Here is a 121,896-nt window from a genome sequence, read left to right on the forward strand (position 1 = left end):
GAGATCTTGATGCAGGATTGCAGTGGGATCCATCCATCTCCAGGCACTGGTGCAACTGGGAACAGCAACTGGGAGCATTTCTCCTGCAACAGGCACATGGTGCTCCCCCCTTGGGGTGGGCAGACACAGAGGTGGGTGCCCAGCTACATCACTCGCTACATCCCAGCCAGTTTAGCAGGTCAGGACATTAATGGGCTAATGGTTAATGTCATTAACCAATATCAGGCGAAGGCTCCCTTAACTGTGCCAAGGGCAGGCGGCTGCTCAAAGCAGCACAATAATTATGTATAGTCCAAGTAATTATTTTTGTCACATCTTCCTGGCAGGAGAAGACCATTTGTGGGATGGGTTTAGCTACCTTCCGCAACACGCCTATGTCTTATTTATCCAGAACAATACACTCAGCGTGATTTTTCTGTCTCCTTTTTCCTTTTAACGTCGTTTCCAGCCCACACGGCTTTTAATTCGGCGAGGTAAATTGAGATTGGGAGGGGAAGCTGCAGAAATCTTCCAGACTCCCATTCTCTGAGCAAAATATTCCCCCGGGATCTGACGGCATCACTGAATAGCAGGTCCTTCCCTTCCCAAGAGGCTTGTGTCTCAGTGGAGACAAATGCTGTTTTGGATGGCTGTAGTCACTGCACGGCCGGGTCTTGTCGTGGGATCTGCTCGCAGCTTTGGAGCCTCCCTGGCGGCTCCTTCCTTACCTGGGTACCTCTGAGTCAGCAGCCCCGCGTGCTGTGCTATTTTGAATGTCGTGTCAATAAAAGGGAAATTACCCCAGTGCTGCCTTTGGAGTCCTGGCGCTGCGCGTTGGTGCGGATGGAGGAGAGTTGCTCCCCACAGTCTTATTTCAAGGCTGCACTCAGCCTGCCTGGAGTCGGATAAAAAGGATGAAGGACTCGGAGTTCCCCACTCCCGGGATCCTGGGGAAAAGGAGATGAACCGCATGACTCATTCTGAACCCATTTCCAAATTGCTTCCTGAATACGCTCGCGTTCTCCTGGATCTCCAGTCAGCCTTAGAAGAAGAGAGGAAGCTGGGATGCTGTCATTAATCCCAGATTTGGTGTATTGGATAGCTGGATTCCCATCTGAATTTCCAGTTTGTCTACTGCTTTCACCCATCATAGTTTTCTTCTGCTTTTCAGAGCCAATGAGTTTAAGTGGCCACAGCTGTGACCTAACCAATCCGGTCTTGTAGCTTCACCTACACATCTCAGCTGTTCTCTCCTTTCTCCTCTTCTCCCTTTGGCCCAAACCACAACTGACCCTTAAACAGGCAGATGGCCACCCACAGGAACCAGTAGCCAGTCTCCATGGTGGTAGTCAGACTATTGCACTGCCATTTCCCCTTGTTGTGGACATCTTGAAAATGCATCTTGAAGGTCCTGGTGAGGTTTTCCTGTCTGGATTTAGTACCCCTCATCTGTTGTATGCACTGTGGAGTTACACAGCCTTGAAAGACATGCTCTATTTTGCAAGGGGACAACCTCTGAGACTGTTTAATACATGAGTGCTCACTCAAAGGTGTCCTTTCATTTACTGCTTTCACCATCAGCAATCTATAAAAATTTAGAGTGCCTTAGGGAATCGCTTGCTTTAACGTTTTTGCCTCAGTAAGAGAGCGGCTGCTCCTGGTTCAAACAGGCATCTCCCGGCCCCCTCCTTGCCATGTTGGAGCATCGCCCATCCTCTCTGTCTTGGCTTTTTCCCTCCTCCTTCCTCTTCCTCTGGGTCTACTTGCAAAGTGTTTGCTGTAACTAGTGAAATGGATATAGTGGCAGTTTGGGGAGAAGATGCTGTTTAAAGCTCTTTAATTTAAAGGATGTTAATTCACTCTGCTTCAGCCTCGCGTGAGTTACCCAGCTGTGTGGAAGCCTCCTTTCCTCTGGGTGTCAAATGGGAGGATGATTTCCTTGGTCAATATTGAGAGACTTTGCTGAGCCCATGGCCTCCAGGTCATTCTGCCAAGGCTGGCAGGGGGAGCAGGGAGCTCACAGGAGGCAGAGACACTTTGGGGCACCGTCCCCATGGAGCTGGGATGCTGCCGTGGAGGGTGCAGCCCTGGCCAGGGGTCCCTGGGTCCAGGACCTTCTCCTGCAGACTCTCTCTTGTCTGTCCTGCTTGGGACCACAGCACAGCGGGAACCTGAGATGAGGCTGTGTTCGGCAGCCAGGGATCAGTGTGAAGGCAGCTGCTGGGAATAATAATAAGAAACTTGGTTACAGATCTCCATCCCACAGCCACTGCTGGCCTCCAGCAGGTCGAGTGCTCTGAAGGCTGTAGTTAACCCATGCGAAAAATTGGCTGGAGACCTCCCTGCAAACCAGGTGCTACCTCCAAGACAAGCTGGATAAATGGCTCTTCAAGCTGGGGGGGGCAGCTCCAGTGAGAAGCTGCAGGGTAATTCCCTGTGTTTAAAAGATCCCCCCTGGCCACCGTCCCAAATTATCCCTGTCCTGTGCCCGAGCGCACTCTGTTATCTCTCAGGCTGCTCCACGTGCCCCCGCGCAATTGCTCTGCAATCTCCCCCCGTGTGATATTGCACGATATTCCACCACATTAGCAAGTCGAACTTGTTTTTACTGCCCAGTGTCTCTCTACGCAATATTTCACTGTCTCACTGGCTATTATCCTGGCGGCACAAAGTCCCATTGAAATTCATGGTGCAAGTCGCCCATTTGTTTCCTTTGAGCTTTGCAGGGTTGTTCTATGCAGCTTTATGCATATAATTTTTGCTATGCAATGTGAGGGTAATGACTTTACCTGCTCTCTTTCAAAGCACTGAACAAAGCCTGTCCCCATGCTGTAGACTGATTTTGGAGTATTTGTTCTAGGGTTTGGGAGGGATGAATCAGAGCTCTTAGGGAATGTGCAGTCTGATGCTCTGTAAATAAAAAGAAAGTCATGCTGCATCTACATGTCTCTGAGGCAGGCGTGTGCTCCCTGTCAACCTTTCTTGCTGGGGATCAGCTTCAGGGATGTCTCTGGCAAAGCCGAGTAGCTTCATCTCAATGACAGCCCTGGAATAGCATCGCTTGGTTTGGCTGCTGCGCCGACAAGCCTTGAACCAGCTCTGCCTTTTGAGGGACAGATATGGTCCCTCATGCATGACAAGGTGAGACTCCTTGAGCAAAGGGTCACTAGAGATGTGCTTAGATGGACACCAGGAGCATAGAAGAATTGAAGGCACAGCAACAAAGGAAAGGTTTTGCTGTGAAGACCTTGAGACCCGGGCCGACTTGCCTCCACCACCACCCCAAAGGAGACTAAACCTTGGGTACCAGCGGCATGCCTATAATATCTTAAATGAGGCTCCCAAATCAGTGGCCACTTGTGAAAATGGAGGTCATAATGTCTATGCCTGGGTCTGTGCAGTGCAAGAAGGGCAGAGGGCAGTCTTTTCTCTCCATCCACTGATGTTTGGAGGTGACTAAACAAGCAGGACCTTGCCCTGGGACACATGCTTTGAAATGTGTGTTTTGTTGGGCCATGACCCAAATTGCAACTTGAAGATTTGATGACACACTCCCCAGTTTCAAAGCACGCACAAGCTGAGAGTTATTCACCAGAGACTTGTGAAAAACACCAAACAAGTGCATTGGAGAATTTCTCATTCTCTTCATGGACAATGTGTGTATGAGAGAGGAAAAAAAAGACAAAAATCTTTAAAGAAAGTACTCATTGTGAATTATTCACTCTGTTTACTCACTTGGAGGTCCTCAGGTGGAAGGCGCTATGTAATCTGCACTACAATAGCATGTCAGGGTATCCAGGGTGTCCAAAAGAAACCATCAACAGTGGGATGAGTCTCCTGGGGCCTTTGTGAAGGACACCCAGCCTTTGCTGCACTGAATCCAAAGTCATAGCCTTAGGATCCGTTATGCTCCACAGGGATGCAAGCATGGTCATGAGACAGCAATCAGCATCAATGAGGAGGAACAGGACCAAATCAAGCCCGTTTTCAAACTTTGGTGGTCAATACAAGCAGGACATGGTGTAGGGAAGTGTCTCCACTTTCAGAGGTGGTTGAGCGTGACAACAGGGACATCACCTTAGCTGCCAGGCCCAGCAAGTAAAGGTAGATCTAGATCAAACCAGTCCTGGACATCTCCACCAGTTCCAGGTAGGAGGCCCTAAGCAGAGCGATTCGTGATGCACAACCACTCTGCACCTGGGCTGTGGGCTGGCAGAAGTCCCCCGTCCCCACCGCTGATACCTTTCCCTGACACAAAATTGACTTTTTCAGAGTTTCAAAGACAAAAATTAAAAAGAAGATCAGAACAAATGGGAAGCTATAAAAATGCATCTAAGCTGCCAAGTCTACAGCAGATATGATTTGCAATGGATGAGGTATTAGCACCCTGAAAAATTGGGGTAATGATGTGCAGTAGTATTTGTCATCACCAAGGCTGAGTATGTTAAACAAAAATGTTCTGAAATGCAGCTTCTGCCTGAGCCCGGTAACTCTTTCCCAGATGTAAATATCGCAGTTGTTTTCCAAGCATTCTTTAAATACCATAAGGCCTTAGTCCACTTACAGCACTAACAGCCCGTAAAATGTCATTTTTTGTTTTCTAATTAGTCAGATGATTTTTAGATAGGATTTGACAACAACAGCTAAGAAGCCTCTCAGGCTGCAAAACATTATCCCTTGGATGGCGAGTCACCCACGGCCGCGCTGGTGCATTGCTGGGAACCGCATGGCAGCATCCCCTCGTATTGCTGGATGGTGACTCGGTGGTGGGGCAGATCTACTCACCCTCCAAGCTGGGGTACACCAGCCGGTCTCATAGGGACGTGAAGGTGGGAGATCATGTCCTTCCCACAAGGACTGTTCTCCCGTTTTGCTGGTGAGAGCTCCCTGTCATGGCACGTTTTGCACGTGCTCTCGGCAGGAGCAGGGAGCTGCAGGCATAGCCCTCGCGGGAGTCCTGGAGAGAGCAAGGCTGGTTGGACTTTCGTCCTCTGTGCATGGTGGGTCGTTGCTGTTTTGGGTCTCACTGGGGGGGTTCAGATGCTTGTGATTTTTAAGATGCTTAAAGCCATTGCTTTTGGGGGGAGAGGAATGGTGTAACTGAGCAAAGGACCACAGACCTCTGTCCCTTGCCCCAGATGGGGTCCCATGAAGGTAGGGTGGGGATGTCTGGCTCTCCCCCAGGCTCTGCATAGAGGCAGGCACAAGGCTGTCATGTTGCCGCCTTTCCCTCCAGACTCCCCTGGTCTTGGGAGCGCTTTCTTCTCTCGGAGGACACTGGGCCATTGCCATCACTGTGACACAAACAGAATCCAGAGCCAAGCCCCGCTGCCGTGGGCACCGCACGGGGGACAACTCGGTTCCTGCCCTGAGCAAGGCCAGGAGGGACGTTGCTCACCCAAGGTCACACCGCGTTTCAGAGCCATTGATGTCCTTACCTAACTTAATACCTCCCCGTTCTGCACGGACAAACAGAATGCTGCCCAGCCAGCGTTCTGTCCCTTGGCCAGCTTTTCCCTTCCAGGTGATGCTACAAAAGGCAGCAGAAGAGCTCTCATTCCTATAGTACCTCCACATTGCTGGAAGAAGCAGCCAATGTTTTATTAACCACCTCTCCCTCCCATACCGCTTGCTAAACTGGGTTAGGACTGCTCGAACCTGCTGTGTCAGACGTCGTCTTCTGCTGGTTGAGGGGAAGGGCCTGTAGAGGCTCTCCTGACCCGAGACACCTTTTTCACAGCACTCCTCCTGCCATCTCGCATAAATAGATCAGTCAGCCCAGCAAGGCTACATCTTCTTTTACTCCTTCCTGTCTTTAATAATATTATCAATATCTGGTTTAGATTTTTACTAAATATAGGGCCAGAGGCTGGGCTGGCGTCACTTCCTCCCAGACGAACTGGAACAGCTCGCTCAGTACTGACTTTTATTAATTTATCTTGGTTTGCAAAGTTGTTTGATTGCACCAAGTCTTTCCACACCCCCCCGGGCTGGCAGCCGGTAGGAATGATGCTGCTTTAGAGCCTGTCCTTGATCAATGGGTGAGGCTTGAGGTTTGGGGGGGCTGCCTCTCCCAAAGCAGCCCTGGGGAGTTGGGTGCTGCGTGCCTGTGGGCAGCAAATTTGCAAAGAGTCTTTTATAAACCTTCCCTCTCCTCGCTGCTGATCTCCACGGGTGAAGACCTGCAATGGAGCACAGTGCCGGTGGCATCCCTGTCCCCTCCAGGCGAGTCTTCTTCAGCTGCCAAGGGCCAGATCCAGCTCCAGGGCTGGCATGAACCTGCAGCGTTTCTGGCTGCCCTGCGGGCTGTGTGGCACTGAGGAGGGGACTGTGCCCTGCACACCCTGCTCCTGGCACTGGGAGGGATCTGGCAGTGCCCTTTCCCTGACCAGGGAGAGGTGGCAGCTTGCTGATACAAGTCCTGGGCTCCAGAGCCTTCTCCAAGCAAAGGCAGAGGGATGGGACCTTTTATCTCCAGCCTCCCCAGGAAGACATTGACCCCAGAGCCACCCTCATGGTGGCCCCCTGCCTATTTCATGTCACTGTCTGCACATTTATTAGTCCAAAGCAATTTCAATGGGAACTCCTTGACTTCAGGGCATCCCATGGGATGTGGGAGAAACGGGATATCCCTGCTCCAGGGAGGGAGGGGTCTCCCATGCTTCAAGGGCATGAGTCCAGGTGGCGGTGGGGAAGGGGAAGGGCAAAGGCAAGGGAAAAACACCAGAGCAACCAGATCACACAGAGACCAAGCCCCACAGCCTCCCCAGTGGGTTTGGGGCCAGGCCAGGGCTGCGGAGCATAGGATGCTGGAGCCCTTCTCCCTGCCCCATCCTCTCCATCATGCAGGGGTGTCTCCTGCATTTCCACAGGCGCTTCCCCGGGCTGTGTGTCTAACGCAGCCGAGCACTGTGCCAGGTCGCCAGCTGCCGTTTGGAGAGGGGCCATGGCTTGCCTGTTCCCAGGCTGTCTCCCAGCTCTATTACTCCACGCTTCAGTTTTTTTGGCTGTGGTGGTGGTGGTGGTAGTGTTGTTGCTATTAAACTGAAAGGAGTGAAATTTCTCTCCTGTACCCCACCTTCTCTGTCTCCCCTGCCACCTCCTTGCAGAGCTGCAAAAGGTACTCACAGGCTCGGAGGTGGTTTTGGAGATGGCTTGAGATACCTTAGGCCATCACAAGAAACAATGGCCCGTCCTTACCTCAAATGACAGTGCCTGGGGAGAGAGAAGAGCACTTTTATTCCGAGGGCTGGCCAGTGCCAGCCACACTTTAATCACCCTGAAGTTGTGTGTTGTGTTGCTAAAACAGCATTAAAAACCCCCAGACCTGGGGAGGTGGGATGGCAGTCTCTGGGTCAGGTGAGGAGTGGTCTGGGGAGGAGGATGCCTGGGAAGGGCTGAGCACAGGGTTTGGGGACCCTGGTGGGCTGTGGGCCGGGGTCCTGGCCCAGCCCCATCTCTGTCCCACCTCTCCCAGCTGGCTCACCCCAGCTCCAGTGCTACCAGCGTCACCTGGCGCTGCCCAGCTGGGCCCAGTTTGACCCACGGAGGTTCCGGTCTGGGGGGGGGGGCGACACATGGACTGTCATTCACACATGGGGACACAGAGAGATGTCCCCATGGGCTCACAGAGATACTGACACACGTGCATAAATACAGACACAGGCAGGCTCCTGCACCCCGCCGGCCTGTCATACACACACACGCACAGATACTCCCCAACATACGCACACACCCCCCAACACTCATCCCTACACCCGCCCCAAGGTGTCACCACACACACACAAGCACAGTGTCACGCACACACACATACAGGCAGATACCCATGACATGCACACTCACACGTTCACAAACCCCGACACACTCACCCCCCCACGCTCACAAGGTGTCACACACACAGTGCACAGTGTCACACAGTGTCACACACACAGTGTCACACACATGCAAGTGTCACACACACTCCCATACACGCAGTGTCACACACGCAGTCACACAGTGTCTCACACACGCAGTGTCACACACATGCAAGTGTCACACACAGTGTCTCACATGCACAGTGTCACACACGCAGTGTCACACACACACGCACACACACGCGCCCCCCCCCCCCCCCCCCGCTCCCCCGGTGCCAGCCCGGCTCTCCCGGCCAAGCCGCTTATCGCTCCGTGCCGTGACGGCGTAGCCGGACCCAGCCGGGTCGCAGCGAGCCCAGGCGAGCCAGGCTCAACCGAACCGGGCCGTGCTGAGCGCAGCCGAACCGGACCGTGCCAGGCCGGGCCGAGCCGAGCCGCACACCTCCGCCCGGCCCGCACCGCACCGCACCGCACCGCCGTGCCGAGCCGAGCCGAGCCGAGCCGAGGCGAGCCGAGCCGCGCCGTGCCCATCCCAGCCGAGCCGCGCCGTGCCGGTGGGAGCCCCCCGGGCCTGGCAGCGCTGCCCGGCGCCGCCTGCACGGGCAGGGCTCTCCGCCTGACGCAGTGAGGAGCTGCAGCCCTTCTCTTCTCGGAGGCCGGCTCCAGCGCTGGGATTTGCTCGGCTCCGGCTGCGTTTCCCTGCCCGCCTCCTGCCCCCGGTCTGCCCGCCTGGAGGGGCGCGGGGAGCCGCAGCCGCGGGTGCGCCCGCCGCCCATCACCGCGCCTCGGGGCTGGCCGCGCCGCCGAGCGCCGGGAGCCGCCGCCGAAGCAGGTAGGTGCGCCCGCGGCCCCCGCCGCAGCCCGCCCGCCTCCCCCCGGCCCCGGCCCCGGGCTGAGCCCCCCGCCCCTGCCCCACACCGGCCCCGCTGCCAGCTCGCCCCGGTCCCTGCGGCCCCCGCCCGCTGTCTCCCCGCCGCGGCGGCTCCCGGCGCTGCCCGGGGAGCCCCGGGTGCCCGGCGAGCCCCGCGCAGCCCCCGGTGGCCGCTCCGTGTCGCCAAACTTTTGGCGGCTGCAACCCAGGTTGGGACTTCGTCGGGGGGGGGGGACCGCGGGGCAGGCGGCGGGAGGGAGCGGGAGGCCCTCCCCTCGGCGGGCGGGGGGTCCCCAGGCTCGGCTGGAGCCGCTCCTGCTCCCCTCTTTCTCCAGGAGCGAGGAGGGGTCGGGCCCGGAGCGGCTCCCCCCGGCCGGGCTGGGGGCGCGGAGCCGAGGGAGCCCCGCCGGCCGCCCGGCCCGTGTCCCCCCCCGCCCACGGGGGATCCCCATTTCGGGGTCTCCCCACCGCCGAAGCGGCCCTGGGGGAGCCCCTTCGTGCCGCCGCCGCATCTGTTGCCGGCGGGAAGCCCTTGTGCTCCGGGGGAAGAGCCGGTGCCGCGGGCAGCAGTGTCCCCCCGGGGGCGGGGGGCTTCCGCCAGCAACCCCTCCCCGCCGCACGGAGCGCGCGGGGGGGGGGGGGGGGGCTCTCCCCCACCACCCCAAACAACCCCGGCGGCCCCGGGCCTTGGGGTGGGGGCTGTGGTAGAGCCGCTCCGCGGCTCTGCCCCCCCTGCCCCCCCCCCCCCCCCCCAATCCCTTCTGCATTCCCACGCCGGTAGTTTGGACCTGCCTCCCCACATGCGCTCCTTCAGCGGCTATTTCTGTCCTCGCGAAACGTGCCGCACATAGAGCTTTAATTAAAGAAAATTAGTGGAGGAGGGCGGCGGTGGCTGGAGGGGGGGGTCCGTGCTCCGGAGCGGGGGGGGGCACCGCATCCAGCCGGGGGCCGGTCCCCGCGCCGGCGCCGGCCCCGCATCCTCGCCCGATGCGGTGCGGGCGGGCGGGTGGACGGCTGCCGTGGCGGTGACGGCCCGGGGAGGCGGGGGGTAGGTGACTGTCTAGGAGTTTGAGCCGCTTTCGCTTGATTTTTTTTTTTAAAAAAAGATGGGGGGACGGACGGGAGCGTGTTCCTGCCCGGTGGGTGTGTTGCAGTTTTAATTATAATGACAGATGTTGCTGCAAAGTTCCGTCTCAGTTCCCAAATTCAGGCTGAGCCCGGAGGACGGGAGCACTCGCCAGTCGGCGGAGCCGGTGTTAAACTGCGGCCGGAGCTGCCAAAGAATTTTCTTGATTGCATTTTAATGAAGCCCGGCCGGGGCTGGGGGCCCGCGGGGCGGCGTGAGGAGGGGTGCCCGGTCCGCTCCCCGGCCTGGGGCCGGGACGCTCCCCTCCTTCCCTGGGGGCTCCCTGCGCGGGGCCCCCCCGCCCGGCTCCCGCCTGGCATTGCCCTTGTGCCCGGCGGTGCCAGGGCGGTGGGGGGCAGCCCCCCTCCCCCGGGCAGGACCCCTCCAACCAGCCCAAACCCCCAGGCCCCGTCCCGGTCGATGTGGAGCGGGGCTGCTCCACCCGTGCGCGGCGGGACCCGGCCGGCAGCAGCGTCCCGGTGCTGGGGCCATGCCGGCCCGTCGGGGTGTCCCCCCCCGCGCTCCCTTCTTCTCCTCCAGCTCTTCCCGGCCGGACACCTCCGCATCCCCGCTCATCCCTGCCTTCCCCGGGCCGGGCAGCCCGGGGGAACCGCGATGCTGCCCACGTCCAGGCTGTGATTTGCAGTCCCGGGAAAGCCCAGCGGAGGGAGGGGAAGGGGGGGACACACGGGACGACCGGTATCAACAGGCTCCCCCGGGGACAGAGGCAGCGGGGCCGCCGGGCTGAGCCCGAGGCAGCCGCTCACGCCTTCCCCAGCCGGGGACTCGCCTCCTCCCGTCAGCTCCGTGCGTTTCGGTGCCGGTTTGCACGGTATGAAATATTTAGAAGTTTGCAGCGGTGAATAAAGCGATCGTTAATCGAAATTGATGGCAACGTCGCAAAGGGGGTGGCACCGCCTGTGGAAACGGCACGGCTCCCCGGGGAGCGGGCGGGGCCCTTCGGGGAGCATTTTTAAGGGGTTTCACCCCAAATTAACGGTTAGTCGCTCTGAAGGCTCCGGCAGCGCCCAAACCCAGACGCTGCTCTTCAAATTTCCGACGGTGTCTTTCAGGGAAAAACCGAATTTTTCCGCCCTACCTGGCTGGAAAGAATAACCCCGTGCCTGTGCAGAGAGGAGGCAATTCCCCTGAAGTTTAGCATCTAAAATAACACCCCCCTCAGCACCTCCCGCCGTGCTGCCCAGCACCTCGCAGGGCTTTACACCCCACTCCAGACCCCCCGGGTTTGCCCCGGCTGGGGGGGGGTATGCAGGCAGCGGGGGGCAGTGGGCAGCGGGGTGTCCCCAGCCCCCCCGAAGTGCAGCGGGAGGGCAGGCAGCGCTGGGACTCCCGTCCTGGGGAAGGCTGGGGCAGGGATGAACTTTGCCCGGTGACCTGGAGGAGCGAGCAGCCCCCGGGATGGGGAACCCCCCCCGCCCCAAGGAGCCCTGGCTCCCCACGCCGGGCTCAGCCGCTCCTCTCCGGGCTTGAGTCAGCGGTTTTGCAAGGCGCGGAGCGGGCTGCGGTGCTGCCGCGGGTGCGGAGGCAGCGGGAGGGGAAGGGCGGGCTGGGCTGGGGAGGGGGCGAGGGTTACCCCGTGGCGGCCGGGGAAGGGCCGGCTGGGAGCGAGAGGCGATGGGCAGTGGCGTGGGGTGGGATGGGGAGGGCGGAGGGCAGCACGGAAAGCCCTGGGGGCGACCCGACGCCCCGGTGACGGGCGCCGGAGGCCGCCTGTACCCCTCCCAGGGCGGGTGGGTGCCGTGCCCACGCCCGCCCACCCCCCGGGCTCCCACGGCCCGTCGCTGCCCACGCGTGTCCCAGCCCGGCCGCCCCTCCGCGCTGGGGCAGCGCCGCTCTGTGACAGCAGAAAGTGGCTGGAAAGGGGCGAGGCGTCACACGCTCTGCCTCCGGGAGGCAGGGAAACGCTGAGGGACCGATGGGAAGGCATGAATGAATGAATCTTCATAAAGAGCCCCAAGCAGCAGGGAGAGGGAGAGAGGAGGAGGAGAGGAGGAAGAGCCGGAGCAGGGCAGGCAGCAGCAGACGTGACGCCGGCAGGTAAGGAGGTGCCGGTGGCCGCACGGCCCCGCGGTGCCCGGGCTGGCAGGTTGGGGGGCACAGCCCGAGGGGGGGGACAGGAGCCACCGGGACCCCGCGTGGGTCTGGGATTTTTTTTAGGGGGGATGTTTCCCTTCTGCCTCTTTGCAAAACGTGGGATTCCCCAAACTTCCCAGGACTCCCCCCGCCGCAGTACTGCCGCCCCGCGTCCTGCTGGCTCCGGGGGGCTCCTGAGCCCTTTCCCCGGGGCAGCCCCCTCCGGGCAGGGAGGCAGCCGGCTCGGCCCGGCCGGGCTGTGCTCGGCGCTGCACGCCGCGGCGGGAGCCGTGCCCTGGCCCTGCCGAGCGGGGCGGCAGCTCCCCGGCGGGGAGCGGCACCGGCGGCCGGACCAGCCCCGCAGCGGGGCAGCCCCGAGCCGGGCCCAGCCCAGCCGGTGGCAGTGCAACTGCCTCGGCCTGGCGTCTGGATTTACCCCCCCGGGGGCATCCAGCTTCTGCTCCGGCCCCCTTTGATTTGGGAGGGCTTGCAGTGGGGAGCTCCTCTCCCCCTGGTCTCGGTCCCCCCTTCGCTGCTACGTCCCTGCTGCGGTTACGTAAGGCAGAGGAGCGTGCAGCCAGCGCTAACGCGGGCCAAAGCATCGGGATCTCACCCAGGGATGCCCAGAGCTGAGCCCAGCCCCGTCCGCCTGCTCCCCGTCCTCTGCTGCACCTGCCCTGCTGGGGTGAGCCGCCCCGCTGCCTTCCCCTGCCTGCTGCAGGGATTGTGCTTGCGGGTCATGCAGGCAGGCAGCTGGGGGGGACAGGTACACACATACATACACGTGCACACCCCTTTCCCTGCCCTGCAGCCTGCGCTGTGGCTCTCGTGCAGAGCTGGCCTGCACTAACGCTGCCTAAATGCATGTAGCCCTCGCTGTGCACACATGCATGCACACACCGTTTGATGTAGCAGCCTTGCTCTCGCAGATGGGTCCACTCCAAAACGATGCGCACTAGAAGTGTTTGCACACAAACACACCGCGGTAGGTAGCGCACGGGTCACGCTCTTGCACACACGTGGGCTAGTGCACGCCGTGGGCTAGTGCATGCCATGGGTACTTGCCAGTGCTGGCATAGGGGCGGTGTGTGCTCTCCCTGCCTACATGCACAGGCAGGGAACTCGTGCTGGATACGGCCGGCTCCCCCCTCACGCCGGCTCCCAGCCCGGGCGAGCGCCGGGAACGCTGCAGGCCTGGCAGGGCAGCCTCGGCTGGCTGCGGTGGGCAGCTCTGCGGCTGCCCGCGGCTTTCCCCTCCCTGACCAAGGTGCTGCGAGCAGGGATCAATAATGCCTTTCTGATTGGCTTCAATTCCCCATTCAAAGTAGTCACTGCATTAGGACTTGATTTTTCTCCCCTTTGACTCCCGGCCAGATTAGATTGTGAATTTGGCTGATTTCAAGCAACTGGGGGAGGGAAGAGTCATACAGCACGCTAGAGAGAACTGAAATATCCTACAGGATCCCCTGGAGGGGAGAGAAATCAGGTCTAGATAAGAGCTTGTTCTCCCTGTCTGGCTAATGCTTTCCTGTTTGATGATCAGAAAACACAAGATCTAACCTCTCACCAGGACGGCTTAAGTATGAAAGGTCAGGCTTTTGGCTTGTTCGAGGTGCAAGGTTTATTATTATGAGCTATGGATTATTTATTTTGGTTCTCCCATCATATGCTAAATATACGATTGCACAACGCATGCAAACAGGAGGACGTGGCCAGTGCTTCGGAGGTTTCCGAGACGAGCTCTGAACATAGTGCTGAGGTTGGAGAAGCTGCGACAGGGACAGGACATGCGCTCTGTGCCCCGGAGAGCGCAATGCTCTCCCGCCTGTTTGTAGAGTTGCAACCCCATCCTTGGGCAATTTTTTCCGATGCTTATTTTTCCTGTGCATGTGCTGGGGACAAGCAAGTGGGTTACGTCAGTGAAGCCCCGTGTCCCAGAAGGGCACAGAAAGCAGCGGCCAGGCACATCCCAGCCGCGTTGGTCCGGGTGGAGTTTCTCTGCCGGCTGCTCCAGGGCCGGGATTTTGCACCAAGGAAAGCCACAGCAGCACAGCAATGCCTGCAGCATCCCAGCTGCCGGCACTCGGCTGTGAATTGGTGTTAACTCCAGGTGTAGCAAAAGCCTGGGATTACATGGTTTCTCAGCAAAGGGCATTGGGAAGCCTGGTGGAGCAGAGGGACTTAAGAAGGAGCTGCTGCAGGGCAGTGAGGAGCCTCAGGAGGAAAGGATGTGGGGCTGGGGGCTTGGTGCGGGTAGGCTATGACTTTCCGAGCTGTCTGTGTGCGGGGGTAGCTGGTGGAGCCATCAGCAAGGCTTTGAGGAGAAGGGGGGAAGCTACTGCAGGAGTTGCAAGGCAGTATGAGCTGGGAGCACAGCCTTGAGCAGTGTTTTGTGTGATCTGGTGTGGTTGCTGGATTTTTTTGGTGTTATGAACCCAGGGCCTGGGGAGAGTCTGGGTGAGCCTGATGGCAGGGCAGCACTGGGGCTCAGTGCCTGGGTGTGGCGAGATGGGGGTGTGATGGTCAGCAGCAAATTGGGCCCAGAGGAGGCTGGTGGGGCTCAGTGGGGCAGCTATGGAGCTGTGCGTGGCCCCAAACTGCGGGTGAGGAAGGAGGCAGAGCGGTGAAAGCAGTTGGTCTGTGGGGACCTTGCAGTGAAGGGGTTGGAGTGCAGACCATGAGCCTTGGTCCCATGTCTGCTATGCCCCCAGGAGAGCCGTGGCAGCCAGGGTGGCAGGGGCTCAGTGTGGAGAAAGAGGAGGAGGAGCGTGAAATGGTATGTGAGGCATAGTGTGGCTGCTGGAGTGGTCGTCTGGGTCCTTGAGACATCTCTGTAAGAGAAGCAAATAATAATAAATATCTAAGAAAGGAGTTGTAAGAGTTAGCTCCAGGTGAGGGGTGCCCGGAACCTCCGTGCACCATGAAGAGCTGGGGTAGGAGGGTCTGGAGGAGGTGGTACTGAGGGCGCAGGGTGTGTATCAGCCTGTGTATGGGAGCTGGAGGGACACAGGAGGAGGCTGGGGAGGTGGAGATGGGAGTTGGTGTGGTTATGACAGCAGCCTAAGAGAAAATTGCATGCATTGAAAAAAAACCCCAAACTCAACAAACAAAAAAAAAAACCCTCTGTCAATCAGGAGAGGCTTACAATCTGTCAGTTGGGTCTGGCCTTCTACCACCTGGCATGGTCCCCCATGCAATGTAAGGTTCAAGGTATAATTCAAGTTGACCCAGTGGCTGGAGAACCACTGATCACGAGGAAAGCCCTCTGCAAACAAAATTGTGGCCCGCTGCCTCGGGGAGCAGAGCATCCCGCATCCCTGCCCCAGGAGCCTGAGCACGGTCTCCCCTTGGGACACCCACTTCTCCCCTGCTGGTCCCCCAGGACAGGGTCCAGACCTGTGACCCCTGTTCCTGCTGGGTGGGGTCCTGCCCATCTTTAGGCCCAAATCGTCGGTACGGTGTTTTGTTCAAACACACGCATCATATGTGTTCAGGGCTCTCGGTGGGAAAAGCCAAATGAACACAACCCTGCTGGCTTCCCGCCACCCCTCTCCCCTTTGAGCTTAGGGGGAACCAGAGGGGAAAACTCCAAGGCTTGGGTTTTTTCTCCCCCATTTCAGCATTTCTTTAGGAGCTGGACAAGGGCAATCTCTGTAGCTCACTTGTATTTTTAAATCAGCAAGAATAAGTGTATAGAAATGTATGTGTTTTACTGTATCAGCTGCTATCAGCTTTTAGCTTTATTACAGTAAGTGCAGAGTTTTTTGTGGGCCAAACTCATTCATTGGATTTAATGGAGTTAAACTGCAGGCAGATTTGGCAACTTGTTTGTGTATATCTTTGTAAAATGGACAGGCAGAGATAATAAAATTTTATACTTTGTATGGCATCTTTTAGGGAAAAGTCTTCCAATATGTTTTATAAACAGCATGCATATTTTGCTACAGTATGTGCTCATACCGAAGTACAAGACACTTTAATGCTCCTTCTTTTTTCCCTTTCCTAGAGCTATATATGTGTGTGTGAACTTGGATTCACCTACGTTGTTTTCTCATGCTGCTTTCCTTACAAGTGTCTTTAGCAGTTTTAAACAATTTCACTGGATTTCTTTCTTTCCTTTTGGTGTATTTGTATTTCTTCCTAGAAACACAGATGTAGTAAGAACTGTAAGCCTCACTGCAAAGGGCTCAGAAGGAGGGAAGAATAATATATAAAGCCTCTTGCTAAATACTCAAAGCACTAGTAAACTGTCTCAGCTGCAAATACAATATCTCAGGACCTTTTGCAGGTATAAACATCTGCTGTGAAACTTTTGAGGGGCTGACTTTTCCCCCCCGCCTTTTTCCTGAAATTTCCGAGGTGTGATGATATTGGTTTCTCGACCTATTCTGGGCCAGGCTTAGATCCTGCTTGTGCAGGGCCTTTCCCAGTGTAATATGGATTAAACTGACATTTGAGGCTGTAGGAAAAAATGTATTTCTAGAAGATGGATTTGTTTTTTAACAAGGTATTTGATGTTTTTCCAGACTCTGAACAAATTAGATCTGAACCTGTGGCTACTGGGCATAGGGAGGGGAAGCAGCTGATGAGCTGAGCTAATTTATTACACAGCTTTGACTTATCAAATGGTCATCGCTGCCCCATATGGAGCACTTGGGCATGTGGAATTGAGGAGAGAGGATATAGATATACAGGATAAATGCAAAATGATGGTGAGTGACAAGGACGTAAATAAATCTAGAGATTCTGGTGACATTAAAATAAATTGCGGGTAGTGAGGCATGAGATATATGTGATGTCAAAGGAACCCTATAATGTATTTATATCCCCGCTCAGGATTTGCTGGGGTTTCTAAATAATGCATTAATTCAATTACACATTCTTAATTAGTGTTTGTTCAAATTGGAGCAACATCATTAATTTACTTTTACTGCCTCTTATTTTTATTTTGCTGGTGTGGTGGGTTTCATTTTTTGACTCTGTCCCCTCTCTGCTTTGTGGGACTTGTAACACCCAGCTGTGAACTGCAGCTTTCTTTGGTAATACCAATTTTCTGTATTCTGAATATTTTTACACTCACAGGCTGCACAGCACTGACCTGACCAGATGCGAAGTGGCTCCTTTCAAATGCTGGGCAGCACCCTTTCTCAGTAGAGCAGGGCGATTGGCAGCATGCTGGAGCAGGATTAGGTCCTTTGGGCTCCCCCAGGCAGGGGGATTTTTGTGTGCATTTCATTTTTTCCTCCCTGGAAACTCACGGTAGTTGCAGGGACGGGTGCTCCTGTCTCTCTGTGGTCTCTGGGATGGATGCAAGCATGCGGGGCTGCTCCTCTCTGTTGCTGGCACCCGAAGCTTCTCGGGGATGGGGAGGCACAGGGTGCTGTGTGTCATCCAGTGGGGCTCATGTCTGTCTGCTTCTGCACAGATGAGTTGAGGGATAACACCTTCAACACTGTGCCCTTTATCGCTTCGTCCTGAGGGAAGACGTGCTCTTGAGAGCTCCTCTCGGGTGTTTGCTCTTCAGCTCCTCCTGGAACGAAAACCTGGGTCAGGGGCACATGTGCAGGGCAGAGGCTGGTGGCCAGGGCTCTGGTCTTCTGCACAAGACAGGTTTGAGGTTAGCACTTATCTTAAACAAACCAGCTAATACATTTATTACAAATATAGGATGATAAATAACAGATCAGGGAGAGTAATGTAAGCCAAGACTGCTGCCTCCAAGCCGTGCCTCCAGGAGCAGATGAACACTTGTCTCAAGTTTTCAGTAAGCAGGTTGGGCTTTCTTACCCCCTGCCCTGTTTCTTCCTTTTAATTCTTGTTTCTGGCTTTACTTCTCTTCCCCACCCGCTGCCCACACTCTCTTCTTGCTCGGAGGCGAGCGATGCAGCCTCGAAAGCCCCATTCATCACCGCCTGCTAGCGAGGCACTAGCAGCCGCTGCCGCTCCATTGATTGACTGTGGCGGTGAGTGAATTTAAAATCATTACGCTCCTGAGACAGCTTTAAATATGATGAGATGAAAATCAAATCTGTAAAAAGCCATGTGAAGGGGGTGTCTCCAGCCAGGGAATCTCGTGTGGCTCTGGGTGCTGTTGGGGTCTAGGAGAGACCCCACTGCCTCGGACCTTGTGGGTGTCCCCGTGTGAGCCTGGACCATGCCGTGCCGGTGAGATGGGAGCGGACAGGCAGCTGCCGGCAGAGAATTAAGTAGAAATATTTCACTGTAGAAAAGACTATTGTGTAAGGCCATCCATCTGCTGTCTGTCTAATCCTTTGCATGAATTAATGAGCTGATTGATTAGGAAAACGTTGCAACAGCCAGGTGAGGTAGATGATTCTTGTCCTCATGTTACAGGTGGAGGGGAACTTGGAAACCTTAGTCTTAACCTCTGTGACTCCAAGTTTGATGTTTGTTTGGTTTTTTTATTAGTCAATGCTGTGGTTAAGACATTTGTCTGTGTCTTGTTTTACTGATTGATCAGATTTTTGGATGCTTTTTGGCTTCAAGAGCAGCTGTGAGAGCTTGGTATGGCTGCAGCTCAGCCCTGGAGAGTCTCAGCTTGGGATCTCATCTTCCAATGTGTCTGTGGCAAAACAGTGCAGTCTGCTACGGCTCTTGGCTGTGATGTCTGTAACTGACAGTCTTTTCTCTTTCCACTGGATAAGGCAAACTGTCCCCATTTCTTACATCATTGGCTGTTTAACATGCCTTCCTCTCGCCCTGCAGTCTTCACCAGGCAAGGCTTTCCGTAAGCATCCCCATATTCCTCAAAGGGACTCTCGTGGCCACCTGCAGCTTGCAGAAAGTCTGGTTGCCAATGGCTGGATGCACAGAGCGTCGCTCTCCTCTACGGTACGATGAGTGCAGCTTTTCAAGAACGGTGCATTGAGCAAATGTCACTCCACAGTCCCAAAATCTATCAAAGGAAATGACAGTGGCTGTAAACATTAATCATCCGGTATCATCAAAATAAAGTTGTTGCAATAGAGCATTGTCAAAGGATAAACGTCTCTGCTTCAGCTCAGTGCTGGTTCCATTAATGCTGCTGGTTCACCAAGGTATTCTAGCAGGAGGTGGTAATTGCATGGCCCAAGTGCTCATCTTGTGACATGGTTAATTAACTCTTCCCTCTCCAGGCTGGGCAATTGGTCATTCTGATCACAAGGAAAAAGCCTGAGACAGTTGAGGAGTTGAAGTAGTTTCTTTTCATCACTGTGCTGAGAAGTTTGTGCCTGGCCCTGTTTGAGTAAAAGCAGGGGGGTGTGTGGAGCAGCACCGAAGGGGCACTTCCCACCCACCCTTCTGAGCTCTCATAGCAAAAAGAGTCAAAAAAAAAAAAAAAAAAAGGCAATGGTTAAAAAAAAAAAAAAGGTATTGAACATCTGATTTGGGGTATAAAAATACCTGCTTCTGCTTTATCCCTGCTTCAGGATGTGGCTTGGAAACAAGCCCTATAACCCTTGTGCTGGTTCTGCCCCTGCTTGGGGTGCAGCAGGTACAAACACCGTGGGCAGGTGTAGTGAGGGTGACAGATAGGGCACCCATCAGGGCTGGCAGGACAAGGGATGTGACTGCTGGTGTTGCCAAGCCGAATAACTCCTGGGGATGGAGGGAGGCACTGCAGTAATGTCACTTCCAGCCGCCTTCTCCTGGGAAGGCGGCGCTGAGCAGTGAATTGCAGGGTCTGGCATGTGGCCCAAGGGGATGGAGAGCTGCTGGAAGTGGCTTTCTGTTTAAAATCCAGGAGTACTAACCTCTCGCTTGTGTTTTATGGCACCACTGAACTTTTATGCTTGCTGGGTTTGAGCCTCTCTGTCCTGCGGGGACCTGGTCCATGCTAGGAAAAGGCTGTTTGCAAACTGTACCACAGAGCAGGACGCTGAGGTAGGCATGGGACTGAGCTGTGCATCTGCCCAGCTCTGCTGTGCAGGACTGAAACTGCGGGGTGCAAGCAGGCCAGGTGGGGATGGACACCCAGCTGAGCCCGTCCTGTGTTGCTCACGCAGCCTGGCTCCTGTTTACCTTGTCTAGAGAAATGCACGAGCGCAGGAATAATGCAACTGCTTCTGGAGAACATCTTCCACAGAGGAGTAAAAGGAAAACTTCAATAAATGAACATGTTTCAACAGCTGTCCCAATTCACAAAGGAGCAGAAATCAGGCTGTGGAGTTTGTGTAACTGCTTCATCTTTGAAGAAAAGAGAAATAAATCTGTGGGATGCGAGTCTTAAAGCTCCCCAAGAAATGCTCACAAAGTGAACACCTCCATCCCATCGAAGTTTGTCACGTTGTTTGCTACGTGGGTCAGTTTGCTAATCTTGAGCTTCACTAATGGTTTTGCAGAAACATCCTCTTCTGTATTAAAATCCTTTCCAGTTGTGAAATCAGTTGTAGGTTCTCTAAATATCACATTGGCTATAAGAAAAAAGCACCAAACTTTCTGCACGGCTTTTTCCCTCTCTCTTGCAATGAAGAATTACTAGTTCCTGTTCTGATATATTTTTTTTTTTTCTTCCTTTCCAGTCCCTATCTTACTAACAAAACAGCCATAAAGCAGCATTGTGTTGTATAGCCCTTAGGACAGCGCACCCTTTTTTCCACTGGAACTTGCGATGGTGAATGGAGTAATACACTTTTCATTTTAATTAGGCTGGGTTGGAAAATAAGTGTGTCTTACTTATTGATCTTGCTTTTTCTCCCCATTTATTTTGAAATGCTGTTGTATTTATTTTTCAGCAGGCAAAACCTGAAGTATTGTTGCAAATCCTGACTTTCTTCTGTGGTTTAGATTATAAGCAGCTACTTGGATCCAGGGTTTGTGGGGTTCCTTAGAGCTGCTGAGTTACAGGTGACCTGCTCTTCTGCAAACAGCATGTAGAGCGCCGGCCATGGGGACCACATGGGAAACAGCCTTCAAAGCTGCTCAGGTTTTCTGTGGCCATCTGAGAGCCCCTTATAGTGGTGAAGGGAATCATGCCTGGAGAGCCAGCAGCTGCATTCAGTGGGTAAACCTGGAGGTGAAGTGACATGCCTAGGGTTACCCGAGGCATTGGTGCTGGAGCCTGTGCTGGGATCAAGTCCTTTGACACCTGCTTCTACTCTAACCACGAGACTTATTTCCTTTCTTTGTCTTTAGCTTTGCAGTGCAAGGAAATTTTTGCTTAATTTTAAATGTTCTCCTAAATCTTGGTGACGGCAGATTGACGTAAGCATGTGCTGGATCAGGGCCTGTTCTCTTATGCATATGGATGCGTACGCAGCTGTAAGCGTTTTCCATCTTTAGGCTTTTGCAATCCAAGGGAGAGATCTTCCCTCCCTGCCCGCGGATGTGTCCTCTCTCCCCTTGCACCAGGGGCAGCAATGTTGGGTCCCCTGGCCTCCAGGGTGAGAACATGGGTGTGAATTTGGGTAGAATTGCTGGTTGCTTTGATCGTTCATTGTCCATCAAGTCTGCTAATGAAGCCAGTGCATGTGTGCAGCCTCCTGGGACACTTGGCATCTGGGCATGGCCGTGGGATGAAAGCCCAGACGTTGTGGTGAGATCTCCCCTGGACCACGCAAGCTGGGAAATTCCTCCCTGCCTGATGCTCTTGGAGGTTTTGGGTTGTGCCTGAGCACATCAGCAGAGAATTACGTATTGGTTGTGTCTTGTCTTCCAGAGATTGCCCCGGGTCTTGCTTTTACTGGTGTTGCCAGCAGCTAAAATGCATCTGCTCTCTGAGGGGTGAGAGCAGCAGCTGCCAAAAAGGGTGATGCAAACAGGTTGGGTTGGGTGGCAAGGCAAGCAGTGCTCACCCAGCTGGGCAAATGCAGATGGGGAAGTCGAGACTTTGCATCCTTCTGATACGTGATATCTCTTCAGCCATGCCATAGCCCAGATGCTCGCTCAAGAGAGAGCAAAAGGTGCTGCCTCATCACTGTGCAGCATCTGAGCTTTCCTAGAGGTCTCCATCCATTTACCAGCATGGATTCTGCTCCTGAAGCTCTGAGATCATGCTGGGTGACAGCCTGATGGAACTCAGGTGGAAAATTTAAAAAAAAAAAAAAGCGGTGGGGAGATCAAGTCGGCCCAAGTCAGTTTATAGCAATCCCATCTTATTTAAATTAAAAGGGATAGTAATGTATAAACCATTTAAATATTTCATCTGTGGAAGAGCCATGAACGAGCTCGTACTACATGTGTAATGCTTGAGCGGCGGTGATGAGTGAGCAGGGATGGCAGTGGGGACGCCAGCCCCACTCAGGGCTGTGCTTATATGGGGGGAAGCAGCTATGCCGCTTCCAGCCCCAGGATGGCTGGAGGGTTTTGGTTAAAGTGTTTTACTTAAACAGGGGATTGATTTTACCCTGTAGTCAGTGAAAATTATGGATGTATTAACAGATTGGGTCTGGAGGCGAGGGCTTCATCCTGCTCCTCTGTGCTTTCTGCCTGCTTGGGTGCCCGGTGACTCCAGAGGATGCTCAAAATAGCCCCAAATCAGAGCTGTGCCCGCCCATCCTTGTGGAGAGTCATGAGGTCAATGGTGTAACTGGGAGGAGAATTTGTCCTTTTACCTTTAAAAGTAGCCGTATTTTCCTTAATGGCATTTTCTTTGGGGCAGCCCAGGAGCTCGCAGGAGTGTGCAGCCCAGTCGAGGTGCTGCTGAGCAGGAGGGGGTGCCAGGACACTCCAGTTAGTCCCATTCCTAAAACACATTTGACTCTACAAATGAACCAAAACATGCAAAGCTCTGCGGGTTTCTTCTTCCTCCCAAAATCTTTAATTTTCCTGGCTTCCTATAGCCAGGTTGAAGTATGTGTTTCCTCTGTGGAAAATGCTCTTTGATATCACTAAATAGGATTCTGTAATCTCCAGCAGCTAAACTGTTTTGTTAGGGTCCAAGGGTGTTGTGTGGTGTGGGGTTTTTTTTTTGTGTTGTTTGTTTGGGGTTTTTTTTTGTTTTTTTTTTTTTTGTTTTTTTGGTCCTGACTCTGTCCATCTTTACCAAAGCACAGGGTTTCTAGCGATGAGTGATTTGGGGCTTATCGCTGGGAAGTGCCGTGAATGCCAGATCCGTGCTTACACGGGGAGAGAAATGCATGAATTTTTCCACATCAGTAGGAGCTGAAGATTTCGCTAAAGGTGTCTCCAGCTGCAAGTAGTGAGATACAGCTCCGCTGGATAGCTCCGAAGAGGCAGAAACCTGCATAGAAAATTTAAATGTGGATTTCATGCCTCGGAAAACCATCTATAAGGAAGGATGCAGGTGCCGACTGGCTCTCAGCCATGGAACAGGTAACTCGGGCTCCCCGATAGCGAGGTTGCTGAAGCACAGACGTGGCTGTCTTGACTTCTCTGATACGACTTCGGAGATGTTTGTTAGGGAGCCCTGGGCTGGATGCTGGCTGGGCTGGGCTGGCTCGAGGGCTGTGGCATGGCCAGGTACACATGGGGATGGGTCAGTGCTGTCCCTGCAAGTGCCTCTTCGTGCACTGGTTGCATGGGGTCCTGCTGGGTCAGCTGCTTCTGTTTCAATTTTTATATGTAAAAGCTCCATTAAAGGTTGTTGTGGCCTGGGATGCTATGGTAACACTGGCTGCGGACAGACCTGAGACAGACTGACTGCAGCCAGGGCAGGGGCAGTGGGGACAAAGTTACCTTCCCAATTACAGCCTCTGGTAGTACATGCTGAAGGAAAAGGAAAAGCAATAAGTAAATCAAACCTCTGTTTGTTGTCCTTAAGGTCTGTCTGTTAGCTAATGAGGCAGACAGCTGAACCTCTTATTAAATAATACTACCTAGCACTTTTGTAGAGTTATAGGTAGTAACTTGGTTAAACCCAAGCTCTGTATCGACAAGGGGCTGAAAACAGCACCTTCTTCTGCTGGTGATTTGATTTTGGTGTGGAGGCTGTGCTGGGTATTCTGGTAACAAGGGCAGGTCCGTGCCTTGATGAGCTCTGCGGAGCAAACCCACCCTGGGAGGGAGCATCACCTCTGCTGGGCTCAGCCCTCCAGGACTTGGGCCCTGCCAGCACAGGGCTGAGCACTGCCTGTGCTCATCCGACTATGGGCAATGGTTGTGGCCATGGTCAATGTGTGCTACGACCCCTCAGCGCAGTAGTGCCCTGTTTGTGGGGTCCGTGACAGCCTTCTGTGCACCCAACTTTGCCTGCTGCCATGTGCTACCCATGCAGCATCGCGTCAGCTAACTCACTGCTCTGCCCTTCATCTTGCCCCCCTCCTCACACCCCATAGAGCTGCCATGTGGTTTTGGTGCCCGGCACGTAGCTAATGTCTGTTTGTAAGACAACACTTCAGCATTACTTAGTGAAAACACAGGCAGCATTGTACAGCTAGTAGCAACATTGATTGAAGTGATATTTAATCCAAGGAAAATACATGATACATAGTCTAGGATTCCTTGCTTATCCGTCATATAATGCAGTTCGTGGGGATTAAATATCCCTCCTGTAAAGTTGTTTGAGATCAGTGTTGTTATTTGTTTTGCAAATGATCCTGACAGGGATGCTGAGTGCTATTGATTACCAATGGTTCTTTAAAAATTACTATTATACTGCAAATTATGAACCTTGGGGGTATCCAGTTATATGATAATGGAAAGGCATTGGTGTGTAATGACACATGCATCATAATAAATTTGCTCTTCCTATATAATGGAGATTGAAAGGGACATGATTTATGACTGATAGCATTAGCTGCCTGCCATGGTACATCCAAGGTAACATGATGGAATTGCCTGGTTGTTCATCGTGGCAAGAAGTACTAATGATTAGGAAAGCAATTTAGAAAAAACTGAAAAGCCCTTATTCTGAGCGAAATCTCCTCTATCTTCCTGTTAAAATATGTAAACCACTCTTCTAATTCATAAATAGCTAAAATCCTTCCATCACTCTCCCATGCTTCACTCCAGAAGTATCTACAAAGCATTGCACAGATGAAAACCAATGCTGCCAGTCCTAGAGGAACTCCTGGTTTGCTAGGAAAGCCTTTGCAGAGCTCCTGGCCATGGCTATGATGAAAGTGCAAATGAGAGCCCTGAGTCAGCCGGGAATTTCAATGTGTTGGTGCCCTTGAAGCCAATGGAGGACACTTGTGTTGAGTTGTGTGCTCTCATTCCTGATGATGAATGTGTGATAACGCAACCGCTTGTCTTCCAGGCTCTCCTGGTGTTTCCCAGCTCCATAGCTGAGGACTGAATACTTGATGTGTTTGAGAGGAGCCAAAGGGCTGCTTTGGGCTATGGTGGCTTGAGCGGTGTCGCAGGAACCTTCCCCACCTTGGGGACAGTGCTGGGTGCTGTGACCTTTCCCTGACCATGTGCTCTGGGCAGTTGAGAGGTGCTTTCGATTGCCTTTCCATCGTGAGATGGCATGGAGGGCTGGTAGGGAGGATTCAGTTCCAGGTCTGCGATAGGTAATGTGTTCAGGAAGGTGTGTGGTGCGAAGGTTAAGTCAGATGCTTTTTACTGTGGCCATTCTGTGCTCTTGGCATCCTGCTGCAAATACCAAATGACGGCAATGCAAATAAGCCTTTTCCTCATCATGCTGCTGATCTACAGTGGAGCCCACAGACAGCGAATGCCTGGGTCTGTGCTTCTATATTATCATGCTCAGCAGTCGCTGAGCATAGAGTAATACATGTCCAGGAGCCAGTGCCAGCAGAAGCATATGTAAATCAAAAGGAAGGGAAAAACAGTTTCTCTTCTTCCTCCGGCACCTTCTCAGCATCTTTTGTCATGAAGTCATGTATTGCACTGAGAGGCTGCCACTGTGGAGACATACCCATGCTCTCCCTGAAGTGCCCATGGGCAGGAGACCTCCTCTGTTAGATACTGATTTATTTTCACCCTCTGTTCATTTGTTTTACTGTGCTGCAGTAGGGACACTTGCAGAGTAATTTCTTTAAAGAGACTCAGCACTTGATAACATGGCAGTTCAAATGAGGGAAGGAGGAGGTGTGTGCTTGTTTAAGGATTAGTCTGTGAGCTGTATGACATCTAAAGATCCAGCTCCAGCTTCCCATGAATGCCACTAGCTCACTTGGAAATGGGATAGAGGAGGGTTGAAATAGCAAAAGGGAACTTGGAGTCCACACCCACTAGTGGTCGGTGGAGGCGGGGTGCATCCCTGACCACGAGCAGGACTGTGCTGTTACCCACCTTATCCAGAGGAATTATTCCCCCTGCCTGAAGTAGAAATAGGGCCCTGGGGCGAGGCTGCCAGGCTGTGTCCTGCTAGCCCAGCTCCTCAGAGGAGGCTGGGGATGGCTGAACGCCGCCTTCCTAGAGCAACGAGGAACAAGAGCTCCTTGAGCCAGCACCGTGGAAGCAATTTGCAATATAAACACCAGCACAGAGTAAATAAACGCCTGTCCCTTCCCCCTTGCGAGAATGTTATCAGTGGAAATGCTGCCCCTTGATTTGCAATAAAGTAATTATTTATAGTGCTGTTTTCTCAGCCCGAGTCCTCTGCAGGTCATTGTGTGCTCTACCCCATCTCGCGACCTGTTTGTAACTGCACTGTGATTCAGGAGTAATCAACAGCTACAGAGATGCTGTTTGTCATTAGAGAATCACAGAATGGTTTGGGTTGGAAGGGACCTTAAAGATCATATAGTTCCAACCCCCCTGCCATGGGCAGAGACACCTTCCACTAGACCAGGTTGCTCAAAGCCCCATCCAACCTGACCTTGAACACTTCTGGGGATCGGGTAGCCACAACTTCTCTGGGCAACCTGTTCCAGTGCCTCACCACCCTCACAGTGAAGAACTTATTCCTTATATCTAATCTAAATCTACCCTCTTACAGTTTAAAGCCATTACCCCTTGTCCTATCACTATGCTCCCTTGTAAGGAGTCCCTCTCCAGCTTTCTTGCAGGCCCCCTTCAAGTGCAGGGAAGGGCCATACACAGAGTGGGCTTTGGTTTTGCATTAAAAATTAAATCCCAGGGTTTGTCAATGCTTCAGATATGGGATTCGCTGCTTATATCAACAGAGAGCTTTTAAGAGGAATTGCAATTTCAAGATTGTGGGGGAGGGTGAATCCAGGAGGAGAGATCACAATGGTGGGACTCGGAAATGCTGGCACAAGGGGCCTTTGGGAGTCTGCAGTCCAGTTTTCCCCTTGAAGCAGGATTTTTGCCAGTGGTGTATCAGGCTGGTGTTAACTTTGTCTAGGCAAGTCTTAAAATGCCTCCCAGGATGGACGTAAATAGTGGGTTGGCTGCTCGGGTCCCTGCCTCCCTGGGGGAGCAGAGGTATTTGGGGGTACAGGTCACAGGTTTCATCCTGTGACTATGCGGACCCAACGCAAGATCCTCTGGCACTTTGGAAAGACAGGGGAGGACCCAGGCTGGAGAATTTTTAGGAGGTGGAGGAAAAGGCTGTCTCTGGCTGTTTATTCATCTTTATCATGCCCAGCTGAAGCTGGGTCAATGTACAGAGCTGGACAGGAGATACCCTTATCAGGAGTGTGCTTGACCTCTGCAGAGATGTGCACAGATGTGAATATGCTGGGGAACAAGGTTTTTCCCACTATTACCTTTGTAGGTGACCTAACCTGATGTCTCTGATCCAAACCCTCCTAGAAGAGAGAGCTCTCTTCCAAGAACTCTTTGTATAGCAAGCACTTCACAGCGACACAGGGGAGGCTGGAGTGGAAGGAAAAGAGCCCTTGTCTGTCTCGGCTGCACTGGGTTGGGTGGACCTAAAAGTAGCAGGTATGAATGCTATTGGCACTGTCATTACCTTAATGCTTTGTGTCACAGCTGTAGTGGGATATCGTTACGTGTATGGATTCTGGGAGGTCAATCAATATAAAATGGTTGTGACTGGAGCTGTGTCCTTCAGCCCAGTAACTGGCTGCATAAGTAAGTCACCAAGTCAGTTTGCACAGCAGCAAAGCAATGCATAATTCAGGAAGGATCTCTGGGTGACACAGGGGTGGCACATCTGTCATTGCACTGTGCAAAGCAAGCTGGTTGGGGTGAAGGTGGGGAGTCCTTTCTGTCCCCCGAATGCCCTAGGCAGAACCTGATTATCCTTAGAGGGACCAGCATCGCTGGGGTTGTGTGGCATGAAGGTGAGCCACGGACCAGCGCAGGATTTGGTTCTCTTTGGAAGGATTTATATGGAAAATGTGGATACATGAGCATTTCTAGGGTACCTGCCATGACCCCTCCCCAGCCTGGACCATTTCCAGTCCTTACAGAAGTGCTTCCATGTGTGCCAAGCAACACCTTTCTGTTCCGTGCTGGGGGAAGGTGAGATGGGCAAAGGGGGCCTCAGGGGCAAAGTGGCTGTGGCTTAGAGAAGCTTGTAAGAGGTTTGATCCTAGCTTAGGAAAACTTTCTCCCTCTCTTGTGTGCTAGTGTTGACTTTCAATTTGTTATTTTCCCTGCTGTTGTAATGGAAGTCCAAGTGCTACACAACTGCAGAGATCCTGACATTGGAAAGCAGCAGCCAGCATGTACCGTTTCTCTGGAAAAAGGGATCCATCCAAATGGTTCCTTTATGTCACGCTCTAATTTTTCCACTGTTGGTTTATTTTTGTTTTTGGCTTCTTTTTTTCACTGTATTCTTAAAACTTCCCTTTCAGGGCTTAACAGCTTAACCATTTCAAAATCATGCCAAGCGGAAATGTAGCATACGATTTTCTCGCTAAACATTGTGCTGATCACTCAAATGTATTCTGGATTTGTAGAAAAGCTGCAAAAAACTGGGCTGAAAGAGGGTGAGAATTAGCACTCAGATGAGGAGCCAGGTCTTTGCATGCTTAGGAAAGATCTGGGTAAGCTAACAAAGTGCTCCTTGCCACCTTCTTGCTCTGCAGCATCTCGTATTGGTGTGGCTCACAGCAGTATTGGTGGGCAGGAGGGTGGGTAGACGTGTGCTGAAGCACAGATCTTAGTCCTGAGGCTGGTACAGTCTTTAAACACGGATCTTGGTCCTGGTTGTTGGTCCCTGATATCTGAATTATTCTCCAGGCTCTGCTACTGGATTCCTCTCTGGGTTTCAGCAGCTCCCTCAATCTCTTGGGCCTCCCTCCCTTTTCCACAGGAAAGGGATTGTAGTACCCAAACCAGCCTATTTTCCAAGGAGGGGCTCTTTGTGACTCTCTGTAAAAAACCTCCTTCTCCCTGTTCCTCCAAGTGAAATACAAAGGAGATGTGATTCACCATCAATGCCAATGTGCCAAAGCCAGCAGGATAACGTTACTGCTGGCGTGCAAATGACTCTTTGCTCTTGAACATGCGCCCTTCTGACACCCTGAATTTCTGCTGAGGTTGGTAGCTCCCCACTCTGCTTGTCCTGCTGAGATGCTGGAGGATTCAGGGTAGAAATGGCCCTGCTTCTGGTCCCCCCCGGTGCTGAGTGAGCACCTCTGATGGGAGCAGATGCCGCTTTTGGGACGCGAGATGAGTGTTATCTGGTCACAGGGACAATGAGACCGTAAAGAGCTGCATTTTCCCAGGGAGGGAGAGGGCAAGGAACACTTGTGGAAATGCAGACTCCCTTATCGCTAAAATGGATTTTCGCCATCTAATGACTGCTGTGACACAGGTCACTGTGCAAACCTGGGCTCTTGGAGTTATGATATGGGTGCAGACTAGGACACAAGAAGACAACTTGGCATTGCAGAGCTGGGAGGTTGGTGTGAGTCCTTCTTTCCAAACAGAGTTATTTTTTTGCCATTTCTGGCTTTTTATGGTTGTTCACATTAGAAGACCTTTGAGGTTCCTCACTAGTTGCAGAAAATGCCCGTGGCCCTGAGCTGCAGAGCTGGGCTCTGGATCATGGCAGCCTCTGTTAAAGATGCTTTGAGCTGGAATTTGGTCTTTCATTATAGCTCTCAGGCTTGCAGGGTGAAGTGAGGGACAGCTGATGATTATTAGTAGCTTTAAAATTAATAATGCTCGTTATTACATTTAATCTTTCATTAATAATAAATATAATACACACTGTGTTGTACCTAGACCAAGAAATGCTCGGGTTCCTGTGGCGCTACAGCTTGGGCAGTTGGGAGCTCCATGTTGAAGTGAGCAAGGGGTTCCCCAAATCGGACCTGTTCGGTAGAGGATGTGGGGAAGGGCTCGGTTTGATTTCCACAACTCTCACCTGCGTAAGTCCTGGTGCAGGGGACAGGCCGGATCCTGTGCCCTGCCAGTGCCGTGTGCCTTTGAAGCAGCTCCAAGTCCCTGCTTGCATCACCGAGACAAAGAGCCAAACGTGGCCCTGTGATTTATTTATAATATTCCTAGGGCGAAGGGGAGGGCATGTGAAGGTCTCTGGGCTGCAGGCAGAGGTGAAGAGTGTGGCGTAGATAGAAACCACGGAGTGATGGTGCAAATCGTGGACGTGCAGTGAGGAGGACGGGTGGACACATTCGCTGCTTAGAAAACCTCTGGCTATTTGGGGTGCAGGAGAAGGGAGGAGACGGATTCCTCAATGCCTTTCCCCACCTCTCCCAAGTAAATCCCTGCTGGCTGATGGGGTTGGCACATGCAGAACAGCTTGGCTTGATGCTTCAGCGGATGGTCTCCAGCTGGTGCGATAGTCTGCTCAGAGCTGGGAGGTGGGGAGCGTTAAGGAAGCTGGGGGGCAAAATGTCTTGCCATGATCTTCAAGGAACAGTAATGAAGAGCACTTTCTGGTATTGTTCATATTGTAGGAAATTTCCCCCCTCCCTTTTCAATTAATAACCATTGGGGGAAGAGACTTCCCTAGCTTATAGGGGAACAAAACTGAAGAAACCAGTTGCAGTCATGTTGGAGAGTGTCCGGCTCCACTTGAGTTGTTTTTCCACTATTTGGGTAAATAAGTTAAGACAATAAGAAGGGCTGCTGAGATAGTTGGCAGTGAAATGAATCCCCTGGGGGATCGGGGCAATGTTGTTTATTGGTGGGGAGCTGCCTGTGCATGAGGGGTCAGCCTTGCAGTTATGTAGAGAGAAGGGAAACAAACCGTCTCTGTTTTAGCACTGGATTCATTGCAAGGAGATATGCCAAGGATCATTAGTGCCACAGCCATCATTATCTTTTGCTTGGATTAGTTTTTTCCATTTTTCTTTTTTTTTTTTAAGGCAAAAATAATGGCTGGTTCCTGTTAGATCAGATACGGACAAAATAATAGCAGTATCACAAGGATTGAGGTCTGCAAGATTAAATTTGAAAGGGAGGAGAAATGATAGCTTTGGCCCTGCTTGCTGTTACACCAGCCATACAGATAAATGACTCTGTATGCAGATAAGCAGGGCAAAAATAAAAGGGATGCTCAGGAAGAGATGTTAAGAAAAATAGGAACTAATCAGCAGATTCAACCACTGTAATAATGCAGTAAACATGGAAAATTGCATTATATTAGCTCCTCTGCTTCTCATTGTATATATTAGCCACAAAGTCATCGATAGGCAGTTCGCTGTGAAGATGCAGCGCTGCAGATATCAGAGCTCCCCCCTCCTGGCGGAAGGCATTTGCAATGCTAAAGGGGAAAGTTGTCTTTCGAACTGCGTAAGGAAGAAGTGGCTCAAGTCGAGCTGGAGAAATGCTCGCAGCTCTCTGAGTTAAAAATCTGCTCTTGAGAAAAGGACGGCCGGTCTGTTTGTCCCCAGTGCTCAGGCAGCAGTAGCAGTATGTGCTGAGGCACGGCTTCATTGCAGTCCTGGGACGTTCCCCTGGTGCGGGAGAAATTGGTCTGCTGCAGATTTTTTTAATATATATATTTTTTTTTACTAGTGAACTCGATTTCCATTTTGTTCAATTTCTCACAAAGAATGACAAGTAGCCACTGCAGCCTTTTCCCTTGAGTTCAAGTAAAACCAGCATGTAACATTATTTGCAAATTAACTTCATCCCTCTAGCTCCCAGTTAAAGTGGGAACTACTCAGTCCGGGGTCTCTCTCAAAATATCCATTTAAGCCATGTAATGATTCTGACTCTCTCATACATAGTAGATGAAAGAAGATCCGCGATTTATTTTTAAAGCTTTGAACCCCAAACATGGTCAATCATAGAAAAAAAAAAGATATAAAAAAAGAGAAAGTCACGATAATGCAAAGCTGGAAGAAAAGCAGCCTTATGCTTCACAGTAAAATCCATTTTCTTTGCACTTTTTTATTAACAGCTCCAACTATGATCAGTGCATAAATCTACCTGCAACACAGGATGTTGGAAAATTACCGAGAGACGGCAGCGTCCTCCCGGCTGCTTGGCGAGAAAGGAAGGATGCATCTTCAGGTATGGGCTAGTATATGGTTTTATCCTCTGTTCCCCGTTTGCATTGCACTAAACCTGCTTGTTGCATTGACTAGAAGGGGAAAATAAGGTGTCTGCAAGAGCAAAACTTCAGAAGTGATTCTTTAAACTTGTCTCAAGCCACAGATAAGTTGTCTGCCTGGGACCTGCTCTGCAGGCTCTACCTGTTCTTCCTGACTGGGCAGAAGTGGTTAATGGTGGCGTTTTGTCCTGCATTTGCTGTTGGTCTTAATCTGTCCCCGTGGAAGTGTATTGTCCAACTCCTCTCGATGATAACAGGGTTAGAGCAGCGCTGGGTGCTCCTGCAGCCAGGAGTGAGGCAACTCTGCTCTCCTCCCTGCAGCAGCACTGGAAAGCAGAGCACATGCTTTGCAATTACCCCCTCCCCGGGTCAAGTTGAACATCACATATGAAATTGCTGCTTCCCTGGCACTGTAGTGGCTTCTTAGAGATTGCATGAAGGGCTGAGCAGGATGAAGCCACGTTGGCTGCTGCTGCTGAGCAGCTTTTCAGCATAGGAGCGGAGCTAGACGCTCCTCCTGGGCTTTTTTAATTCAGCCTCAATCCATATACTTCAAACAGGAGCCTTGTTTTAGGATTGTGCCGAGCACTTGAGTGTCCCAACAAGCTGCTCTCATGCCTGTAAGGGCCAGCAACAAGCCAAAAAGCCAGTTTTACTTTGCTTTGAAGAGGATGGGGATTGCTCCCCATGAGCAGGGGAGGACGGAGGGGAGCAGTGGTTCCCAGGACAGGGAAAGGGAGGGCTAGTGACTTTCTGAACATGGATTTTTCTGACAGTTGTCTGACACATTGGGCTCAACCCTGACAAGCCACTGCCCCTGAAACACTGGCCCAGCACGGCAACTGGATTATAGCCATCACGTCTGTCTCCCTAGGGTGAAAAAAGGGGTTTCTAGCCACAGAGGCCATTTTAAAACAAGCCAGCCATCTCCTGCGTGTAAGGTGATGTTGTGCTTTCCTAAATATGTGGTCCTGCAGCACTCAAGGACCTAAGAACTGCTTAATTCTTGGCAACTGGTCAGCACTGCCATGTTGCGGATTGCGATTTCTCATTTATCTGGGTTGGTTGGTTGCTTGTTTTGTCTCCTGAGCAAGTAGTTTGAGGCAATAACATGTATTAGCCTATCTGTCATCTTGGTGTTTATAAACGCATATCCAATGGGACTCACTGCATTCAGTCAAGCCCTTTCTTTTCACGGTGTCCATCACTCCAGTTTGCATTTCCCCATCGCTGTGCTTGTGTTTGCTCCCTGCAGCGACCATTTGGGACTTGCAGGGGAAAGATTGCTCTCACTGGGGCTGGCTTTCACCTGGGGCCTCTTAGCAGATGGCCGTGTGTGAGCATTGGGGTCCCCAGCGTGTAACGTGGGCTGCAGAGGAAGCCTCTGGTGGGACCTGGTGTCCTGATGTCTGTGTTGGAGCATGGCCATGCCGGTGGGTAAATGGGGTGGAGCAAGATGTGCTGGGGATCAGAAAGGAGTTGCAGATTTCGTTGTTCGAGTACGCCTTTGTTTCATGGATGTGTTGGCCAGCATCAAGGTTTCCTTGTCTGTGGGAAGGTCTGGGTATCTTAGAGAAGCAGCTTAGATTGAGTTGCAACTGCTGAGGGCTCTTGGAGTGGTGTTGGGTCCTGTCTGGATCTGGATTAGTTGTACAGGTACTTTTATACATATTTTCCAAAGAAAAAGATGAGGAGGCAAAATGGGGAAAGGTGTTAGAAGGGCGGTGGGTGACAAAGCTGCTTTCCTGGTGCAGGGTAACTGTTGTGCTGAGCTTTCAGCTGGTTTTCCAGCTTTCTGCCACTTCTGCCTCAGCCACAGTGTTTCATCAGCATGCATTTCACCATGGCGAGCTCTCCCCAGAGCTTCTCTGCAGCCAGGGCTGGTTTACGTTTTCCCCTTTAGCCTCCCCTGTACTGAAATGCACAGTGCACAAGTGTCAAAGCCTGATACCACGTGCCAAGAGATGCTGCAAAGGTGGGGTTGCCTCCCTGCAACCTGCCATTCCCACCGTGTGTTTCTTGGGAGAGCTCTGGCATCCCACCAGGGCCATGGTGGAGTTACTTTTTCACCCCTTCCCATCCTATGTGTGACCCCTCATGCTGCGGCGCATCCATGCTTGTCTCCCTCGCCCTGAGGAACCCCACGTTAGAACAGGGAATCATTGGGCGATGCTGCACATTCAATAGCTTGCTCCTCCAGAGCAAGGCGAGGGCTGAGCGTAACGCCTTTTAATATTCCTTCTCATAATTATCCTCTTAATTACTCGATGAAATGCCCAATAAAACAAATCACTATAATTTCTGTTTTATTCTCTGCCTCTCGTAGTTTTCTTAAGAGCGCAGGATCCATTAAGGAGGCACTTTCTCATAAGGGAATACTTCCCAATAGATCATACTTACAAAATGTTTTTTTGTTCGTATCCTGTGTTTCATCCTCGTTTTCTGTGCCAGTTTGCTAATTACCGGAGACACTGGTGGTTGGGAAGCAATGCCTCCCTTGCTGCCCATTCTCGCCGCGGTGAAGTCACAGTGCTGAGTCTGTGACGTCCCCGTGGCAATGAGTTTGTGACATCCCCATGGCAACGGCCTGTGATGTCACTAGTGGGGATTACAACTTTGTGAAGCATCCAGGCGCAGGCAGTGGGGCTGGAACTCTTGGGCTCTCACATGTCTTTAAATAGAGAGGAATGAAAATGCAGGGAAGTCTTTAAGAATGCTTTAGATTTCCCTGTTTTTCCCCTGAAGGAGAGAAAGGTGGTGACTGTGGGCCTGCCACCAGCAGTCCCATCCCCTGGCCTGCAGCAAGCCCAGCTCCCTCTGCAAACTTGGGGTTTGCTTCGGGGCAGCTGAGCCCTGCAGTGGCCCTGGTGTGGGATCCCGTGGCCAAGGGCTGGTGCATTGGGCATCTCCCCAATGTTCCTGGGGGCTGCAGGTGTCCCCCACCCCATGCAACTCCCTCTGGCTCCGCGCTTCTCGGTGATACAGTGAACCTAAAGCAAACCTGGGAGCCACAGTCCCCTGCAGCCCCCCCTGCCTGCACTCTGCCCCCAGTCCAAACTGCTGTCTCCTTTGGCTTTCTTTAGTGCTTTTTGTCTAATACTCATAGTATTAGCATAATAAGATGCTGTTCATGCACAGACAGCGAGGGAGGAAGATTCATGTGCGTACCTCTCTAGCAACAGGAAAATCGCCTAATAACACCACTTTATTTTTCACCTGGGGAGGAAATCCAGCTCACACGGCTGATACCACAAACTGCGCAAGGTGTTTAAACTAACGGCCCCAAAACTTACATGGGGAAGCTACCTGACTGATATTTATGTACCTTATTTAGCCAGCAGAAGCAAATCAAGCAGGTGGAAGAATCAATCTCTTTATTTTAGTTTTTCTAAGGTAGGCATAAAAATGATATTTCAAAGGCCGACATGTCTCAGCTGAGCAGCGGTGGGGAAAAGCAGGCACTGCAGAACATACTGTCCTGTCTCCCGGTTTCTCAGATCATAACTTCTAAGCTGGATTCAATAGAAATAAATGTTCAGTAGCTCCAGTGGTGGCCTTTGGAAATGGAGCTAATGGAACAAGACAAAAAAATCGTTACAACATTTTGACAAGTGCTTAAATATTTAATGCTATGCATGGCACAGCCCAATTGCGGGGAGTTGGTAATGCACCTGCAGGAAGCCGTGCCCTTCGTTAGCGAAAGATGGAGGAGTCCTGCAGACGGGGGGAAATTAAGCAAATGCTGTTTGAGCTGTGCATTAGTAAACAAGCTGAGGGCAGCTGTGGCGTCAGCACCCCCATGCCGTGTGGCAGGCGAAGGGCTCGGTGGCATTTCCCATGCCGGGGACCTGTGGAAGAAGAGGAGGGTGGCTAGTTCTTGGGGAGAGACAGTGGAGGAGAATGTGTAATGTTACCCCGAGCTGAGATGGGGGAGATGAAGAGGCTGCAGTGATTAAATAGGATCTGCTGAAATCCTTCCAAAGCAGGCTTAAGAATTAAGAGCCATCAATGTCACATTGAGGGTCACTCGCTGCAGGACACCTCCGGCTGGTGCCTGGCCTCCCCCCGTGCCTCTGTTTAGCCCCATCCAAGCGTGAGGAAACACATCCTTCATTTTGGAGCCCACCCAGCCATTCCCCTGTGCCACAGAATGGTGAATCTCAGCAAGGAGAGCCTCTGAAAAGCAAACTTGTCCAGAGGGGAAGGATTGAACTGTGCACACTGAGATTTGCTTTCTGGGTGTTGTTAGGAAGTTAATGATGGGGGAAGGTGGTAGGGAAAGAAGACAGTGAATGTACTGGCTGGGTTCACATCACCTTTGTGCAGAGGGCTGATGGCTGGTCCCCCATCAGCAACAGTGATGGAGACTAACCTGAAAAGGTGTCAGCCAGCCCGTGGTCCCTGTGAGTCGGGGACAGCGTGGTTTGCTTGCTAAGATCCTTCTTCCCATGCCCATGGGACTTGCGGTGAAGCCACCATGCTGCATCTCCAGCCTGGGGGTGCTGGCTGTGCCCTGCCTCCCCCGGGGGCTGGATCCCCCCTTCAGCTTGCTGCGGGGTCTTGTTCAGAGGAGTTGTGGCCTTGAGCGATGCTCCAGCAGCACAGCCGTGCCATGGCAGCCTGCGCACATCTGCAACATCCTGGTCTGAAATAATACCCCCCAAACACCAGCATGGGAGTGTTGGTGGGACTGGCCAGAGCTGGCATGGAACCCACCGTGAGGCCTGCAGGAGTGTCCCATCTGGGAGTGAGCTTCCAACATGGCTCGGATGCTTTGATCCTGCACTGGCCACACTGACCTGTGGCAGAGTGGGACCCCCTTTCTTTCATCTGCCACCACAGAGCAGAAAGCCACCAGTGCCACATACATGCGCATCCCCATTAGCATTGCAAAGCAGGGCTGCCTCTACCAGCCACATGCAGGCAGCGAGCAGAGCCCTGGAGGGACCGTCCTGAGTGACAAACCTCTATCTGCTTGGGACTCCCACTGGAGGAGGGTTTCCCCCCCACCCCCTCCACCTTTCTCCTTATTTTCCACAGCCTGGAAGGACTGGTCGCAGCGGGGAGATTTTCACACATCATTAGAGCCAAGTGTCCAACTCCACACAGCCGTCAATCCCAATCAGAGCGGTTTAAAAGGCAGCGCTTCCTTCAATCATCCAGGAATGCTCAGATTTGTTAGTGTGAACCAAGTGCTCCCATACCCATGGGAGAAGCAGGGGGATGGAGTGATGGGAAATGATGCTGAGATGAGACCCATGGTATTAACAAGCAACGGCTCCTCACCTGTGCATCAGCCCTGGGGCAGGCTGTGGGGATTAGATCCTTCACTTACCGTCTCTTCTTGTTTTCTTCCATGGATGACTGGAGGTGGCCACGGGTCCGTGTCTGCATGAGCAGGGCCTGCAGAAGGGCTGCTGTCTGCAGCTGAGACCTCGAGCAAGAGGTGGTGTATAAAAATGTTCATAAGCAGGAGAAAGCCTCGGCACTGGCATTTTTGGCTCACGAGGTGGAAGCATCCCTCTGCGCAAGGACCTGAGCGTTGGAGGTGTCCAAGAGACTCGTGGGCGCTGCATCAACCTGCGGCTCCACAAATCCCTCCAGAACGAATGAGTTACCTGAAACTGGGGAGCTGCACTTCACCTCTTGCTGTCCCAGCCAGCAACCCTGACCCCAGACAGCTGTAAAAGTGTGTCCTGGGCTTCATGAAGCGATGTAGCTCCGTGCCCATGCAAGCACCAGGAGACATCCGGGCACAAAGTCCCTCTTTTCTAAACTACATCCACAGCCCTGCATGCCTGCAAAGCCATGCAAACACAACGCTGCGACGTGCACACTGTATTTTTTCCTAACTGTGTGCAACCATGCGACATTCTCTTGTCCTGTAGCAGGCATGTAGAAGGCATGTAAAAACTCATCTAGGTGAAAAATATATATAAAAAAGCCTCCTGGAAAGAGGAAGAGAGGACGATGAGGGAGGGATTGAACCTTCAGAGGAGCAGTGCAAGCACCAAGAACTCCTCGGCATTAGCAGAGGGGTTAGCAGCAGAAAATGCAAGTGAGGATTAAATGTGGATTATATTGCAGCAATGCTGAAACATCATGAGTGGTGAAACATCTAACAAAGGACTTTATTTCCTCAAGAGAAGAACTACTGGACCCAAAGCAGTCCTAGACGTCACTCTCCAGGTGTTAACTTGTGATGAGGTGGTGAGGCAATGAGTATATTAGCTAAGGCAGTGTACTGTGGCATCTGGTACCTCCAGGAGCCCTTGGTGATGCAAACTGGTGGACCTGCTCCTCAAAGCCACATGTAATATGGGATTTTGGCAACCACTCCTCCATCAAACACTCCTCGTGCTCTACCAGATATCAGAATAAAAGGTTCACTTAAAACTCTTCAGTGCTGTTCAGTGCCAGGTAGAAATGAATTGGTAACACTGGCATTAAACTGGTTGCTGTTCTCCTAGCTCCATTAACACCATTAAAATCATCCAGGACCTTTGGTGTAGAGTGCCCCTGTCTTACTGGGATTGAGAAAGGATGTGGTTCGTGATTTTTGTTCTTTTCTCAGCCAAAATGAAGGCTTATGCATAGGAGCTCCTTGAGCTATGCAGTCAGCCAGTCTCGAGGCTTTCTTGGTTTTGCAATCTCAGCTGAACACCTCCACAGGGCAAGGACCAACTCAGATCAAACTTTGGCATGTAGAGGCGGATGATAGGAATGGATTGACTAGCTTGCACTGATTGAGATGATGGAGGCATGGAAATTAGGACTTTACTTGCCCCCAATTCCTGCCACGCTCAACACAGGGCAATGGGCAACTCTGACCTCATCAACCTGAAGTCTGGATCGTGCTCTGCTTAGGCATTTGCAGCCTGCTGAGCAGACTTGTCCAGTTTCTGTCATAAGCTGAGACCCCACAGGGGTGCATGCGGGAAGGGTACGAGCCCTCTGCTCCATAACACAGCGAGCAAGGCAGCCCTTGCACCCTGTGTGCGGCAACGGGGCACCCATAGGTCCCCTGGCAAGAGCCCTAGGTCTGGGAGGAGCAGGAGGCTGTCTGTCCATCCATCCGTCCTCTCCCACCACATGAGCCTGAGTTAGCCTCAGCTACTTTTGGCAGCCCGATTCCCCACTCCAGCAAACGCTGGTCTGCTCAGGAGGCAGCAGGGAGAGGAACACTCTGTTCAGCAGCTGCACATTCCATTAATTTAATGAGGATTTTTTTTTTTTTTTACAAGGCAGATGGTAAAATAGCTATTTTCTGTTGTCTAATAAATACCATCAGCAAGGCAGAAAATGTGCAATCTCGCCAAGTCTTTTCTGATTCCTCGCCCTCCTGTACCGATGCATTTCCCCGTTCTCTGCTGGCAGCCAGTGGAGCTGGGTGGTGGGATGGGAGGGAGAGATGGGACACCAAAGGCAAGTCCGAAATTGCTGGTGGGACCCGTGCAATAAAACGGCAGCTTCCTATGATTGGGCAGAGCCTCTGTGTCCTGCTGGGAGAGCTGCGCCCTGGCAGCCTTTGCCGATCCAATTCTCACTTCATCTGATTGCAGTAATAACAACTCACACAAATTTCCTGCCTCAACCTGAAATCTTCCAGCTCTGCAATGCAAATAATATAATGTGTGATGAGGAGTCCGATGACGGGGATGATAATAATAATAGTGATGATGCCTTTATTCAATGAATGAGTGAATCAAGCAAGCAAAAATAAATGGTATTCAGAGCCTGAAAATCAATAGGAAGAGAAATCAGGAGGAAATGCAGGGGGAATTGCATCTCTGGGGGAGCGCTGTCCTCAGGAATGGCATGAAGGAGAGATGAGCAAAGCCCTTTTGAGCTGGGCACTCCTTGTCAGCCCGTGTCGCTCCCGGGCTCGCTCCTCTCCTGTGATTACATTGCATTTGCGGAGCTCACTGCTGCTCTGTGCCTGGTTCCTGCCTCTCTGTGATCTCTTTGGCCCCCTTGATTTACAGGTCTCATGGGCTCTCTGAATGTGTCTAAGCAGTTGGCAGGCTACAGACCTGACCTGGGGCTGGGTAATATCTTGTCTTTTGTCCCATGCCCAGGAGGTTGGCCATAAAAAAGCTCCAGACATCAATTTTCCTCTCCACTGGGGTGGAATTGTGAAATGATGAGTTGGTCTTTGCCCTCATTTATATCTTCTTTCCCTTTCTCCTCCTCTTTTTATCTTTCTCTTTTCTCCTTACCCTACTGCTCATTTCTGTATTCTTCACTCCCCTTCCACTATCTCCTCCATCTTTTATCAGCCTCCCTCCCCTCTGCACATCACTGCTTCTCCTCTCTCCCCCTCTTGCCCTCTTCTGCCTCATTTTTTCCGTGCATTTCTTTCCCATCTCAAAACTTCCATGCTTTTTCTTGCTGTGCATAGCAGTTTGATATCCTCACCCGTAATAGCCTGCTAATACAGTAATTCTACAAGAGACCCTTTAAAAACCTAAAGCCTTGGCAGGCAGTAAAACTCACCTTTTAACGTGGCTTCCTCTTTATCAGGGATTCATTTCAGATAGGATTTCCATGTGCGCAGCTCTGCCACTCTCTGTTAGTAAAAAAAGGATTAATTCCTGCAACAGGTGAATACATTTCACAGCTCTGATGAACAGGATATACTCTCCACTTCCCGCAGGTACATGGGGGATTTAATCATCTAACACAGTGCTTCTTTTTGTCGAGTGTGTGTTTAAAGGCTTGTGTTACATACCTGTATCTGTGCAGAGACCTGCTGAGGAATGCCCTCTTTCACCAGAGGGGTATTCCCATGAAACCTTTGCATTATCCAAGGGATTTTTCCTCTCTCTGGAGAGATGCCGTGTAGCAAGCTTGGAGCTGACATCCTGCTCTCTCAGGTGGTGCTGGCATGGGTTGAGGTTACTAAACGCTCTACCCCAGCATCCCTGCTCTGAGGATCTCGGGTGCTTGGACCCGACTGCTGAAGCCTCCCAAGCCTCCTGTCTGTCCCTCCAAGCAGTGCTTTTTCAGATGAGGGTCTGGCACAGCTCCTGCTTGGCAATGCCCCTTCTTCAAGCTCTCAGAGTGGTGTCTTCCATAAGCATAAAAAAAAGGATAGGCTTCTCCTGCCCTTTCCTCTCTAGTCTCTTTCGATGGTGTCTGCAGCTTTGTATTGTATTTAAATCTATGCAAATCTGTTAGTGGATAAAATATGCAGAAGGCAACACTGGTAAATTGAATCTGACTTGCAACTGTGCCGGCATGAGGCACTTGGTAATTGAATGAGAGTTTTCCTCCCTTTGCCCCAACACCTCCAGCGGGACCTGCTGTAGGGCAGTAAGGAAATATCAGTGTCCTAAAGTCTTCTCCATCACTGCAATATGGGCTTGGGGATAGGAGGGATGAAGAAACCAGGATATTCTCCTGTATTGCAAATATTGCAGAAGGACTGACCTCCCTTGAGCCCTGCCAGTGTCACGCAGTCTCCCTGCTGGACCCCAGGTGTGGGTGGAATGGGCAACGTTGAACATGGCATGTGATTTCTCTGCAGTAGCGGCTGAGATGGTGGTGTCTTGGGGAAACATCGAGTGTGATGGCAATAGGCAGCGCACAGCCCTCAGAGCTTGTCCCAGAACAGCAGGCAGCAAGTTACTGACTGCCAGTTCCTGGTTTGGGGTTGCCAGCTAATCCCAGGACAGACAGCACAAGTTCAGTCACCTCTAGCGGGTTACTGAGCAGTCAGGCAGGAGATGGCACTGAGCGGGGAGACGTGACTTGCAAATCTTCCTGCCAGGCTGTTTTCTGGACAGCACAAATCTGGAATAATTCCTCTTGCCAGGCTGCCAGCTTTAGACACAGGAGATAAGGTAGGAGATAATAAGGCATGTCTAGTGCCAGGTATTCAAGATTTTCTAAGTACATTGCAAACAGGGAGCTACAGGGCAGCATTGCTCTTTCCATTTCACCCACAGGAAGGCCCTTGAAAAGTGGTGAAGTTTTCTGCCAAATCACCCCAGGGACCATAATCTCTGTTTTATATTTACAAAGCTTTGGGACAATGGTTCACTGTGCTCCACTGGCAAAACAGTAGAAATAATTAGTCTTTTCTAAGGGAAGAGAGCCTGATCTAACAGAGATTTCACTCTGGACTAGGTAAACCTCAACAAAATGGCATTTTCCAACAGCAAAAGCTGGCCCGCTCCACATGAGACAGGGTCTTCAGCAAACAAGATGGCCAGAGTGTGAGGAGAGAGTCTGCAGACAAAAAGGAAAGATACCAAAAGATTGCCTTGCTAGCTGAGTTGTGAGGTGTCCTTCATGCATTGCTGAGTACAGCAGTGGTTGCCATCTGGTCCACCTTCATCCTTGTACTGATCCATACCAAAACAGTTGTGAAGGGTCAAGGAGCCCTGTTGAAGGGGCAAGTGCCTGGGCAGAAACTGGCCCAAGGAAGTCTGTGGCTTACTTTATAGTTTAAAGTGGTGCCAATATTCCCATCACCAGAAGTGTCAGACGAATGTTTCAGGGCATCCAAAGACTCTGCACCCTGATGGCCAGCAGAATCCAGGTTTGAAGGGCAGCATCAAATAACTACAGCTGCTTGGACAGAGCTTACAAAGATGATAGAGCCAAACTCTTCTCAATAGGAGCAGGCAGCCTAATGGGGGGCAGTGGGCATGAAAGCAGCTTGGGAGGTTCAGGTTCAGGATATTCAGAAAGAGATGTGTGCTAAGAGTGTGGTGCAGCCCTAGAACAGGTGGCCAGAGAGGCTGTGAGATCTCCATCCTTGGAGGTCTCCAGGACTCGGCCACACTAAGCCATGGCTGGTCTAATGTTGAAGATAATCTTGGAGATAACTCAGAAAGGAGCTCACTCCTTCATCCAAAGGACAGGGGACTTTCATCTGCCTTTCTCCTCAATGACATGCCTGGAAGAGACTTGCCACCCTAAACCGTTGTGTACTTGTGTGTTTAGAAAAGAGCCAGGCTTCAAGTATCGCCTCATTACAGCTGATAAGTGAGGTTTATTACAGAAAAGGAGGTCTATCAATCTCCTTGCTCCTGAGGGGACTAGCTCTTCAGCATGAATGGCTGGGGGATTTTAATGGAGTTAACTGAAATTTCTACTAGGGAGCTAAGATGCTGGCATTTAGCTGAAGAGGAGAAAACATCTAGTTTTCTTTTGGGAGAAAATCCCTCAAAACTCAAGAAAATGGCATTTTCTCAGAGTGGAAGCAGGGAGCTCCTACCACCTTGGATTCCTGCCCGAACGGAGGCTGCATGCCTGGGATGGTATGTGTGGTCTGTCAGGGTTACAGCAAATGGACTAGCGCTTTCCTTTTGTGGAGGGTGGTCTGGACAATTTGTGAAGGAGATATTTGTGTGCGTGTGATGGAGGGGTGACTTTGTGTGTTTAGGCCATGTAACATCAGTTCCTTGCTTGCAAACTGTACATCTCATTCCAGAGATTTTTGGGGCTGATGTGCAAAGCGATGGTGACTGGCCTATGGTGGCCAGTGTCCCCAGAGAAAGAGCAATGGGTGCATCTCAGTAAATACATCCAGAGAGTCCCGCTAGCCGCTCTGTCAGAAACGGCACTGCTTTTAACTCCCCGCTGGGAGAGGGACACACATGTTCTGGTTAGTTGGCTGCAGCCCATTTCGTAAGCGTGGAGACACCAGGCGTCACTAGTACAGCAAACCCCAATTAGTTCTGGAAGCAGCACATGCGGAATTGAACTTGCTCCCCAAGGTGACAGCAGGGAAACCAGGCTTGAAAAGCAGTTGTTTCCCGGGGCAGGCACAGAGTGCGCAGCCCTGCACCCGGTGCCCGTGCTTGCAGAGCCCTGTGGCTTCCCCAAGAGGAGCAGAAGCTCCAGCCTGCCCCAGGAGGGTGTTTCTTTGCTAATAGCTGGTTCAAGAGACTGGAGCTGGCAGCACTGGGGTGTGATAACTCCACAGCGGTGCTGTAGATGCCAGCAAGCTCTGTAGATTAAAATCCCAGCCAGGTCCCAAACCAGCTGTTAAAGCTATCTCCAGCAAACTCCATGCTTCTTCAGAGGCAGACACCAAAGTCCCCACTTGCAGCCACATCCCCACCTTTACCAGCTTGCCCCTAGATGGGTTGACAGTAGCTTGCTAGCACATCCCTGGTGGCCAAAAAGCCATTTCCAAGCAGGTTTTGCTGTTGATACTGAACTGTGCACTATCCTTGCTTCCTGCCTGGCTGTCCAAGATTACTCTGGGTCTGCCTATGAGAGCTGCAGTCACTGCCAGGACAGGCACGTTGACCCACCCTTAGGCATCAGTCGTCTTCTTGCCTGGGTGTGAAACCCTTCCTCCAAATCAGCTTCTATCATCTTGGCTGCAATGAGAAACCAGTGGAGCAGAGGGGATGCTTAGTTATAGCACAAATCCTTTACTGGGAGGCAGATTCAGGTGCAGGTGAGACTTTGGCAAATAACACTGAACTTCTGTACTAAAACAGCATCACCCAGTGGGGGTTATTTTGCTGCAGATGCTCCTTCCCCGCAGTCACAGTACCCACCTGAGCCCCAACCCCAGTCCTGGCCCAGCAGCTGCTCTGCCCTCCGGCTCCCCACTCCCCACGGCTTTGCTTCATTAACTTTCTGATAAGTTGAGAGTTCATTGCCGAGTCTTGAGAAATTGGCAATAGTGCCAAGCCTTCATACTAGGGTAAAAATAGCCCTAATAATTAGGCAATTAGTTAATTAACCTCATTTACTTGAAAGCACAGAGTGGCGTGGGAAGACTTTTCCACTGTTTTTGTTATGCTTTTTCCATTCACTTTGTTTGCTTTTCCCTTGCCATTTTCTCTGCTCCCTGACACAGACACAGGGACCCAAGGCACTTTAAAGTGGGGTATGCAGGGAAGAGAACACAAGTCAGGACAGGCTGCTGCACAGAGCCAGGGCAGTGCTGCAGGGAGGCAGGACCAGTTATGGTACTGGGGCTTAATGTGGCATCGTGTCATATTGGGAAGCAGGTGGCTTCTTTCAGTGCTGTCCCTGTCCCTTCCCATCCCTGACCTCTGACCCTTCATCACAGGTAAATGCTGTGGCACACAGCTATTTGACAAATATCTAAGGGGCCATGCTCTATACCTCGCTGTTTGTAGCATCCCCCGTTTGTGCCCAGCTACAGCCGTCTGTATTAGTCCTTATACAGTCCTTAGACTAGAATTGACAGGTGAAAGGAGGCAAGATAAAATAGGCATTTATTGGGCAGTACCGGGGTGCTAGAGTAGCACAAGGCTCAAGGCAAGGGGCCTGGATTGGTCCTTGCCTGTGCTGGCAGAGCAGCATCCCGCTGTCGGCCTGCACCTGCCAGCCCCATGGTGACTGCATCCCTTGGTCCTCACTGCTCCCACCCAGCCCCTATGGACCACGTGTGGTCTCCAGGCAGAGCTGCTCAAAACCTTTGTCTTTGCCCCTTGCATGGTTGCACAACCTCAGCTGGTTTGGGGATATCTGGTGGTTGGATCCCCTCCATCCTCCTCTGACTCACACGAGTCCCATTCATTATTCACCTGGGGAGCTGAATGAATTCTGTCTTCCTGAATTATTTCTGAAGATATTAGATCTTCTCAAATTGTTAATCTTCCCCAGAAATGACAGCTCGCAGGCACCTGGGAATAAATGGTGCCTTGGAACAATTTCATTGTTTCTATTCCAGGCAACAGGAATTCCTCAGATCTCGACATCAGTCCCCAAACCCTGGCGTGTTAGCATAACCTCCAGACAGCTATGAGTTTCTTGACCCAGAAAAAGGATGAGATGTATTATGAACCCTGGGAGACCAGTGTCCTTGCCGCTCATGTACCCTAATGGTGTGCAGCATATTGTGTGCTCCCCTGGCTGGAATTTTCTTGTCGAAACAGCTCTCTGTCAGCAAATGCCACTTCCACGAAACGGGCTTTCGTGTGTGAAATCAAATCAATGTTGATTAATTTTCATTTTGGAAAAGAGGAAAAAAAAAACCCTGTTAAAAATGTCAAGATGCCTTCTCTTTTCATTCTCACAAGAAGGGCTTCAATTCTTTATCTCTTAATGACCTTTTGTTTAAAGCCTTTGTGTTTTATAAGAAGTACTCAGAAGGGATGAAGCAAAATTAAGTGTTAAATATCTTTTGAAGCAAAATTTGTTCATTTCCATGAACTTTTCTTTTTTTTTTTAATAGGGTGGGAATCACACTTCTTTTCTCTCTGATTTTTTGCCTTTTTGTCCTAAACCGAGCTTACTTTCCAAGGCTCCCAGCTCTGCCCTGGCTGACACGTGCCAGCCTCTCCCACTATGCTGTGCGGACAGCTCTGACTCCTGCCTTGACCCTGCTCACATCATCAAATCTCTCTTGACGTGATGGTGCTGGAGATGAGCCTTGGGTTTGACCCTTTTAGCCCTGCTCGAGGCTGACACTGCTCTCTGCAGCATCGGAGCCACTATGGTGACCTGCAGGCGCGTCCCCTCTCGGCTCCTGGAGCTGCTACATGTGTGTTTGTCAGCTTGGGCTCCCTTGCTGCACCAAACCGGGATGACGACATCCCGGAGCTCTGACTCGAGCCAACGTGCGGGCATAGACACGGTCATGCTGTCAAACCTTGGCTGCATCCTGCTCCCCTTCGGTCAGCAAAGCGCTCAGCCATCCCGAGGAGCTCTTAGCTCTGACTCCCTCTGCCTGGCAGCCCATCTCCTCCCTACCTTCACAGGGACATTATCTCATCCTGAGCGCAGCATTCCCCAGCAAGTCTACCTAATCAAAAAGCTTAAAAAAATTTGCCTTAATTGCTCATTACTTTTTTTAGTGAGTATCTCTCATTTGACTGGATAAATTGGACCAGTGTCTAGTGCAAAGGATCCTTCTTTTCTGCAAGCCAGGGTGATGTATCAGCATGTGGGTAAGACACTGAGCTTGCTCACCTAGCCCTGGAGTTCTGCCTTCATTAAGAGATGCAGGGCACCAGGATTGCACAGCAGAGGATGTATTCATGGAGAGAAGGCATTTGCACTTGTGCAAAGTGAGTGTAAATCATCCTGGGCTGTAGGGCAGCCCTGGTTGTGTAGCACACGCAGTGCTCCTTGTGCACGCTTTAGCTGCAGGAAAGGCAGGAGAGGAACACAGGGTGCTGGAGGCAGAAGAAGATGATACCAATGCGCAGTCAGTTGGGGCAAAGCTTTCATCGCTACAATAGCTTATTTTTAGAGCTGGTCCACATTGTTTCACACACATTAAGGGTTTTTGTTTAGTTTTTTTTTATCCTGGGAAAAAGGTTTTTTGACCTACATAAAAAGGTTTGCATAAAGCTTTTGCATCCTTCAAAATAATTCATAAAACTTTAAAAAAAAAATGAAAAAGAAAAAAAAGTTGTTTCAAGTTATTTGAAACTAATGGAAAAAAGTTCTCTCTGTTTTTGTTAGTTTTCCTTCCCTCATTTCCTTTTTTTTTAAACTCTTAAGTAAAAAGCAGGGTAGTGGGAGAGAAAGGAGAAAGGGGTCATTAAAGAAAACTGAACATTTCTACTTTCCACATGAAAGAACTAGAGTCGAACTGGAAAATGTTCTTTCAACTTAAAGAAAAAAAATCAGGAAAAAGTTTTGGCTGAAGGGAAAATATAAACGTTTCCAGTGAAAATGTTCTGAGGGGACAACGGTCATTTTGGAGCATTTCGCTTCCCCAGACCCGTGTGATGCCCTTAGTTTTACGCTTAAAAATGTGAGCTGCAGAGATCACAGCCAGCGAACGTTTGGGTTCCTCCTTGGGACTGTGACTTTCCTGCTGTTGCTTGGGGAAACAAACTCTGGATGAGGGACGTGGAGTTAGTACTGTTTTGCTCACAGGCTAATGGACCCACATGGACAGTTTTAACCTCCGGAGCTGGAATTTTGCCCATCGGCAGGGCACTAGCACTCGCTCTCACGGTTAATGAAATCTCCTGTCTTAATTGAGGCTATGAGGGACAGTTTCAAAATCATCGAGCCTTTATTAAATCTGCATCTCTTTCTGTTGCATGGTGCAGGGCTCTCCATGCACGCGTCACTTTTTGTTTTCCTGGCATCCCTCTCTGCCTTCCGACACATATGTCTCTCGCTGGAATTTGTTCTCCCAGCCTCCAGCACTCGAACAGCCAAGCAGCGTTCGTGTGTCTCCAACAAGTAGCCACTGAGCCCGAGAGACGCATTAGCTGCCTGACCTGGTTCCAGCCAGGTGTGAAACGATACAGTGGCTCTGGCTCCGCTCCACCTTTTCCAACCATGTGAGGAGAGGCAGAAGGCTTCTCCTCTCTCCACCAGTTCGCATCATTCAAATCTACTTAAAAAAAAAAAAGGGGGGGATAGGAGTGGTGAGAGGATAGACAGAGCCAATCACAGGGAAAGCTGGGGAGATTAAAAGGCATTTACAGGGCTTTCTGTACTAGAAATGAAAGAAAACCCCTTCAATTAGCTGTCTGCCCGAGGAGCTGAGCAGGAAGGGACAAAAGCTGAGATGCTTTTGCAGGAGCAAAGGGAAATCGCCAGCCACGAGGCAGTTTATGGGCTCCAAGTCAGGTGTCGTCATCAGAGGGGTGTTCAGCGTGTGGTGCTGCAAAGGGAGGACCTTCCCTCAGAGGGCTGCTAAAAGGTTCCGTCCAGCTTTTCTGTCTTCCCCTGCTTTCTTCTGCAGCTCTCCTTCTTGGGGACGACCTGTTTCTGAAGTCCTAAATTTGTGCTCGGAGCATGGGAGCTTCACACTGGCAAGGGCTGGTGCTCATGTATGGAGCAATAAGCTTGCTTATGTGCTCAGGGAGGTGATGCAACTGCTGGGCAGTGTGATTACATCTCACAATCCTCATCCTCCAGACCCAAGGGCCTCCTGCCCCCATACCTCCATGTCCTATATATCAGCACACCTGGTGCTTTGGGTCACTTGTCACCATTGTGCAAAGCAAACGGGACACCTGGGAAGGGAAGAAGCAGCTGTTCTTCCTCCCTGGGCTTCGAGCATCCACTCCTTGCACACACACACACACAGAGGCTCCCTTTACCTAACAATTATTTAACAAAGTATGCAAATAGTATAATTACTGTTATTTGTTTAGCTGTTATAAGTGTTTGAAATGTAAATGTCAACCTCGGGATTTTTGCAGGGTACATGTGTGTTGTTGTTGCCTTTCCCTCTCTTGTGTGTGTTCTCCCTGGATTACAATTTGATGAATTTCTCCTTGTCCTAGAAAAAAAAGCTAATGTGATTTCTCTGCGATTACAGCAGAAGATGCCGAAGTGGGGATTACTCACAGTAACTCAGCTTACTTAGCAGATCTGAGTGGGAGGCAGGATTCATTACACCGAGCAGAGAAACAAAGAGGAAATATCTTTCAGCCAACTGCTTGTGTCTGCCGAGGCAGCATCCTCACCGGTGCCAGGGCTTCCCTCCCTGAAAGGCTGAGGGTCAGGCAGGGCAGCGACAACGATGTCAGGAACTTGGAAGTGGGCTCACGGGAACCTGTTCCCGGTCTGCCACAGCTATTCCATGCACAGGAGGAGCAGTGAGTCTGAACTCTGGTTTTCTAGGAGGTGATTTTTTGCTCTGCAGGAGGCTGGAGAAATAGAAATCACGTTACAGCCACCCTGGTATGGATCTACCCCACTGGCATGCTCAAAGCAGAGCCCTGGTACTCAGTACAGTGATGTTTCCTAAGGATATGTCCCACCGTCGTCTGTCCTGGCTGGCATTTGGTATAAACTGAACACTGAGGAGATAGCTATTGGTAGATCACAGCCTGTAGTTCATGCAATTGATCCAAGGCTTGTTACCATCATCCATGTATGACCTGGGGAGTCAGTCCATACTCTAGATGCTGTTGAGTGGCTTTTGCAGTCCAGTCTCAGCAGCTGGTCCGTGCTTGGAAGGCTGTTACAGACAGGGCAGAGCCTCTGTAACTGCAGCACCTCTGCTGATGTTTCACAGCATCCCATACCCACTGGGAAGAACCCAACTGTGCTTGGACTTAAGTGCTTTCTCAGATGCACAGCTCCAAGATGAAGCCACTTGGATTCATCAGCTGGAAGCAAGCCTGGCACCAGCTTTCTCTTCAGTTGGCTCAAAATCTAGCCTGGGAATTGGCATGAAAATGGAAAGGCTGCATCACTCACCTGTGTACCACCCTCCATCCCCATTGTGGCCCCTGTCCGTGCAGCATGCTGGGGCGGAGCTCATGGTTTTCATGTGAAGCCCAGGGCAGGAGAGGGATAAGAGGTTTTCACCTCCAGTGTGAACCACGGGAACTGGGAAGAGTGAGGCGGTAAACACAACTAACAGCTCAGCTCCTGGAGGAGCAGGGAGAGCTTCACACCCAGCTCAGCACTGTGAGGTGAACCCCAAAGTGTGGTGCACAGCCAGGGCATTCACTGCTTGTGGCAGGAGGGCGGTCAGGACTTGCCCATATGCAGATGCTGCTGCTGAACCAGGTGAGTCCATGCCCAGCATGGATCCAAGTCTATTGGGATTAGTGATTCCAGCTGAGTATGGGCTGGATTGTAAGCCTACACAGGGCAGTGGTGAAGCACAAGCTGGGCCCTGTGGCATGGCTGCAGTAAGGCAAGAAGATGCTGAACCAAGCTTTTCTGCTGCTCGAGGTTTCCCCTCTGCTGTCTGGCAGGGCAGGAGTTGCCGGCATAGGAGCACTTTGGTGTGCTGGCTAAATGCTAGGAGTTGGTGCATAGCTCAAACACGTTCATCTCTAAATGGGGCTGTTCATGCTTTCTGGAATAGCTTGTTAGTGCCCTGCTGTTGGTGCAGGTATCTACAGCCATGAGCGATGCCACTGGTCCCCGGACACTTGCACCAGACAGTTGGGCCGTGGGGTGGAACCAGCAAAGCCTCTTGTTTCTTAATTGCAAAGACAGGAATCCAATGACCTTTGATAGGTTTCATAGCCCAGCAGGCTCGTGTAATTGAAGCCGGTGATGATTTGTCATGGCTCTAGGCTCTCCCTATCTACTTCATTCCTGCCTGCTCTCTCAGTCTCTCTTATTCCCTCTTTCTCTTTCCTCTGCCTCTCACTTTTACTCTCTTCAACCGTAGCGCTTCCCAGCATGAAGAGGTACCTTAGGATCTATTAATCTTTGAGGGATTTAGGTTTTGTCCCTCACGCTATTTTCTCCACTTCACATTCATTATCCAAGAAAACCTTTCTTCCCCTGACCAGGAGACCTGCACCCACCAGAAAATTCCAGCCCATTCCAAGAGCAATCATAAATAATGCATTGTTATGGTCAATACCCCCAAAACAGCCATGAGCTCCAAATCCCAGCTTCCCACCCTCATCAGGTGAAGGTTGAAGCGACATCATCATTTTTATTTAAATTCCCTCATAGGTGGCAGGTTCGATGCTATTAACATATTTCAATTCAAGCCATTCTTATTTTAATTAGCCTTAAGTAATTAGTTCTAATTCATTGCCATTTTTTGCTCTGCATATTTTGGGTTATTTACTTCCCTTGCTAAGTAACAATTTGATGTAATTATGTGCTACTCATTCTTTCTATTTACATATGCTCATTCACTCAGATTTCCTCGTTGAAATTTCAACAGATCCTTTGAATTCCCTCTTGAATTGTTTTCTGGGTTGTCAGCGGTGTGGAAATTGAGGGGTGGAAAGAGAATTGATCCTCTTCTCTGGACATCCCTGGTGCCAAAGGCAGTGACAGTGCATGTGAGCACCTGGGCTGGCAGTGGGCTGCTCTTGGCAGGGAAGGTCCATGCCAGGCTTTGTTCCTGGAGTCTGGATTCCCATATGAAAGGAGTTTGGGGACCGTATCCAACTCTCTCTGTCTTCCTTTTGGGCTGCTTTAGCCCAGATGCCAAAGGGACCAGTCACTGTTGCTGCTTCCCTTCGTTTTCTTTGTGCATCCAAAGATGCTTTCAAATGGCTTGGCTTTCCAGAAAAGCAGCGCCTCCATTCCTCAAAAACTCAGCACCCTTTAAAATGCTGTGTTTTTTTAGACGTTTTGATTACTTTGAGCAAATTTGCCACATTTATACATGACAGTTTCTTATCTGGAATGTATTTTATCTCAGCAGCCATTTTCCTAAATCCTCTCAAGGACCATATTCTTGTCTTCATCTTCTTTCCTCAAAGATTGCCCTTCTCTTAGCACCTTCTCCGTAGCTGAGATTCTCAGAGGATCATGGTTCGTCCGTCTGAGGCTATTTGCTGATCAGCTGCTCTGAATCCATATTTTCACTCCCTCAAAACTTGATTCTGAGAGGCCTTAACATGACTCCTTGCAAAAATGTGGATTTCATGCTCACATGGAGCGTGTGTATACCTGTGTGTATATGCCTAGCAACTTTTAAGTGCATTATCCAACTCCAGCCAAATTTGATAGAGGGTAGCAGTCTCAAAAATAGCAAGTTCCCTCAAGGTTTGAGCAGACAGGCAGAGGTAGAAGAGAGATGCCCTACTTCTACTGAGGAAAAAGCTGCCATGTTGTGCTAAGCCTTTATTTGATGCTGGCGAATCCATTTGGGAGAGAGCACACATCTCAGCACCCCACCCCCAGGAAGGACTTCAATCAGCATGCACACCTTCTCAGGCACCCAAGTCAAACAAGCTCAAGGAAATCAGGATTTCATAATTCTGGTGCTTATGGAACTACTTGTTTTTTTCAAGTAGCTTTTTCACTAAAATCTTATCAGCCCTTTGAATCCATGTACCATTAGCAAATGCTGCTTGCTTCATGAATATGCACATTCACAATGTGTAGCATTGGCTTAACTGCTTCCACTGAAGTTGATAATAAAACTCCTGCTGACTTCAAAGAGAATAGAGTCAGGCAATGCTGAGTGCTTTGGAAAATCCCACCCCTAGTTGTTATTTTATTTTTAACGCATCTACTCAGGAGCTGTGGGATGGGACTAAATACTCAAGAATGAGTAAAGAGGAAAAAAAGAAAAGATCAAACAGCTGAAAATGAAAATCCAGATTCTGAAGTAAATATTTAACGACCTGTTGGATGTAAGACTCACAGTGGGATCAGTTCTCCTTTTGTGTGAGGAAGGGTCACAAACTGCTGCCTCGAGGCATGAGAGAGTTGCTATGCACCTCACACTGGCCTCCATCCATGATCTTCTCATGGAGGCCATTGGTGGAAGTTTAGATCTGAACAACACAAAGCTTGGGACCTTCAGACAGTGTCGAGGCTACACGTGCTTGTGTGTTGGAGTGGAATTGATTCCTTACATTCTGACCTTACACTTGGGTTTCCATGTCTAGGAGGGACTGGAGAGGGACTGGTCCCCTCTGCAGGTACAAGGGAAAGGCAAAGACCCAAAGCGTCTCATGGGCCATCAACTCTGCAAACTAGCAGACTACAGGTCTCTTCAATCCCATCTTAAATGATCCATTCCTCGACTCCTCTCTTGCTATGTGTTGTGTAGGAAAAAGGCATTGCAGTTTTACATCTCTTCAGCTTGTTTTCAGATGAATTACGTTCTCAGGTCTCCATTTTCCCCATACTTGGTGCCATAGCTTCCAAACTGCCATGGGAAGGTGAACGATCCCTACTACCACCCAATTTAGCAGAGCACTATGTGTCCAATAATGAAGCACATATTTACCTGTTTTGCTGAATCAGGGCATGTTCTCCTTATAGGGACTTTGTGTTTTTAGCGTTGGCTATTTTGGTATCTTCTTCTCCTAAGATTATTTCCCGTGGAAAGAACACAGTATTTTTCATTCCAGGAGTATTTTTGGTAACAGTTACTATTTCCTGACAATATGTCTGTATTTTAGGACAAAACCAAATTACATGTTGGAAGCTCCTTTCTCCACTGCAGCTTCTCCAGCACTACTCACGAGCCAGTAACATCAACACTATAATCTGGAAGAGGCACAATAGACACTATATTAAGTTTTATACAGACTTGCCATCAAATTACATGCAATAGCTACTTGATCATGTTATATCAATCCATTTTTGCCTGTCCATTTGAAAAGCAATTGCTTTTATCTTGATGGCTTATTTTTTAATTCAGACCTTGCAAGGATTTTACCTATAGTTTTTGTCTGATGACAGCAGAATTCTCCTGTTCATCTGTTTTAGTACAATGTGATTTTTTTGTTGCATAGTTGCATGATAAGGGGTATAGGCAAAAAGGACCCTCTCACTGTAACTCACTTTAATTGTTTTTCTGAGTTTTGTCTTTTACTATCTGTTTGTTAAAGTGAAGTCTAAAAATCTTGACAGCAGTTCAAACTCAATGCTGTAAAACGGTCATGCTAAAAACAGTGACAAATATTTTTTTCTTTTGCTCTCCTGCCTGCCACTATGCTCCAGAAGACTGTAAATTTACCATCAAACTGCTGTAGAGTTAGAACCTGTCTTTTCAGCTCAGTAGATCATAGGTAAAATCCTACTCCCTGAGTACACCATATAAGTACTCTGTGTAATCTTCTAGGCTGTTTTCCTAATAATCAAATGCCTTAAGAGAAAACAGGAAGATCATAATTGTAGAAAATTGTATTATATTGCATATTTTGCCCATTCCCTGAGATCAAAAGGGTTAATTTTCCCTTGCTCTATACCTTGTACAAACTTTATATCAGTACAATTAGCTCAATTTGGTGCAGGTCAGCACAGAATAAGGCGTTATCTTACAGTGTTATCTTACACTACAGACTTTTCTTGATGGTCGGTTCCTTAAACTTGGTCATGAAAAGACCTACAGAGGTTGAAAGAGTCTCCAGTTTGGATTCAATACAAATTATTCCTAACTTCCATCCCAGATATCTGTTGTTCTTCCGGTCAGTACTTTTACTGGAAGCTTAATACTAGTTGGCTCTAAAAACAGTTATGAAGAACTATAGTCGGCTCAATAGGTTTTATTATTAAAAAAAGCCTATAAAGTTATGGTTGTACTTTTTTCTAAGTGCCAAAGAGATCTTGGATAGTTGCAGAAGTAACCCACAGAATGAGTAGAAATCAGGGAGAAATGAGTTCATACAAATGTTGCACTATCTACCTAGTCAGAACTTGCATACTTTGTTCTAGATTGCAGCTTTGTTCTGAAACTTACATAAAAACACCTTATGGGATGAAACTTTTAGGTGTATTAAACCCATCCCATAATGTTTATTTTTGTATATGGACAAGAAATTACAGCTTTTGTTTTGAGCTTCCAAAGTCATCATCAAAAGCAATTGTTACTTTTTTGAATACTTACTCTGTAGTCTGGTACCTGTCCTACCCTAGTTAATTCATGTAACTCTAAGGAAATGGTTGCAGGCAGGATGGCATCAGAAATATGGAAATATAGCATCTGGGTAGAAAGGGTTGGTTTTTGTAACATTTCCATTGTAATTATTTTTTTCTGCCAGATGAACAGATGCAGTGAAAACAGTCAGTCTTATCTGCAGGCTTTCTTTTGGGGAGATTAAATGAGTGAATCATCTATCAAAACATTATTTCATTTACTTAAATAGAAGATATTTATAGCATTTCTAAATATAAACCAAAGAGACAAAAAAGGAAAGGTTCACAAGGAATGGCCACTCTACACAGTCAGATGCTTTTTCTGTACTCTACTAGTAGTATTTTTAAATTCCTGTTTCTTCACTTAGATTGGGTGAATGCAGTTCACTGTGCATGGAGGGCATTTAGCAGACTACAATCCTGATGCTCATATTTTGGTCTGCTTCTGTGGGCTGAAGACAGGTTTGCTTATAGATTTCCCTTTGTTTCACATTAGAATAACAACAACATACCTCATGGCTTTCAAAAGTCTGCCTTTTCCTTATGTTTCAATACAAGTTCTGGAATAGATACCTGGAAAGCCTGAAAATTTAGCAATCAGATGATAGAAGAATTTGTATCTTGCAGGAAATTATAAGATTTTGACATTTGTTTGCATTCTGAATAGAATATTAAATTAATATTAAAATATATTTCAGGTTAATTTTAATGTCATTTAGATATGAATGTTTGAAGATTTATCATGTGATAAAAGTAGAAATGAAAAATTCTCCTGAAGTCTTGAAATGAAATGTTGGATTTATAAAAACATTTCTAATTCTTTTAAAATGTGATTTTGCAAGAACTAATTCATGCCAGGAAAAATTTCAGTTTTGCTGAATTGCAACTTTCTGATAGGAAAGTGACCTAACATCTCACCGGGACTGCCTGACTGTAGAACCAGGTGCTCACAGCCATTGCCAGGAATTAAGTGTTTTTTAGCCCTTTGACCATTGGTATGATACTGTAGTGTTGGGCTTTTTGTTTTTTGTCTTTTGTCTTTTCCCTGACTGAGCTACATCTTCTTATTAAAATAATTTTACATTTGTTCTGAAAAATTTCCATATTTTTGTACATATATATAAACTCCCTTGTAAGAAGGCAAGCCAAACTCTTTTATCTTACTGTCCCTTTCACAGAAGTCTCTTTTGGCCATTTTTATTTATGATTTTGCCTTTTCCCTTGATTATGTATTGAGATTTCTGTTAGACTTTTTAATCTGTCTTGCTTTTGGTTTACAGTGTTCATCTTTGGAGCCTGAAGTCTTTGTATTTCTTTATCAAGGGAGGCAGTTTTTTTTTAACTATATTTTCTTTACGTTGTTAGCAATTCCAAGAATTTTCCTGAAATAAGAGCTTTCGCTGCTTCTTGTAAGATATCATCATGAGTAATCCTGAGTCATTTAATTTTACATATTCTAAAATATCTTTTCTAAGATGGTCATACTGACATTTGTGTTCTCTGTCAACATAGTATTTAATACTGAGTCTAATGCTGTGTTTTCCCTGCTTTCCAGTGAACAATCTGAACCAAAAATATACCGTTATCTGAATGTTTTCGATCAAATATTTAAATGCTAGTATGGAAGATGATTATTGACTTTTCAGTTAAATGATGTAGTCTTCTGCAGAAATCAATTTTCCTTATATATTCACCAGCTGTATTTAAGAACCAGCATTTGGCTAGCACTTTTCAGGATTTAAAATAGAAAAATCTCTCATGCGGTGTCTTTCCTTAAGAGATCTCTAACACTTCACAGTCTCATTAGCCTGTTTTTAAATACAGGAAAATTGAAACACTGCTGTAGAAACTTGTCCCAGGTCACTCAATGGCTGAAGCAGGCAGAAAAGGAGAAACCAAGCCATTAGTGCTGTATCTGTCCTGCTGGACTGTCATTCCACTAGGTAAATCTGTTCAATTCATAGGAGTCTTAATTTATATCACTAGGCTCCAAGAAGCAAGTGTGTCATGCTACGTGCCTAGATAGACAGATAGATGCACAGTTCACGTGTCTACCTTACTTTTGGTATCGCACTGTGAACTGAAGGTCTTGCTCAACCGCCTCTTGAACACATTCCAGTGAGCACTGTGAACATCCCCTTAAATAAGTATGATCCATCTTGATTTTCCAGACGAGTCAGGACAAAATACTGTTTTTATTCTGACAGGCATAAGCCGATTGGTATAGAAAACTGAAGTCTCCAAGGCATTTCCCTGGCCCCTAAGGAACCCCTTGGCTTCCAGCCATCAGCTTTTTGTCATCAGTTGCATTCTGCTTCTGGCAGTAGTATGCCCCAGGAAAGAGCACAAATCTTTCTCTTTGTGAATTAAAGCCCACAACTCTGGGTAGTTAAAAATCCTCCATCTTTGTCTTTAGCCTCATTAATTTTATTCCCACTCTTCCTGCATGTTTGTTGGCTTTAGAGAAGGGTCCTGACATGCTTTTCATAATTTAGCTGCCCTGCTCGGAACTGGTTGCAAACATTTCCTTTCGAAAGTTATTTATGGCTAACAGTCTGGCCTCCCTCTGGTAACTTCCCCTTCCATTTATTTCCCTATTTCTATTTGATTTTCTCATGTTGATCTTTGAAGTTGCAATGTCTGGTTTTCCTGTAGAGTTCCTGGATTTCCAGTCCTGGGCTTTGCGCAGATAACCTGGCTCATGTTGTATTGCAGGCATGGAAGCTGGAGAGGTTTGGGCATGATGGCTCTGAGAGGTGTACAGATCTTGCTTTTCTTAGAGGACTGAAATTGGCCCCCACTGAAGTCATGGCAATAATAAACTAATTGGCTTCTGGAAGACTCATAGCAAGAAGCCCCCTAGAAGACAGTGGGATTATTTTTGCAGCGTGGGTCATTAGCATTGACGCCGGACTACGGAAAAACTGAGACATGGAGCCTTTTGTATACAAAATAGCTCTCAAGGCTGTAAGCAAACCCTTAAAATTGCAAGGCATGGCTGCTCAAAACTGAGAAGATGGGTGCAAGAATAGAGCTGATTTTTCAGGACTAAATTGTTGATTTTTGGATGCTTGGGATTGCTAATCTCAGGAAAGCCCAAGATCAGTAACAGGCTTGATCTTTTTGAAAAGCTACACTCAGTTGAGAGGCTAGTCTCTGCTTTCCTCCCAGGACTGCAAAATTACAACTTTAAGGCCATACTTTGGAAGGAATTGCATGTAACCTGTACTTTTTGCATGTCATAAATGAATTAGATTAGATGAGATGATCAGGCACCAGAGCATCCTCACGTCTCAGTTAAATATGGAGATCACCACAGTGTGTGCCTATGATGAGAAGAGAGGATTTGTCGCCATCCATCTCCTGCCTGTGGAGAGCACTGCTTCTCTTATGTTTGTTCACTGTAGGCATTGGCCAAGTGCTCCTAATCTACCATTGCTATGACATTGTATTGCCACAACTTGGGTTGCTCTCACTAGTCAAGCATTGCCTATTTTAGCAATATAAAGGTTAAGTGTCTAGGCTGAGTTCATCATCTAGACTCCTCCATAGTCAGTGGAGAAAATTCAACACCTCCAGAATGTAATTCATCCCATCCAAAAATAGATGTCTAAGACAGGAAGAATAAATCACTCTCTGGGGGTTGGTGTGCATCTCTCTGTTCAGTGATGATAAAAGAAGTCTAGACAATTACCTTAACCTAGACATCCAGCTGTAAGACACCTTCAGCTGTGTGAGATCTAGCTGTGCTTTCAGGTCCCTGAAGACAGATTTCAAAACCCCTGTTCAAAGTAGCTTTCTGATTTCCCTACAGCTTTCAAGCTGAAGTCACTTTTGACAATCAGACTTCTTCTGTCTCAGTAAGACACGTGGCAGTTTTACCATAACTGAATAGCTTTTTAATGAAAGCGTTTTTACCCTCAGTCCCATCTGGGAGTTATGCATATGAAGTTGATGATGGTTTGAGGAATATTTCTTTCTATTACTTGCTGAATCATTGCCACCATTAAATATTGCTGCGTAATTTCCTCACAAGGAGTCTGTTCCATGTAGGTAATATTAAAAATGTGGTCCCCATTGGTTACTTTGATTGAACACATGCCACACAGCATGTCCTCCATGAGCAGGAGCACAGCTCTTCAGCTGGCCGGTTGCAAACACTCACATTTGTGAGTTCATTTCTTATGGTCTGAAATTCATCTCTCATCCTCACTTTTGCCTTCCTATGAGCTCATTTGTTAAAGCATTTGGGGAAAGGCAGACAGGGAAAGGCAATGGATGACTACAGAAGGAAAGGGAGAAGACAATAGAGTAACAAGACTGTAAGGAGTTGCAATGCATCCATGGAGCCCTGGAGAAGGAGGCTGCAGTGAAAACAACTGAGAGGAGGTAAAGCCTCTCACATTGGACAAGCAAAGAGCCACCACATCCAGCGTTGCAGTTCCTCACTGCCCACCTTGCCCCGTGGAGATGACCATTGCAGGAGCAAAACCAACAGAGCAGCCCGGGGCACTTGAACATCAGCTGCTCCCCTTTCCAGCCCATGTCTTAGAGCAAAGCCACTTTCAGCTGGTGTTTCCACGAAGAGAACAGACAGTGAGCAGAGACAAGCACAGCCCAACCCCAGCTCCAGGTGGTTTTCCTTGCTCCCAGGGTGGTGACATCTGTTCCTGTTTGGTTGCAGAGCAGATAGGTGAGGACGATGATGTCTCCAACGGGACAACATGGTTCACTAGCAGAGGTGGGCAGACATGTTTCTCCGCGGGTAGGGTGGACTGTTGGAGGGGGGACTTCAGGGTGCCAATTTGTGTGTCTAAAGCTTCTGTCCCAGGCAAGTTAGAAGGAGGAGAGACTACTCATCTTTTGTGGCTCTGCAGAGAAGAACATCTTGGTTCACCTTGAAATACATGAAGATTTAATTCCTTTGATTTTTGCTTTTAGATTACTTATTGCCCTTGCCTTTTAAAAAAATTCCATTCAACATGGAAGCATAGTCCTCAAGGAAAATACTGAAACATTTTGACCATTATGGTTAACAGAAAACACTCCCTTTTTCAAGATTCCTTTTGTCCCTCTTTTTTGGGAGAGGACAGTAAATTTGGATGAATCTTGAAATGTTGGGTTGGTTTTTTTTTTGCATGTGTATGTGAATTTTCTAGTTGCCAGAAAAAATAATTTGCCCAGTGATGTTACAGGTGTCTCTTTGCCTCCCCTGCCAAGACATCTGCCCACTGCTGTCTGCGGGAGTCCTCGGTGGAGTCCGAGCCGAAGCGATGGATGTGTTTCTCTCTGGGAGTTCCCTGCTTCAGTCCTCGCTGTGTCTGGTCTGAACGCAGCCTGCCAAGATTCAAGCAAATATTCAAGAAAAGGTTGAGGTATTCACCGAGCTCGAACTATTGTACAAGAAATACCCTGAAGCGAAAACAGAGCTATGAGACACCATCACACAGAGTCGCTTCCCCCACCCCGGCAGGCACCATGCCGTACCAGACAAACTCCTCCAGATAGGATCCAGGCAGAGATGTTTGCTTAACACAGCAGCTCTTTGAAAAGGCAAATAAATGGACAGTGAAGCTACACAGACATGTCACTGTGCAGCGATTTCCGTTTAGCATTTACGTTTAGTGCCAGGAAACCCTGACTCATGAATATGAAATCAGAAGGAAAGGAAAAAAGCAGTTGTTCATTATTAGAGCTTCGAATTGGGCATGTGGTGGCAATTAGCATTAAAAAACACGTAGGTTAGAAAGAGAGGGGCTGGCTCTGATGGTCCAGGAGGCTTGAAGACCCCAGCTCTGTGACCAGGGAATGTGCTTTTGTGGGGCTCTCTCTGCTTGCAGGCTTTGCCCACGAGGTGTTACTGCTAGAGAAGAGCCCTGAAGCTCAGGGTTACCCATGATGAGGTTCTTGCTCGCATAGAGGTGGGGGAAAACAGATCCTGAATATTCTTGGAAATCCTCCAAATTTACACTAAGGCAATGGTGAGCAAAGACAGGGAAGAAGAGCCACTTAATAATTATCAGAAATAAGAGAAATAACAAAGACCAACCTCCAAGGGAAAGGAACAACTTCAGATAGAAATCCTGAGGTCCAGAAAAGAAAGCTCACATTTAATTGAGACTCAGTTGGGTCAGAACGAAGGAGCCCACAGCTGCAGTCCTTCTGCAGGTGGGATGCCTGTCTCTGCCCCGCACCTGCGCTCCAGAGCTAAGGACAGCCTCTGCGAGCCTGGCGCGAGCCTGGCGCAAGCCTGGCTCACTTTAACACGAGCTGTCTTTCTTCCAGCCATGTCGGTGGGACACCATCCTTCTTTCTGCACCTGTTTACCCTTGCGAAAGATGAGCTTGTTCTGCCTCGAGCTCCCAGTGCCAGGCCCCAGGGAGACTTATGGGTCAGAAGAGCAGATGCTATCGCAGCAAATATTTTTCATGGTACTGGGAAGGAAGAAGCAAGTAGAGACATTGCTGCAGGGTGGCAAGGGCTTGATTTCCAAAGCAGCTCTTTGCATATAACCCTGGGAGCAGCCCAAGGCAGCGAGGAAGCATGCCATCCCTGCTATTGTCTTCGTCTGAAGCTGCCCAGCTGTGCTGTATAAGTACCCCTCTATTTCCTTGCATCTTGGTAATTCTAGTGCCCTTATAATATTATGAGAGCTAATCGATCAGCATGGGGCACAGCAGCTCGCAGCAATAGCAAAACATTTGGCAGATACTCTTGGCCTGGAGCATGCGAAGTGCCGTAATGGTGACTGCAAGTCAGGCTGGGCGGTTGGTTGATGAGTTGGGTGGGCAAGCAAGTGTGCATGGGACCGGGCAGATCTGTCGGGGTTCTGCTCACCCAAGTGGCCCTGTGCTACCTCTGCCCTCGGTGACAACACCTGATCATGGCTGTTTTGCAGACCCAAGCTTTACCTCGAGGCCAGGCCATGGGAAGCCGCCTGGCAGGGCTCTTCTCTACCCTGCACTGGCTATGACAGCTTCAGAGAGTCGTTAGCAAGCAAGGCGCGCTTGATGTGAATAATTAAAATACCTGCTGTGCTTTCAAATAGTTCAGAGCCAGCCTTGGAGCTGCATGTGTGAGCGATGCCTGCTGTCTTTGGAGGAGGCCTAAGGAAAGAGAAGGGAGGAGGGTTGATATCCAGTGGGAAATTAAGGGCTCAATGCTCCTTCTGGCAGGAGCAGGGATGGTGCTGGCAGCTCCTTTAGGGATGCGGGCAGTCCCTACCCCCAAGTGGAGACTGGAGGCTGACACAGCTCACCTTGCTGATGAACGGGTGTCTCTTGGTACAAAACTCTCCAAAGTCTCCTCTCTGCCAAAGGTTTGAGAGGCGGCTGAGCTTAGCAGCTGCCCTTCCAGCTGTCGCAGGGCTCTTGCACTGGTTAAGCTTTCTGAAACCTACAAGATGAGGACGTGGGGTGGAGAGACAGGGCCAGCACCACAGCTTTGGGGGCAGCAAGTTGTTCTGTCAGTGCAGGCAGCATGGGGCACCTTGCCTGAGCACTCACAGGCAGAGTCTGGGGAGGATGCGCTGTCTTTTCCAAAGATGCCGTTTCCCCAAGACATCAATTAGACACTGAAATGAAAACAGTTTCTGCATGAGCAATTAACAAAGAGTTTCCTGCAGTATCTCAGTGGTCGGACTCCCTCTGTTCCTGCGATGCTGTCGCTACCCCCAGCTGCCTCCAAGTTTTTATCACAATAGCACTGAAGGGCCCCATTCCCCCACCGCTGAGGAGCTTCATGCAACGGGGGAAGATATCAAATACCATGTCGGTGTCAGTGTCGCAGGAGCGTGGAGCTGGGAAGCTGTAAATCATCTCTTCTTGCAGAAAAATGGATTTCTAGGCAGGGGATGGAGGGGAAAATGACATTCCCCATGAGTTAGTTTCAGATTGAATTAAACAATTGGTTGACCATAGATCTATATTTTTTTCTATATATATTTTGCCACGGAGAGCCTGGGCAATTCCAAATGGGGTCACTGTGCAGTGATTTTTTTTCCTCCATTTTTTTTAATTCAGCCAATGATCCAAAAAATAGATTATTTTCACAGCTTTGCCATAAATACCTCTAGGGCAGGCAAAAGCTGAGTTTCTAGTAGAGACAGGAAAAATAGGCTGTTTGGGGACTGGGACATGGCATGGTGAGGAGGGAGGGAGGGAGAGGTGTGTGCCGGCAGCTTTGCAGCAGCACGTGAAAGGCATCCCGACGTTTGGTCCTTTCCCCAGTCTCACATGGGGAGTGGGAGCTGCCGCCTGCCCCCCTTGCCCATGGCCCTTCGACCACGAAAGGCGAGGGCTCCAGAGCTGAAGATCAACAAATTAGTCGTCTTATTCCCCTATTGCAGAATGCTATCCATCTAAAGATTTCTTTTAATTTAGAGCTGTGTAGAGTTTGAAAAGCCCTTCAAGTTCACTTGGGCTGATGAATTGGTAATTGAGTGTACCTGGATGTCGGTGCCGTCTTTGCCTCTCTCTGCATTTGTATCAGTCCGTGTTTGTTTTCCCGAGCTGTAAATCACTCGGAGCTTGGAGAGGCTTTTATCAAATCCTGCTAGGAGCCAGTCGCTTTCCCTTTCACAAACACATTGCTAATGCCACGTGGAACCCACTGGCTTTGCTGCTCATTTAAAAACAATGAGGATGTTATTAAATGGAAAAAAAAAAATTCCTTAGCAACAGGGGGAAAGAGGAGGAACAGAATTGCTCCTGTCTCTCCGGTGCTTGCTCCTTCGGTCTAATATCTGTCCCATTGATCTCCTAATATGCTGTGCTTTGAAAGCCTGATTTATTGCCCCACGCTCTCTTATCTCCCTGCGTGTCTCAGTCTGTTAGAGCACACATTGTTCTCAGCTTCATTAGCAACCAGGCGAGTCGGCTGCTGGCCCTTGGTCCAGCCTCTGGCGAGCAGCATGCCACCTCTTGGGCTGCAAACTGGTGCCCCTTTTTGTGCAGGATCTGGCCCAGCCCTGGCCAGCACTGGGCATGGAAAGTTAAGCACACAGTTTAAGGGGGTCAGGCTCTCCAGCTTAGCGTCTCCAGGTTCTCCAACAAGTCCTTGGTGTCCACCTCTCCAGTGGCCTCTGAAGATACCTGGCCCTCTCCATCAGCTGTAGATAGACCACAGCTGGCTCTGTTCCCATGTTACCCATATCTATGGCTGATATTTGGTCCGGTGAACATGCTCTAACACTGACAGGTTTGGCAAAAGGGAATTTCAAATGAGAGAGGTAACAGTCCTGATTTGCAATTCTTGGAGCCGCTCTGGTCTCTCATCCAAAGGGGGAACTGAAACAGCACCATGTGGCCAGCATAACCCATCAGCACAGCCTATGTTTTGAATATAGATTGTTATAGATTGTTATGGTGTGAATTTTGGGGTTGTCCTATGCAGGGACAGGAGTTGAACTCGATGATCCTTGTGGGTGCCTTCCAGCTCAGGACATTCTATGATTCTATGGTTCTATGATTTTCAATGAACTGTTACAGTGCTATTTGCTTAGGAGAAAAAAATGGCAAGTTATTTGCATTAACAAAGAAATGTGAGAACTTTGCAATCTGCATGTGAACATTTCATGGGCATAAAATGAGGTGAAGTTTGCCAAACAGATTATTCGTTATGAATTGTTCTTTCAGCTCTAATTGCTTGGGTCTAGCTGTTGTTAGAAGGACTGTGTGATGCCTTTGTAGTACATAGTTAAGGTCAGAAAATTGTTGGTAGACATGACTTCAAGTTAAGACAGGCTTTTCCTTGGGTGTAATGGTACTCTACCTGCTTAGTTTAGCAAGAGAAATAAATGATGCTGCCTGAATTCTTGTTATCGCTGCGCAGCCCAGATAGCTAATGGAGACTGAGTTGTGCTTTATTGACTCCCACTTTATCTGTAGAAGAAATAATTAAATTCACCTGCAGAATCCCCATCTTCTCATGCATGGCAGCGTGCAACTTCCCTGCATCTTAGCTAACTAGATTAGAGATTACTCATGCCAAGTTCACTGATGAGAATGCACAAGCTAGAAAGGATCTGGCTTGGCTTTCAGATCCCAGGCGGTGTTTTCAGGACTTACGCTTAGGAAAAGCGTCACTTTTTTTGCTTCTGACCTGACAAACTTTGGAAACCTGGAGGAACAACCAACAGGGAGCCCCACCGTCTGTCTTTCAACAGCTTTGTCTGAAATGGAGCTACACTTTAAAGTCTCACCAGTTCAGCCTTTCACTTTACAGAATATGTGCCCGTCTCTAAAATACCAGGTTATTTTTTCTTACCCCCATAATACTCTCATCCGACATTCACTCTCCTGGAAATCACTGATCCAACATTCGCCTACCTGCATTCAAATACCTGTCATTGTTCTTGCGCTACTGTCCTTCTCCTTCCAATTTAGAGATTATATTTCATAACTGACCTCCAACTACCTATTGCCTCCCTGTGACACTTCTCACCCTTGTCTACCTGATTGATTAGTCTATTATGTTCTCCACTCTCCTGATGACTTACAGATTGCCCGGTATCTGTCACAGGCTTGCTTTTGTTCTGTAATATTTATTCTTGGAGTTTTGCAACGCCCTCCAGCTGCCATTCTCTCTCCCCGTTCACTGTCCTCTGCCTGCCTCTCTTGTGAATGTCTAGTTTGGAAAAAGGAGAAGAAATCTTTTGCAAAAAAAAATCCTACCTGCTGTGGGTTCACACATATGCTGGTTAAAAACCACGTTTAAGACGCTATCATTTTCAATGTGGGTCTTTATTTTCTTTGCACCATTTGGAGGTAATAAAATGTCACCAGATCTGACTGTGATTGGTGACATGGCTTGGAAGGCAGCTTTCTCCAGAAAATTTCCTCCACCTGCATAAGTCAATGAAACAGCGACAGAGCAGGGAGCAATGTTGTGTTTAAAGATTCGTGTAGGTAGGAGGGTTCTGCCTCTGCCGGGGGAGAGGTCTGGGACGTGTCCCAGATCCATCCATCTCCCTGCACTTGTCAGAGGTTGTCCAGCTCTCTGATATTGTTCCAGGCTTGTCCCAGCTCTGTCCATCACTCTGACGTTTAATTAACTGCCCTGTTCTCCTGGATCTTGCACTGGATTTGTGTTGTCTTTCTGAAATACCTCTTAGGTCATGTCTGAGTATTACTAACAGGAAGAATAATAAAATGGGTGTCACTAATATTACTATTATTGTTATTATGTTGATGATAATAAAACAAGACATTGAGTATCACAGATGAGTACTGTTACGATCAGTGTCACTTCTTCTTGCTATACTGGTTGTCTTGCATCACAGGTGAGCAGGAGCTTGACAGCAGTGGTAAGCATAGAGAGCCCATGCCAGTCAGGCATCCAAAACTAAAAGAAAAACAGAGCAGGGGTTGGAAGTGACCAATGAGGACAATAAAATCACACTTAAGATTTAAAATCACATTTATGAGACCAGTCCTCAGGTGTAAGGGTGATTATTAAGCTTATTAAAATCTGTCCCTGCTGGGTGGCTGTTGCTGGTGGTGGCAGTGGCTCCTCACTCCTCCAGGAGGTCTGCGTTGATGTCTGTCTTGTACCATCTGCCCTGTGCATGCCCAGAGCTATCCATCTTCCCTGTGTCTCTTTCAGTCCCTGTCTGGCATTTGTTCCATTCTTCTTACTTCAGTCCCAGATCTCCTTCCAGCATTTCTTACAGACCCTCCTCTGCTGGCGGGTGGATTTCTTTTCCCTTTTATTTACTATGTTGAGCAGCTGATCTCATTTGGACTTCCCCTTGGTCCTCTTGCTGTTCACATCTGGTCCCTGCATCTCTGTGTCTGATCCATGACTTGAGTAGCTGTGCTGTCCCTGGGATGGCTTAATGTTAATCAAGCCATCAATCAATCTTTTATATCCCCTGATGAAACTCCCTCTTACATTTTCTTTTTCTTCCTTGCAGTTCAAATACTGGGCTTCGTGACCGTCCTGCAGGATCCCGAATGCTGTGTCCAGTGTGCCTCCCAGCCCCTGCAGACAACAACTAGGAGACGTTCATGACTGTAGCAGGAACCAGCAGCAACACACAGGTGCAAAGGTAAGGGGTGACCTTTTGAATTGCACCTCCAGAGTGAGAGAAGTAGCTGGTGTGAGACAGCTGGCCATGGGAGAGAGACAATGGGGATCGCATGGATCGATCAAGTCTCTCTGGGGAGGGTTCAAGTACCTGGAAATCCTCCCTGGGTGTGGAGCACGAAGGGGAGCCTCATGGCATTCATTTCCAAAAGGGAAGAGGCTGGTGCAGACATGGACAATGATCTAGGGTTATGTTTCTCATGTTGTTCCTGGGGTGATCTCTGGCAGACCTCTTCTCTGAATGCTGACTAAGTGTGGACCTTCCCAGGGAAACCCTGAATGGCTGAGCTGCGACTCCTGCACTCCTGAAAGTGTGGTAGCAGTGAAAATTATCATAAAGTTATAACTTTTTTTTTTTTTTAAGATTGAATTCACATTCCCTTGTTAAGATTTAAGGAATACGGAAAAAATGTACTTTTTTCCCCAGATGGGAAGTGCAATATGTGCCTCCATCCCAACTTCTACAAAATTGTGTTTTACAAAGCAGAAAGAGAACATCAGGTTCATGTTGGTGCTGTAATTTAGTTTTCTAAGACCAGAGTTTGCCATGTGTTTCCTGTTGAAATGACTAGCTGTGCTGGGCACTCAGAAATTTTCTCCCTCTTTCTCATCTCCACCTTGACATTATGAAAAGGGTTTTCATCAATCCGTCGAAAGAAAGAGATAACTTTTGTATAAAAGTGCACAGTCGACAGGGTTGAGTTTTTTGGGTAGTGTGTAATTTTTTTTTACACTGTTATTATTTAAAATATGCTTTTTAAAAGGACAAAAGGGAATAGTTTAATGGAAACAAATTTCTATAGCAAAATGTGCAGCTGGATAAAAAAAAGATTATTTCTGTTATTGCTTGGGTAGACAGGTGAATTTGGAATTTGAGTACAAAAGGTGTTAAAAAGTGTGCTTAAACTTCTCTTCAGTGTGCTGTTGAGATTGAAAAGAGTAATTTTCAGAGAAAAACTTTTCTCCGAGCCTCCATTTCCAGCATTGTCAAGTCTACAGCAGCGGCCTTTTCCCACAGCTATTATCATGTTTTCACCTTTTCTTCTTCCACCTCATTTGTTCTTTTTTGAAGAAAATGTAGTGCTGGTGAAAGGCGTGCAGGTCCACACGCTGGAGCTGGTCTGGAAGGGAGGAACAGCGGTGCTGGAGGTGCATGGGCATCTATGAAGTTCAGATGAGACTGAGAAGATAGAATCCCTGACGGGAGGGAGGGAAAGATGGACATCCTGGCCTGGGGGTAGTCATTTTGTAAGCACCTACAAGTCTACAGCTCTTAAGACGCCCTTTCCAAAGTGACTTTTAACCAAACAGGAACCTAAGCATCATTGAAGATAAGCAGAGCTTAGGTGCTCAGGTCCCTCCGGGCAGACATAAATATCTCAGCAATGCAGACAGATAGACAGCAGTTGCCTGTCCTGATGGATCCAGACCCAGAGCCAGGCAATGAATTACAAATATAAGTGCCAAAACAGCAGGCTTGGGACACAAAGGATAAAAGACAGTTGTGTTATTTGAGCTGATAAGCCCTGCGTCTCAAAGATGCTTGCATCAAAGGCTCCTGCAGGGTTTTCACAATTGAGTGTTATACCATCCAGCACTGAGTTACCAAAGATGTAAAATGGGACTTGCAGAGAAAGCTTCATGCCTGCCACAAAGGAGCAGAATAAGAGTTTGTTTTGAGAACTATTAGGCTCAATAATTCGGGGCTGGTCTCCGTGGACACTGTGAGATATTGCTCCCTGCAGAGCAATGATTGCCATTAATATCTCAGCTCCCTGCCTCCTTCCTCCTTCTTCTGCCCTCTGCAAGGGCTGGGTCAAATGCTGCCCAGCCAGCATGAACAATATTTCCCCCTTCTTTGGTAATTATTGTCCCTTCTATTCATTTCTCAGAAGTCTTTTCACAAGCAAGAGGTATTTTCAAGTGTTGCAAGCATTCATCTCAATGTACATTTTCATGGCTATTCTTCTTGGAAGAGCTGGAGAGCTAATTTACTTTATTAGACCAAATGAAAGGAGCTTATGAAGGTAGCCTGTGCAGCATTGTGCAGGGGGTCAGGGAGCTAGAGAGGAGAGTCCTCCGAGATTGCCACTGAATTCCTTGCGGAAGCTGAAAAGTAGGTGTTGCTGTTTAGTTTGGCGCCGTTCTTCACATCATGTAGGCTCCCTTTCAAACAACCAGTGCTGAGATCTTCTGCATGGTCCCATTACTGGTCTAGCCATGAAGGCTTAAGAGCAGTCACATTTGTATGGAAGCGTAAAGTCTTTGGATTGGTAAGCCTGGAGGTAGCTGTGCTCACAGCACTGGATTGCTCGTTCAGGGAGCAGGTGCCCAGGTGATTCTGGTGAAGGTCCACATGATGGGGAGCTCCAGCCAGCCCATTCCTGATGTGGGCAGGTAGCCGGCGACACCCGACTGTGCGGACCCTTCTCCAAGAGGCTTCGTGCAATGAGCAGATGACTGAAAATCATCTCCTGGGCAATTCACTTCATTCATCAATTAAATTGTTTGCTGTGAACAGTTTGGCCCCGTCCAGCTCCAGGATTTCAGCCTTGTAATTTAGCTGGCAGAGGACAACGGCACCATGTCCGTGAAATCTGCCTGCCAACTGCTTCCCCTGCTAAGCATTTTCTAGGCTAACGATCCCAAAAACCTTGCCAGCAGCCCCAGCTCTGTCCGTTTCAGGGCAAGCCACTCATTTAAATATGAGCACCTCTAAATGACTCCATCTGCTAAGTGACGTTAGTAAAGAAAAGATTATAGCAGGAGTTATTGCTGTGTCCTCGGGTTATAACACTGTTATAAAATGGGCTGGAAGAACAAGGGGACTGTGAGGAGTCAAGGCTCAAAACCACCTGGGTGACTGTCAGCTTGATTTATTTTCTTGCTCATTAGATAAATTAGAAAACTGGCAAAAGAAATCACTGCCCACTCTCAGCTGCTTGGTAACCTGCCATGTGGCACGAGATGCCGGCCGCAGGGAGACACGGCTCCTTCCCACCTCCCTGGCCCCTCTCCCCCAGCCACCCCAGCACTGGGGCAGGAGGGCAGGGACATGGGATGGGACTTGGGACTGCTGATGCCACACATCTACTCGGCGGTTCTGTCATCCTAAACCACCTCATTGACCCATCTGGCTGACTACTGGCAACCACTAGAGTTTTGCTTTTCTCTGATACTGTTGACTTTTGAATAGCAGCACTTTTATAGGGTGAAAACAGCAGTACCAGTATTGCTTTTGAATACTAGCTTTGACCTCAGAAGTGTTCGTTACCTTCATTTCACAAATGAGACAAACTAAACTAAAATAACTCAGTTTGTGGCAGTATCATCAGCCAGGACCTGCTGCCCTTCAGAGTTGCTGGTCAACATTTTGGTCTTTGGTATTCAGGTGACTTGTGATCAATCTGCCTCCAGCAGCCACTCTTGCTTATGAACCAGACTAACTTTTGTCTGTCAGGATGGAGCTTAATGGTCAGATTTGCTTTAAATCCCTTGGTAAAATTCACTATGCAGGAGGTCAGACTACAGTTACAGTGCCTTCTAACCTAAAAACTCAATGAAGTCTTCAGGCGACGTAAGCAAATGTTAAATTCGGATCATTTGAGCCATCTTCAGTATGTTTAGCTGCATCTGATGCACTTCCATAGTATGAAATGAGGCTGCTGTTACACACGTAGTATTTACATATGAGGAAAAGCTTCCAGACAGGATGAGCTATTAAGAGTCTGCAATGCATTTCTCAGCCAACGTGGAGGAATCCCTGGTGCAAACAGATGCTGAAACTGGGGGAGAAACAGGGCAGGGACCTCCCAGGAATGGAGGGAGAGCGGCACAGCACCTTGGGGGTCCCAGCACCGCTGCTCCAGTGCAAGGAGGTAGGGCAATACCTGCCCTGCAGACTGTGGTCGGAGCAGATTTTTGCTGCTTCCCATGCCCCTTCTTCTGCCTATGGGACTTCTGCACTGCCTGCACAGAGTCCTTGTCACCCTGTCTCCGGCAAGTGTTGGGATGCGTGTGTCCCCATGGCTCAGCCTCCCACCAGGTGTGCGCCCATGTGTGCAAATGCTGCTGGGCAGCATAGGGCGGAGGAGACGGGGCTAATTCCTTCCTGAGACTTGCAAGGAATCGGCTTATGGCCTGAAGCTCTGATTACTCTTATCTTAGCCTACGTGATGGTAACCACATCCTGAAATTACCCGGCTTTTTTCAAAATCCAGGGGCTGGTCTGGACTCACCTGACCGGTGTGAGCAAATTCCAGCCCTGCTTTTGCCCACAGAGGGTTTGAGGGGCTGTGAGTCAGCGCAGACCTAGGGCTGAACTTGGGGGAAGAGGTTTGAAACTCCAAACGCACCCAATGGGAAGTGTCTGGGTGCGATGCCTGATCCCACCTGCCAGACCTGATGGAGCCCAGAACAGAGTGGCCCCCTTTCCAGCCACCGCACTGGAGCTGAGTGCTCAGGCAGACTCACCTGCTGGGATCCTGGCAGCTAACGTGCCTCCGAAAATGGCTGGCAAGAGATAGATCCTGTCAAGTAAAAAACGGAGTGAAATGTTTGGCTGATGGGATTAAACTGCAAATCCCACCTGTCTGTGGCATGAGATGCAGCACCACATGCTCCCACCCACCACTGCTCCCTGTCTCCCACTGCTGCCTGACAAGCCCACTCTGCTTGGAAATTAAAGTGGGGAAATCAAAGTCCTTCTCCCCCCACTCCTGCTGTGCCTCTCAGCCACTGACATTAACACCGAAATGGCTGACATTAGCTTTGAATGGATTTTAATAACCCCCTTGCGAACCTGAATTACCCGCGCAGCGTGAGGTCCGGTATGCGCTTGGAGACCTTGCGATGAGAAGGGCATCGGTGTCTGGACATAGGGCCAGACCCACTCGAGGAGCTGCGGTGGCTTCTGCCGATGCAACCCCTGGCACGGGATCCTGGCAGCTGTCTGGCTCCTGGAGAGCCGCTGCTCCGGCAGCTGCTGCCAAGTGTCTTACCCCCAGTGGGTCTGCAAGGGGCTTGTGAGCTTCCCAGCACTGGGGATGCTGGTCCAGGTGGCCACCTCCATGGGATGTTTTCCACTCTGGGGCATGGTACGGGCTGCTGCAGGGTGTTGGGAACCCCCCTGATGCCATGAATGAGAGTGGCCCCAGCCCCTACCAGCACGTGGCATAAAATAGCAGCCTTGGTTTAGCAGAGCCCTGTGGACGGGATACTCAATAAGGTCATGCCTGGCCCAGCTGAGACTTCAGACTAGTGTATGAAAATCTAGCAAGAAGATTAAAAGGTGTCCCCAGGCAGAAGAGGGTATTTATTTCTTTCTTTGTGGCTGAGATGCGCGTGGCGTGGGAGTCACAGGGCCGGTGACCTCCCCTGAGCACTTGCACGTGGGCAGCGCCATGTCCCCGTGTGGGCTGATCTTGGGGACAAGGCACTGGCTGGAAAAGCTCCTTCTGAGACGCAGGCAGGCATGTCCAATTTCCCCTCCCACACCAGGGAAGGGCATCCCACCTGGGCTGCGGGCTCGGCATCTTCACCACCAGCCCTGCAGCTCCTCCATGAAGGGAAAACCCCACGTTTTCCTCCTCTTTTACAAGAAGGAAAGCTAAGAAAGATTTCAGGTGGTTCTCACATCTTCTGGAAGATGAAGGGCCTGGAAACATGTTTTGAAGTCACTTTTCCTCAGTCAAAGGTCCCAAGATCTGACTGAGCAATGCAGCCTCCTTGGCCGGTCACAAAATCTCAGCACCGTCTGGGTGAAGAGTGACGGTTTCGAAGTACCATTGAAATCCACATGTATTTCCAGTATGAAAACAGGAATATCCACAGAGATATGAACACTGGCTCACAGCTCAGGTGGGCCAGCAGCTTCTCCAAGTCAGGCTCAACAGGGACTGTGAAATCATCAGGCGCTTTAAAGAACTGAGGACTGAAAACAACCCCTTAAAAAAAGTCTGTGATAATGATTGAATTATATTTAAGAGGCTCATTCGCACTAAGTAAATGCAAATAGTTTACATGGAAAATATTTTCCATTAAGCTCATTTCTACATAAAATGCTAACAGATTGAGATTATGACTCTAATGATTATTTTTATTGCCGGTTTGCATTTAAATGGCATAAATTTCCCCCCCTGTTCTCTCTTTGGGTTAAATCAATAAAACCTATTAAGAAGGTTCATCTTCCTCTAAGATTCCTCCCTCTCTTCTTTCTGTCTCATCTCCACTGGTGCCCTTTTTATCCACCCACCACCAGAGATTTTTCAGAGCTGCCTCCACGATATTGGTGCCGAGGATTTGAAAATCCCCTTTGGCAGAGCAGAGTGAATCCGGTCTTTGCCGAGACAGGGGACTACAGAGCAACTCAAGTGCTGTTTCCTTTCCTCAACTTGGGCCATATTGCAAGGAGATGCAGTTGGAGTCGGCTCTTCTCTCCTCTGAGCCTCTCCCCTCCTGTTTTAATGGAGAAGCTATACTTATCAGTATATCTGTACCTCCTCAGCTATGGAAGCTCTTGTCGTGCTCCTTCAAACAGTGGCTGTGGTTCACCGAGCAGGTGCTGGGTTTCTGTTTGGAGAGGAGTTATCCTGGTATATACACAGTGAAAGCCATTAAGACACTGACCTTTAAATTGGGCTTCTTCCTGCTCATGGAGGGAGGAGGTGGGTTGAGTGCCCAAATCTTATTCATTTTAATGACAAATCCCTCACATGGAGGCTTTGAAATGCTCGGCTTTAATGCAGTTCGCCTCCCTCTGCTGCAGCTTGGCTTTCCTGTGGAGGGGATGTCTCTGCTTCCCCTGCATAGTGACAGACCCTGTAGATTTGCTCCATAACTACTGTGCCCAGGTACCATTGTGTATGGATTTATGAGCTCAGGGCAGTGCTAGCGCGGGGATCTCCATGCTCCTTAATCAGTATCGCTGACCTTTCTTCCCTCTATTACTCTCAGCATCACTTTTTTTCTAGCTTAATTTGCATAGGTTTCATGTTATCCATGTTTTTGCTTTGTCCCTGTTATCCCATTACCCTGGATAATCAAAGTTGGCTGTAATAGAAACGGCAGAAACAATTTGCTTACCCTCCTATTACAAGATATTCCCTCTACTAAGTCTGAGAATACCTGCAGTTCTGTGGTAATGCTAATTAACTGTGCATACATAGAGAAAGTAAAGCAAACGGCACCAGGATCCTTTGGGACGGTGGGGATTAAAGAAAGATAAGATGTTATTCTCCTCTTTCTCTGTGCTTCAGTGTCCCTACCCTCAATGGAAATTGCTTTGTGTTTATAGAATAAAATGTAATATGTGCTGGGGGGAGTTACTGACTCTGCAGAGAGGTGGAGTTGGAAGGAGCAGATTTCCCGGCTAGCAAACCCACTATGAAAGTCATGATCCTCCCCAGTGTCTTGCTCCTTGTCCCTATTCGCAGAGAGGGGGTAGGATGGGGCAGTCTTTACCCTGTGCCGGTCCCCAGGCCTCAGAGCCTGGTGGTGCTGAGTAGGGTTGTACATAGGCAGTGATTCCTCAGGGCTGCAGCTATCCCCCAGAGCTGGGCTCTGGCATCATACCGCTGGAAAAGCTCCTGTCCAACCTCAAGGGCTGGTTGAAATAGTGGCTGTAAATGTGAATACCTGTTGCAATGGAGGGTACCTGCTGTTGGCTGTTGCATCCATCAGAATGCTCCTGTACCCTTCCCACATCTTGGGCAGCTGACACAGTGGCAGTTTCAGAGCAGGCCAAAGTCCTAGGGAAAATAAGGAAGATGGTAATGAGAGAAGGAAAATCATCAGGAGAGGGGAGATGCAGTGGCAGGACAGATTGTCCCAGCCATCCCTCTTCATTTTGCACTGCATAGTGTCACGGGCTCAGGCTCACCACAGCCCATCCATGAAGATATGTGGGGCAATCTCACACCGTTTGCGTGCAACATCATCTAAAAGTCTCGCATGAGGCTTTCTCCTGAGTGTCAGCCAAATGAAGAGTGACTTACGCAGCCAGGCATGCGTGGAGGACTGTCAGAGCTCTCCATGCAGGAGAAATCCCACTCAAGTCCACCCACCAGCTCCTTGCCGAGCTCCCCAGCTCGTCTGCCAGCAGCATGGACAGACACCTCAGCGCACCCCAATGGAGCATTTGGAACTGGCCCTGGAGCCGCGAGCACAGACACGCTGTGTCCCTAGGTCTGGACCCTGTGCTACTGTCACCCCTGTGGGATGAAAGCTCCAGGAGGGTGCTTAGACAGCCCTAGCTCTTCCCCCGCCCCCAAAATTGTGAGGAAACTGTTATTTATCTGCGCTCTGATAATGACTGTACCTTTGATGCAATACTCATGTTTGGGATTTTACCACGTCTCTCATCCTCCAGGTCTGTCAAGGAGCTTTACGCAGCCATGATTCAGAAAAAGGCGTCAGTGGAGAGAGTCTGTAGATACAGCCAGCAGCTGTCATGTGGCGGGTATAAATAATGTATACGCACATGTGTATGAATGACCTACGAGCTCAGGACCTTCCCTTCCTGAATGGTAGCAACTCCTTTAAAGGATCCCTGCATCATGCCATGGCTCTGGCCATGCCAGAGGGCTTGGATGACACAGGCGTCCCCCACATCTGTCCGAAGTATATAGGGATGGGCATTAAAAGGGCTGATAGGGGTGATGGCTCAGTGCTGCAGGTCCCTCCTTGCCTGCTTGGAGCAACGTAATAACTCCTTCCTTGTCACTGAAACCTTCACTGCTTATTGCTCACCATCATTTCTGTGTGCAGTTTTAAGACTATAGGTACCAAAGTGCCTTGCTCTGCTCACAAGCCTTATGGTCAGTGAGATGCTTTGAAACTGTGCCCATGGTATTCATTTTTTAAAGCAACCCAGGTGCAGATTGTTGGTACAGGGAGTTGCAAAGGACTTTTAAGGTGCTTGGGTGCTAGCCAAAGAGATTTGCTGGTGCAGTCAGGGCCCAACAAAGTGTACACTGAGGGGCTGAACGAAGCCGTGCTGCGCCTTGCGCTGCAAAGATGCAGGTGCATCACCCCAGCTGAGAACTCAGTCCTGAAATACCTGAACCTCAGCAGAAGTGGGGAGGCTCAGATTTGAGTGCTGGCTGATGTCAGCCCCTAAATGAAGCCCTTTGTCTTATTGCCAGTCATCCAAAATGTTTTGGTTCTCACCAGGCAGCATAAGCTTTAATTGTAAGAGTGGGTTTAAAAATGAAAATATAACATGAGTTTGACTCATAGGAAGGGATGCTTGGGATGGGAGATGGGACAGTGTATCACTATAGGCAGTTGGGAATTTTGTGTTGGTTTTACATAGCTGAGGCAAAGATAAACTTCCTCTTAACTTCCCTGAGCAATATTATAATGATTTGACCCTTAAAATTAAAGATCTTGAGCTAAGCAGCTGGGCTACTGACTCCAGCACAGCCTCTGCCAGTGGAGTTCAAGCACCATGCTGAAATAGCCAGCAGCTTTTGACAGCAATTGCTCTCAGCGCTGTTCTGTCTCTTCAAGTCCTGACATCATTTGAGGGAAAAAAATAGGCAAAGGTTGAATTCACAGGCTTTGTTTCTCTGCAGTTCAAAGGAAAGAACAGCCTGGATTATAATTGGCACCAAGTTTTCCAACTGGTACCCGGGACAGTCCTGAAGACTGACACCCAGCCAGGCAGGCAGAGCAGCAGCCAAGGGGGGAAGGCTGTTTGAAGTGCTGGGTGCCTGCCACCCATCTGCAGGTACTCAGAGGTCTCCTTGCCAGCGTAGCACTGATCCAGGGGCAGAGGAGTGTTGCTTCATTTCTGATCATTAATGCAACGGTCTCTTCTCTGGTTTCCTTCCACTGATCTTCTCTGTGCGCAGTCCAGGGGGAGCCACATATTGAGTGGTTTGTGCTGGAGATCACAGTGCAGAGATAATTAAGCTGTTTTCTTACCCTTTGCATTTCCTGATGGTGCGGCTCAGCCTGGTCTCATGCCTCTGCCCAGCACCGGGTCCAGAGCCCACAGGGAGAGGTGGGAGGCAGATGCTCCCAGCCAGCTGCTGGCAGTGTGGGCTGCATGCCCCTATGGAGAGAAGCAGGAGTAGCTCAGGCTGTGGTCACCCTCAGCTTAACCCCAACACCTTGGCCAAATGGAAGTTGTCAGTGCTGATATGCAAACTTGCTCTGGTCTGTGGAGTGCAGGAAGCTCTTGGGATGGAGGGGGTGTCAGCTGGGGCTGTGAGCTCCGCTGGCAGCCAAGGGGTAGGCTTTGCTAGAGGAGCCTGGTGACAGTCTCCACCCTCCAACAAGGGTCACAGGGAGACTCTGGGGCCCTGCAGTGATGCATGAAACACAGGCTTATTTCAAGCACAGGCAGGGTGGGGAGCAGAGTAACCCACTTCGATAGCCACAGTCACCTTCCATCCCAATGGGGCTTGGGGCTTTCAAATCCCTTCTCGAGATCTGACAACAGCAACTTTCCTGGCACCCTTCTCCTTTGCCTGGGGAGCAGGAAGGCTCTCTGGACAGCAGCTCCAGCTGATGATTTCATTAATGCTTAGAATGGGGTCCCACCTGCTCCTCTCTGCAGGTTCAGCATCACTCCCACCTTTCTAGTCGCCTGCTTTCCTTGACCTCACCTCTCCTTCCTGAGATGGCTCATGGCTTTGCATCCTGCAGGCTTCTTTGTCCCTCCATCTTTGCTGCTCATCTATGACTTAACCCCAGGAAAGCACTTTTACACATGCCCTCTGCTCTGTGCTCATCATGCTCCATGCAAATACCTGCTTTGGCCCAGGAGCCTTTATCATTGTCACCAGCACAGTCTCAATAAGTCCTGTGCAAGACAAAAACCTCAGCAAAGCATTGTCAGCCTGCCTGTCCCAAGCCAAGCTGTAGCTATCAGTCCCAAAAGCCCAGTGGGGTGGATATAGTTATTGCTCGGAAGCTTTATATTTACCATGACCTTTCTGACATTACAGTAAATGCATTTCAGAGCCCGAGAAGTGTAAAAATAAACTGCAAGGAAATCAAGACAGCTAATTAGCCAAAGGTTACTGCTGGGCTCCGTGACTGTCAGCCCTTTTGAAGTTCTCCTTCACACAGGCAGATGTGTGTGCAATGCTGCTGCTCCTTTGAATAAATGTCTTGGTTTCCAGAGTGGGTTCATAGCTGGATGTGACTAAACACATGTGAGGCCTGTCACAGCAAGCTTGGGCAGGATGCTCACGTCCTTTAACCTTGCACTTCTCCAGTGCTGAAGAGCGTCTCATCTCGTGGAATGGCTGGTCAGTGTTGTGCTCTCAGCACCTCGTGAGCCGGGGTGAGCCAAGAGGTCGGGAGAGGCCAGAGAGCCACTTTTCTGCACAGTCAACCCTCTGTCTTGGAGATGCTCCTTCCCCTCTGGTGTTCCTGCCCTCTGCACTGTGGTCACAGCAAAGGAGATTGCTGGTCCGCTGGCTCCAGCTGGGCTGAGGGCTGCACCGGTCACCCAGGGTTTGGGTGGTGCCATTGGGGTGCTGCTCCCTGGGGATGAGGAGCCTGGGGAGTGCTGAAGCACATCCCCCAGAACATCATGGTCTCAGCCCACATGTCCATCATTCCTCAGTATCTGATATTTTCCTGAGGACAAGCATCTTGTGTGGAGTCGCAGATATACCAGACACCATGAGAGGAAGGGGTGAGGGGGTCCTCGCTGAGCTGAGGGCTGAGAGGGGTAAGGTTGCCATACGAAGACAGGCTGAGCAGGTCATGATGGAGGCCTAGGTGGACTATATCATGGTACTGTGTCCAGAGGGATGTTTTGTTTGTAATTGGGAAGGAGAGCTCTGGAGCAGCAAAGGACCCTTGCGACTTTGAGCCTTGTCCCTCCAGCCCAGCCATCCCCCAGCCCTGAGCTGTGGGAGCTTTCTCTTCCTGTGGTCTGAACTTCTCTGCACAGGGACCTTATAGGTAACACCAGTGTCATTCGTGCTGCTCCCTCCCTTCTCCTTTCAGATTTTCCTCCTTCTTTTGTTCTGCTTATTTGGAGCTCCATTTCCCCATGGCAAACCCTCTTGCAGCTCCCTTTTCCCTCTCTACAGATTTCTCCTCTTCCCCCTTTCCTCCTGCTGCTTCACCCCCTCCTGTTTGCAGCTCGTGCTGAGCGTCATGTGTTTGCTCAGCATCGCTCCTCCTGGAACGTTAATTTGCTGCTCATTTCCTTACAGACGTTACACCACAAGTTGGGGCTTTGTGTGCATGTGTATGTGTGATTCAATTAAACAAAACACAATAAAATCAGGGAAAACAGAGAGAGACACAGACAGCCAGCAATTCCCCGCTCTCTGAGGGCTAAGCCTGTCTGTCTGTGAGCTCGGCCCCAGCACAGCTTGCTTGTGTCACCACGTGTGTTTGCTTGTAGCAACCCACTGGATCTCATGCTTGGGGTTTCCATCCCTCTGCTGGGACCCTGGGACGGCAGATAATTCTGCTCTGTTGTCAGGAACCAGGGCTGCTCCATCAGATAAGAGGTGAACCTCGAAGGAACTGGCTGTTCACTTCAAATAAGCCCTGAAATGCTGAGGCATCTTCAAATTCTCAGCCTCTTCCATCCCCCCTTTCTCTCTGCACAGCTCAGTCCCTGCAGCCCTCGAGATCCTCCAAGCCTCCCCCTTCCCTCCTCCAAGCCAGCAACTTCCCTGCTCCCTGTCCTGCCATTGCCACGTCCCTTGTCACCCTCCTGGTAGCAGATTTCCCCCCTGCTAGGACCAAGCTTTCTCCCAGATCACACAATTTCCTTGCAGTGCAACCTGAAAAACAGTAGCCATGCTGTGTTGGGGTTCCTTTCCCTGGCTGGCGGGCTTCCCTCCCACTGCCCTGTGCCCCTCTCTGCCATGCCCTTCCCTCCCTCCCTGCCTTACTGCCTCATTTTCTTTTCCCTTTCCCCCTCTAATCCATTCATACTGCAAACATATGCTTTCTTAGCATCCTTTGCTCCCAGTCATCTCCCCAGCAGGTTCTTGCCTCTCGCTGTGTGCGCAGGTGTGGGTATCTCTCTCCTGGTGACTGTTGCTGCTCGCTCGTCCCCAGCTGGCTCCCTGGCTCTGCAAATTTATTCTGTGAATCCAGTCTCTTTCCCTGGGTGAGCCCCTTGGCTGTAAATCTGATGGCTAAAGTGGGTCAGTGCAAGTGGAAGGAGGTGGTCCCGGGAAGGACAGAGGGAGAGCAGGCAAAAGAGGCCACCAATGCCAGATTATGGGAGAGGAGAAGGCGAGGGCAATGTTCTTAAAAAGTGAAGATTTCAAGGGTTTTTAAAATGCACATGAAATGCGATTAATGAAATCTTGGCACTCAATACCCTCTCCTTAGCAAAAAATACCAACAGCAGAAGTGACCCCCCCTCCCCCTTCCCGACAGCAGCCCCCACCGCACAGAGCCCTCCTGGGGATGTGAAAGGTTGCACTGTGCCATAAGTCCCTCTGAAATCCTGGAAGGGGCCTTGGGCTGCTGACAGGGAAACATCCTGGAGGAAGGCAGAACCTGATTAATGTGTTGGGGCTTGTGCCTGTTCAACGGAGCAATTGCCTCTTGCCCAGATACCCACCAGCCACCCTTGGGGTGGGCTCCAGAAATGCTGTACAGAGACACTCCATGCTTTGAGCCTCTGTGCCCTCAGCCCCTTCCACATAACATCAGAGCTCCTTCTTTCCCATTTGGAGGGCTCCTTCTAGTACAAAGGGGCTGTCCTTATCTCTGGCTGATCTGATGCTTATTTAAACAGCAGAAGAGGTGCTGCTCCCGTCCCTGACTCCTGTCTCTGGTCACTGCATGCCCAGCAGAGGCAGGATGGATGTAATAGCATGCCCCACCTTAGTCTTGGCTCCTGGCTTTCACAGGTTGAGACTGTCCTGTCACTTAGTCAGTGTGGACCTTCTTGCTGAGAAAAGTCAAAAGACAAGGTCAGCTTTCCTGGTGTGCAAACCCAGGCCTGGAGAAAGAAAGGTGAGGAGCTGCCTTGTGGAGCAGAGAACTAAGGGATCGCCCACCTTCCTCCTGAGCTTGACCAGTGCCTGCACATGGGACCCATGGTCCCCACACTTTTGTCCTCATGGACCACGTGTGTCCACAGCACAGGAATAAATTTTAGCTGACAACGGCTCTGCAGAATTTCCCATGCATGCAGCCAATGCACCTGGAGCCGTTCCCAGATGTCTCTCCTCATTAATGCCCCCTTAGCAATTTTCTGAGGACCAGCCTCCATCTCCAGCATTAAAAACAGTCCCATCCTCTTTGATTTATGGATAGTAATCCATGCCAGCAGGCAAGAGGCATGACATGTCTACATAATATATTCATTATTAAATTGGTTTTGTTCCTTTTCTTTCTCCTCCACCCCCAAGGCTGCACCTTTCTTAGCTCTCTATAGCATTTGGACCTGCATGCTGCACTCAGAAAGACAACTTCCAACATAGAGCAGTCAGCATCACTTGGTAGGTCAACCTTACAAGCCCATGATTCCTCCCCAGAGGCCATACTCAGACTCCGGCAGGGAGAAGCCCCTCCTAGCCCTATCTCCAAGGGTATACCCGCTCCAGCTCTGTGCTTGGGGTAACTGCTGGTGTGGCCAGGACTGTGGGATGCTGTCAGTCCCACGTCACTTGTTCATCATAACACAGGACAAGCCAACTGCCTGAGCCTGCTGGCAGCCGTGGCTGAAACAGTGCCCAGGCAGGGATCCAGCGAGTGTGAGTTTCTTCTGCAGTCATTCAGATGCTGGCTCCAGATCAGTAATGGCTAATGCTGTCCAGTCCTCTGATTCAGGGACAGAAACCCAGATAAAATAGTGTTAGCTCCACTGGCTCCAGTCTCCCACCTGCTCAAGCCACGTGCCTGGCTCTGGGTCTGTGGCCACCTTCACAGCACGTTGCTGACTTCCACGGTGCCGTGCTGTTCCCAAAGTATGTGGCAGATGAGATTTAGCAGCCAGCACTTGGGTCCTAGTGATCTCACCATACTATGGCCTGGGAAGAGAGGAAAGAAAGATCTCAGGACCTTGGCAGGGGGCTGCTTTCATTTTCCTTCCCCATGTCTGTGCTCTGTGAGAACTCGGCCTGCTCTGCCCTTGGACTCCTTATGGTGCCCAGGATGATGTTCCTGCAGGGCATAAATCTCAGCCCTTTGCACTTTAAGTGCAACCTGCCTCCGGGGCAGCACCCTGCAGGAGTGATGGTTATCCCCATCCCGTGCTCTGCTGCTGTGCTCTCTCCGAGCCCTGATGCCTGGTGGCAGTGCTCTTCATTCTGCTGAGATGCAACCTGCTCCACGTGGCAATTTCCACAGACCCATCTCACTGCTCCAGTCATTTGTTCTGTTCAAGGAGTGGAGGGCAGGCAGTTCTGGGGATCCCATCCCTCTGCTTCCAGGCCCCTCAGCACATTCATTGTCCATCTCTGGACCTTGCTATTGGCAGCATGAGAGCTCTGATGGGACGGTGAGGTAGGGTTATCTCAACTGTCCCTCTTGATAAGCCAGATCCAAGAAGTCCCTGCAGCTCAGATGCCTGCCCACCAACCTGCTGTGGACTCTACCTCTCAGCACAGCACCCTCCCAGTGGCAGGTGCCCACTGTGCGCTCATGGGTTCTGCGCACACCAGGTCCTCTCTGGAAGTTGTGCTTTTCTCCTTTGCTTAATAGGAATTGAAAGACAAGCCTACCTGAATGGCTGTGCCCGTTGCAACACAGCCTGTCCCATTCCTGCTCCCCAGCTCCACCTAGGCTAAGCCACTGGTTTCTCCAGACCTCCTGTCACCCTGCTGTAAAACAGCAGTTAGAGGAAAAGAGCGCAAGTAAAAACCAAGGGCATCTCTCTCTCTTTGCCACCTGGCTTAGCCGAGCCTCCCCCAAAGTAACTCCCTCTCTCTTGCCTGCAGCCGAAGGGATTGTCCCCGCTTTGCACTGCCCACGCGACTCTCCCTGTCCCCACGGCGGCTCTGTGCTTCCCGCAGCTCCCCAGGACAGAGATGAGGGGAAACAGCAGGACGCTAGCAACTTCAGGAGCTTAAGAGCAGCTTGAAAAATATTTGTGTTCTTTTGGTAAAAATGAATCTGTCCCAGTGGTAATAAGGCTGCTTTTGTTCAGCAGGCTCTTAGCAGTGATTATTGTTGGTTTTCAATTTAAAAACCAGATGGTCTATTTATAATGTATAGTATGTGGACTGAGCTTTTTTGTTTTCTTTAACCAAGACTTTAAAACATGCTCTCAGTTCCACTATTGACAGTCCAAGGAAGCAGAGGGGGATCTGTCACCTGCAGACCCCACGAGTGAAATGATAAAGCAAAACATAGTTAACAGAGCAGGGCTGCAGCAATGCTTTGGGGAACCAGTGGAAGATGCCAGATGGGTAAGGTCTGGGGATGTAGCCGGGAGGTGCTTTCAGTGGTGTTGGAAGGGCTCTGGACACAGGTGCAAAGTACTTGGAGTATCTACAGCCACACCGCTGTGTATCTTTTTCTCTCTTGTCCAAAGCGGAGGTTGATCAGAGTTGACATTGGCACCATCCACAGTGCTCTCAGCACGGAGACCAGGAGAAAAGCCAGACTCCAGCCTTTGGGCTGGCACTGGCTCCAAGTTGGCAAAGACCTCTGAAAAGCAGCTAATGCCCATGAGTGTGAGGTGACAGTGAGAAGGATGGGGATCCCAGGGGTGCATTAAGGGATTGAGCAGAGCACTGCTGTAGGTCCTGGCCTGGGCTGACAAGCTTTTGCATATGTAATATGAACATCTCTACATGCTTTGGGCATTGGCCCAGTGTTGGCCTGGCATGGCCCCTTCCAGTCTGACAGCGTGGAATACTCTGGCATGGCAGCCCTGACTGCTAGTCAGCTAGCAGGACTTGCTTTCATTTGCCAATGCAAGACATTTGGAGCATCCTGGCCAAGGATGCTTTAGCACAGAAACGTCATAAGATGAAGGCACCGAACAGCTTGTTGTAGCAGCATTGAAGGTGCTGCTTTGGGTGCTGTCGAATACTCCCATATAGGGCATGGGCTGCTTTGGCACGTTGTGCATTGCTTTCCATGCATCCACCAGGTCCAGCATCACCACCAGGACTGAACAGGAGGGAAAATTCACACTTCCATGTGAATGACCCAGTCCCTCTTGGCCAACCTTCAGCTCACTTGTTGACCCAAGAAGCTGCTTGTGGCAGCTTTTGCTGTAGACAAGTCTTCTGCAGGCCAGGTTGCCTTGAGTTCACAGCCAAGCTGGAGGCTGTGGCTCTGCTGCCTCTGCCGTGCTTAAGTCTGCCATTTGTTCCCCTTCTTACTGCAGCTTATCTGACAGTGTTTCTGTCTCCGTTTCCCCACACAGCTCCTTTTACTCCCACCATTTAGTTATTTTCTTAATTAAATATAGATTATGGCACTGGGAATAAGGGATTATTACTTATTCATAAGCTACTTAGATTTTAAAGTGTGTGCGGAGCAGGGCTTATCACACGTCTGTGTCTGCATCGTTACCATGTCAAGGGCCAGGGTGAGCTCCTGTGGCTGCCAGGGCTTCACCCGAACCTTGCTCCTTTTCCCTCCCCATGTTCTCCACACCCGGAGGAGCTCTCCCATCTCTCCCTTGCTGTCCCTTTTCCAGTTAGGCTTGCCAGCCTTTTCCCAAGGAAACCATTTTCACTGCCGTCTCCCAAGCTCCCAAGTTCCAGCCCCTCCATTACGCCTCTGCTTTGCCCCCTCCCTAGGTTTGTTTGCATCTCTCTCCCAGCGCTTTCCCCAGCCCTCCTGCTGTGCCTGCAGCTGAAGCTCAGCCGTTTCTCCTGCCCCCCACAGAAGAACAGGGACTTATCAGGAGGCAGCTCTGCAGGAGGTGCTTTTCTGCAAAGTTTTCTAGGAAATTCCTCCCAGTACCTGGGTAATTGTTGCCTGAATTTCAGCCTGCCCTAGGGGGCAGGAGGAGGAGGCAGGGGAAGGTGCTGTTGGCAAGCTGATGGGAGCAGCAGAGGAAGGAAAGTGGGGTGGGAAGGTGGGTGCTGTTGTAGGTCCATAATGCTCTCCCAAAGCCTCGTGCTTCTTCAGTGTGCCCAAGCAGAAGGGTTAAGAGGTGCTCCCTCCACCCTGGGTCAAGCAGTGGCTTCCCAAGTCTCTTTCTCTGCCCTAAACAGTGGAGCACCCCAACCTCTAGGCAGCAATAATAATAATAACAATAAAAAAACACCTCTGACCTGGTTTGTGCACAGCAGGGTGGACTCCTGTCTCCATCTTAGTCCAGTTTTTGCAGTCCCCAAGTAGTGCCATTAATGCCTGGTGCTGCAGGGCTTCTCCTGGTCTGCTCACGAGCCCCCAGCAGGGGATGAGGCAGCTCATCACATGCTGACTTGAAAAGAAAGAGGGAGCATTAAATCCCAGTGCTCATCTCCCCTCCATCTTCCCGGCTCCAGGGCTGTCCCCGGGGCTGCAGCAGGGTCCCAGCATTTTGCAGCAGGCAGCCCCACTCTCACCCTTGGGGATCCATTAGCATTTCCATCATGCTCATCCCATCTTCTCCTGTTGCTTCTGCACCTTGCCTGGCTGAGATGGCAGCGTGGGGCCATTTCTGTCTGAGCCAGCCTGACACCTTTGTCCTCTGCTGTCCCAATGCCTCCCATGTGGTTCTTTCCGACTATTTTAAGGACTAATGCAAAGTCCTGGCTTGATAGCCCTGAGGACTAAGGACCTTTTGTCAACAGAGCAGATATACAAGACAAGCTGCTGCAGGATTCCTCAGAGCAAAATGATCTTGATAAATTGGAGAAATGGCCTGAAATCAATACACTGAAATTCAATAAAGTCAAGTGCAAAGTGCTTCACTTAGGAAGGCGATATCAAAATTGCAGATATAAGATGGGGAAGAACTGGTAAGCCAGCAGGAGGGTGGCTGAGGCTTGAGCAGTGGAGTAGCCCTCAAACTGAGCAGCAGACAATAGCCTGATGCTTTAGGAAGGGAACGAAAATGCACATCTTGCCCAGAGATGTATTAATAGTTTCAGATGGAAGACAGCAAGGTAACTTATTTGGCTCTATTTAGTGCTAGTGAGGCATCAGCTGGAGACATATATCTCCAGGTTTGGGCATCACAACTTCAAGAGAGATTCAGACAAATTGAGGGAGTTCAGAGAGTTTGGAAAACATGCCCTGGAAAGATGGACTGAAGAAGCTGGGTTTGTGCTCCAGAACAGAGACAACTGAAGGCAGAGGGATGTGTGACATTCATCCAGTGTGGAAAAGACAGTTATAAAAATGACAGTGATCAATTGGTCAAGGGTTGGACAAGCTGTAATAGGCTTAAATTGCAGCCAAGAGGCCTTGAGTTGGATACTTAGGAAAAGCTTCCTAAGAGCAAGGTTGGCTGAGAGCTGGTGCAGGCTGTAAAGGGTGTGTGGGAGCCCTGTCCCTGGAGGGCTTCAACAACCAACTGAAGGAGCATCTACATGCAGGTGACCTCCATGCAAGTCCCACTCTCTCTCCCACTGCAGGGATGAGGTTTTGCCAGCACCCCGAGCAGGATTAGCCATGTCCTTGGAGTTACCAGGCTATGACAAGCAATTTGCTTCCTGCTGCCTCATGTCGTCTTACCAGCCATACCACGTCATGGCCGACCTCCCAGTGCCTGCAGGGGTAATGTCCCTGGCATGCCCAATTCATCCCACCCACCCAGGGTCCTGCTGGCTGTGTCCTTCACATGCCTGGCAAGATGCTCCCAGCCACACGTCTACTCCAGGTTTCTTCTGCTGTTGGACCACAATTTCATTTCTGTTCATTGTGGAGATACCTACAGAGACTGTTCAGGGTCTAAGACTGGGGAAGAAGATGGAGATGAGCATGACTTTGCAGTGAGCAAATTACCAGGTTGAGTTGTTCCTGTGTCTTGCAGTACCATCTGAGAAGGGTCTGCACCACCCATCCCTCTGATGTGGCCACAGTGACTCCATGCCTGATCATGCTGAAACCTTTAGGATTTGGCGGTCATGACCAGGGGCAGCTAGATATATCTACACACACATTAAATTCATTCACTCCTCTGACGTACACCACAGGCTGAAAAAGCCAATAAAAGAAACCAGAGACTAAAATGGTCAAGCCAGGGTGTCTCCAAGGATGCTCTGCTGTTTGGACCAGCCACACGTCCCCATGGCCTCAGCCCCACTGACTTGGCTTTCAGTAATTTGGTGGCTAGCTGCAGCCCTTCTTCAGATCAGTCCCTCTCAATTGCATTTTTTGATCATAATTAATGTTTGCAGTGTAATTACATTGATTTTTTTAATACACTCTGAGAGATGAGGGGAATTCATAGCCTGAATGTGTGAACGAGGGAGGGGGTGTGATGTTGAAGCTTGCTGAGCCGAAGGGGAGAGCAGCGGGGGCTGCACTAGGGATGTGCAAGGATCTGTTCAAATGCCCCATGTTACGTGGGGGCTTTACTGACCTGCAGCGACAAAGGACTGGGCATGGAAATGTTTGCACTGCTGCTCTTTTTTTCCCTGGCCAAACCACTCCACCGGCCCCTGCTTTCTACCCACTGGCCCTGGCAAAGACCAGGGAGGGGAGGGCTGGTTGTCTGCAGCCCCAGCAGCCCTGTTTCCACTGCTGAGCTCAGCAGGGAACGGGATTTTATTTATTTATTAAGTCACAGTGGAAAGAGGGGTTTCAGGGCAGCCTGAGCTTCCCAGAGCTGTGAGGAGTGGATAAAACCTCCTCCAGCTTTGTGCAGGGAGGCTCCTGCAAGTAAGAAACCTCAGCCTGGGCACAGCTGGGGCTGCTTTCCCCCCTGCTCCTTGATCACTTGTGCTACCAGCAGCTTTGTCATGAGCATGTATAAATGTAAGAGGCACCTATCAGCCTCCCAGGCTGCCTTGTGCTTTCTGAACAGCCAAACTGCTTATAACCAGCACCTGCGCAGCAAGCCCCAGGAGGTGCTGCAAGGAGCACCAAAGCTTTAGGTAAGAGCTGCCTCAGCACACAAGATGGTCAAAACCATGAGGATTTGGGTGGCAACACCAGTAATGAGCTTAAGGATCCTCTTACTCATGGTAAAAACTACCTGGAGGGTGCTGGGGCTCCAGACCTCACAATCAAGAAGAAGGATTCTAGGCTTTTGGCTATCCAGGGGTGTCTGCTGCCTTCTGCATTTGCTGTGGCAAGGTCCACAGCTCACAGGCTTGCAATGCCAGCACTGCAGCAACTCCCTATGCTTTGTGAAGCAGCACGGGTGGTGACATCTCCCAGACCACATCTGGGATGCTGCAAATGTACAAATGTTTGTTAGACCACGGATGCACATGGCGAGTCTCTGCAGATATCACAGAGCTGCTGTGTAAATGGCAGAAGGGCAGTTTGTATTCATGTTGCTGACAGCCCCCTCGGGCTCAGCAAATGCCAGAGTAGTAAGTCACTGCTGGTGGCACATGCTGCTGTAAAGGGCTGGTGTGTGGGGGATGAACCTTGCCTGTGCCCTCTGCAGGGAGCAGGCAGCGCCTGGGCAGGAGCTGGGGGCAGCCACAAGGTTGGTACCCGGCAAGGACTGGGGTGCAAACACCGTTCACAATGCTGTTAGAAAGGCCAAATCCCGACTGCACCTCCCCTGACCATAACCCCAGAGTCGGGTTGGCAGCCCAGCTCTCCACATGAGTGCCAGACCATGTTTTTTCAGAAGAAGCATTGCAAACTTATCACCTGCTCATCTCCAAGCTTTCCCCTTGTTAGAAGGGATGTCTCTCATTTTTTTTCATGGTATCTTGTTTTGCATTGCCTGTTAATTACGTGCCCTCCAAGGATCATTCTTGCCTGAGCAGTTGAGAGGAGGCCACGTAGCACAGGCTCAGCATTGCCCAGATGAGAACGCTGTGACAATTGCTGCTGAAAAGCAGCCTTGTTGCGCACAGGTGTTATTAAGCAACCACAGATGTTATACATTTTTTTCAATTAAAAACCCATAAATTAAAAAAAAAAATAATGAGGCAAGCGCTACGCTCGGCAGAGACAAAGGAGCAAGCTGTCAGCGGCATTGTGCTGGGTACGCTCACCACTCTGGGCGGCAAAATGCTCATCTGGTCAAACAATGTGGCGGCGAAACATCTGCGGGGACTTTGTGTTACAGCACTGGTGTGAGGAACATTTGATTTCTGCATTGGCGAGGGGCCTTCAGTCCCGCTGCTCCCCCCTCTTCCTGGCTGACACTGGGGAGAGGAAGGACCAGTCCTGGAGCTGCGGCCATTGGCGGCCGCTCCTTGCATTTGGGTGGATGTTGCAGGAATTGGAAGTTAGCCCGTTAAGTAGGCTGTGAGCCCATTGGTATAACAAAAGTTTTGTCTTCAGGGTTTGAGAGCTGTGGTGCATGGAGGTGGCTCTTCCTTCTGTGTTGTGTGCGTGCCCTAAATGCAATTATTTGGCTCCCACCATGTCTGATATTATTATTGTTCTTGCTATCTTTGGTACTTTTATGGCCCCATCACCATAGTAACAGAGCATCTCAAAACCCTGTAAGGAGGGAATAATATTATTCTCATTGTAGAGTTGGGGGAAGTGAACAACAGCAAGGTGCAGAGCTGGAGATGCAGGAGGACTTGGACAAGTCTGTCCGTGGCCAGGGACTTGGGGGTCATACTCTTGCTACTTCCAATTTCAAGCAGTCACCCTAACTTTTTCTCAGCAGTCCTGGGCCATGTTTCCATCCCACTTCTCTTCCTCCTGTCTTGAGTTAGCTAAATAATAACCTCCCACCCAGAGCTGCTCCCTCCTGGGCTCTCTCTTGCTGCCCCCCCTGCCCCGTGGACCACCAGCTGACAGGCACGGCCCAAGGCGGGGGAAGTGGTGTTTTGCTCTGCTGAAGACCTTTCATTTTGTACAGAGTATTTGAATGCATCTCAGGCCAGCCCCTGCTCAAACGCGTCTTTAAATATTGAATGAAAAACGGAGTGGCGTCAGAGCGAGAGATGTCAGATTTTCTTCATTCCTGACCTATTCCAGACTAATTTCCACCCTGGGGGTTTAGCTGTTTTTCCTGAGAGACAGCTGATAGAGATTCAGAAAGAGGGAGTTGAAACAAAGTCTTCTGCAGCACAAACAAATGATTCGACAGGTAAGGGTAAGCCAATGTGGACATCCCGACCTGGATGTCCACCTACCTGCCTCTGGCCAGGCTGTTTTCCCCTTCCCTGTACACCTTCTCCTGGCGGGATGAGGCTGCTCCCTCCCTGGCTTCCCGCACTGCCAGCTCCCGGTTCACGGCGTTGCCATCACGTTCCCCGACATGCCGACTCCTCGCTGCCTTCCCTGCCTCGGGTCGTTCTGGAATAAAACAATCTTCAATTATTCCTCTCCCTTTTTTCCCCTTTTGTGCAATATATCATTTTTTAATTAAAAAAATGCCTCGTGGAAGTGTAACGGGCTATTAAATGTTTTGGTCCATAATTAACATCAAACCCCTGACTTAAAATCTTTGTGGATTGAGTGAGCTCCATTAGCTGCTACACGAATAGCGCTGCACAACTCTCAGAGGCCCACGGGGTTCAAATCACCCCGTTTCTCCTGCAAAAGGGAAAAAAAAAGAAGGTCCTCGCTGGGGACTCACTGCTCCTCTCCCTGCAGCCACCACATTGTGGGCCACCCTGGGGCAAGCAAACCCCCCTGCACCCAGCGCTTCCCCCGGGAAGGATATCAGAGCCCCGTGACAGCCGGGAGTCTCATCACTTTGCGCAGGGGAAGGCAGGATGCGACCCTGGAGGAAAGTTATCTCCCTGCACAAATCACTCCCTAGTAAATACATCAGCGGCGGCGAGAGCGGCAGGGCGAAGATAACGCCACGCTATGTCTCATGGGGATCAGCATGGTGATGGCAAACCCCCATCGGCAATGACAGGCGGGGCTGATGGGGTTCTCTTGCAAGCAGGCAGGAGCAGGCATGAGTTATTGGGGACTTGCAGCACATTTCCCACCATCCTCCTCAGCTCCCAAGGGAAGGATGGGAGCTGGCAGGTTGCCTTGTGGTTTTATACTCATGCTGGCAGGTTGGAGACAAACCCCGTGATGGAGGAGAAGACAGCAAGGTCCGATGTGTTGTCCCTGCAGCACAAACCCAATGTGCACTACGCTTTGGCTTGTGCCAGAGCTGGCCCCAAATCACTGCCCAGTGCAAGCTGCTCCCCACCTCCAGCCCAGGTGTAGGGTGCCCAAAATGCAGGTTTGGGGCTGCCCAACTTCAACGGGTCATTGGTCATCATTATTGACTGCATGTCCCAGGCACACGCTCACTGCCTTCTCCAGAGGACTTAGGGGTTGAGGAGCTTTGAATCCCCATGATCCAAATGATGATTCTCAGCATTTGCTATAATTAATTAATTGCATTTCATACTCCTGGATCATCGTCCGGCATTGGCTCTCAGCAGCAGTGACACATCTGTTGGGATTGCCAGCAAATTTCAAGCATTCCCACCCATACTTTAAGGTGGAAATAACATTGGAGCTGAAGTACTGGTCTTTGATACTGCTGGATTATGGATGACCAGCTCCTGTTGAGCTGATGAATGCAGCTGCCACCTTGCCAATTTATGGTATTATTCCTTCTGGGCATCTCTACTGGCGTGTTCATTATGGATGTCAGACACAAATTGACTCACTTCTATATTCTTGGCTTTCTGAATGAAGCTGGAGTTAGGAGATACTGGTGTTCTCATTAGGTTTTCACTGTATACTGAGCTACTAGCCTGCTCTTGCTAAGTGGCTCCGGACTGTCTTTTGGGCTTTGCTTGTACATGGAATGAGCTGTCAATTCAAAAAGCCTTGGCCATATTTTAGAGCCCGGCTGTCACTCAAATGCCTTATAACAGTGAGGACATCAGAAGCAGACACTCTCCAAGGTATGAGAAGATGGTTGACTTTCAGCACTTCTGTTTTTCCCTTGAGCCTAAAATGAATTTTTCCGAAGTAAAGGAATCTTGGCCCACCTAGAACAGGATCCCACTGCAGTCCCCAGTGCCACATTGGCGTGGCAGCTTGGTCATCCTCCGTGACCCATCTTCTCCTTCCAGCTCCAGGTCTTTCATGAGGAGGAGAGCTTGAGGATGAAGGCCAGGCTGTAGCGCTGTGGAGGAAACACTCATCTCCCAAGCAAGGGCTGCTTGGGACAGCACCGCCCTGTGAACACGAACAAGCAAGATGTGCTGCCATTGTGCCCAGAAGCCAGGCTGCACCACAGGCACAACTACGGTGATCGCAATGTGGGAAAAGAAAAGCAGAAGCAGGCTTGGCACCACAGGCTATGTTAAAATTAGTCCAAGTCCCGGCGTGTCCCCATTGTGGTATGGGAGGGAGCTGGGACCATCTTCCCCTGGGCAGGGCTTGCATGTCCCAGAGTATCCAGAGGGGAACCAGAGTGATATTTTAATAAGCTAAGTATTAGTTGCATCCCCAGTCCCCTCCTTGAGACCCCCCCCCCCCTCCTGATGCTGGGCAGTGAGGCTGAAAATTAATTGCTTACAGGGTTTTCATTTTTTTTCATTATTTCTTCCTTTTTTTGATTCCCATCTCGGCTGCATTAAACCTTAAGTCAACAGAATATGGGACAGACAGCAGGAAGTCTGTGGCTCCCTTCTGCTCTCCTCCACCAGCCCCAGCCCTGCAGGTCAGCAGCAAGGTTCACTGCATGTAACCAAGAGCCTGTGGAGAAAACAAAGCCGGGGATAGCCCAGTTTCTGCTTCTTTGTTTTCAGCCCTTCCCAGGAGTGGTATAAACTCAAATAGGCACTGCTTCAATCAAGATAGCTTCTGCTGAGTCAGCTCCATTTAAAACTTGGCCTTTCTGAAAGACTGCAACTCTCAGAAACCCCAGCCAAGATTTTATGGGTAAATATAAAATGAATTAGGAGGCAGGTTTTACAATAAGGGATTGCTCTTGGAATCCACGGGTAATAATAATTTCTCCCAAGAATGCAGAATCTCTTAATCTTTAGCCCAAAGATGCATGCTCAGCAGTGCAGCAAAGGTGCTGCCGAGTGGAAGTGGATCAAGCTGCTCTTGGACACCTGGGTGGATCCCCCATACCGGCCGCTGGCACTCAGTGTGGGCACACCTGGGTTGGAAGGAGCCCGTTTTTTGTTTTCTTTTGCCTCTCTGGTAGCAACAATCCTCTGAGCTGGTTAAAAAACATCTCAAGGGAAATCTATTCACTCAGAAACTCGTGATTCAACTCCACCTAATTGTTTGGAGGGGAGAGATTGATTTCACTGTCTTTTTCAGCAAGGACATTATCAAACAGGTTTCATTTGGACAGTGTCATTTCAGCTTGCCCATGTGGCATGGCTGGGATGCTCCACTTTGTATTGCAATAGAGCAGCTGAAAGAGATGGGGGGGGGGGAGGGGGGGGGAATCCATTTTGAAGTATTTCTTTACTGCAAGAAAAATAACCCAAAATGTTGACTTGTGCCCCCAATCTGCCACAAAAATCAAATTTTTCTATCTTGGAAGTTCTCACAAGCTGAAGTGTCTGGGATTCATCCAGCCAGCTGTAGTGATTGCTGCAGGATGAACTCGCTTTGGACAATGCAGGAGCACCAGACCTCATGTTGAAGGCACCACTGGGACATGGAGAGGGTGCAGCCCTGCCCCAGCAGATCCCCTCTCCCCATGGAAAGCCTGAGAGATGTTTGCCAACCTATCCCCAAGCAGTGTTTGTGTATTTGTAGTGACAGAGCCCCTCCATCTCCCAGGTAACCCACTGCCATGCTCCACGAGCCGTTTTTGTCCTGATGTCTAGCCTGATTTCTCTTGCTGTAATTTAAGCCGATTATTTCTTGTCCTGTCCACCGTGGACATAAAGAACAGATTATTCTCTTCCCCTTGGCAGCATCATTTTAAGCACTTGAAGACTGTTATCACATCTCTTCCTCCATCATGTCTTTTAGGCTAAATAACCCAGTTCTTTCAATCTTTCTTTGTAGGTCATGTCTTGTAGACCTCTGACCATTCCGTTTCCTCCGTGCTGCCTGCAGCAGGGCCACCTCTTTTTTGATACGAGCTGCCAATAACAGAAGCTACTCTAGCATAGACCTCACCAGCCCTGAATGGACAAGTAAGATGATTTTGTGAATCTTGTAGGCCATGCTGCGGCTCATATATCCCAGGGCACTGTCTGCCTCTTGATGTGACACTGATACCTTGTGTTCAGCTCATGACCCACTATAATTCATAGGCCTTTTCCTGGGGAACTGCTGCTGATTGTTTGTAGGCTTGGTGTTTCTCAAGGGGTTTTGAGGTGAATAGCAAAAGGCAGAATGAAGTATCCTGAATGAAGGTTGCATTCTCTTGTACTTGTCAGTCTCCTCCAGGTCCTGATTTTGATGTGTTTATGTATTCAAAGTACACTTTCGGTCAGGTTTTTGACTAGGCTGTGTGATACCTGGGTTGGATGCTATTCAGTGAATGCTGAAGAGGCTTTATCGGTGATCCTTTAAGTTGCTGGCTCCCATTGCCTCATAATTTCTAGTGTTTTATCTCTTTCATGCATGTCCTTTCACGGTCTAAGACATGCTTGTGTTTAACACTGGATAAGCAGCATTTTATGCAAAAAAGATGAGATTTGTAATTTTCTTCAGTCCACAGGGCACTGAAAAGCAGACCAGAATGGCCTGTCCCCATCCCCCAGGAGCTATGTTTAGAGTGAGCTGGGCATTCTTCCATGACTTAATTTTTTTCCTTAGAAATTGGAGGTTTCTGTTCAGAAGGACTCATTGGTGAAAAGCTGAAGGCTGGTTCCTGGGGCTCAGACCTAAAGGGACTCAGCGCAAGGACTCCAGACAGCCCCAGGGGAAGCACCTCCGCCACCCAGCCATGGAGTCAGTCTCTTGCTCCCAATGACCACTTAAATCATTTATGCAATGTGGAAAAGCCACAGCCCCAGAGATGGGGCAGGACCGATGATGATGCTCAATGAGACAAGGGGAGAAGGAGGGGAAGGAAACCCCCATGCTCCAGGTGAGCCTCTGAGCCTGGGCCAGAGCTGACCTGTCAGCAGACCTATTGATTGCCTGTCCTCCCTCCCTGGGGCTATCCCGGCATCAGCTTTACTCTCCTGTAGGCAGCAGCACTGAAAATCTCAGTCATGGGAAAGGTCTCATGGGGAAGGAAATGCAGGTCACTGCTGGGACAGACTCTTCAGGCAAGGGAGCGCACGCAAAGGTACTTGGGTTATGATAGTAATTAATGTGGACATTGCTGGTAATGGCAGAGCTGGTGCTTCAAGTGCGTGCACAGAGGCGGGAAATAAACCCCATCAATTTTTAAGATGTCAGCTGTTTCACGGGGCAGCTGCAGAGATGGGAACAACTGGACCTTGGTTTGTTAGGCAGCGCCTGCCCACAGCCGGCAGCTGGATGCAAACACGCTCCTCCCATGCCCTCGCATGGACCTGCCCAGCTGCCTGCAGGGAGAGGGCCCTGGAAAGCTGGAAATGGTCCCAGTTCAGTGAGTGTATTAGCAAGACTGTGGGTGACGGGGGATATTTGACCATTCAATCAGAAGGTGCATTTACATGACGATGGTTTAGATGAGGGTCTCTGTGTTGCTGGTTGCAGCTATTCAGTCCATGCTTGCAATGGGCACCAATTCAGCAAAGCATGTTTGACTGCAGGTGAGGGCATTTCCACACCAAACCCTTCTCATGCAGTGGAAGAACTTCTTTTTGGCTAGGACCTGAGGGGTATTTCCAGTATTTGGGAAACCGCCCTGTTCCCACTGAAAACCAGGAGTCTTTTGTCCCCAGTTACTGCAGAGTCAGGACAGAGACTGTCGCAGAGCGGGTGTTTTTATGGACTGGCTGCTCTCTCCCTTTGCAGTTCTAATTACATTGTATATTTTGGAAATAAAAATGTCTTTTTTGATAATATCGGTCAGGAAAGCTCTCCAGCATTTCCAAGTTCAGAGAGGGGGAGAGGCAAGTGATCAAAGGCAGGCTGTAATGAGCTATCGGAGGCAAGCCCAAGGTCACTGGGGGCAGAAGGGCCCTATCATCACACTGGCTTGTGATGATCAGCTGGCTGCCCACTCCTGCAAGCTCCCCTGTCCTTGTCATTGTAGCTGAGCATTAGGGTCTGCACACCCTAAACACACACTGATGGAGACAGACAGTCCCTGCCGTGTGGGCACTGTGGTTTAAATACACACAGTGGAGGGGAGGGATGCTTACCTCGCTTTACAGATGGGACAGACACATGCCAAGACCAAGGCCCTGCTCCCCACAGCAGTAAAAGCATCCAGTTGCTCTCAAAGAGCTGGAAGCACTGCAGGAGTTGTCTGCTGGGAGAGGCACAGTCTCTGCAGCAGGCAGAGATCTGGGGCACCGGTGAGCGGAAATCTAGGGCATCAAAGAGCAGAGATCTGGATAATCAAGGAGCAGAGATCTAGGGCATGGAGGAGCAGAGATGCAGGTAATCAAGGAGCAGAGAGCAAGGATGTGGAGAAACAGAGATGTAGGGCATGGAGGAGCAGGATTGTGGATTATCAAGGAACCGACATGTAGGTAATGGAGGAGCAGAGATCAAGGGCATGGAGGAGCAGAGGTCTAGGTAACCAAGGAGTAATGATCTAGGGCACCAAGAAGTGTTGCTCTAGAGCATCGAGGAGTGGAGATCTGGGCCACTGAGGAGTGAGACATGATCTGTCTCACAGGGACGCTCCCAGAGCACCAGCATCACTTGTGGGCTCACAGGCTGATGCTGAGGGTTGTGCAGGAAGGCGGAGATGGGACTGACACCTGGCTGTGGGTGCTGGCTGGAGCCATGCCCAACCCTTCATAGTCCAGGGGAGAGGGGGACAAACTTCCACAAGAAACTTCACGAAGCATAGTGAGCTCACGGGGTTGTTCAGGACATCTGAGCCTCGACTGGCAGCCACAGGCTCCTCTGAGGGGGAACCACAGAGTTGCTTCAGCCAGCAGGAAGGAGCCTCCATGTTACCAGCAGCAGTAAACATGATCTGTCTGAAAAAGAGAGTCACGTTAACAGTTATTGATCTATAACTTTTAACCAATTTCTTCTTTACAATATTGGATTGCGTCCTAATTTTAGCTTTTTATATTCGGCGCTAGGCAAACTCCACTCCATCAGCAAAAAACAGCCCCTGTGGGCCAATCTGTGCCTTCCATTGAGCTGAATGATAGAGGAATGGAACAATATTTTTCGACAGATCAGTTCCTGTTCAGGGTAGCGGTGGCCATTATGCAAATGGAGCTATAAGAAGTTTAAAAGTCTGGAACCATCATATTTCTTTATTTCATTAACATCAATGTGAGCGGGTGAGTTAATACAACAGAGTGATCCCATTCCAGGGCTTACACACAACGGTCCCCCCATCATTTAACAAGACTGGTGATTTCCCCTAACAGGTGCTCCCAGCAGCTGTACTGGGGGCACTGAGGCATTTTTCACAGCATGCGTCTGGGCAAGGGGTGGGTGACAAATGTCTCTGAGCAGATTAGTGCGCAGGAATCCTCTGCCGGGGCTAGCAGATGGCTGGGAGGGCCCTGCTCATGGCAGAAGGCAGACATCCAGGAGGACAGGGGGACAAGTAGGGGATCAGTTACAAGGGCTTGATTTTCCGCTGGCTCCTTGGGGATTTTGCTCCCCCTCGGAGCACCTACACAAAATTTCTTACATGGTGTCCTCACCCCTAATTCACTGCATGGGCCAGAAGTTGCTTAGGGAGAGATGCTCTGGTGTGCATAGAGGCATAGGCATGCTGGATTCAGATTTATGGGGGAAGGCAGAGAGCATGACGAGAGCAGTGTTAACCCCATTCTCCTCCTGCTCTGATGCTGGACACACACGTTTTCCCAGCACAACAGCAATATGAGGAGCTGAGGACTAATACAATGCAGGCATGATGTTATAGGGCAGAGAAATTTACGCTCCAGCACATGCGCTGGTGCCCAGGTGGTGGCCATCCCTCCTCCTCCTCCATCATATCAGCGTTGTATCAGCATCGTCACAAATGTATGCCTTCACAGTCACCTCTACCCCCCCATGTGTCCCCTACCTTCACCCCACCAAGGCACAGATACATTTGCTAAAACAGCAGTGCAGAAAGACATATATCCCTCTTTGTGGCCCCATTCAGCTGAGGGTATTAGCAGCCAGCTCCTTTTTACAAACAGAAAACTAATGCACAGCGCTATCACGCCAGCAAGGAAATTATGGGCTTCCGGGACTCAGCCCTTGCATTAGTGTCTTAAGGAAGGGAGTGGGTGATACCTGGCCATCCACAAAAGCGAACCTGCCCTATGTGGTCCAGCAACCCTGCGAGAAGCTGACGCTCTTTCCCGTACCATACACCCTCTTCCAGTTATATAACTCACACAAAAGAGACACGTACGCACACTCACACCTATGTATTTGCATAGATCTGGAAAATAAAGATCACAGCGTGCCACACTAATGGATCCCAGTACTATAATAGCTCCATTATAAATGGCAATGTCTCGGAGCATTACTGCTAAATACTCTACCTTTCAGTGTTGAAACTTTTAATTGATTTTAAAATACACAATCAATCACAGTTAATCAAAGAATCATGAAGAAGCTATCGTACACAAATACACAAAGACAGCATATAAACCACAATTAATGACCACCTAAACAATGGTAGGAATGAAAATAGGATTATTTATTAGTGTTCATGAACAGTAATGGATAAAGTAATGAAGCAGTAGCACGGGGGTGTGTTAGAAGCAAAAGTTTGTGATATTTAACACCAAGTGGCCATAAGTGACTTTTCATTGAATGGGTCAATGACACAATTTACTAGGGGTGGGCTGGGCTGGGCTGCAAACTGTCAGGCACAGCCTTGCTCCGTGGTAGGGGAGCCTGCAGCCCCCTGCCAAAAATGCCTCCAGGCTGCCTTCAGCCAAATGTCCATCTGTAACTTGCCAGAGAGGCTGCCTCTCCTCCTGAAGGCTGTCTCTCCATACACCAGTGCAGCTGGACAGCTCTGGCTTTAATATTAAGGAGAGTGATTAAAATCCAGCCAGGTGCCCTGTGCCAGCCTTGGAGAGCCGATTCCTCATGTCTCAGGGTGGCACACAGCCTGATGGGCCAGGAAAGAGTGAGCAAAGCAAGGGCTGGAGGTTATTAAACCTGTGTCTGAGCTGAAGGTGGTGAGCTTGGGCAGGGCAAAGGAGGTGAATTCCATGGAGGCAGCTTGGAGGCCCCTAAAGTCTGTCCTTGGCCCCAGCTCCAAATAGTCTGTCCAGGACTTAGTACAAAAGACTGTTTTGCCTAAGCTGGCTTTATTCACACCCATGTAGCAAGAGACTTGCAAGCCCAGAGCCATGCACTACCGAGGTACACACCAATACAATCCTACCAATGCTGCCTGCAGACCCATTTTGCTCCTTGCTGTGCTGGACTGAGATCTTCCCATGCCTCATTGCGATGCCTGCTGTCCCCAAGGATGTGGCCTTCAGCCAGTGAGCAGCGGCAGGGCCCCGCTACCTCCTATAATACAGCCCTCTCCTTCCTGCTGCGCACGCCGCAGTTTGCAGCTTTGCAACCAGAGCCATTTAGTTTCTGTGAATTAATAAGCAGCACCCAGGACCCCACTCCTAGCTGCCTGGCAGATGGTGCAATGAAGAGGCAGTGATGAAGTGACTCCTGGTAAGGAGGAGAGGAGAGTCCAGAAGAAACCTTATCCTGTTGCACCATTCCCTTGAAGACAAGCACCATCTAACCGCAAAACACCACCAGCCCATCAGCCTAGCTGGTGTTCCTGCAGAAACTGGGAGAATGGGTGAGTCCCTCTTTCCCTCCTGAGGCAGGAGCATGGGGATATGCTTGTACACAGACATTTCTGTAGTGAGATGGCAGTCTCAAGCTTGACCAGCCAGGGACAGCTTTTAGCACTGAACTTAAACTCCTATTAGTCATCTCAGATCACAACCTTACTGCAGTTGGGGCTGGAGGCCTGAAAAGGAGCTGACAAGCAGGTCAGACCCCATAACCACATCTTCCCTAGGGGTTTGGTGTGGGGCTGAGGATGCTGCAGCCCCTCACTTCAAGCCCTGCCCACCAGCAGCCTCCCTGCCCACAGTGCTTGGGCTCACTCACACAGATCAGCGCCTTCCTCTCCTTCACTGTCGCTTTTATTGCCTTGCAAGTTGGCCTCAGGATGTTTTATCACACCATAGCACATAATACAAATGAAAAACAAAGGGGAAAAGTTTGAATCATTTTTTTTAATATATTCATCCCTGTGCAGGGGAACAATGATCCATCTGATTAAATCCGCATGCTAGAGTTTATTAAACCAGGTTGGCCTCTCGCTTTCTCTCTCCTTTAGGCAGGGACAAGCTCATTAAAATGAACATGCTCTGCTCCCTCCCTATTGCAATCCCACTTCACACTGTGTCTGTGCTGCCGCTATCTCATAGGCATCGCCAGGAGCTGATGAATAGGGCTCTGCAATTCAGTTTTCTCTGGCAGCAGCACAGCAGCTGAACCTTGGTGTGGCTTTTTGGCAAAGGGTAGGAGATGCCTTCAGCCTACCGGTGCCTCATGACTGCCGTGAACACGCATCCAAGAGGATGTAAGAAAAGGCCCATTAAAATTGGAGGGAGCTGGGAGGGCAGGGTCTGACCACCTCACTCTAGCCCTGCCCCAGCACCTGTTGTGTCATTTACCTTCCCAGGAGCTCAGTTTCTCATCTGTAAAATGGGTTTGATAGTCACTGCTTCCCCATTAGGATAATTAATAGCTATAAAGCACTTTGGATCCTGCACTAAGAATAAACCCATTGGTAATGCCAAGGTGATGGGTGGGCATCCAAGACAGTCTCTCCCCTGGGACTGGGTCCCTGCACAAGCTCCCTGAGTCTGCCGGCAACTGCCCACCCTGCAGCCCCTCACTCTCCTTGGGCTACCCCAGGAGGGTCCCCAGCCCACCCAGCCACCCTAGCTGGGGAAGCATATCCAGCAGGCCAGTATTCGCTGCAACTCCTCTTCCTCCTTGGCAGCCTTTCAGATGCAACCTAAGTCTGTTACACCCTGGCAATAACAGTGGCTTAGGCCATATAATCCCTCCTTTACTTGACTTTGGGTTATTTTGAGCAGGAGATTAAAGGAGATTATCTGCATCACCTGAGATGTTGCACTTTCTATCTCTACCCCCTTTCCTCCATCCCCAGGGTTGACCTGGTCCCAGGCAACAAAACCCCTCCCTCCTTCCCCTGTCCTCTGCCACACTCTTGTCTTGGGGCAGCTACCTCGCCGCAGGGTGCTGCCATGTGGTGGTCCATCATCAGCCTCATTTCCTGGACCCAGCTTCTCACCTGGCCACCCATGGATCCTGCACACCCACATCCTGAACCGAGTCCAGAGATGCTCCACAGTAGGGGAAAGAGAAAGGAGGGCACCCCAGCACACTGTAGCACTAATTGGGATTACCTGTTCAGTGGGCTTCTCCTTCAGGAGGAGGTGGCAGCAGAGAGGATAAAGTCCCCCTTTGGCCACTAGGAGCTTGCAGCTTCTGGGTTCAGCAGCAGCCACTTGTCTCCACAGCCAGAGGATGGAGAAGGATTGCCTGCTCAGAGCATTTATTAAAAAAAAAAAAAATCACAACAACACAGGAAAAGCCCGGAAAAACATCTATGTTTCATGCCCAAGGAGGAATCCCCATCGCCTGGCAGCACCCAGCCACAGGCATTGCCCAGACAGGGCAGGGAGTTACTTCCCATGTTCTGGGGACCACATGCTGCTCTCCAGCTCACTTCAGCTTGGATTTAGCAAAACACTTAAGTGCTGGTTTGAATTCCTCCCAAAGCCTTGCTGAAATCAGCAGCTTTGCTGAATCAAGGTCTAAACAGGCAGAGCTACTAGCAGTGACCAGGAAAGTTAATTCTCCTTCCTACCTGAAGGAGAAATGCTCAACCATCCCAGGGACAGGGAGCAGCTATCAAGAAGCATTAATTCCCCTGGAAAGCAAACACCCACACGTGGCATCCCACCAGCACACATGTGACCTGTTGTCCTGGTTTTGGCTGGGATACAGTTAATTTTCCTCCTAGTAGCTGGTATAGTGCTGTGTTTTGGATTTAGCATGAGAATAATGTGATAACACACTGATGCTTTAGTTGTTGCTAAGCAGTGCTTATACTAAGTCAAGGACTTTTCAGCTTCCCATGCTCTGCTAGTGAAGGGGTGCACAAGAAGCTGGAAGGGAGCATAGCCAGGATAGCTGGCCCAAACTGTCCAAAGGGCTATTCCATACCATATGACATACTCGGTATATAAACTGGGGGGAGTTGGCCAGGGGGCAGCAATCACTGCTCAGGGACTGGCTGGGCATCAGTCAGCAAGTGGTAAACAGTTGCTTTTTCCTAGGTTATTTTCATTACAATTTATTATTATTTTATTTCAGTCATTAAAATGTTCTTATCTCAACCCAAAAGTTTTCTTGCTTTTTCCCTTCCAATTCTCTCCCCCATCCCACCAGGAGGGAGGTGGTGTGACCAAGCAGCTGTGTGGTGCTTGGTTACTAACTGGGGTTAAACCACAACACCTGTGCACACATTCACAGCAAGCTCACACCTTCATGGTCTGTTTTTCCTCATTTCAGACTACACCAGGCTAGAATCCATCTGCCACCCTGGAAATTAATAGCAATCATTAAACAAAAAGAGCTGGCAAAAAGAAGCCTGAGGTGAAAAGCAGCTATTTCTGCCAGAAAAAAAATTAAAACTATTTAGACATACAGAAAGTCATTTATTACTGTGAAGTCCTCCCTCCACCTGGGGTTTAAATCTCATTACAGTTTGTCCAAAACAGATGTTACCCTTTTAACAGTAGATTATTAACGATAAACTCCATTCCTCCAGAGAGGGTGGGTGTTCTGGGTTCACTTGCTTTTTCAACTTGGGTAACCTCCACATGAAATGTTTATGAAAAGGACAGGCAATCCAAATCCTGGCATAGCTCCCTGCTTCTATTGTCTTGGACTTCAAAGTTTTTCTTTCCACTCTCCACATCTTTTGGAGGTCTCTGGATGAGCAGGGAAATACAGCAGCCCCAAGGGTGGCCACAGACCCTGCTGAGGAGTAGATAGGATGTTAAGGACTTTCATGTGCCACAAGCCCATGCTAGTGCACCAATAGCTGCTACTGCTGCTTTTCCCCCAGCAGTTTGGCGTTAACCATGTGTCAGACAAAACCGGTTTCTTTTGTATGGACCCTGGCACGTACATGACCCATTTTTCCAAGCTTCTCTGCTTCCACCCACACATTTTTTGGGCAGAAAACCATTTCGTTGGGTTTTAGGCTTGCTGACACCATAGAGGAGACCAAATGGTCCCTCACATCTGTGGCTGAGCATCCTCTATGGGAAAATATGGGCTTTGCTTATTCCCACAAGTGCACAAGTATGCTTCAGTGGGAAATCAGCTGGCCTTGAGAAAAATCACTGGCACAGATTTTAACCGGCCAGGCCCACAGTGGAGCCATATCTTTGTTCTGTTTAGATTTAACAGGATAAAGATACCTGCTCAGGAATCTAGGAGTCACATTAACCATGCTGTAAACACAATCAAATGAGACATTAATATCAGCTCCACAAGAATATGACCATCTAACTGCCCAGCCATCTCCCCCGCACCATTTCGGGTAGGAGGAAGCACATCCCCAGAGACCCTACCAAAGGGATGTTCTCACAGTGCCCCTCAGAGTGTGCCTGAGAAGCAGCAAGTACCAGCTATTTTGGGACTGTAACGGTGAAGTCAGTACCAGTATCTCAGGGCTCCCTCAGAAAACACTTTTTGCTATCTGTACAATTTTTTCTGCACCCTAAGGGAAGCGACAAGAGCTCTGCTGCTGGCCATGTATGTCTGTGAGTGCTTGTTACTGGAGGAGAGCCATTCCCTCAGCACAGCGCATCCCAGGCCTTCAGGCTTTATGGCTCGTAACCAAACCCTTCACGGAGCCCTGAGGGGCCCAAGGGTAGGCCCAAGTAAGCAGTGTACTCACCTCCCTATGGGTGTGGGGTATCCTTGGGTCCATTGCATGTCCATTCATGTTGTCAGAGGCATGGCAGAATAACTTCAGGGGCTGTGCTGGTGGAAGGAAAAGGCTGTAAGTTCATGACTGAAATTAAGCTGTTAAACAGCAGCTGAGGTGAATAAACACCCACAACCATCTTATGGGCTCTGCCTTCTGCCAGAGGGTACAGCAGGGCTGAGCATCCTCCCTTCATGGGGGCCAAACTAAGGTGCTTGTGGCATGGGTATTTGGCCCATGAGGAGTGTCCTATAAAATTTTATCGGGAAGGGTGAGTGCATATTTCCCCTGCTGAAACAACAGACCCACAGCCTGTTAAAGTGTTTTTCTCTAGAAACACGGCATCTGTTTGGGTTAAGAGGTCAGGACATAGGCAGGGTTGGAAATGTTGCAGAGGACCTGTCTTGACCTAGGGAAGGAGAAGAGGGTCCCTCCTCCAAGAGCTGACACATCTGAGCTCCTCCAGCAGAGCTGTGTGCCAGTGTGGGACCATGCTGGGTAAGCTGTGCATGGAAGGTGGTCATGCTTGGTTTCCTCTGCAATGCTGTTATCCTGAATAAACATTAGATGGCTTTTGGAGAGCTGCCCAGATGATCATTAACCTTCTCCTGGCCCATGAGAGGAAGCCAGCCTGCAGCACTGAGCTAAAATTAGGACTGTAGGGCACTGGGGCTTGCTAGATATTGCTATATCTGGGCAGAAACCCCCTTTAGAAAGTGGACAGCCAGAGGGTTCAGCCTTAAGCTGGGCTCCTTGGCTCCAGAGAACAAGAGCTAGATCATTAAAATCACAAAATAATTTAGGTTGGAAGAGTGGAAGAGACATCTGGAAGTCTTTTCCAACCAGAGAAGCAGGACCAACTTCAAAGGTGAACAAGTCAGTAAGAGGTTAGCAGAGGTGTTTGCCTACAGCATAGCCATAGCAATTCCAGTGTGCAGGACACTTGCTGATGAAAAGATGAATTCCTTTTTGCCTACCCAGAGATCACAGCAGACCATTACCATGAAGTCCTACATGTGCTGTATATTTTCTTGTCCATCTCTCAACACTCAGCAGTACAGTCCACCTAGAAAGCACGACTGAGGTAGGCACTGGCCAGAAACCCATACTTTCTGGCTTGAGACCCCTTCACAGTGCAAGAGTGGGACAGAGAGGGAAGAGTCCTTTTGAAAATATGACCATAAAAAAATCAGAGTAAACAAAACATTTTTGCCTCTGAAAGTAATTTCTAACAAAGCTAACCCTTTCATGGATCCACCACCAGATTTCATCCTGTATAAAAGCAGTTTTTTCCTGTCTGGGATGCAAAGGGTTATGTGGGCCTCCTGCAAAAATCAGTGAATGGAAGCAGTAAAATCCTCTTCTGAATAGCAGCAAAGATCTGAGGGAGGATGACAGTGCAGCAGAGACAAGACACAGTTCAGATGGTCAGTGCTGAGGAACACCAGTGGTTTCACTTCACAGCACAGGGCTGGCTGGCTCCCTCCATTGTATCAGTGCTGGAAAAACAAGCTTTGATCTTCAGCACTATTTACAGGGATGGGACAGGAGTCCTGCTTCCACACCAGACCTCTACTTTCCCCCATCAGCATAACCATCCCATAATGGAGCTGTGATTCAGGCTGATTATTTCTAAGGAAGAACCCCATCAAGTAAATACTAGAGAGGCTTTCTCCCATGGAAACAGACTTTTCTTATTACTACTGTTGTACCTGATCAGAGCTCTTAGTTCTCTACATCCCCTGAAATCTTTTTGCTCTTCACCTTCCTCTAACTCTGCCCCTCTAATTGCACTCCTTAGCTCTTTGAGGGCTCAACTGCACTGTCATGGGCTGGAGCTGACATTTCATATCTGCCCATGCTGATATTTCAGAAGGCTGATTTAATGCACAGGTAACCCAGCTGGGCTTAAGAGGTTGTTCACCAGGAAGATCATTTATGCATTTACTTAAACTCAGCAGAGAATTTTGCTCAGTGGCCCACAGCAGTGTGTGATAGGGCTGTCATCTCAAAAGACCCTGGAAGCTAAGCAGCATGAGATGGATGTAAATGACTTCAGACTACAGCTGAACAAAAAGCAGAATATCTGTATTTCCTGAAATCCCAAGAGCTAACCTGTCTTGAAAATATTGTTATTTTAACCCAGAATTTATTTTGCCATAGAACAAAAAGGTTCTTAAAAGTGTTTGTGCAAACAGGTTTCTTCTGGCCATTCCCAGACTGTAGCACTGGCCTCAGCCTAGCTGGTGGAGGCACAATAGCTTTAAACTAAAGCTCCCATCAGACACTGCAGCACTCACAAGTTTATAGCTAAATTGGCCTGAATCTCAACTTCCAAGAAAGATCATAGCTTTTCAGCCAAAGGTTTCATTTTGCAGAAAGTGCATTTTACACCAGAAGAACATTTTACTGGAGAATTCCCCATGCAGCCAGCTGCACAGCAAGCTGTCTCCTATGGCAATCCATGTCAGGCAGCAACAAGGGTTGGCTGTTCAAAGGGAAGCCAAGGCAGGAGCCAGGGGTGACCCCAGCACAGGGGGTTCCCTCCCCACCCAGGGTGGTATCTCCCAGCACATGAACACCACAGGCAAGGTGCTGGCAATAGGGTCCATTGACACTCCCAGACAAGACAAGAGATGAAAGATATCCAGGGTCCATCCAAGGAGTCCAGTTGGGAGCAAAAGGAGACGGGACCAGGGGTAGCACTGGACACAAGTTGCAGCACATGTCTGAGGGGTCCAGCTAGGAGATAAGCCACCTACCATGCAGGCCTGAGGTCTATCCTGAAGGCAAAACCACAAGCAGAACTGGAGACAGGCACCAACAGCAGAGCTCAGGAGAGAACTTGAGGCCCAGGGCTGAGCTTATATGGAGCTCCTGAGCCCATGGGCAGAGGGTGTGGGTGGAGGCCCCAGGTGAGGCTGATCAGAGTCATTAGTGTTTTCGGGGCCTTGACAACCAGATGCATTTCAGGCACCTCAGATTGACATTCATTCGGCCACTGGTCTGCAGAAAGTGTCCCATGCCTCCTGCAAAGAGACTGCAAAATGATCCAGCAGCCAGAGAGTCTGTGAACACTGAAGAGCCATCAGCGTCTTGATCTCTATTGACTTGTATTCCCCTTGATAGCAACAATCCAAGGAGAGAAACATTGACCCTACCACCATATAGAGCCCATGAGTGTTGATATACTGGTAGTAGTAATGCCCCTGTATAGAAACCAAGTGTGTAATTTCTGTTTGTTTCTTCCAGCCTATCCCAGAAAAGTGATCTCTTCCCCATCCCTCCCACCTGGCTACTTGTCGTCTAGTCTGTGGCCTCCCAAGGTCTCAGTAAAAGCTATCCTGTATGCAGTGCTGGGCACTTCTCTCTCAGCCCCCCTTTACCTCTCTGCTTCATTCCTTCTTCATCTCTCTTCAAACCTCAGTGGAAAATATATCTCTTCTCCCTTGCCTATTTTTCTTAAATAATAAATAATAGCAGGAGAGAGAGTTGAATTGAGTGGAGAACTCTATTATCTAACACTGTAAGGCATTTGGGAATAAGGTTGGGATGCACAAAATGCTGCCTAAACCCTGTCTGTGGAGGCAATATTAGTACCAGGACCTCTGGATATAAAATGAACTTGAATTTTACAGGCCTGGGCATCTTTATTATTCAGCGTGGTTGTGATTCTGACCAACATCACCTGGCAGGAGGCATGCAGCAAACACCAGGAATACGAATGAGCAGAAGAACCTGCCTGGAAGCCTCCTTTCCCCACCTGACATATACAGGATGGACGTCAAGCCATTTAGGGGAGACTTCATCACTAACAAGTGTTTTCTCTGACATCTTGGAGCTGCCTCCTCGGATTATTTTATGCATAATGAAGCGCGAAGGTTCATTTTAAAATTTGGTGCCTGTTAGCCGAATTTTCCCTCCCCACCTCTTTGGGTGACTAAACATTTATTGTTTGTAATGTATCGCTTCTGTTTCGCTATGGCTCTCTTTGTAGTGGGGCTCCTTCATTTACTGATAAAATGGCCCGAGCGGCTGTGAAAGAGGGTCTAAGAGAAGCTGAAACACGGCCAGCTGGAGATGGAGCAGCTAGGGACAATGACGTTACGGAGATGCAAAAATGCCAAGGAGAGGAGCACTGTTGTGTGTATGCGTGTATACGCACGCACACACACGCGCGCGCTTGTTAATCTGGCTCCTTGCCTTCACTCAGTAAATCTAATCCACAGTTTGAAATAACTCATTCAGTAGAATAACAAAATTAGGAATTGAGTGCCAGGACAGCACATTATTATATGTGCTGCCCAACTCACTCTCCCTTTACCTACCCAGCCCCCACAGCTGCTTTGTTTGCTTCCTTGCAGCTGCTGCTCTGGTTTAATATACTGAGATGCCATTAGTTGGGAGATAGATAGAAGCAAAAACTTACCAGCTGGCCTGCACTGGTTTTTGGAGCCCCAGCTTTACCTTTTCTTTTCCACCTCCCTTGCTTTTGGTTGCTGCTGCTTATCCAGTGCAGGCTGCATCCTCATGGACATCACAAAATCACAGCAGTCCCTCTTTGCCACTGGGTTGTTGGTGGGGACCAGGGCTGGAGAAGCAGGGACAGGTAGGAGGGGAGGATGTCGCAGGTCAGGGTTGAGGATTAGCAGGGCGAAGCACAGACCTGGGCTCCAGTAGGGATGCTGGAGATCAGAGGCAATGCATAGGAGCAGCAAGGAGTGAGGGAGTTGTCATTGACCCTTTGCTGGCCTCTGTAAGCCACATAAGCCCGGCATCTTCTCAGCTGGTCAAACCATGCTGCCTTCTGAAAGCAGAAGGAAAGGAAAATACAACAGTGTCTGCAGTGCACAGGTAACTCTGTGCAGGAATGATGTTTCCTGCAAGGTACTGGGTGGGTGCCATGGCCTCCCAATGGATGTGGCATGTTGTCATTGTCAGCATGGTGCCACGGTTCAAGATATCTCTGACTGAGATTAAATTCATAATTTCAAATAATTTCTATTGTTATTCCACACTGTCTTAATTTCTCTCCTTTGTTTATTTCTCAATCAGTGAAGGAGAACCCCAAATCTCCACTTTCCCGGTTGTTTTTCACATTAGAGTTGTAGGTGGTTTGTTCCCAGGTTTTCCCAGGCAGCTCTGTGGAGGGTCAAAGAACTGGGAAAAGTGGTGTGCAGTTGGGTTACCAGGAGAATAAAACCAAGACAGATGGGCAAATACAAATCAGGCAGGCAGGAGGGTTAAAACACTAGCTTTTCTTACTAATTTTTGTCCAGTCTGTGGGGAAGAGGCAGGGGGGTCTCTCTCCTGCTCTCCAGAGCCACGTCCCAGCTGCAGGAGGTCAAGGACAGCAAAGGCTCCTTGGCCGACCAGCTGCTCTATTTCTAGCCTGCAAGAATCAAGCCCAGGATTTCAGAAGCAGAAATGAACAGAAAAGGGAGATTAGAGGGGAGGTAAAAGGTAGAAAAGGGAAGAAGAAGAAACTTCCTAGATGTGTGTTATCTGCTGTGACAGGGAGGTGAGTTGGGAACCACTGCGAGTGCCCCTGCTCCCGTCCTGCCTCGTGGGATGCTCAGTGCTTGGCTGATGTCGCAGCGCACACACTCAGACGCACACCCACACGCACCCGCGTCGGCATGATGCTGGGAAGGAGGCTTTCAGAAGCCAACAAGAACAATTATCCCTTCTGTGCAAAGCAACAAGACCCACTCCTCCAGTCCCCAGTCATGTCCTGGCAATCTAATAAAAAGGGAGATTAGCCCCTCTTTCCTTTCTTACATCTCCTTAATGCTGTCATTTTATTCACACTTTGCAAAGCAAATAAACCAGCAAATTGCTTGCTTTAATGAGCTGAAATTAAACTCAGGCTGCTGATAAAATGCATTTTCTCCTTTCTGTTGTTGGGAAGGACTTGTCTGATAGGCAACGTACAGGAAAGAAGAGAAAACACACAGCAGGAGCCTTATTGAATGTGTTTGAGTCATTTACCATTGCTCTTCTTCACCCCCGACACCTCCAATTAGATGAGGGAGGCACACAGGTGATGAGAAGGCTATAGGGGATCAGCCTGGCAAGGTCCATGGAGGGTCTGTCTCTGCTCTTTGCTCACAGCATGGTCCTGCTCCACTAGCTGATGCCCTCTGACACAGGCTGCAGCCCACAGTCTCCCCAGGGAGGAGTGACAAGAAACCTTCCTCTGAAAAAAAAAAAAGCTAGTTTGGCTCTGCAGAGCAATCCCAAATACAAGCTTGCCCAGAGAGGATGGTTGGGTCAAAACAGGAGTTAGAGGAGATAGAATAAGTGCTCGCTAAAGAGAATATGCCAGGATGCATCACTCCCTGCTGCCTGTGCTGCCTCAATTTGGCAGGGCTTCCCCTGCCTGCAGGAGGTCCCTGTAATGCACAAGCCCATGGAGGAGGGCAGGGAGATGCTCATACCAAGGGCAAGCACTGCGGGGCAGCAGGCAAGGAAAGCACCTTCCATGCCATCCCAGTTGGACAACTGGGGAAACCCATTGCTAACGGTCCTGCAGGCCAGGACTACCCATTGCTGTCCTTTTCTCACACCCTTAGGGACAACATGCACCCCCATTGGGAGGCAAGCTGAGGAACTGGAGACCAGGCTGTGGCAGAGGAGAGCGGGCACGTCTAGAGCCCTGCTTGCAACCAGAGGCAGCGAAGTTCTCTACCTGCAGCACAACACATCTGCTGGGATTTTCATCCCAACAAGAGGAGCACGGGGTGCTTTCCTTCAGTCTCCCACAGCCCCATGAAGCACTATCATTATCTCATGGTACCAGAGAGGGGACTGGAGCGCAGAGAGGTTAATTGAGTTGCCCATTGCTGGGAGGGATGTAGCAGCAGACGGCTCTTGGCCTGTCACTACAGCCTGTGCCTCCCCATCTGCTGGGGACGGTAAGGGGGGGCACTCACCTGCAGTGCCCCAGGGAGCACAGCCCTTCCTCGCTGGCTCCAAGGACTCAGCTACGGCAAAATGGGCTGCCAGGTCCTGGCAAAGCATCCCAGGGAAGGGACAGCACATCCTTGCAAATGTGCTCCTGCCAGCGCGGCGGGTGCTATTCCCCCAAATGGGGTTACCCACAATATCAGTATCACTGCAGTGATATAAGGGCTTCAGCTGTAACAGCAAGGTGAAAGCATGCTAAAGTCCAGGTTTCTAACCCCAGGAAGGAGGAGACCTGAGATTCAGCTGCCTTGCCCTCAGCATCTCCTCCACCCAGAAACCCATTCCTAGTAAACTTTTGAAAACCTCGTGCTGTTGAGCTTTCTTCCGAATGTAGCTGGGATAGGACAGCACCAGGCACTGGGGAGACAGAGAGACCTGCAAGTACCCAGGCAGGGCCCCATAGAAGCATCATCTGAGGGCCAGTACTTCTCACCGACACACGCCTGCACACCTGCCACAAACAGTACAGTCCTCAAGAAGGGTGTACTCTGCACACCCTGCCCTCGGTGGGGGCAGTGGGTGTCTGGCTGTTGGTTTCCTCTACAGCCTCACCTCCCCCTAGCAGCTGGAGGGGAGTCTGCTGGAGGACTAGGTGGCCAAAGAGTCTCATGTGCAGAGATCTAACGCGAGAGCAGATCTTGTTATTCATGTAATGGAAGCCCAACTGTGACACCAGGGAATAGACTCATTGTTCACAATACAGAAAGAACAAATAAACTGTTTTACTGCTTATTATTACTGGCCTGTTTACTGAGGTATAAACTGTGAATGGTTAACAGGGATCTCTGCAGTGAAACATAGTCTGCCTCATTGCCTGCTATCACGAGTGGAAAAGAACCTGGTTTCTTCAGGACAAGGGCAAGGGTATATCATCTGCCTCTAAAGGCCCCTTCAAAATCAGTCTCACACAATTTTCAGGCGTGCAGCACCCAGCACAGTCCCTTCACTGCCTGGGCACTGGGAAACGGTTTGGAAACCAATTTCTGGATTTATACTATTTTGCAGATCCAATGAAAGACAATTTAGATGTAAGATGTGCCCCTCTCTCCTTCATGGATGCCCAAGAAACCTCCAGTTCCTACCAGCTATGTTTTCAATGAGTGCTGGTGGTATCTTCCCTGCCTCCTACGGTCTGCCCTGGGACAAGGGAGACAACCAGAGCTCCCATTCCCAACAAAAGTCCCAAGAAGGATTTTTCTAGATAGGTCATGATGTTTTCTCCCAGGGAAGGGACAGCACCTCTGTCTCTGCCACAACACCTCACTGCATCTATCCTACTAGCCCAGAGAGCTGTTTGGCAGTAGAGATGTCCACAGATGATATTTTCAACATCTTGTGGAAAAGCATGATCCAGGAGATGCTGATGTTCATGCAGTTCCCTTTTCTCCACTTTTGCTTTCCTGTTTCCCTAAGAAGTTACAAAAGGAAGTAGAAGTGCTGTCCATGGATATTTATGTTTAGTCAAAAACGCAGGAGAAAAGAATGGAAAATGTATGCCAGGAATGAGAGCTCTTCTGTGGGAAGTGAGGCTGCTGGCAGTCCCACAGGTTTCTTTCCCTGTTGGTTTGTGTCTAGTGAAGACTCTTCCTGGTCTTCAAACATCTGTTTCTGGATGAGGAGGGAAGATCTTGTCCCATCTTCTGCAAATATTCTTCTAATGCCACTGAACGGTTGATGGTCTTCCTCACCTTTGCATCATTTCACCCAGAAGGGAGAGAGGAGTCTTGGAGACAGGCAGCAAGCCTCAACCACAGACAAGGACATTGGATGTTGGACAATCACGCTAGCATGTTTTGTAGTCAGAGTGCCCTGAAACTACTGCTCAGGTTCCCAGAAACAAGACAGGCTCTTGATGCTGGGCTTTATCCTAAATGCTACGCAGCAATGCAGTCAGAGAGACACGGTGTCCCCAGTCAGCATCCCCCTCTGTGGGCACCGCTGCTGCGCACATCAGCATGTGAGACAGTTAGGATTCCCCTCAGCAAAACGCTGCAGCATCAAATCTACATCAGAGCGAGTTGTCTAGACTTCATCTGCTCTCAGTGGAGAGGAACAGACACTTCTGGGGCATCACTCCTCTCCTCCTAAGGTAGACACCTAAATAGGTCAGACAAACGGTGCCCTGGATGTGCATTGGTCTCTCCCCTGCCTATAACGTGATGCTGGACAATGCGCTCAAAGGAGGGTGACCTCCATCGTCAGTGACCACCTTCCCTCGTGCTGCCAAATGCCGCTGGCGGCAGTGCCCAAATAAACCAAAGGCTCCTTGAAAGGTGGTAGCCAGAGTTAGAAGGCAAGTGCCTAACATTAAGAGGATAGTTGGAGGCATTTCCAACACCTCTGAATGCTAACTGTCTTTCCTTTGTATTTAGTTTGTGCTTGTATTTTGTTTTGAGCAGGTGAGCCGAGGGACCGATCGGGGACAGCCAGATCCACGGAGGCACATGGAGATGGGGACCAGTGTCACGATGGGCAGCAAAAAGAAAACTAGGAGATGTACTGTAAAAAGTGAGAGGAAGGCTTGTCTCTAAGCCAGAGGGACTCCTCCGCACAGGCACCTAACTTCATGACTCCCTCCCTGAGATGCCAGAGACCTGGTGATGTGGGACCAGCCTCAGCCACCCAGGCCTTGGTAGTAGCCCCCGGTTGGTGGCTGCCGAGTACTGCAGGCGCCAAGGTCCGCTTTCTCCACAGATGCTTCCCCCCTGTCTCCAAGCCATGAGGAGAAGGGAGATGCGAGCGAAGATGCCGAAGAAGCACTAGCCCACGTCTTCCTGGCCCCCATCCCGCTCCCGGCTTCTGGCAGACCAGGAACCCCTTCTCCGCACCGCCCTTCCAGATGGCAGGTCGCCGGTGGGCCGTGACGTCAGCCCTCTGTATGTGCGTGGCCGCCGTCTCTCTCCTGCACACCGGTGGGGTGCAGGCAGACTGCTGGCTCATTGAGGGGGACAAGGGCTTTGTCTGGTTGGCCATCTGCAGCCAAAACCAGCCCCCCTACGAGTCCATCCCCCAGCAAATCAACAGCACCATTGTGGACTTGCGGCTGAACGACAACAAGATCAAGAGCGTGCAGTACGCCTCGCTCAGCCGCTTCGGCAACCTGACATACCTCAACCTGACAAAGAACGAGATCTCCTATATCGAGGATGGTGCCTTTTCAGGACAGTTCAACCTCCAGGTGCTGCAGCTGGGTTACAACCGACTGAGGAACCTCACCGAGGGCATCCTCCGGGGCCTGGGGAAGCTGGAGTACCTCTATCTCCAGGCCAACCTCATCGAGTCTGTCACCCCCAATGCCTTCTGGGAGTGCCCCAACATAGTGAACATTGACCTGTCCATGAACAGGATCCAGAGACTCGACAGCAACACTTTTCGGGGCCTAAACAAGCTCTCTGTCTGTGAACTCTACAGTAACCCCTTTTACTGCTCCTGTGAGCTCCTTGGCTTCCTGCAATGGCTGGAGGCTTTCACCAACATGACACGCACGTATGACCGGATGCAGTGCGACTCCCCACCCGACTACACGGGCTACTACCTGTTAGGCCAAGGCCGGACTGGCTACCGCAATGCTCTGAGCATGCTCTCTTCCCTTTGCACCGGTGGCTCCTACACTGTGATCCCTCGTTTTATCCCTCCCAGATACCAGGTGACCACGGCACCCTCCGAAAGCCCCTGCTCTGAGGAGGAGTGCTCCTCCGGCGACGGGACGACCCCACAGTTCTCCCTCTTCACACCCATCAGCGAAACAGAGGTGCGCCCCAACATCCAAGTGAAACACCTCAGCCACAACTCAGCTGTCCTCACCGTGCAGATCCCCTACCCCTTCAGCAAGATGTACATCCTCTCCCAGTTTGAAAACGGCTTCTCCTCCATGATCACCAAGCTCAGGAAGAAGGAGGAGAACATCACCGTGAGCAACCTAGTAGCACAAAGAGATTACACCTACTGTGTAGTCTCTGTCCACCAATACTCCAAGTACAACCACACTTGCGTCACCATCACACCCACCAGACCCAACCGCAAGGAGCCAGTGCCCACCCCTTCCACTGCCACTCATTATATCATGACAATCCTGGGCTGTCTCTTTGGCATGGTGATTGTCCTGGGCGTTGTGTATTACTGTCTCCGGAAGAGGCGCCAGCAGGAGGAGAAGCACAAAAAGGCTGCCGGCAGCATGAAGAAGACCATCATTGAGCTGAAATATGGGCCAGAAATGGAGACCACTAGCATCACCCAGCTGTCTCAGGGACAGATGCTGGGCGGGGAGACGGTGACCCGCATCCCCTACCTGCCTTCTGCTGGCGAGGTCGAGCAGTACAAGCTGATTGACAGCAGCGAGACCCCCAAGGCCACCAAGGGCAACTACATGGAGGTAAGGACGGGTGAGCAGCCCGAGAGGCGAGACTGCGAGCTGTCCCTGCCACCGGACACGCAGAGCTCTGTGGCTGAGATCTCCACCATTGCCAAGGAGGTGGACAAGGTGAACCAGATCATCAACAACTGCATCGATGCCTTGAAATCTGAGTCCACCTCCTTCCAAGGGGTGAAATCAGGGGCAGTCTCCACGGTGGAGCCTCAGCTGGTGCTCTTATCAGAGCAGATTCCCAGCAAGCATGGATTCCTCTCCCCTGTCTACAAGGAAAGCTACAATCACCCTCTCCAGCGACACCACAGCATGGAGGCGGCCCCCAAACGCTCCAGCACCTCTTCCAGTGGCTCCATACGGAGCCCTAGGTCCTACCGCTCTGAGGGATCAGGCCACAAATCAGAAGCCAAATACATCGAGAAGACGTCCCCCACCACTGACACCATCCTCACTGTGACACCCGCCGCGGCCATCCTGCGGGCAGAGGCGGAGAAGATCCGCCAATACAGTGAACACCGGCACTCGTACCCTGGCTCGCACCAAGGGGAGCAGCATGACAGCATGGTGGGGCGAAAGCCCTCCATCCTGGAGCCTCTGACCCGTCCTCGCCCCAGAGACCTGGCCTATTCCCAGCTCTCGCCTCAATATCACAACCTGAGCTACACCTCCAGCCCAGAGTACACCTGCAAACCATCACACAGCATCTGGGAGCGCTTCAAACTCAACCGCAAGCGGCACAAAGATGAGGAGGAATATATGGCAGCCGGCCATGCCCTACGCAAAAAGGTCCAGTTTGCCAAAGACGAGGATCTTCATGACATCTTAGACTACTGGAAGGGCGTCTCTGCCCAGCAAAAGTCCTGAGTCCTCACACAACTCGTGACTTAACACACTAACTGGACCAAAAGAAATCTGCAGCAGCTATTTTTATTCAGACTGTCTTTGAAACAAAATAAAATAAATTAAAAAAAATGAATCAATAAAAATAAAAGAGAGAACAAATTATGAAAATCTATAAATATTCTATATAATATATAAAGTGAGATATTAAAATGTCCTCACATTGGTGAGACATGCACCAAATTTGAATACAAACTTTACAAAACAAACAAACTGTGGAGTGAAAAAAAAAAGTTTTGTTTCATTTTGATTTTTTTAAAAAAAATAAGAAAAAAGAAAAAAATTGAATATTAAAAGAAAGTGAAAGAGCGGGCAGAGAGCTGAGGTCTGACGTTTCCCAATATTGCATTGCATGAGTCCCTATTCCGTGATTTTGTGGATTCTTTGTGAACAGTTTGTGTTCTTCCTTCCTTCCCTTCCAAAATCAACAGCAACAAAAACAGCAACAAAAACCAAAAAGAGACCAGAAGGAGATCCATCCTTTGGGCTGTTTTTGCAAACGGAGTCTTCCAGTTTAGACTTTTACCCGGTTGAAGGCCCGTTCACATTTTCACTCACTGAGAGATTTTACCACACATTGCATTGTAAACCGAAGTCGTTAATTGTACAGAGAAAATTTCTATATTTGCAATGTTTGCTGTATAATGAGAAAGAGAGAGGAGAAAAAAAAAAAACAATACTACATCTACTAAAATATATATATCTATATATATCTATATTCACCTGTTTGTGCCAGGTTTTCATCACGGGTTTTAGAGAAAGAGATGGATTTTGGTTTGAAGGAATTTTTTGGTGGTTGGTTGGTGGTTGGTTGGTTGATGGGATATTTTTTGGAGAGGGGGGAGTGTTTGGGTTTCTAAGTGTTTGATTTTGATTTCTCCCAGCAATTGTTTGTGTCCAAGTTCTCATCACTTCCAAGTAAATTGAGAAAAAAGGCACGTACCCAGAAAAGCAGAATCCCCCACGTTATTCCAGGTGGGAGACCATCACCACCAGGAACAGAGAAGGGGATGAGAAGTGAAGGGCTCTTGGTTGAACAGGTGCCACCACGCAATGGGATTTCTCCTGCAAATTAAAAGGTATTGGTCTCTCCCCCTAAACAGACATATATCTGGAGAGCTGTGGCCCTTGGGGCCAGACACTGAGGGGTGGGTTATCCACTTACCTTTCAAGATGGGGAGCCAGTGATGAGTTAGAGCAGAAAGCCTCTTGCCACTCTGCAGAGAAGAACATCATTGAGGGGTCATTTTTGCTGAGGGAGAAGACACTAAGCATTTACAGCTTGCTTATATTGAGAGCTATTACAGTAGGCACAGGCCCTGGGCCAGGGATCCTGCCGCTCACTCCTGGGACTCCCACCGCCGCACATCTGGCAGCTCCCCCATGGATAACCCCAAACGCAGCCACAGCCTCAGGCAAGGAGTGCAGCACCTCCTGCCTGCAGCCCTAGCACTGCCCATGGGCCAGTTTGACTCTCATTTCACGAGTGGCTTTGGAGATGGACACCCTGGGGAGCCCCTGAACAGCCCTTGAGACTCTGAGACTGGAAGGGTAGGGGATGGCCCTGTGTTCATGTCTCGTGTTCACCCAAGCAGCCACATGCGCTTCAACCATTGCTTTCCAATGAAAGACTCAATAGCTTTTTTTTTTTTTTTCCCCAAGACTCAATAGCTTTTTGCCCCATCTCTAAAATACTCACAGACGATGCCCTACTCATGGGATGAGGAGGAGGAGGGAGGCAGTGAGGCCATAAAGGCAATCCCAGGCCATGCTGGTGGCTGAAGGACACAATTTTGCCCCTATTAGTGCCAGCTGAGTTGCAAGCCCCCACGTCTTACCCCATGACCGACAAGAAGCAGGGGCCACACGAGAGTCAGGGAGGTGCTCTTCTCCCCTGGTGAGTATGTGGGAGCCCAGCAAGCCAGCACAGCGAGGTGCTAAGCTCCCCAAATGCAGCCCTTCGGGGCCCTGCTGCTTGACAGAGTTTTTCCCTTGAATCCTGCTCACAAGTCTCTTTGGATGGACACCCTGAGTCCTGACAGATGAGCACTAGGGCCCAGGAGCAAACCATATCCCATCCTGTTATTTCAATATTTCAAAGTGATTTTGACAGGTATTCTTGCAAAGGTTATGTTTGTTCAGAAAGGAGCTGAGCCAGGAAGACACGGAGCAGGCTGGGAAGTGCATGAGTTCATTCCCCATGGTTATTTGTGTAGACAACAAACCATTAGCAGGGTTTCATAATAAAAGGCAGGCAATTTCCCCAGGAACATACTCACTCTGCATGAGCAAAAGCACATTCCTCCACCTCCTCCAGGTGCCCCAGAACCTGCCCACAGCATGCAGCTTCCTGGGGCCGCATCTTGCTCACCAGTCAGTGAGCAGGACCTGGAAAGGGGAGCTGAGGATCACCCCCTCTTGTTTCATGATATCATGGCGGGTCCCTCCCCAAATCTCAGCTGGACCAAAGCAAACCCTTCAGCCGAAAGCACCTTCCCTTGCAAACCCTGAGTGCCTCTTGGAGAAACAGGAGTTGGTCAGCCAGGATGGATAGGGGAAATGGTAGTGGGGCATCCTGGCACTGTTTCATGGTCTCAGGGGATTCCTCACCAAGAGGCTGGGATGGTCAAAGGTGGTGGCAGTTAATGAGTTAATTTGGGCTCACATGCTCCAGCGATGGCAGTCACTGATAGATACCGAAAGACCTTCCTCGGTCACTCCCCCAATGAGACCAGTTCCCACACCAGTTTGGAAATGACAACGTGACCACAGCAGCCAGGAGCAATGGCACAACCAGCAGAGCATTATGCCTCGCTGTGGAGGCAGCAGCACGTCAGCAGCGAGTTCATCTCTTTACCTGGGGCAAGCAATTTTGCTCCTCTCTGCCTCTGTTTCCTCCTCTGCAAAAAGCTTTCTTGTGGCATTGAGGGCGTAGGCTGGTTGGGGAGGCTCAATTAATTAATTGCCTGTCTGTGAAGCCCGTTTAGCTCCTAGAATAAAAGCCACTATAGAAATGCAAAGTTGTTAGTGGCATAAAACAGCAGGGGCAGATGAAATCAAAGCTTGATTCTGTTTTCACACCAGGATTCCACTGGTCATAAACCAACAGAGACTGACACAGGAAATGTGATACAGCAGCACTGGCCTTTCTAAATTAAACACTTCCCAGATGCAAACTCTCTGCAGTTTGAGATAAGGAGGGCTAGAAAATATCTAGGCCCCTCCACCTCCAAGGTACCTCCAAGGGAGGTACCTGCACATGCAGCACCCTGTACCCCCCTAAGTCAGTGGGGCCTCGCTGTGGGTCTCAGAGAGCTCCAGGTGGCTCCTTGGGTGACGATGCAATGGCCATGCTGCTGAGCACCCTCCAGCCTCCTTGCCCTCCCTCTAAGATAGGGTGCAGTCCTGGCAGCCGTGGTCCACATCCCTTGGCATGAGATGCCACATGATGAGCTGAGAAAAAAGCCAGGCAAGAAAAGGGAAGAAGTCCCACTGTGCCCAAAGCCACCACCCCGTGCATGGACCTCCTGGGCTGCCTCTGCACAGGGCCTGGTGAGCTCTGTCCACAGCATCTTTCATGCCCCCAAAGACAGCTGCTTTACAGACTCCTCTGAAGGCAGAGGGAGAATTTCACCACCTGCAACCTGTTGGGTGCTTTTCTTCTTTATTTTGTCTCCTGTTCAACCACCAAAGCTCTTAAGCTGCTTCTGCAAAGAGAAATGATGCTCTGTCCAGCCAGGCTGTTCCTATTGCCCCAAACCCCTCCAAAGCAAGAGGGCTCCCTGCCAAGCAGAAAGGAGGGGGCATGGGAAAGACATGTCAGAGTGAAGAGGAGGGGAGGCCAGGGGAAAGGTTCCTCCTTTGTTTTGCCCCACCTCAAAGGGCAAGTGGATCCAGTGAACTGGGAGCCAGCACAGAAAGCTACCACCAGTGCTGAGGACCCAGAGGTTCCCATAACCCCCTCCTGCAGCAGCCTGGGCTCTGTCACTGTAGAGTGTGAAAAAAGGGAAGGGAAAAGAAAGGGAGGGAGAGGGATGAAAGGCAGGGAGAGGCATGCAATGCATAGGTAGGGGAAGGCAAGGCTGTGGGAGCAGCTGTGCCTGGCATGGGACAGGCAGCAGCCCCCGGAGGGGCCAGCGAAGGCATCGAGCAAAGCCGCTCTGAGAGAGGTTTTTATTTTTTAAGAGAGAGCAGTTGTTTCCCTGCGGCAATGAAACAGAGAAAAGGAGCAGAGGGACCTGCCGCTGCTGCTTCTCCCAGCATCTCAGCAACACCTTCTTGTTGGAGCATAAATCAGAGCCCACGTTACCCACAGCTCAATCCTTGCTCAGGCCAAGAGACAGCAAAGGACTCTGTCATGTGTTGCAAAGTCTGTGTGACGTCTAGAGCCTGAATATTTTTTAAAGGCCTGTAAATTAGGACAGAAACCTCTCTCTATACAGACATGTGCCATTTAAGCTCAGCGTTCCTGAGGGCAGCCACCTGCTCTGGTGTCCATGTGTTTCAAAACATGGCCCATGGGAAGGGCAATGTCCACAGACAGAAACATGGGGTAACAAGGGGTGGCAGTGGTGGCAGGTGCTGCCTGGCCAGATTCCTCTCTGAGGCCACAGAGCACCTGAGAGGGGATGTGGCAGCCCTGCAGCTGGCGGCTGCCTTCTTCACAGCTGATGCATATTGGAGGTGTCATGCCTGCCTCCAGTGCGGCATTTGAGCCTCTTGGGGGCTTCAGCTGGATCTGCCATAAGAGTGGGTGCAAATCACATGGGAGGGCATCCATGAGGATGCATCGTGGCCCTAAGGGAGGGAGGTGCTCCCTGGTCACCACCGAGACCATGACAACAGCCAGACAGTGCTGGCTCTGCTCAAATCTGTGCTGCTTGCTGGGCAGTGGGACCTTTCCCAGGGCTGTAAGTGCCACTGGAGACAGTTCTCCTTCAGCCCCATTGAGGCCCATTGAGCCCCATTGAGGCTGACCATGAGGTCAGCCCATGCATGCACACCTGGGTGATGCTCAGGGCCACCAGAGAGCTGGTGGAAGAGCAGGACCCTGAGCACAAGCTCCAGCAGCCCAGCCATCTCCTGCACCTGCACGCTCCTCACTCCCAGCAACCCCAGCTAACTCCCCT

The 121,896-nt window shown here is 49.8% G+C and overlaps 1 protein-coding gene and 1 long non-coding RNA gene across 5 annotated transcripts; one reads left to right on the forward strand and one right to left on the reverse strand.

Moving 5' to 3' along the window:
• The first annotated feature begins 8,573 nt into the window (after nucleotides 1-8,573).
• On the forward strand, nucleotides 8,574-117,427 carry ELFN1 (extracellular leucine rich repeat and fibronectin type III domain containing 1). Of its 4 annotated transcripts, XM_087732221.1 has the most exons (5): nucleotides 14,111-14,176; nucleotides 22,913-23,197; nucleotides 32,046-32,158; nucleotides 67,339-67,473; nucleotides 113,901-117,427. In XM_087732221.1, the coding sequence occupies exon 5, from the start codon at nucleotides 114,341-114,343 to the stop codon at nucleotides 116,729-116,731; it is 2,391 nt and encodes a 796-aa protein (XP_087588347.1). In that variant the 5' UTR covers nucleotides 14,111-14,176; nucleotides 22,913-23,197; nucleotides 32,046-32,158; nucleotides 67,339-67,473; nucleotides 113,901-114,340; the 3' UTR covers nucleotides 116,732-117,427. The 4 variants fall into 4 exon arrangements, with proteins under 4 accessions (XP_087588349.1, XP_087588348.1, XP_087588350.1 ...); XM_087732223.1 differs by lacking the exons at nucleotides 14,111-14,176; nucleotides 22,913-23,197 and adding an exon at nucleotides 8,574-8,664; XM_087732222.1 differs by lacking the exons at nucleotides 14,111-14,176; nucleotides 22,913-23,197 and adding an exon at nucleotides 11,828-11,887.
• Nucleotides 103,345-107,359, reverse strand: LOC148052042 (uncharacterized). The gene is made up of 3 exons (XR_015698642.1): nucleotides 107,295-107,359; nucleotides 104,503-104,588; nucleotides 103,345-103,574 (listed from the first exon to the last, which is right to left on the reverse strand). It is a non-coding gene; the product is annotated as an uncharacterized LOC148052042 (long non-coding RNA).
• Nucleotides 117,428-121,896: the final 4,469 nt, after the last annotated feature.

The sequence above is a fragment of the Nipponia nippon genome, unplaced genomic scaffold (assembly GCF_047370975.1).
Source record: "Nipponia nippon isolate SJK-2023a ecotype South Korea unplaced genomic scaffold, ASM4737097v1 scaffold_5, whole genome shotgun sequence".
Lineage (NCBI taxonomy): Eukaryota > Metazoa > Chordata > Aves > Pelecaniformes > Threskiornithidae > Nipponia > Nipponia nippon.

Excerpts from the sequence above, each read along its gene's own strand:
- ELFN1 (XM_087732223.1), top strand. The coding sequence starts at position 114,341 with ATGGCAGGTCGCCGGTGGGCCGTGACGTCAGCCCTCTGTATGTGCGTG.